General features: G+C 24.0%; 2 protein-coding genes across 2 annotated transcripts; one reads left to right on the top strand and one right to left on the bottom strand.

The window, feature by feature from the left end:
- Positions 1-43,308: 43,308 nt before the first annotated feature.
- Positions 43,309-55,693, bottom strand: LOC145836743 (alpha-(1,6)-fucosyltransferase-like). Its single transcript, XM_082944519.1, has 8 exons — positions 55,615-55,693; positions 49,392-49,560; positions 49,031-49,139; positions 47,881-48,121; positions 47,224-47,452; positions 46,882-47,061; positions 45,624-45,774; positions 43,309-43,425 (listed from the first exon to the last, which is right to left on the bottom strand). The coding sequence occupies exons 1-8, from the start codon at positions 55,691-55,693 to the stop codon at positions 43,309-43,311; spliced, it is 1,275 nt and encodes a 424-aa protein (XP_082800645.1).
- A 15,605-nt stretch (positions 55,694-71,298) lies between these two features.
- LOC145837241 (uncharacterized) lies at positions 71,299-83,846 on the top strand. Its single transcript, XM_082945034.1, has 5 exons — positions 71,299-71,337; positions 72,519-72,671; positions 79,521-79,652; positions 82,394-82,531; positions 83,132-83,846. Exons 1-5 carry the CDS (start codon positions 71,335-71,337, stop codon positions 83,219-83,221), a joined length of 516 nt encoding a protein of 171 aa, XP_082801160.1. The 5' UTR covers positions 71,299-71,334; the 3' UTR covers positions 83,222-83,846.
- Positions 83,847-144,179: the final 60,333 nt, after the last annotated feature.

The following is a 144,179-nucleotide window of genomic DNA, read 5'->3' as shown; positions in this document are numbered from 1 at the left end:
TTCTGCAATTTTCCAACTTTGTTTTCTGATTTTACATAAAAACACTTTTTTATTGAAAATTTATAAAATTTATGTGTCAAACAGAAAAACTTAGACTTACTTGGGCTTTTTACAAGAGTTTTTTCAGTTACTTTAGTTTTGTTCAAGTCATTTTGTACTTTTTTAAACTTATTAAATTTGATATTTTTCTCAGTAGGACAAGTATTGACATCTGTAGTAAAAAAATACCGTTTAAGTAAATGAGAAATAAAAGTTAAACGACATAATTTATTTATATATTCTACTTTACTTCAAACTAACTATTCTGAGAAGTAACCGGTTTATCACTATATTGTTCAACATCACTAGATAAAAATTTAACTTGATCTGATTTATCTTGATTCTTGTCTTGTTTTCTGGTAAGTATGCTAAAAATTTAAGATAATTTCAGTGAGATTATCATAAAAAAAATTTGAAATTGATTAAATTTTTTACACATAAAAATGGTTAGCCACTAAAGAGTATTAACAAATGAATGATTTTAACCGTAATTTAATTAAGTTTTCAAAACTTACTTAAATTTTTTCTTTTCCTTTTCCAAACTATTGACTTTGTTAGACAATTTCTTATTTGAAGTTATTAGTTGTTTTTTTTTCAATTTGTAGTTTTTCTACTTGAGTTTCAAAGTAAGTTGTTTTAGCTTGTAAATTATCAAGTAACACTTTCAAATTTGTCAGAAGTAAATTAGCTTGGTTTGAAACATATAAGAAGAAAAAAATTAAACATATTAAAAAAGCTTTTGCATTGAATTTGCTAGAAAAAATTATTTTTATATCTTATTTAGATATGTCTTATATAAGTTATTGAAAATAAGAACATCAATAACTTTTTTTAAACAAAAAATAACAAATTAAAAAATAAAATTCTAGTAATTGAACAGTAACTTTCAAAAACTAAAAAAGCTAAATAAACTATAAATTTTATTGGTGAAACTTATACGTTTTATTCATAACTTGTTTATTATAAAACCTAGGTCAAAGTTATAAAAGGCATCATGAAACTTATTAGAATCGAATTACATTCAAATAAGCAATATTGACTTACCTTCATTTGAAGAAAATATTTTACTCGTTATTTCCATACTGTTGTTAATATTATTTATATCACTGAAAATATTTTAACGAAGTTAAAAAGATACCTCTAAAAAAAATTAGAATAAATACACAAAACTGGAAAATTAAGACTCCACATTGTTAACTTTTACACACAAAAAAACTAAGAACAAATAAATTTCACAAAATAAATCGTCAATAGAAATATTACTTAATAACTAAGTATTATTTAAATTAACATACTTTTAATGTTTAAAACTATTTTAGTGTGGAAATATTAAAATAAAAGGTCAATTTATAAATCAGTTAATAAAAATTAAAGCTTTTTTAAAATCTATATAAAACTTATTAAAACAAACAAAACTTTAAAATAGCTAAATAGTACAACAGTAAAAAAAATTTTAGTATAATATTAAATAATTTAAAAATTTACAATTAAAAAACTCTTACTTGGACATTTAGTATATAAAAACATTTTATTAATACCACTCCTTCTTAAGAACAAATATTAAAAGAAAAGTTTGAATAGCTTCATTTTAAATACGTTTTGTTAATATATTTTAACTCAAAAAGTTAATAGAACATTTCATTTGCTTCTAAAAAAGGTATAAAATAATATACAGTAATATATCTGAACTGTCTAAGATAAAAATGTTTTTATAAAGGTAGGAAAAATAATTATTTCACATAAAAATAACAAACAAAACAAAGTTAAGTAAAATAAACGCTTTTAATACAAATGAACTATTTGTAAGTTTGTTTATTTTTAAATTAAATCACAAATGTTAAAAAATACTCATATGCAATGTTCGTTTAAGTTTAAAAAATAGTAAATAAACTTTCAAGTTATTCTATCTTCATTTTTTTTCAGAAACCATAACTTATCTTCAATAAAAATAGTTGAAGCAGAAATAAAAACATAGTAACAGCCAATAAAAAATTTAAATTATTTATATAATGAAAAACGCTGTACTTCAATTAAAAAAACAAAACCAATTTAAAACAAATATATCAGTTAATACTTTTAGTAAGTAAACTAAATAGCTACTTTACGTGTAGTAGTTTTGTAGAACTAAAAACTTTATTTATATAAGGTACAAATTAGTAAAGTTATTGTAAAAGGAAAACGTGTTTTTAGCCTTGACGTATACAAACTTAAAGTTGTAAATAGAACTGTGTCGAAAACTATGTTGATTGCTATTAAAAACTTAGTATAAACCAGAAAATTCTTTAAACAAAAAACCTTATTTCAGATAGAGTTTGAATTAACAATATTATATCTAAATTAAACTGCAAATAAGTTACAGATGTGAAATTGCTTTAAAAAAGGAAAATAATTAAAACCAGAATGTCATTTTCTGTTATGAGTTTTGATATGCATATTTAAATTACCTTTTGTGTGACTTTTAAAATCACAATGATTACAAGAAAATATTGGTTCATAATGAAATACCATGTGATGAATTAAACCATCTTTTGTTTTGAAAAATCTTCTTTCTGGGCAAATAGAACATTTAAAATATTTAACTTCACTGTGAGTTGCTTGATGGCTTGCTAGCTGAGTTTTTTGAGCGAATTTTTTATCACAAATTTGACAAACAAAAGGTTTTTCCCCAGTATGTGTTCTATAATGGATTTTAAGTTTTGATTTAAAATTGAACTTCTTAAGGCAAACATCACATTCTAATACTTTACCTGTAAATGTTTTAAACTACTATAAAATTTTAATTTAAACATATTTATTTATAATATATTTGGTTTGTTTATAACTCCTCTGTGTCTAATTTTATACTAAATCATTATTTTTTTGCTATACATTTTATATTATAAATGACATCAAGTATGTGATTTTAATCTAAATTTTAAAAAATTTTAATATATGACAACTTTAATGAAAACTATATTCAATTTTATTTTTAAAAAAATGCTTTCTACTAGTTGTTCAACATATTGCAAAGAAAACTTTATAAAAATTTTAGGTAAACTACTTAAAAAAATTGCTGATAAGTTTTTTATTAAATATTTCAATATTCTGAGACTGGTCATAAAAATTTTAAATCTGTAAGTTTGTATCATAAAATTTATACAAAAATGACTATTCCCAAAAGTAAATTGAGTTTTTATAAATATCTTCTAGTATGTACTTGAGTCTTTCGAATGGAAGTCAATACTAACTTATTTTTTTAAAGTTTTGAACACTTTCCTTCATAGCCTTAATTGAGTTACTTATAAGAGTTATATTTAACTTAAGTTAATTTTTTATTTTTGTTTATTTTTTTTTAATTTTATTGATACTTAACGTTTTGTATACACTAAAAATAAAAATTTATGCAGCATTTCTAATTTTCATAATTGTTGATAGCTTTAATGTGAAAAAATAAACAAAACATTTAACTAATTTGTTTTGTACTAAGATGAAAAAAAGTAAACAAACATTACTAAAAATATTTTATTTGAACTACACATTTTCAACTTTAAGTATAAGTTTTCAATGTACAGTAACTGATTATAAACTACACAGCTAGTATATTAGTAGTGCTATAAGAACTTACCAATTGGTTTAGAAGAGCTACTAACTTGGTCATTAAAATTCTGAAGTTTTCCAACTTTGTTTTCTGTTTTCGCACATTCTGAAATATATATATTGATTAAAAGCTTATAAAACTTAGGTTTAGGTGTCAAACATAAAAACTTAGACTTACTTTGATTATTTACAAGATTTTTTCAGTTACTTGAGTTTTGTTCAAGTCCTTCGTTACTTTTTCAAACTTATTAAACTTGACATTTTTCTCAGTAGAACTAGTATTGACATCTGTAGTAAAAAACTTAGCAGTGTTTAAGAAAATGTAAAAAAAAACTAAATGCCTTAAGTAATGTATAAATTCTACTCTTTTTCCAACTAACCGCTTTGAGAAGTAACAGGTTTATTAATAACTTGTTCTACATCAGAAGTTAAAGATTCAACTTGATCTGATTTATCTTGGTCATTTTCTTCTTTTCTGTTAAATATATTTAATATTTTAGGTGACTTAAGTAACGTTTTCAATTTTAAGAGCTAAGACACTAAAATATAATAAAAAGTTTACTTGCCTACAAAAATTTATTACACTAAACTTGAATTTTCTATATATGTTATAATATTTTTTTCTTAACTTTAGTCTACTAGTTACTTTTTAGTTTTTAAGATGTTAGTTTATCTTTTAACAAAACTTACATAAAAGTAATACAAGCTTTTAATGATTAACATAATTATTTAATCTTTTACACTCAAAATTTTTCGATATGAGTAACTGTTTAAAATATACTTGACATGTTTTAAGTATAAAATTTAGTTTTTTAAACTTACTTTAGTTCTTTTATTTCTTTTTCCAAACTATTGACTTTTTGGGATAACTTCTTACTTGAAATTATTAGTTGTTTCTTTTCAACTTGTAGCTTTTCTACTTGAGTTTGAAAGTAAGTTGTTTTAGCATGTAAATTATCAACTAACACTTTCAAGTTTGTCAGAAGTAAATTAGCTTGGTTTGAAACATCTGCAATTTAGTTAAATAAAAACAATATTAAAACAACAATAAACAGTTTGTTAAGGGACTAAAAATATATTTGTTTATACAAATTGTTTTGACCAGTACTTATTTTGGCCATCATCAACCAAGATAAGATGTTTTACGCCTTCAACTATAAATAATAAACTTCACCACATGACCAACACTAGCATCTGAAACAATCTACAACTGGTTTTGTCCTTACCAGGGCTCATCTGGCAGGCATAGTCCTGAGAAACTGCTGTTGAGATCTAACTTAGAAGGCTAAAGTACATAAGTATAAGTAGGTCCTATGTACTGTGGCCCGCTTGGTTAGATCTCAACATCTGTTTCTTGCAACTATGTCTGCCAGATGGGTCCTAATAAGGACAAAACTAGTAGTAGGTTGTCTTAGATGCTGTTGTTGTTGGTTGTGTGATGAAGTTCATTATTTATACAAAATGAAAAGATTCAACTGTAAGTAAAACTAAAAAATTGTTTATAACGGAATACAGTAATTAAAATTAAATACTATACTAAATAGTTGTTGAGGAAAAAAATAGTCTAAAGCTAACAATAAACTTACTATCATCCACAAAAAAGTTTTCCATTTTCTATTGTTATTTTAACTTTTAACACTGTAGCTGCAAAAAAACTATACTGTACTTTGTAAAATCCAACATTTTTTTGTTTGGTTTGCAGTATAATGACTTTTAGTACGGTAGCAGTTTTAATTTTGAACTTTATATTATATATAAATCTTTTTATACCTTTAAACACAATACATTTTTTTCTACAATGCTAAAAATTACTAGTTTAATCACTTATACAAAATATATAAATTTATTGAAAATAGATTAAATAACTTAAAAATTACTTAGAGAGAGTACTAAATCTACTTGAAAATGAGCAGTGTCAATGTTAACCTTTGTTAATTAACAAAAGTGTAAATTGAAAGTACTTATAAGAAAAACACTATTTAACACATGGTTGTCATTCTTTGAAACTTAAATAGTTTGAGTTTATAAACAATGAGTTAATAATATGAGTTATATATATAGAATGATAATAAATAATATAAGTTGTATATAATAAATACATATAATGAGTTATAGATAATAACATCAGGTTATTTTTATTAATAAAAAAAAACAAAAAAAGTGAATGTTCACAATTATGATCAATGGACATAGTTAGGAAAAAGAATTTTTGTCTTCTTACAAATATGACAAGATTAATTCTTTTATTATTGTTGTGTCAGATAAGCAAAGGGTAGAATCTTAAAATAATGATATTGAATGAAATTAATTTTTTAAATATATTTATCATTCACTGAAATATGTAGTTAAGAATGTTTTTATATAAAGAATAAACAAAAATAAAACAAATTTTAGATTTAAATTTACATAACTATGGTCACTTGGTGGTGTGGGAAAAGACATTTTGATCATGTAAAATGGATTTTTTTTTCATCCAATTTTCAAATTTTTAATATGTTTATTTACAACAGCAGGTATCACTACAACTTACTATTATTAAACTAAGAAAATTTTTTAGTATTAAATATGTTGCTTTACTTAAAAAAGTTGTTCTAAATTTAACTATTTTAGATTAGTAGAACGAAATACATTTGAAATTATTTCTCTTTATAATATATCTCTTAAAACATATTTATTTGAAAATTATATCAGATTAAGTGTGGCTTTGCATTAACATAGAGTTTATTCCAATGTAACGGTAAATCAAATGTATTTGAAACCGTTTTGTGTTTAAGAGGAAATCCCAGAAATTAACCGATGAAAATACTGATGCTAGTTTGATAGAGCTTAGATAAGAAGTAAATAAAGAGCAGTCACAAGTTTACTGATGCAAGTTTGAATTCCCATATTACAGCCATATATAAACTCTCATCAGTTGGAGCAGGAATTCATTCTAGACCACCTTACTGCTGCTAATATGTAGATGGTAGTTCAATTATACATTTGTATTATTTATTGTTTATAACAAAGTTTTTTTTTTAAACAATGTTATTTCTTATAAGCAGTTTTTTTATTTAAAATTAATTAGTTAAATGTAATATTATTTTATACACTTTTTAAAGTATATTCTCCTAAATTAAAATTTTATTTAAAGGTTCTGATGACATTTAAAGTAATTTCTAAAGCATAAAGATTTTATATTGTACATGGTTCTTTATACTTGTTAGTGTGCAATTGTTCTTTATTATAAAATATGTTCATTCATATCATGCCTAGTTTTATTTAAAGTAGCCCTAAGTATTATTTAATATTAGTATTAGTAATGTTAATGTTATCATTTATTATTATGGTTTATAATTTGGTTAGTAAATATATTATAACCATGCTGTTTAATATTTAAGTAACCTACATATGAGGGCTAAACCAACCTGATCATCTTAAACTAAAACATTTTTAAAAGAAGTTGTTTATAGATTCAGCAAAAAAAGTTTGTTTGTTAATTTCATACTTTTAAATTCAAATTTATAACCAACTTTTTGATGCTGTAAATTTTGTTTATATTACTAAGCATGTTTTATTTTTGTGTTGAATTTTCGAACTAGGTTATTTTTTGGTTTCAAAAACAAACCTGGGCCCAGTTTGTTGTTCATTTCAAAACATAGTTTTAACATAGTCAAAAAGAAAGGACATAGTATGTCCACATACAGTTTTTTAAGTCGAAAACGTTTGTGTAATACTAAGTTTAAAAAAAAGATTAATTATTGCTAATATCTTTTATACTGAAAATTGTATTTTAAAACTGATAGTTTAGAAAAGGCAGTTTGCTATGGTAGGCAAAATATTTTAAAGACCTTATTTGCAAAAGTTTCTTATATATTTCTTATATATACGTATATAAGCTATGGACTATTAATTATGCCTTATGACTTATATAGAACTAATTTAATAAATTATGAGTTAAATTTCTTAAAAAATTATGATTACTTAATAATTTTTGTTTTAGTTAGATTATATTGGAGTAAGAGTTTTTGTAAAAATAATTATTAACAACAATGAGTCATTGTCAATGACTAAGCTACATTTTTTTGTAGAGTTTAAAACTACACTTGAACTATTTATTATTTTATAACAATACATTACAAAATGCTAATTTAGATTTTCTTAAACTTTAAGTCGAAATTGTTGCTTGTTTAAATCAATTGATAGTTGATTTTAAGTCTTTTCAAAAGCCTATGAAAAGAGATTCGTACAAACTATTTTTACTAAACTACTTTTTATATTAGTATAAAGAACATCTTATGAAGTTTTTTTTAATGATTTATAATCGCATAACCAATTTATTTTAATTTTTTTTTATAGTAAAAGTTTTAAAAAACTAATTTAGTTTATTTTTAAGGTTTGATGCTGTTATTTTACTTAATTTATTTTAATATCATATTCAACTTAATAGACCAAAAATTAAGCTTTTGAAAAATGTAGAAGAATGATGTTATTTAATTGACTTTTAACTATTTTTGAAAAGTGATGATTAAAGGTAAAATAACAATTTTATATACAAGTGATTAATAAGATTAGAAGTGTTTTTTTTTTAAATGGTAGTTTTTAAGAAGTTTGTATAAATTTCAGAAAAGTGTTCAAGTTTGTTTTTAATTTAAGTTACTACCAAAAAATCTTTTGATAAAGTAAGTTTGTTAAAAGTATTTTTGACATGTACTGAAGAAAAGGTTAAAAAATTTAAAAATGTAGTTTGAAACACTGCAAAAATAAAACAAAAAAAACCCACAATATACACAATTTATTGTTGGACTAAAAAATGTAAAAATTTTTATTAATTTTTGTCAAAAGTTTAACAAAATTATACTTATTTAATAATGTTTTAGAAAACTGTCGTGAAGCTGTTTTAGAAAGCTGTTTAGACGTCCTGGACATGACGTTAAACTGTTCTGGTGTATGACTCGATAATCGAAAGGTTTTTTGTTCACTAGGTCCTTAGACGAAACTTTTCGAGAGTTTTCTGGCGTTCAATAAGCAATATATATATATATTAGAATCAAATACGTCTTTAGTTTAAATTTGTTTGTAAACACTCTTTTGTATTTTTAAAAGAAAAGTGTAATACAATAGTTTAAACAAATTAAATAAAATAAAACAGCGAAAAAATAACTTAACAAGTTTATTAAAAACTTGATACATTTTAACTTTTTAAACGATATATAACTAACAAAAAACCAAAACATTCAAAATGGTTTTAATGTTAGCAACTCAAAATTAACGCTCAAATAAGTTTAATTAAATTTAAGATTCTTTTTTTCTTTTTGTTTCTAATTGTTATCTAAAATTTTATTTCTAAAAGTTAGTTTTAAGAAAAAAATCTTAAAGCATAATATAATTAATAGTCTCTAAGAAACTTTTGCAAATAAGGCCTTTTAAAATATTTTTGCTTACCATAGCAAAGTGCGTTTTCTAAACTATTAGTTTTAAGATACTATTTGCAGAAATAAATCTTTTCTTTAACTTAGTATTACACAAACGATTTTAACTTAAAAAACTATATAAACATATGTTAAAACTATGTTTTGAAATGAACAACAAACTAGGCCCAAGTTTGTTTTTGAAATCAAAAATAACCTAGTTCGAAAAAGTTTAACACCGAAATAAAGCATGCTTTGTAATTTAAACAAAAATTTACAGCATCAAAAAGTTGGTTATAAATTTGAATTAAAAAGTATGAAATTAACAAAGAAACTTTTTTTGCTGGTTCTATGGACAACATCTTTTAAAATTTTTTTTAGTTTAAGATGATCAGGTTGATGTAAACCACTTGTGTAGGTTACTTAAATATTAAACAGCATGGTTATAGTTTATTTGCTAACTAAGTTATAGAGCATAATAATAAGCAATAACATTAACCTTACTAAAACTGAAAACTGATATTAAATAATACCTAGGGCTACTTCAAAAAACTGGGCATGACATGGATGAAAATATTTTATATTAAAGAACAATTGCACTTTAACAAGTGTAAAGAACCATGTACAATATAAAAATTTTGGTTATGATTAACTTTAGGTGGGCACCAATATCGAAGTGTAATTCAATTAAGGAATTTTTCAGCTTTCTTTTAAATAATTTTCAGTTTTTAGAATTATTTTATTTAATATACTTAATATAGTTAGTAACTATAATTAGTAACTATAATTTAGTTTAAAGAATAGAAAATAGTTTAAAAGTCGCATTGTTGAAATGACACTGTTATATACAGTTGAAGAGTCACCTAAAATTAAATTAAGTAGTATAAGTACATAAGCAGGGCTTCGCTTATGTGTAAGTAAGTAGTAAGTACATAAGCAGGTATTTATTTTAAAAATAAGACTAAAAATTATTTAAAATAGAGCTGAAAGATTCCTTAACATTGAATTTCACTTCGATATTGGTGCCCACCTAAAGTTAATCATAACCAAAATTTTATGCTTTAGAAAGTACTTTAAACGTTCTTAAAACCTTTAAACACAATTTAAGTTCAATAGAATATACTTTAAGAAATGTATAAAATAATATTTCATTTAACTACTTATAATTTAAATAAAAAAACTGCTTATAAGAAACAACATTGTTTAGAAAGAACTTTATTATAAACAATAAATAATACAAATGTTTAATTGAACTACCATCTACATGTTAGCAGCAGCAAGGTGGTCTAGAATGAATTCCTGCTCAACTGATGAGAGTTTGAGGCTGTAATATGGGAATGCAAACTTGCATCAGTAAACTTGTGACTGCTCTATTATCTCCTTATTTAAACTCTATTAAAATAGCATCAGTATTTACATCCATTTTTATAGGACTTCCCCTTAAGTACAAACCTTGCATCATTAAACAAACTTTCATCAGTAAACTTGTGATTGCTTTTTGTTTACTCCTTATTTAAACTCTTTTAAACTTGCATCAGTATTTTTATCTGTTTCTTTCTGGGATTTCCTCTTAAACACAAAAGGGTTTCAAAAACAATTTGATGTACCCTTACATTGGAATAAACTCTAAGTTAAGACAAAGCTACACTTAATCTTTATTAAAATAAGTATATTTTAAGAAATGTACTATAAAGAGAAATAATTTCAAATGTTTTTTGTTCTACTAATTTTATAGAGCTAAATTTAGAACAAATTTTTTAAGTAAAGCAACATATTTAATATTAAATTTTTTCTTTGTTTAATAACAATAAGTTGTAGTGATACCTGGTGTTGTAAATAAACATAATAAAATTTCTTAAATTGGTTGAAAAAAAAGTTCATTTTATATGATCAAAATATCTTTTCCCACACCAGTCCATTCGCCATAGTTAGTAAGTTAAATCTAAAATTTGTTTTATTTTTGTTTATTCTTTATATAATACATTCTTAACTACATATTTTAGTGAATGATAAATATTATAAAAGTTAATTTCATTCAATATTATTATTTATGATTCTACCCTTTGCTTATCTGACACAATACTATTAAAATTATTAATCTTGTCATTTTTGTAAAAAGACAAAAAGTCTTTTTTCTAACTATGTCCATTGATCATAATTGTGAACACTCACTTTTTATTTGTTTGTTTTGTTGATAGTTTTAACCTATTGTTACACAAGTTCAATTACTTCTTGGTTTCTCAAAACCATTTTCATTACAACCCACTTGGCAGAATCTTAAAAAAATGGTGACTCTTTATGCCAAGTTTTTTTTCTTAAAATAAACTTTATAAAACTAAATCAAGTTTTAGCTACAAATTTTTATTATGACTTGCTCTATTTTTCATCATTGTTTATAAAATCAAACTATTTTAGCTTCAAAGAAATACAAGCTAGTGTTAAGTTGTATTAAATTTTTTAACCACTCCATTTAAATTATGCTATCAAGCAACTTTATTCATTAATACTGCTTATTTTCAAATGAATTTAATTCTTTCTTAAAGTGATTCTTAGGTTATTAAAAAAATTTAAGTGTTAAATGATATATTAAAACTAATAGTTGATATAAAGTTCAAAGTTAAAGTTAATAAATTTTATATAATAAAAATTCATAATACTATAAAGTTAGCTAAAAATATTGAAACTAAAGTAGCTCTGTAAAAAGTAAATACTGCAAGGAAAGAATAGAAGCTAAAGTAGGTGTTAGCCTTCATTCTTTCCTTGCAGTATTTATTTTTTTACAGAGCTCCGTTGAAGTGTGTTAATCAGTTAACACACAGAAACATGTTTTAGTGTAATAAGGAAAGGATACTGTATGATTTGTTATTATTATAGATTCCAGTAACTTGTTTCGCTAAGATTTTTTTTGTTAACAATTGCTTAAATTTAAATTTTTGAAGAGTGACAGTAAAGTATAAGTTTTTTTTGCAGCTATATTGTTAAAAGCTAAATAAAATGGAAAACTTTTTTGTGGAAGATAGTAAGTTTATTTTTTATTAAGTTGTTTAATTATTAACTTTAGACTAATAATCTTTTTTTGTATTCAACTTTTAAGTAGAGAATACTTACTTAAATTGCTGAATTGTGTTATACAAGTTTTTGTTTAAGTTTTAGTTACATTTGAGTCTTTTTAATTTATATAAATAAATTATTCAAACTTTTTTTACATAAATGTTTAGTATTGTTTTAATATTGTGTTTTTTTACCTAAATTTCAGATATTTTAAATCAAGCTAATTTACTTCTCACAAATTTGAAAGTATTAGTTGATAATTTACAATCTAAAACAACTTACTTTCAAACTCAAGTAAAAAAGCTACAAGTTGAAAAGAAACAACTTATAATTTCAAATAAGAAGTTGTCCAACAAAGTAAACAGTTTAGAAGATTATATAAATGAGTTAAAGTAAGTTTACAAAAAATAAATTTACACTATAGTTGATTTAATCATATTTTTATTTTATTTTAATAATTTTAATTTTTACTAGTCTATCATTTTTGTTTGTAAAATACTTAAATTAGTTTCACTAATCCTTTTTAAAACTTAACTGAAATTAAGTTTTTTGATACTTGTAGAAAAGAAGATAATAATCAAGATAAATCAGATCAAGTTGAATTTTTTTCTATTGGTATTGAACCAAATGATAATTCTGTTACTTCTCAAAACAGTTAGTTAGAAATAAAATAGAATATATAAATTACTAAAGGGATTTAGTTTTTGCTTCTCATTTTCTTGAAAACTACAAACATTATTACTACAGATATCAATACTTGTTCTACTGAAAAAAATACCAAAATTAAAAAGTTTAAAAAAGAACAAAAGTACTTGGATAAAACTCAAGTGTCTAAAAAGTATCTTGTAGTAAATCCAAGTGAGTTTAAGTTTTTATTTTTTGAACATAAATTCTTACAAGCTTTCAATAAACATATATTATTTTGAATGTGCAAAACAAGAAAATAAAGTTGGAAAACTGCAGAAATTTAATAACCAAGTTGGTAGCTCTTCTAAATCAATTGGTAGTTTTTATAAATGTACTAATGTACTAGCTATGTAGTTTATAATCAGTTATTATACATTAAAAAATTTTACTTAGTGTTTAAAATGTGTACTTAAGATATAATATTCATAGTAATATTTGTTTTGTTATCTAAATTAATTACAAATTTAACTAGTTAGTAAATCTTTTCACTTTTATAAACATTAAAGCTGTCAATTTTTATGAAGCTTAGCAAAACTGTTCCAAAAATTTTTTTATTTTTATTTTATACAAAAGGTTAATTATTAATAAAATTTTATAAAACCTAAAAAAACAAAAGAAAATAAAAAGTTTAGTTAAACTAAAATAAACCTTGATAACTAATTCAATTAAGGCCATAGAAGGGGAGTGTTCAAAACTTTGTTTAAAAAAGTTAATTTAAAAGCATTACTTGTTTGCTACAAAACATTTCTTATATTAAGGCCGTAGAAGGAGAGTGTTCAAACTTTTTTTAAAACTTTTGTTGTTAATATTGACTCTCATTCGAAAGACTAGAAGAATTTTTTTAGAATTAAAAATATTTTAACTTTTGAGAATAGTCATTTTCGTATAAATTTTATGATACCAACTTATAAAAAGAATTTTTTATCACAATATTAAAATATTTACTTAAAACTTATCAGCAATTTTTTAAAGTATTTAAAACTTGTAGAAGTTTTTCTTTGCAATATGTTGAACAACGGAAGCAGTTGTTTAAAAGATAATGTATGACCAAAAGTAATTCCTTTTGATTAACTTTTGAAACAAAAAAAAGCTTACATGTTTTGAAATCTCTTTCTTACAAGCTGCTTAATAATTTTATAATCACCAGACTAAGAAAGTATAAAAAATTTTGCAGAAAAACTTGAAGACTTTACTAAGTTTTGTATGAAAAGTTGCAACAAAAAGCAAAGCTATTTCATTAAATTTTTATATCCTCAAATTTTTTGATCGTTTTTTATCTAAAAATGTTTTTTGAGTTTTAAGCAACTGTAAAAAATTACTAAAGATTAGTTATTAATTAAAAAGTAATAATTCAAAAAAAAAAATCATTTACCCCACTAATGGCCATAAAGTCATGTTTTTTTTTAGTTTTTATTAAAGTTATCATATATTAAAACTTCTTTAACATCTAGATTGAAATCACATATTTGATTTCATTTATAATATAATATAATATGGTATGTATAGCAAAAAATAGTAATTTGGTATAAAATTAGACAAAAAGAAGTTATAAACAAACAAAAAATATATATCCATAAATATATTTAAAATAAAAATTTATAGTAGTTTGAAACATTTACAGGAAAAGTATATGAATGTGATGTTTGCTTTAAGAAATGTTCTTGTAAATCTGCGCTCAAAACCCATTATAGAATACATACTGGGGAAAAACCTTTTGCTTGTCATATTTGTGATAGAAAATTTGCTCGAAAAACTCAGCTAGTAAGCCATCAAGCAACTCACAGTGAAGTTAAATCTTTTAAATGTTCTATTTGTCCAGAAGGAAGATTTTTCAAAACTAAATCTGGGCTAAATCATCACATGGTACTTCATTATGAACCAAAATTTTCTTGTAATCACTGTGATTATATAAGTCACACGAAAGGTAATTTAGATAAGCATAACAAAACACATGACAAAAATTAAGGGACATTATGACATTATGATCGTTATAGTGTTTTTGTGAAAGCATATGTATACATTATGCTTACTTACATAAAATCAATTTTTTATTAGAACATTTATTTCAGTAAAACATTGTTGTGTAATAAATTATAACTAAACTTTCTACTCGGTTTTTGGTTTATACTCAAGTTGTCATAAAAATATAACTTAAAGTTTATACAATTCAACTCTAAAATTAAGTTTTGTTTCTAGAATAAATTTACACATTTGTGATTTTATGGAAGTTAAGTTTTTTTATTGTTTAATAAATTCTACCTGTATAGTAGTAATTGAGTTTACTTAAAATATAAGCTGATATTATGTTATGAGTGGTTTTATTTAGAATTTAATAAATTGATTTGCTTAAATTTTTTTTACTTATAGTACTAAGCTTTTCACTAAATACGCTTTTAAAACTGTTTTAACTATGTTGAATTATGTCTTTATTTTGCTTTAACTTTTTTTATTGAAAGTAAATCTAATTTCCTAAATAACTCAAGAGTTTATTAAGTTTTTAAAGAAAAACATTTTAGTAGAAAAATTTCAAAGATTTTATTAGCGTTCTCTTAGCTTAAGTTTGTTATTTTATTTGTTCGTTTTTGTGAAATAATTATTTTTCTTACCTTAAAAATCAGATTTTGTTAAATCTTTTCAGATTTATACTTTTTAATACTTAAATACCAACTAATAACTTGAACTTTATTTTAATTTATGTTAAATGTGTCAACTAAACTAATTTAGTTAATTCAAAATAAGTAATACTAAGTTGTTCAGAAGTAATTCTATCAGCCATTTTCAAGTTTTTATTGTTGTGTCAAAACTTAACGATGTGAGTTTATTAAGTCTACTTATTTATAATTTGTTACTTAAGGTATCTTTTTAATTTTATAGAAATAATTTAAGTAATATATAAATCACACTAACAACATAATGGAATTAACAAGTAAAATGTTTTTTCCAAACGAAGGTTAGTTTCAGTTGTTTGAATTTAGTTATATATTATGAATTTAGTTCTAATAAGTGTTATTATGAAAATTTATATTTTTTTACGATTTAATCTTAATGATTAATTTATTAATATAACTTATAAATTTTAGCAATAAGTTGTTATTTGATAAAATATTTTTTTATATTTCTCAAGATTACTATTCAGTTATTAGGGAATTACATTTTATTAATTTATTATTATTAAGCAATAAAAATAATGTTTTTATGCTTGTAATATAATAACTTGTAAAAAATTTGTATAAATGATATGAAAATAATATTGTTTTTTGTTTTATTGATGAAAAATAATTGTATTAAGTTTAATTACTTTAGCCACTGATAAAATTTATTTACTATTTATGAATTGTTTATTTTCAGATGTTTCAAACCAAGCTAATTTACTTCTGACAAATTTGAAAGTATTAGTTGATAATTTACAAGCTAAAACAACTTACTTTCAAACTGAAGTAGAAAATCTACAAGTTGAAAAGAAACAACTAATAATTTCAAATAAGAAGTTATCCAACAAAGTCAATAGTTTGGAAAAGGAAATAAAAGAATTTAAGTAAGTTTGAAACTAAATTTTCTAGTTAAAACATCTTAAGTATGTTTCAAATAATTAATCGAAAGATATTTAAGTGTAATAAAATGAAAAATTGTATTTAACATTAAAAGTTTGTATTATTTTTTAGTATACTTTATTGAAAGATAAACTAACATCTTTAAAACTAAAAAGTGACTGGATAATAATTTAGCAAAAAAACTATTAAAACATATAAAAAGTTTAAGTTTAATGTAATTAGTTTTTGTAGTCAAGTAGAGTTTTTACTATATTTTAGTGACTTAGCTCTTTAAATTTTTATTGAAGTCACCTAAAATATTAAACATATCTAATAGAAAAGAAGACAATAATCAAGATAAATCAGATCAAGTTGAATCTTTATCTAGTGAAGTTGAAAAATTTAGTGGTAAACCTTTTACTTCCCGAAGTAGTTAGTTAAAAATAAAATAGAATTTAAAAATTACTTAAGGCATTTAATTTTACTTTTCATTTTCTTAAACACTATAAATATTTTTACTACAGATGATAATACTTGTTCTACTGAGAAAAATATCAAGTTTAACAAGTTCAAAAAAGTACCAAAGGAATTAAACAAAACTCTTATAGATAGTCCAAGTGAGTCTAAGTTTTTCTTTTTCACACCTAAATTTAATAACTTAGCACTTAAAAATATTTATCAGAATGTGCAAAATCAGAAAACAAAGTTGGAAAACTGCAGAAATTTCATAACCAATGTAGCTCTTCTAAATCAATTAGTCTTCATTAAAGTTATCATGTATTAAAATTCCTTTAACATTTAGATTAAAATTTACACATTTGATTTTATCTATAATGTAATATGTATAGCAAAAAAAAAAGAAAACAATTTGATCTAAATTTATATAAAAAGAGATTATTAATAAAAAAGTACATATATACATAAATATTTGTAAAGTACAAGTTAAAAATAGTTTAAATCATTTACAGGAAGAGCATTTGAATGTGATGTTTGCCTTAAGAAGTTCAATTTTAAATCTGCGCAAAAAACCCATTATAGAATACATACTGGGGAAAAACCTTTTGTTTGTAAAATTTGTGATAGAAAATTTGCTCAAAAAAGTCAGCTAGTAAGACATCAAGCCACTCACAGTGAAATTAAATCTTTTAAATGCTATATTTGCCCAAAAGGAAGATTTTTCAAATCAAAAGATGGTTTAAATCATCACATGGTATTTCATTATGAACCAAGATTTTCTTGTGATCAATGTGATTATAAAATTCACACGAAATTTAATTTAAATAAGCATATGAAAATTCATGACAAGTAATGACATTCTGGTTGTAATAATTTAGTATTTTTTTAAGTAATTGGACACATGTTACTTATTTGCACCTAAACAGTTTAATTTAGTTATTAGGTTTTTAAATTTAAACTTCTTCAAAAATTAAGTTTTTTATTTAAAGCATTTTTGGTTTTACTAAGTTGTTTATAGCTATTAATATAGAACTTGACAAAGTTGTAAATACAACTTTAAGTTTATATAGATCAAGGCTAAAAGCATGGTTTGTTTTTACAATAATTTTACTAATTTGCCCCTTATACAAGTAAAGTCTTTAATTTTACATGTAAAATAGTTATTTAGTTTACATATTAAAAGTATAAACTGATTCTTTTGTTTTAAATTAGTTTTGTTTAAATGCTTTAAATTAAATTGTATCTTTTAAATTTTTTTTTTTTAGTTGTAGTTTCGCGTTTATCACTAAATAAGATATTGAAATTATTTTATTGGCTTATACTATGTTTTTATTTCTGTTTCAGCTACTTTTATTGAAGACAAGTTTTAGTTTCTGAAAAATGACCATAGGACAACTTAAAAGCTAATTTAGTGTTTTTAAGTTAAACGAAAACTGCATATAAGTATTTTATTTAACATTTATAATTTATTTGAAAAAAGGAGTAAAAAAGAAGTAAAGTAATAAAATTTGTAACATTTTGTTTGTATTTAAAGCTTACATTTAAAATATTTTTTTGTTAGTTTTATATTTTTACCCATCTGAACTATTACAATTCAGAACTATCATAATTTTTAGTTTTTTAATTTCTTTAGAAGCAAATAAAAATGTCCTACAGTTTTTTTAGCATATATATTAACAAAATGTGAATTAAATAAAACTATTTAAATTTTATCTAAATAATTGATCTGAAGAAAGGAGTTGGTATTAAAAAACGTTTTTTGTCCAAGAAAAACTTTTAATTGTGTAGTTTTAAATTATTTATTGTTAACTAAAATAGTTTTGTTACTATTAAATTACTTTTAATTATTATTAGAATTATTTGTTGTAATGAAATTCAAAAATTTTAAATATCTTTTAAAAAGGCCTAATTATCTTTAAAACCAACATATAACTCTTAAATATACTTTCATTTTAATATCTTTACACTAAAACAACTTTAAACAAATGAAATGTCTTAATTTAAGTAGCTTTAAGTTATAAAGCAGTAATTTTATTGACAATTTATTTTTTACTTATAATTTATTCTTTGTTTTTTTGTTTTAAATTTAACAATGTAGTAAAAAGATTTAATGTAGTTTAAAGATTCAATGTAGTATATTTATTCATACTTTGTTTATTTTTTAAGTATTTTTATAAAGTAGTTGAAATATTTTCAGTATTATATAAATAACATTTACAACATTATGGAAATAACAAGTAAAGTATTTTCTTCAAATGAAAGTTAGTTAACTTTACTTATTTGTATTTGATCATATTATATATAATATATTATGATTCTAAAAAGTTTTGTAATAAAATTTTATAACTTTGACTTCGGTTTCATAATAAACAAATTATAAATAAAACCTATAACTTTTAGCCAATAAGGTTGTAGTTTATAAAAAAAACATTTTTTAATTTTTAGCATTGCTGTAAAATTATTATAACGTTATATATATTAAAAAAAATAGTATGTCAAAAATTTAATTTGTTTATGTTTTTATTATTCAATAACTCATATAAGGCACGACCAAACAACATATAAATAGTTTTAAATACAATTCAATGACAAAATTTTATTTTATCAGTTTAAATTGTTTATTTTCAGATGTTTCAAACCAAGCAAATTTACTTCTGACAAATTTGAAAGTGTTACTTGATAATTTACAAGCTAAAACAACTTACTTTCAAACTCAAGTAGAAAAACTACAAATTGAAAATAAACAACTAATAACTTCAAATAAGAAATTGTCCAACAAAGTCAATAGTTTGGAAAATGAAATAAAAGAATTTAAGTAAATTTAAAACTAATTTTTGTAATTAAAACATCTTAAGTATATTTCAAATTATTACTCAATAGGTTGAAAGTATATAAAAAATAAAAAAGTTGTATAACTCATTAAAAGCTTTTATCACTTTTTAGGATACCTTGTAAAAAGATATAATAACATCTTAAAAACTAAAACATAACTAGACTAAAATTGAGAAAAAAACTATTATGGCATATAGAAAATTCAAGTTTAGTGTAATTAGTTTTTGTAAACGAGTAAATTTCTGTAGATTTCTATATTTTAGTGACTTAGCTCTTAAAATTGAAAATTTTTGTTAAAGTCACCTCAAATATTAAACATGTTTAACAGGAAAGAAGACAGCAATCAAGGAAAATCAGATCAAGTTGAATTTTTATCTAGTGATGCTGAACAATTTAGTGATAAACCTCTTACTTCTCAAAATAGTTAGTTAAAAATAAAGTATAATATATATTATAAGTTAAATAATATGTAAACTTTTCAATTTACATAAACCAAATAAACATTTCACCACAGATGTCAATAGTTGTTCTACTGAGAAAAATATCAAACTTAAAAACTTTACAAAAGAAGCAAAAGACTTGAACAAAACTCAAGTAACTGAAAAAACTCTTGCAAACAGTCCAAGTGAGTCTAAGTTTTTATGTTTGACACCTAAATTTAATAAGCTTTCAATAATTTGTTTTTTTTAGAATGTACTAAATCAGAAAACAAAGTTGGAAAAATGCAAAATTTTAGTGACCAAGTTGGTAGCTCTTCTAAATCAATTGGTAAGATTTTATAAAAATACTAATACACTAGCTGTATAATTTATAATGAATTGCAATAAATAAAAACTTTTACTCAAGGTTAAAATTGTTAAAAAACTCTCTGTAATATGTGTTCATTTTTTATTACTGTGTTACAAGTCGAATTACTTGGTTAATTTTTGGGTTTTAAAGCTATCAATATTTATATTATAAATATTTATGAAGCTTAACATAACTGTTATTAATAAGTATATATTTTTGGTATACTCAAATGCTTATAAACTTTTTATTAAAACTAAAATAAAGAAATTGAAATAACTTATTTTACTTAAACTAAAGTAAACTTAATATGTAATGCAATTAAAGCCACAGAGAGAAATGATTCAAAACTAATTTAAAAAAGGATAATATTTACAAATGGTTTTTTAGAATATAAAAACTTGATTAGTTTTTGGGATCAGTATTATTATTAGTAAAATTAAGTCTAGTTTAAAAAATGGTTTACCCCACTTATGGCCTTTAAATAAATATTTTAATTTCTTAAAAACTATCTTGCATTGAAGTTTTTATTAGTATAACATTAACATTATATATATATTTTTAATCCAAATATAATTTGCAACTACTTTTGCACCGAGGGTTTTTTCTGCATGAAGGATCACTTTTGCACAAGAGTTAAAAAAAATACCAACCAAGGGTAAGGGTTAGGGGTAAAAGTGATAGCAACAAAAGAAAAAAAAATTAAATAAAAATAAAGTAAAATTCAACCCGTGCAAAAATGTCTCTTCGAGCATATTTGACAACTACTTATAATATGTATAGTTAATTAAAAAAACTCATAGTTTCTTTTAAATTTAGACAAACCGGAATGTATAAAGAAATAAAAATATATATATACATAAATATGTGTAAAGTACAGTTAATAATAGTTTGAAAAATTTACAGGAAAAGTATTTGAATGTGATGTTTGCCTTAAGAAGTTCAATTTCAAATCTGCGCTCAAAACCCATTATAGAATACATACTGGGGAAAAACCTTTTGCTTGTAAAATTTGTGATAGAAAATTTGCTAACAAAAGTAATTTTATTCAACATCAAGCAACTCACAGTGAAGTTAAATCTTTTAAGTGTTCTATTTGTCCAGAAAAAAGATTTTTCAAAACAAGATCTGGACTAATCAATCACATGGTATTTCATTATGAGCCAAAGTTTTCTTGTGATCAATGTGATTATAAAAGTCACACGAAAAGTAATTTACATAAGCATATCAAAACTCATGACAAAAAATAAGTGACATTATGGTTGTTATAGTGTTTGTTTTTAAGCAAATGTATAATTTTTGCTTATTTACATAAAAACAATTGTTTATTTGAACATTTATTTCAGTAAAACATTGTTAATTAATAAATTATTACTTAACTTGTTATTCAGTTTTTGGTTTTTACAAAAGTTGTCTTAAAAATACAAATTTAAGATTATACAATTCGGCTCAAAAATATTTACTCAGTTTTTACAATAACGTTACACACTTTTTTTATAGAAGTAAAGTTGTTATTGTTTAATCAATACTACATGAATAGTAGTTATTAAGTTCTTACTTATAGTTTAACTTACTTAAAGCATAAGCTAATATTATGTATCAATTTGTTTTATTTAGCGGATTTTTTTAAATGGTTTAGCTTAAAATATTTTTTTTTACTTCTAGTAGTATGTTTCACCATTTAGGCTTTTACAACTGTTTTAAGTAGGTTGAATTATATCTTTATTTTTGTTTCAACTTTTTTTTTTACTTGAAAATAAATCTAAGTTTCTAAACAGTGAAAATATAGTTTATTTAGTATTTTAAAGAGAAACATTTTAGTAAACAATTTTAATAGTTTATTAGCGTTCTCTTAGCTGAACTTTACAATTTGTTTGTTTTTGTGAAAAATTGTTTATTCCCTACAAAATCATATTTTGTTTAACCAGTTCAAATTTATAATTTTTCAACATTTTAAGATCAACTAATTACTTGACTTTTTCGTTAATTTATGTTAATGTTTGTACTAAAGTAATTTAAATATTTCAAAATAAGTAATACTAAGTTATTTATTGGTAATTCTATAGTTATATTTTTTGTTTTATTTAAAACTTAACGACGTAAGTTTATTAAGTCTATTTATTTATAATTTGTTACTTAAGGTAACTATTTAATTTTATTAAAGTAACTTCAGTATTATATAAATCAAACTAACAACATAGTGAAACTAACAAGTAAACTATTTTCTCCAAATGAAGGTTAGTATTAGTTGTTTAAATCTAGTTATATATTATGAATTCAGTTCTAATAAGTTTTATTATGAAATTATATAATTTTATATACAATTTAACTTCAATCATTAAATTATTACAATAATTAATAACTTTTAGCAATAAGTTGTTACTTGGTAAAATGCCTTTTATATTTTTAAAGCTTACTTTTCACTTATAGTTAGTTTAATTTGATTGTTATTATTTAGTAATAAAAAAAATGTTTTTGATGCTTTTGTTAAAATAATTTGTAAAATTTATGTCTAAACGACATGAAAATAATATTATTTTTTGTTTTGTGGTTAAAATAATTTGTATGAAGTTTAAATACTTTAGCCACTGATAAAAGTTTTTTAATTTGTTTGAGTTTTTTCTTTTTAGATGTTTCAAACCAAGCAAATTTACTTCTGACAAATTTGAAAGTGTTAGTTGATAATTTACAAGCTAAAACAACTTACTTTCAAACTCAAGTAGAAAAACTACAAATTGAAAAAAAAACAACTATTAACTTCAAATAAGAAGTTGTCGAACAAAGTCAACTGTTTAAAAGATTATATAAAACAATTAAAGTAAGTTTACAAATATTAAATCTACAATATAGTTTAATCACACATTTTTTTTTATTTTAGTAATATTTTCAGTTCTAAAACTTCAGTTTTATTTATAAAAATATTCAATTAGTTTCACAAATCCTTTTTAACATTTCACTAAAGTTAGTTTAAATGTATAGTATTCCTAATAGAATAGAAGACAACAGTCAAGATAAATCAGATCAAGTTGAATTTTTATCTAGTGATGATGAACAATTTAGTGATAAACCTGTTACTTCTCAAAATAGTTAGCTAAAAATAAAGTATAATATATAAACTAAAGAATGTGTAAACTTTTTAATTTACATAAACCAAATAAACATCTCACCACAGATGTCAATACTTGTTTCATAGAGAAAAATATCAAACTTAAAAAGTTTACAAAAAAACAAAAGGACTTGAACAAAACTCAAGTAATTGAAAAATATCTTGTAAATAATCAAAGTAAGCCTTAGTTTTTATGTTTGAAACATATATTTTATAAATTTTCAATAAACATATATATTTCAGAATGTGCCAAATCAGAAAACAAATTTGGAAAACAGCAGAAATTTAATGACCAAGTTGGTAGCTCTTCTAAATCAGTGGGTAAGTTCTTATAAATCTACTAATATACTAGCTTTATAGTTTACAATCAGTTGTTATACATTTAGAATTTTTACTTAGTGTTAAAATTGTGTAGTTCAGATATAGTTATCTTAGTAATATTTGTTTACTTTTTCTCACTTTAGTACAAATTAGACTAGTTAATTATTTTGTTTACTTTAAATAAAAATAAAGCTATCAATATTAATAAAGGTTAATAAATGTGTTATAAATAAGTTTTAATTTTTAATGTCTGCAAAGTGTTAAGTATTAATAAATATTTGAGTAAAACTTAAACAAAACATGCTCTAATAAAAACTTACTTATGTTTAAAATAAAGTAAATACAATTCATTTAAGGCCATAGATGAATATGGTCCAAAACTTATTGAAGTTATTGATTTTTATTTCAAAGCCTTTAGTACATACTGGAAGATGTTATTTTATAATAATATGATTTATAAAAAATTTCTAGAAATAACACTTTTTTAAAAATATTTTTTAAGATATAAAAATATAGAGAAAAAATTTCTAAAATATTTACTAAAAGTTTATCACCTATCTTTTTAAAGCTGTAACCTCAAATTTTCAGGAAGTTTTTCTTGCAATATTTAGAAAAAATTGTAGGAGGCAGTTGTTTGAAAAATAAATGAAAATAATAAAACAAAGTAATAAAATAACCTTTTTTATATTTATTTAACTTTATTTATATTATGTCACAATTTCAATTTATAAATCTATATCCTACAAACTTTTTTATAAACACCTAACTGTAAAAGTTAAAAAATGTTTTTTAAAACTGTAGGAGATATTACTATTATTATATTAGGAGATACTGAGGGGTTTATTAGACTTTTATTGAAGTAGTTTTGCTTTTAATTTCGTTTGAAATTTTCGTTTAAAAATTTATTAATCTCTCCAACTTAAATCGCTTATGTCTAAACAGTTCCTATGAATTTTTAAAAGTATTAAAAACTGCTGCCAGCTTTGTTATTAATGTAAAAAAAGTCATAACATAAAACAGTAATTTTTCGCCATATATGACGTAAAAGTATTTTTTTCGTTTTCATTAAAATTATCACATTTCGAAAACTTTGTTGATATTAAGTTTTATATCATATACTTGTTGTTATCTATATTCTAATATGGGTAACAAATTAAATCAAAATGAAACTAATGGTTAGGTATAAATTTAGGCAAATAAAAATACTTGAGAATTGTTAGAAAAATTCATTGAAGTGTGTAAAGACATTTATTTGTTTCAATTCACTTATTGTACTTGATAGAAAATAAGTTATAACAAATGGTAATTGAGTCTTTAAATATATTTAAGTTATTTGTATATATTAAATATACGTAATAAATATGTACGATATTGTTTGATGTTGGAGTTAATAATAGTTTAAAACATTTATAGGAAAAGTATTTGAATGTGATGTTTGCCTTAAGAAGTTCTATTTTAAATCTGCGCTCAAAACCCATTATAGAATACATACTGGGGAAAAACCTTTTGCTTGTCAAATTTGTCATAGAAAATTTGCTCGAAAAACTCAGCTAGTAACCCATCAAGCAACTCACAGTGAAGCTAAATCTTTTAAATGTTCTGTTTGTCCAGAAGAAAGATTTTTCAAAACTAAATCTCAATTAATCAATCACATGGTATTTCATTATGAACCAAAATTTTCTTGTGATCATTGTGATTATAAAAGTCACACGAAATGTAACTTTAACTGGCACCTTAAAACTCATGACAAAAAATGATAATCTTTTTGGATGTTATAATTTAATATATAAGTAATTGTAAATATGTTACTTATTTGCACTAAAACTAACAATTTAATCTAGTGCTTGGGGTTTTAAACTTGGACTACATCTAAAGTTCAAGTTTTTTTAATGATGCATGTTTTAGTTTTACTAAGTTGTTCATAACAATCAAGATAGATTTTGACAAAGTAATAAATACAACTTTAAGTTTATATAGATTAAGACTAAAAACATGTTTTGTTTTTACAATAGTTTTACTAATTTGTATATCTAAAAAAAAACATAGTTCTACAAAATTACTACACGTATAGTAGCTGTTTATTTCACTTACTAAAAGTATAAACTGATGTATTTATTTTAAATTTGTTTAAATGCTTTGTCAATTTGTATCACTTATTTTTGTTTTTTTTTACTTGAAGTACAGCGTTCTTACTAAAAAAAGTAATGAAATAGTTTAAATGGCTATTATTATGTTTTTTTTTTGTGCTTCAACTATTTTTATTGAAGATAAGTAAGTATCTGAAAATGACAATAGGACAACTTAAAAGTTTTTTTTAGCATTTTTTAAATATAAACGAACACTGCATATGAGTATATTTTAACATTTATGATTCAGTTGTAAAAAAAAACATTTAAGTAAACATATGTATAAAATGTTATTTATGTTAAAATCAGTCATTTAAGTTTACTTTTATATTATTTGTTAATTTTAAATGAAATAATTTTCTTTTCTACCTTTAAACACCATTCTTAACTTAAACAGTTCAGAACTTTTACTGTTTATTAGTATATACTTTTTTTTAAAACAAATAAAATAGTTCAAGTATTTTTTTAAATTAATATAGACTAACAATATCTGAATAAAATAAAACTATTTAGTTTTATTTAACACTTGTTCTTAAAAAGAGGTTTGGTATTAGTGATTAGTATATACTAAATGTGTTAGTAAAAATTTTTAAAATTAAACTTTTAAATTGTTTAATGTTATACTAAAAATGTTTTGTTACTATTGGACTATTTAGTTAATTTCAAAGTTTTATTTGTTTTAATAAATTTTAAAAGTTTTAAGTAGGCCTTAAAAGATCTTTTTTTTATCAATTCATAACTTGAACTTTATTTTACTCTCAAGTCGTTTTATTCATACAAAGTACATTAATTAAAAAAATTAGTTAATAAGAATTAATTCTTTTAACAGTTTATATTCATTTTAAATTATTCTATGTTTTTTTTGTATAAAATTTATTAATGTAGAGTCCTAAAGTTTCAATTTAGTTTATTTATTCATATATTTTTTATTTTAGAGGTATCTTTTTAACTTTGTTAAAATATTTTCAGTAATATAAAAATATCATTATGGAACTAACGAATACAATATTTTCTTCAAATGATGGTTAGTTAATATTACATCATTTTATTTAATTTCATATTATGAATTTGGTTTCAAAAAATTTTATGATGCCCTTTATATCTTTGACTTCAGTTTTATAATTAACAAATTATAAAGAAAACTTATAACTTTTAGCAACAAAGTTGTAGTTATAATAACTACATTTTTATTTTTTAAATATTACTGTACAGTTATTAGTTAAAAGAATTTTTATTGGTTGGTTATAAGATTAAATTTTATTGTTTTTAATTTCCAATGACATACATAAGACATACAAGTATTTTTTTTAGTTTATCAAAAAACATTTTTGTATTATTTTTAAATTTTTTCATCTACTGAAAAAATATATTCAATCTGTATAAGTTGATTCATTTCAGATGTTTCAAACCAAGCTAATTTACTTCTGACTAATTTGAAAGTGTTAGTTGATAATTTACAAGCTAAAACAACTTACTTTCAAACTCAAGTAGAAAAGCTACAAATTGAAAAGAAACAACTAACAATTTCAAATAAGAAATTGTTCAACAAAGTCAATTGTTTAGAGTATTATATAAAAGAATTAAAGTAAGTTAATAAAAACTAACATATTTATATAATTTAAAAAATAATAAAATTTTAAATAGTTACTCAAACGATTGTTAATATATAATAATTATAAACTTGTATTGCTGATTCAAAATTAATAGTACTTTTTAGTTTATTTTACTTTTTTTTTTTAGATACTTTTTTTTATCTAGTAAAAGATAAACTGTTACAGGGTTGCCAGAAAACCTGGAATGCTGAAAAAACCTAAAACTTGAGAATTTTAGGCTAAAAAAATCATGGGTTTGATATATAAAAAACTAAATTTAAAACAATTTTTACCTGTAAAGCAATATAAGTTTAATTAGACACAAAAAGTCTGTCATACAGGTTTTTTGTTATCATTGAATTTTTTTATTAAAAATACACTAAAAGTTGTTTTACAACATCTTTTCAATGTTGTTATACTATTTATAACAAAATAGACTAAAAACTCGTAGTTTTGACAACCTGGGATAAATGTTGGTAAGTTTATGTTAAATGTTTATTAATGAAATTAAAATGTTGGAATGAAGGTAGTCTGTCTCTTTTGATTTTGAAAACTGGACAGTTTTTGAGAATTTCACTAAATAAATAATGGTTAGGAACCATTAAAAATAAACCTCTATCTCAGTCTTTTACAAAACACTTTGAAGGATCTTTCGTTTATAAAAACATAAACTTATCAGTTCTGAACATTAGTAAACATTAGTAAACAAAAAGTATACTAGCAACTTCAGAAATTTAAATACCGTTATTTAGATATTTAAGTTCTGAACATTATAAACATTAGTAAACAAAAAGTATACTAGCAACTTCAGAAATTTAAATACCGTTATTTAGATATTTTTAGTTGAAAAGTTAAATAAAATTAATTTAAAAATTTAAAATTAAATGAAATATGTATAAAAAAAAAATCTTATTTTACTAAAATACTGAATTTCATATTTTTATTATTTTCTCAAAAGCTTTTGGCAACCCTGCTAATATCTCCAAAACTAAAAGGCAACTAGACTAAAACTATTATGACATAGAAAAACTAAAATTTATGTTGTTCGTTTTTGTAACAAGTTTTAAATTTGTACTACATTTTAGTGTCTTAGGTCTTCTTCGTATAAAGTATTTTAGTTTGTTTTACTGATATTTGTAATAATTTATTATAAAGTTGTCTTAAATTTTAGCATACCTAATAAGAAAGAAGACAATAATCAAGATAAATCAGATCAAGTTGAATTTTTATCTACTGATATTGAACAGAGTGATAAACTTTTTACTTCTCAAAATAGTTAGTTGGGAATAAAATAGAATATATAAATAAGTTACAGCATTTAATTTTTGCTTCTCATTTTCTTAAATACTATAAGTATTTTTACTACAGATATCAATACTTGTTCTACTGAGAAAAATATTAAAATAAAAAAATTCAAAAAAGTACCAAAGGACTTAAACAAAACTCAAGTGACTGAAAAAACTCTTGTAAAAAGTCAAAGTGAGTATAAGTTTTATGTTTGACACCTAAATTTTATAACTTTTCAATAAAGATATGTTGCAGAATGTGCAAAATCAGAAAAAAAAGTTGGAAAACTGCAGAAATCTCATGACCAAGTTGGTAGCTCTTCTAAATCAATCGGTAAGTCTTATAAATCTACTAATATACTAGCTTTATAGTTTACAATCAGTTGTTATACATTTAAAATTAATACTTAATGTTAAAATTGTGTAGTTCAGATATTTCATTCTTAGTAATATTTGTTTACTTTTTCTCACTTTAGTACAAATTAAACTAGTTTGTTTATTTGTTTACTTTAAATTTTGTGTTATAAATAAGTTTTAATTTTTAGTGTCTACAAAGTTTTAAGTATTGATAAATATTCGATTAAAACTAAAACAAAACATGTTTTAATAAAAACTTACTTATATTCAAAATAAACTAAATACAATTTACATTTAAGGTCATAGATGAATATGGTCCCAAAACTTATAAAAAGGTATTGGTTTTATTTCAAAGCCTTAAGTACATACTTGAAGATGTTATTTAGGATAATATGATTTATTAGAATTTCCACAAATGTTATTTTTTTAAGATTATGATACAAAAATATAGAGAAGAAATTTCTGAGTTATACTAAAAGTTTATCACCTTTTAAAGCAGTAACCTCAAATTTTCAGGAAGTTTTTCTTGCAATATATAGAACAACTTGTAGGAGACAGTTGTTTAAAAAAAAACATTATAAAAATAATAAATAGCCTTTTGTATGTTTATTTAAGCATAAATTTAGTTTATAACTCCATATCCTACAAACTTTTTTTTTTCAATACCTAACTGTAAAAGTTAGAAAACTATTGATAAAATACTGAAGGAGATAGACTTTTATTGAAGTAGTTTTGCTTTCAATTTTGTTTGAAATATTCATAAGAAATTTATTAAACTCTCCAACTTAGATCGCTTACGTCTAATCATTTCCTACGAATTTTTAAAAATATTAAAAACTGCTGGTAGTTTTGTTATTAATGTAAAAAAAAGTCATAACATAAAATAGTAGTTTTTCCCCATATTATGACCTTGCAGTATTTTTTTAGTTTTCATTAAAATTATCATATTTCGAAAATTTTATTGATATTAAGTTTTATATCATATGCTTGTTGTTATCTATATTTTAATAAGGATAACAAATTAAATCAAAATAAAGAAAGGTATAAATTTAGACCAGGGTTTCCCAAAGTAGGCCAAGTGGCCCCCTACAGGGCCATGACAGATACTAAGGGGGCCACGAGCAGCAAAGGTAGGAGAGGGGGGCTATGAGCAGTAAAGGGGCCACAGGGGGGCCATGAGGCCATAACTTGAAACATACACTAGATATTCTCGAGTTGCAGATGAAGAGCTAAAAAAAAAGTCTTATGTGTACTTTATGTTAGTTTAGAAACTTACACTAGATATTTTTGAGTTGCAGATGAAGAGCAAAAAAAAAATTCTTCGGTGTTTTTTATCGTAGTTTATGAGTAATCTTGTTGAAGGGGGCCATTGCTTTTTCAAAACTTTTAAAGGGGCTATTTGCAAAAAAGTTTGGGAAACCCTGATTTAGTCAAATAAAAATGCTTGATACAAGTTCAAAAGATTCATTGAAATGTATAGACTTTTATTTGTTTAAATTCACTTATTGTACAAAATAGAAAGTAAATTACAACAAATTGTAATTGAGTCTTTAAAAATATTTAAGTTGTTTGTATAGAATAAAATATATACGTATACACAACCATGTTAGAAGTTGAAGTTAATAGTAGTTTAAAACATTTACAGGAAAAGTATTTGAATGTGATGTTTGCCTTAAGAAGTTTTCTTGTAAATCTGCGCTCAAAACCCATTATAGAATACATACTGAGGAAAAACCTTTTGCTTGTAAAATTTGTGATAGAAAATTTGCTCAAAAAGGTCACCTAGTAAGCCATCAAGCAACTCACAGTGATGTTAAATCTTTTAAGTGTTCTATTTGTCCAGAAGGAAGATTTTTTAAAACAAAAGATGGTTTAAGTCATCACATGATATTTCATTATGAACCAAAATTTTCTTGTGATCAATGTGATTATAAAAGTCACAAGAAATTTAATTTAAATAAGCATATCAAAATTCATGACAAGAAATGACATTCTGGTTGTAATAATTTGGTGTTTTTTAAGTAAATTGACACATGTTACTTATTTGCACCTAAACAGTTGGTTATTTAGTTATTTGGTTTTTAAATTTAAACTTTTTCAAAAATTAAGTTTTTTTATTTTAAGCATCTTTTGGGTTTACTAAGTTGTTCATAGCTATCAACTTAGAATTTGACAAAGTTGTTAATACAATTTAAGTTTTTATTTGACAAAACTAAAAGCATGTTTTGTTTTTACAATAAATTTACTAATTTGTACCTCTAATAAAAAAAAAATTAGTTGTACAAAATTACTACACGCAAAGAAGCTGTTTATATTACTTACTAAAAGTATAAACTTATGTATTTATTTTTAATTTGTTCAAATGATTTATCAATGTGTACCATTTAAATTTTTGTTTTAATTGAAATCCAGCGTTTCTCAATAAATAAAAAATTAAAATTGTGTTATTGGCAATTATTATGTTTTTATTTCTGTTTCAACTATATTTATTGAAGATAAGTAAGTATCTGAAAATGACAATACAACAACTTAAAAGTTTATTTAGTATTTTTAAAGTTAAACGAACATTGCATATGAGTATATTTTAACATTTGCGATTTAGTTGTAAAAGAAACATTTAAATAAACAAATGTATAAAATTTTGTTTATATTAAAATCAGTCATTTAAGTTAGATTTTTTTGTATTATTTGTTAGTTTTTAATGAAATGATTATATTTCCTACCTTTAAACACCATTCTTTATTTAAACAGTTCAGAAATTTTGCTGTTTTTTAGTATTTACCTTTTTTTGAAACAAATAAAATAGTTTAAGTATTTTTTTAAGTTATAAATAATTAACATAAAACTATTTAGTTTTTTTTTAAATAATTGTTCTTAATAAGAGATTTGGTATTAGTAATAAGTATATACTAAATGTCTTAGTAAAAGTTTTTAACTTTTAAATTGTTTAATGTTATACTAAAAACGTTTTGTTACTATTGGACTATTTAGTTGATTACAAAGTTTTATTTGTTTTAATAAATTTCAAGTTTTAAGTAGACCTTAAAAGAGTTTTTTTATCAATTCATAACTTGAACTTTATTTTACTCTTATTCGTTTTATTCGTATAAAATGCGTTAATTAAAAAAATAGTCAATAAGAATTAGTTCTATTATCAATTTCATTCTATTTTAAATTATTCTATGTTTTTTGTTTAAATTTTAATAATGTAGAGTCCTAAAGTTTCAATTTAGTTTATTTATTCATATTTTCTTGTTAATTTTAGATGTTTTTTTTAACTTGATAAATATTTTCAGTGATATAAAAATATCATTAATAACATAATGGAACTAACGAATGAAATATTTCTTCAAATGATGGTTAGTTAATTTTACTTATTTGAATTTAATTAATTATATTATGAGTTTGAGACTAATAAGTTTTATAATGTCTTTTATAACTTTGAATTCAATTTTATAGTTAACAAATTATAAATTAAACGTATAGTTTTTAGCAATAAGATTGTATTAATAATAATAATAATAATATTTAAAAATTTTAAACATCACTGTACAGTTATTAGTTGAAAGCGTTTTTATTGTTTGGTAATAAAAATTATGTTTGAGTACGTTTACTTTCCAATAACATATACAAGACATGTCTATACAACATACAGACTTTTTTTTAAGTTTATTAACAAAACTAGTTTTGTATTACTTTTAAATTTTTTCATATACTGAAAAAAAATATACAATCTGTATAAGTTGATTCATTTCAGATGTTTCAAACCAAGCTAATTTACTTCTGACTAATTTGAAAGTATTAGTTGATAATTTACAATCTAAAACAACTTACTTTCAAACTCAAGTAGAAAAGCTACAAATAGAAAAGAAACAACTAATAATTTCAAATAAAAAATTATCCAACAAACTAAATATTTTGGAAAAGGAAATTAAAGAATTGTAAGTTTGAAACTAAGTTTTATAGTTAAAATATGCTTCAAATAATTAATTAATAGGTTGAAAGTATAAAAAAAGTAGTTTTACTTATTAAAAGCTTTTAAAACATTTTAGTAAGTTTTGTTGAAAGAAATCTTCAAAGCTGAAAAGTGACTAGATTAAAATTGAAAAAAAAAGCTATTATGATATATAGAGAATTCAAGTTTAGTGTAATTAATTCTTGTAGTCAAATAGTTTACTATATTTTAGTGTCTTAGCTCTTAAAATTAAAAGTTTTATTGAAGTCACCTCAAATGCAAAACATATCTAATAGAAAAGAAGACAATACTCAAGATAAATCAGACAAAGTTGAATTTTTATTTAGTGATGTTGAACAATTTAGTGATAAACATGTTACTTCTCAAAATAGTTAGTTAATAATAAAGTATAATATATAAATTACTTAATGTGTAAACATTTTAATTTACATAAACCAAATAAAATTTTTACCTCAGATGTCAATACTTGTTCTACTGAGAAAAATCTCAAATTTAAAATATTTAAAAAAGAAGTAAAGATGCTAAAGAACTCTAAAGTAACTGGAAAAGTTCTTATAGATAGTCCAAGTGAGTATATTTTTTTTTGTTTGACACCTAAATTTAATAAGCTTTCAATAAAAATATTTACTTTTTAAACTGTGCAAAATCAGAAAACAAATTTGGAAAAATGCAGAAATTTCATGACCAAATTGGTAGCTCTTCTAAATCAATTGGTAAGTTTTTATAAAACGTTTTACTAAACACTAGCTATATAACTTATAATGAATTGCAATAAATAAAAACTCTTACTTTAAGTTAAATTGTAAAAAACTCTCTGTAATATTTGTTCATATTTTATTATTGTGTTACAAATTAAACTAATTCGTAAATTTTTATATTTTAAAGCTATCAATATTTATGAAGCTTAACATAACTGTTATTAATAAGTATATATTTTTGGTATACATAAATACTAATAAACTTTTTATAAAAACTAAAAAAAAGCAAATTGAAATAACTTATTTTACTTAAATTAAAGTATACTTAATATCTAATGCAATTAAAGCCACAGAAATAAATTATTCAAAACTTATTTAAAAAGAGATAATATTGACGAAGATGTTTTTTAGAATATAAAAACTTAATTAACTTTTGGGATCAGTAATGTAAAAAGTTTATGTAAAATTAAGTCTAATTAAAAAAAATGCCTTACCACACTTATGGCCTTTAAATAAATATTTTAATTACTTAAAAACTATCTTTTAGATAACTATTTTAAATTAAAGTTTTTGTTTATATCATGATTAATATCATATATTTATTTTTATCGTTAATATAATATGCATGGAGACACTTTTGCACCGATGGTCTTATTTTTTGCTTGAAGACACTTTTGCACAAGAGTAAAATAAATAAATTGGATTAAAAATATATATATATATTTCTAAGGGTTAGCTGTAACAGTGATATTAAAAGAAAAAAAAAGAAAAAAAAAATAAAACAACCAAGGGTAAAGGTTAAGGTAACTTTTATAGTAAAAAATAATTGAAAAATAAATAAACAAATTAAAAAAAAGAAAGAAATAAAGTTATCGGCCAAGGGTAAAGGCTAGGAGTAACAGTGATAGTAAAAAAAATAAAAAATAAATTAATTAAAAAATAAAAGAAATAAAATTTAACGTACAAAAGTTTCCCTCTAGCATATTTGACACCTACCCATAATATGTATAGTAAATTAAAACAAACTTATAGTTTGATATAAATTTAGACAAACCAGAATTTATAAGCTAAAAAATGTATATATACATAAATATGTGTAAAGTACACTTGATAATAATTAAAAATATTTACAGAAAAAGTGTTTGAATGTGATGTTTGCCTTAAGAAATTTTCTTGTAAATCTTCGCTCGAAATCCATCATAGAACACATACTGGGGAAAAACCTTTTGCTAGTAAAATTTGTGATAGAAAATTTAGTCAAAAAAATAATTTAATTCAACATCAAGCGACTCACAGTGAAGTTATATCTTTTAAATGTTCTATTTGTCCAGAAGGAAGATTTTTCAAAACTAAATCTGGGCTAAATCATCACATGGTACTTCATTATGAACCAAAATTTTCTTGTAATCACTGTGATTATAAAAGTCACACGAAAGGTAATTTAAATAAGCATATTAAACCTCATCACAAGAAATAAGCAACATTATGGTTGTTATAGTATTTTTTGTTAAAGCAAATGTATACATTATGCTTATTTACATAAAATCAATTGTTTATTAGAATGTTTATTTTAGTAAAACATTGTTGTGTAATAAATTATAACCAAACTTTCTACTCGGTTTTTGGTTTATACTCAAGTTGTCTTAAAAATATAACTTAAAGTTTATACAATTCAACTCTAAAATTAAGTTTTGTTTCTAGAATAACTTTACACATTTTTTTTTCTATAGAATTCGAATTTTTAGTGTTTCCTAAATACTACATGTATAGTAGTTATTGAGTTTACTTACTTTAAGCATAAGCTGATATTATGTTTCAATTTTTTTTTTTAGAATTTTATTAAATTGTTTTGCTTAAAATATATTGTTTATTTATAGTACTAAGTTTTTCACCAAATACGCTTTTGAAATTGTTTCAACTAGGTTGAATTATGTCTTTATTTTTGCTTTAACTTATTTTTATTGAAATTATATCTAAGTTCCTAAATAACTCAAGAGTTTATTTAGTTTTTTAAGAAAAACATTTTAGTAGAAAATTTAGAAGACTTTATAGTGTTCTCTGAGCTTAACTTTATTATTTGTTTGTTTTGTGAATAATTATTTTTCCTACCTTAAAAATCATATTTTATTCAACCAATTCAGATTTTTAATTATTATATATTTTAACACCGATTGATAACTTGATTTTTGTTAACTTATGTTTAATGTTTGTACTTTACTAGTTTAAATATTTCAAAATAAGTAATACTAAGTTATTAAGAAGTAATTATATTAGCAGTTTTGAGTTTTAATTGGTAGGTATAATGTTAACAACAAATTTATAAAGTCTATTTATTTACAATTTAATTTTTTAAGGAATCTTTTTAATTTAATTGAAGTAACTTCAGTAATATATAAATCAAACTAACAACATAATGGAACTAACAAATAAAATGTTTTCTTCAAATGAAGGTTAGTATTAGTTGTTTAAATTTATTTCTAATAATTTTTATTATGAAACTTTACAGTTTTTTCTAGAGTCTATTCTTAGTTATCAAATTATTAAGCTAACTAATAACTTTTAGCAATAAGTTAGTAATTAATATACTATTTTTTTATATTTAAAAAAATTACTATTCATTTATAGTTAATTTAATTTGATTGTTTTTATTTAGTAATAAAAAAAAATGTTTTTGATGCTTTCGTTAAAATAAATTGTAAAAAATTTGTGTAAACAACATCAAATTAATTTTGTTTTAAGGTTAAAATAATTCGTATGAACTTTAAATACTTTAGCCAATGATAAAAATTATTTAATCTGTAAGTTGTTTCTTTTTAGATATTTCAAACCAAGCTAATTTACTTCTGACAAATTTGAAAGTGTTAGTTGGTAATTTACAAGCTAAAACAACTTACTTTCAAACTCAAGTAGAAAAACTACAAATTGAAAAGAAACAACTAATAATTTCAAATAAGAAATTGTCTAACAAAGTCAAAAGTTTAGAAGATTATATAAAAGAATTTAAGTTGGTCAATAAAAATTGAATTTAAATTTTACTTATATCATTTAATTAGATATTAAAATATTAAATACTTACTGAAAAGAAAAACCAGTAATCCTTGAAAAACCTAGAATTTGACAACTTGGCTGAAAAAAATTGGAATTTGAGAAATTTCGAAAAAATAAACTGGAATTTAAAACAATTTTTACATGTAAAGTAATGAAAGTTCAACTTGACACAAAAATCTGTCATATAGATTTTTTTTGCTATCATTAATTTAATGATTAAATTTTTTATAAAGAAATACCCTTGAAGTTGTTTTACTTTATCATTTCAATGTTTTCGTATTATTTAAGACAGTTGTTTACCTTAAACTTAAACTTTTACGAAAAATAAACCAAAAAACGTGTAATTTTGACAACTTGGAAGAAATTTAGAAAACCTTAAAATAATGTTTCAAAAGCTTTTGGCAACCCTGTAAATATTTTTAAAACTAAAAAGCAACTAGACTAAAATTATTATGACATAAAAAACTAAATATTTTTTTGTTCGTTTTTGTAACAAGTCTTAAATTTGTACTAAATCTTAGTGTCTTAGCTCTTGTTTGTGTAAAACAGTTTAGTTAGTTTTAATAATACCTCTAACGATTTATTTAGAGTTACTTAAATTTTAGCATACCTTTTAGAAAAAAGACAGCAATCATGATAAATCAGATCAAGTTGAATTTTTATCTACTGATGTTGAACAATTTAGTGATAAACCGCTTACTTCTCAAAATAGTTAGTTAAAAATATAATAGAATTTGTAAATTACTTTCGGCATTTAATTTATGTTTCTTATTTACTTAAACATTATTTTTACTACAGATGTTAGTGCTTGTTCTACTGAGAAAAATATCAAGTTTAATAAGTTCAAAAAAGTACCAAAGGACTTAAACAAAACTCTTATAGATAGTCCAAGTGAGTCTAAGTTTTTCTTTTCCACACCTAAATTTAATGACTTTTCAGTAAGAAATATTTTATAGAATGTGCGAAATCAGAAAAGAAAGGTGTAACACTGCAGAATTTTAATGACCAAGTTGGTAGCTCTTCTAAATCAATTGGTAAGTTTTTATAAATGTACAAATACACTAGCTATGTAGTTTACAATCAATTGTTATACATTAAAAACCTAAATATCACTAAAAATAAAATATCTAAACTACACATTTTGAACATTAAGTATATTTTATTCTTAGCGATACTTGTATACTTTTTCTTATTTTAGTACAAATTAAACTAGCTAGTTTTTTATTTATTTATTTTTTCAACATTAAAGCTACCAACACTAATAAAGCTTAGCACAACTGTTATAAACAAATAATTATTTTCATATGTATAAGTAAGATATACAAATAAGATATAAGTAAATCTTTTATAAAAACTAAAATATAAAAAAAGTAAATAAAAACATTTACTTTATATTAAGTAAACTTAGTTTCTTATGCAATTAAGTCCATAGAGGGAGAGTGTTCAACGTTAAGAAAAAATATTGATACTTGTTTGAAAGCTTTGAGTTAATACTAGGTGATATTTTTTACAATTTAAAAATTATATTAACTTTTGGGAAATAGCTAGTTTTGTAAAAAGTTTATGGTACAAATGTATAAAGAAGAAGTTTTTCACGACAAATCTTTTCAGAATCTCAAATATTAAGAACAATATATCTCCTATGTTTATTAAGCAGTTCACATCTTAAATATTTTCAGGAAAATTTTTTACAATATTTATAAGAACTTGTAGGAAACAGTTGTTTGAAAAATAAAACTATGACCAATAGTAAAAATAATATTGTTTGTTTTAAAGAAAAAATATTTGGTTATAGTTTTTTTATAAGCTGTTTATAATTACCGCACTGAGAAAGATTAAAAACTATTGATGAAAATTATAGGATATAGATTTCAATAAAAATCTTGATTTTTATTTGTTTGACCCTTTGATAAATAAATATTTATGTTCAAATTGATCGCTTATGTCTTAATTATCTTTATATTTAAAATTTTTTTAAACCACTGCTAGCTTAGTTATTAATATGAAAATAAGTTTAAATGAAAAAGTAAATTACCTTTCCTCCATTTTATATCAGAAAATAAATATTTAAAAAAAAATTTCATGTATAGTTATTTGCCTTAACTAAAAAAGAATGCTCAATTTACTCGGATGTAAAGAGCTTATTTAAATAAATTTATGCAAATTGTATATTTTATTCGCGACCGGTTTCGGTGGCAAGAGATTGCGACCTTTTCAAGCAAAAATAAAATATAAAACTGCACACAACAATGTTAGTTAATTATACTGTTGTTTAAAAACTTATTCATGCGTGAAGAGTATAAACAAAAACAAAAATGTTGCATATTCGAAAATTCAAGCATATCAGAGTATATTTAGGTAAAATTGGTACTACTTTAAAAAAAAACGGATTGAATTAATATTAATATAATGAGTAAAATAAAAAACTAAATTCAGAGCTTTTTTTTTAAATAATAACGATAAAAAAACTATTTATACCTTGAAATTTATCTAAATGAAATTAAGAATTGTTTAAAATTGTGGTTTTAAGCCAAAGTCAACAAAACATTAATAAAACTCAAAGTCACTGAAGATTTCAAAATTTAATTTATGTTAAGTTAACATAACTGTCAAAATTTAAACGGATTTAAGAACTATCTAAAAAAAGTTCTAAAAATTTATCTATGTTAAATTAAGAACTGTCTAAAAAAAAACCTTTTTTTTTTTTTTTTTCAATTTAAGCCAAATGTCAACAAAAACTCAATGAAAAAATCAAGAAAAAATAACCTATTTTTTACTTTAATTTTGGTTTGGTTTAAGTTTTGTTTGCTTTCCAGTTTATTAATAAAAATCTGTTTCTGTGTCTGCATGAGTTCATTAATTCCGTTCTTTTGTTGATGCAGTTTGTACCGGATTCCAGTATTAGTAAAGCTTCTTTTAAGCACAACCTGCGTGTCATAATTCCTGGTTTTGGTTTTTTCTCCCTTTGTAATATTTTCCAATTTATTTTGTATTTCTTATTTTCATTTTTTAATTTACGGGTTAATTTTGAGAGTTCAGTTGCTTGTTTATACTGGAGGTAGTTTTTGTCATTTGGATTGCTTTTTATTGTTGTGTTGTGTGTAGATATGCATTTTTTTAGTTGATTACCACTTAGTCCAATGTATATTTTTGTTAAATTATCTGTTTCTATTGTTGCCTGGTAGATTACATTTTCTGCCCTACATTCTCCTCCTTCAAGGGGGCAAGTTGCTTTCTTTCTGCAGTTATCTTTGTTTATTTTATTGTTGTTTATTACTTTTTTGTTGTGGTTTTTTATTATTGTTTCAATGTTTGACATGCAGCTGTAGCTTAATTTTATATTGTTTTTGTTTAAATATTTTTTTAACTTACTATTTCCTCCAAAGTGCTTGTTTACTATTTTTAGAAACTTTTTACCTATGTTTGTTTTTACTGATTTTGCAATATGGGGGATTGAACCATATAATTTTTCTTTTCCTGTTTCTTTTTTTTATCATTAAATTCTTCTGTATAGTTAATTTCATAATTGTGTCCATTTACCTTTAAAGCATCATTATAGTCTTTTTTATGTTGTTGAATAGGTTTTTGTTACTTGAATTATTAGAAAGTCTGGTCTCTACCATTTTTGGGATTTGTTTGAGTATGGTTGGTGGATGGTTTGATTTTGAATTTATGTAACTTATTTTGTTGTTGTCTTTTCTATATAGGTAGAACGTATGCTTCAGTAGGTTGAAATTTAGGTCTAAGTAGTCAATCTTCCAAGAGGGGTTTTCTATAATTATATTTATGCCTATGCTTTTAGTGAATTTGTGTAATTTTTTCTTAATTTTTTCTATACATTTTTAATTTTTTTCTTGAGCTATAAGTCCATCATCTCTTTATAATCCAATTATTAAGTTTGGTAAGATATCTTTTAACCCCTGCAAAATGTATAGCCCAATTAGTTCACAAATTTCTGCCCCGTGTTTTCCACCCATTCTGATGTCAAAAAGTTTGTTTTCATCTTTGTTATTTTTCCTTTTTATCCATGTTTCTTCTTGGTTATATAAGACAGATTTTGTTGCATTGCAGATTTTGTTTTTGTTTATATTCTTCACGCATGAATAAGTTTTTAAACAACAGTATAATTAACTAACATTGTTATATGCAGTTTCATATTTTATTTTTGCTTGAAAAGGTCGCAATCTCTTGCCACCGAAACCGGTCGCGAATAAAATATACAATTTGCATAAATTTATTTAAAAAATTTACGTATTAAAATATTTTTAATGTAAAGATTTATATAATAAATATAATTTTGCCTATAATATAACATGTAAAACTATTTTGAAAAAAAAATTAAACTGTCAACAAAGAAAACAATTTTATTAATTTTAAAAACAAATATTTATTTGTATAAAATTACTTGTATGACTTTATAGAAATAAATTTACAACGATGTCTATTAGCACTTTGTTAGGTATTCTTTTGTTGATAATATAAAATTAACTATATAATTCAAAAATATGTTTAAAGTTAAAATCGGTAAAAGTTTTAATAATTTACAGGAAATATTTTTGAATGTGATGTTTGCCTTAAGAAGTTCAATTTTAAATCTGCGCTCAAAACCCATTATAGAATACATACTGGGGAAAAACCTTTTGCTTGTAAAATTTGTGATAAAAAATTTAATCAAAAAAGTAATTTAATTGTTCATCAAGAAACTCACAGTGAAGTTAAATCTTTTAAATGTTCTATTTGTCCAGAAGAAAGATTTTTTAAAACAAAAAACGGTTTAAAACAACACATGGTATTTCATTATGAACCAAAATTTTGTTGTAGTTATTGTGATTATAAAAGTCACACAAAATGTAATTTCAAACGGCACTTTAAAACTCATGACAAAAATGAAATTCTGATTGTAATTATTTAGTGCTTTTGAAGTAATTGTACACCTCTTACTTATTAAAACTTAGAATTTCAATTTAGTTGTTAGGTTTTTAAATTTAAATTGCATCTAAAATTAATTTGTTTATTTAAAGCAGTTTTTGGTTTATACTCTTTTTTATTTTGATTATCATCATAATTTTTAACATAGTTTAAGTTACAACTAAGTTTATATAGATCAAGGCTAAGCCATGTTTTTTTTTTAAATTAACTTAACTAATTTAAATTGTGCCTCATAGAAATAAAGTTTTTAGTTCTACATAATTACTACATGTAAAGTAGCTATGCAGTTTACTTACTAAAAGTATAAACTGATATATTTGTTTAAAATTGGTTTTGTTAAAATATTTTGTAAAGTTGTATCATTTAAATTTTTGTTTTACCTGAAGTACAGTGTTTCTCACTAAATAAAACATTAAAATTGTTTTATTGGCTGTTACTATATCTTTATTTCTGTTTCAGCTACTTTTATTGAAGATAAGTTTTAGTTTCTGAAAAATGACAGTAGAACAACTTAAAAGTTAATGTACTATTTTTTAAACTTAAAGGAACATTGCGTATGGATATTTTTTAACATTTGTGATTTAGTTTCAAAAATAAACTTTACAAAAATGTTTACAAATTCATAACGGTTTGTATAAAAAGCGTTCAGTTAAAATATTTTTTTTGTTGGTTTTTATTTTTACTTAAAAATAGCCTTCTTACCTTAAACACTTTAGAACTATTACAATTATTTAGTTTTTTATTTCTTTAGAAGCAAATAAAAATGTCTTGGAATTTTTTAGATTATATAATAAAAAAGTGTGAATTAAATTTTTCCTTAAATATTTGTTCTTAAGAAAGGAGCTGGTATAAAGAAAGAGTTTTTTAATATATTCTATGTCTAAGAAAAATTTATGATTGTAAACTTTTAAATTGTTTATTGTCAACTAAAATTGTTTTGTTACTATTAGATTACTTTTAATTATTATAAGAATTATTTGTTTTAATAACATTCGAAAATTTTAAATATCTTTTAAAAACGCTTTATTATCTTAAAAACCAACATATAACTATACCTTTCATTTAATATCCTTACACCAAAACAGCTTTTAACAAATGAAATTTCTCAATTTAAGTAGCTTTAAGTTATAAAGCAGTAATTTTATTGACAATTTATTTTTTACTTATAATTTATTCTATGTTTTTTTAGTGTAAAAATAAAAATGTAGAGTCCTAATTATTCATTTTAGTATATTTATTAATACTTTCTTAATTTTTTAAGTGTTTTTATTATATTGTTGGAATGTTTTCAGTATTATTTAAATAACAATAACAACATTTTGGAAATAGCGAGTAAAGTATTTTCTTCAAATGAAAGTTAGTTAACTTTACTTGTTGGTATTTGATCATAACTTTTTAATAAAAATTTCTAAACATTTTTTTCACAATTTAAGTGGAAACAAAAGTTCTAAACAATTTACTTAAATATACAGCACAATGTTAATTTAATTGCAAAACGAAAACTTCGTAAAAAAGTTCAAAATCAAATAATCACACTAAAATAAAGTATTTGAAACAGGTACTTTCTGTCGAGCGAAAAGTAGTTTTGCGAAGCGTCAACGTTGTTCGTTTGCATCAATTCATAAACCAGTCTTCCTATCTAAAATATTTTGTATTTCATTATATACACATATTGTATATTTAACGGCAAATAGAAGCCCTCAAAGTGTTTGGTTCTAAGACCTGGTGTACTAAAAAACTTTTCGGTTATCGAGTCGCACACCACTTGGGTACCTTTTAACGTCTTGTCCAGGACAAGAGGTTTAAGATTTTTATTAGTCAACATAGTTTCAATGAAATTTTTTGAAAGAACTGTTTGAAATAATTAAAACCGTTTAAAATAATCTATCTTTGGTTTTACCTATAATAAATCTTTTTGTACGGCTATTTAAGCTTTACTAACTGCCCTATGTTCATAAAAGAACCACAGTAGCCGTAGAAAAACTAAAATTGTAAAAAATGAGTTATTTACTGTAGAGCAAGACATAAATATCTATTTGCAATTAAACTATTAAAATTAATAGTTTAAAGTATTGTATGAATAGTTTTTGTAAGTTTTATATTCTATGGTGTTTGTTTGAAAAATGCTATTACATTTTGTCTATCGAACTAAGAAACTGAATTTAAAAGAAAGCTTAAACTATATGATTTTAACTGTAAAATTAAAGCCGATTTAAACTGCTTAAAATTGCTTTATTACGTAAAATACTTTAACTACTTTAATTAAATTTTATTTTAATTAAAACAAAGCTTAATTGTTAAAAGTTTTTGCCATATAACTAAAACTTCTTAAATAGAATTATCTTATCAATTATCAAGTTAAACAAAAATAAATACTACTATATATACTTTAGTAAAAAAATAGATTTTTTCAGTAAGTTAAACTAAATTAGTTAAAACATAAACATACAATATCATTAATTTATTTTTAAATTTGTTACAAATACACTAAGAACACAAGTAATTCAGTTTAGTCAAATTTAGAGGTTATACAATTAATTAAGACAAATTATAATTTTAATATCACTAAAAAGCTTTCTTTGAATAATTTATTTTAACGATATTTTTCATTAAGTTAGTACAACGTGTGTATACGATATTGAAAAAAAATAAATATTTATTTATTATTCTTTCCTTTATAATGAACACTGATTACTTATATGTTTAAATAAATTTTGAAAAATAAAACTGATGAACCGTTGAGAAAATAAACTATGTTACTTTTATTGTACTATCATTTGAAAATAAAAAAATCAAAAGTTTTTTGTGTAGATAATAGTTTTTATTATTTTGTTATATTTTTTATTAGATTTTAATAAACACTACACATCATTTTTAAAAACTAGCTAGCAATTTTGATTGTAAAATAGGAAAGTTTAAAAAATAATCGTTCAAATTAACTTATGTAGTTAGAACTTTTAAGTTTTAACACCTGTTAACGAATTAAAAAAAGTAAAAAGTAGATTATTACAAAAAAAAACTTAAAATTCAAACTGACTAAACTTATATTTTAAAGGAAATAGACAAAATTAACTGCCTTACTAAAGTAATAGTTTTTTATTTTATTTAAGATTTGTGAGTAAAAGAATTAAATTTAAAAATATTAGCCAGAAGCTTATTTAATAAAATTTTTATATTGTCCCTACCATTACATAACACAAAGTATTTTATTTTCTCTTGCTAATAAATTAAAATTTAAATTCAAATAAAAACTTTCGAATCGATTAAGTAACTTTTTTAATATGTTTTTAGTGAATATTTATAAAGGCTTATATTACAGTTCTATTTATAAGTTCTGCTGAACGTTTCAATTTAACTGTGCAATTTACTGCGTTATAAATAATTAAACTTAACACCTGCGTTACAAATTTAACCGCTACTTGAATTACAATGAGTAATTTCAATGTAAAAGTTCAAGAAAGGCTTAAAATACGACTAATTTTGTTTTGTAAGCGACAAAATTTTCCGCATAATGTTTTTCCAATAACTAAATTTAAAGTTGTGTTCTGTAATATATACTACTAAAAACTATGAAAAATATATAAAGTTAAGCCAAAAGTCGACGTAAGTTAAATTGGTTAGCAGTTTTATTGTAAGTTTTAACCTACTGTAAAAATATTAATGTTAACATACTGTAAATCATTACTTATTAAAAAAAAATCTAGTTTTAAAGGTAACAATAAAGATCTTCATTTTTTATTGCATACAAATAATCTACCTTCAGTGTGTATTTTGGAAAAAGACTAAACTTTTACAAAGTGTGAATGAAGTTTAATTAATTTTCATTTGCAAACTAACATTGGATGAAAACGTGCACACTACGTAGTCGCACCTGGACAGCATCTCGACGTCCTTGATCGCTCCCGACAAGCTCGATTTCATGTACCTGCTGCTTGTTTTCGCCGAGTCAGCAGTGTTCTTGTCTCCTATGAACTCGTAATCGGGGTATCTGGAAAATTAAAATAAAAAAGTTGCCTTCGTGAAATGACCTAAACCTCTTTATATGTTAAAGCTTTAACAACTTATGTAAGTCATAAAGTCAACAATTTGCTAGTAGTTTACTTTTGTGTTTATGTAAATAAAACGTTAAAGTTTTTTATCTAAAGTTGAACCACGATGATAAGTATTACAATTGTTACGTTAAGTGAATGTGAGTTTAACAAGATTTCAATGCAGAACTTTGCGTTAAGCTATCAAATGTTAAAAAATAAGGTTAAACCATATACTAGGTCAATAGAAATATATCAAACTGACAATGTTAATGTTAGGACGCTAACTCATTTAAAATACTGTCTAGAATTCTACAGTTCTTAAAAATTAGAGAGTTTTCAAAAAAATTACAAAAAGTGCAGTTTAATCCAATAAAAATTAACTTGCTGGTACAGTACATTTAGAAAAAACATGTCTCCTCAAAATAACCTAAAATTAGTTAAGGTAAGATAATAGTAACCGCTATGTACTACGCTATTTAAATAGTTTAAGTACCACTTTTTATGCACCCTTGCAAATTACAGCTTTTTATTATGTAAATGAATACTCTAAACTAATATTATATATAACTTTCTACAATTCAAAATGGAATGCAACGCATATAACTGAAAAGTCCACAAAGTATTGCAGTTAAATATATGCTTCATAAGGGTTTTTTTTAATGCCTGTAATTTTTACAATGCGCAATATCTTAAACCTTGTAATACTTAAGTTTTAGAGAAAACGTAACAAACTTTAGAAACGACTAAATACTTTATATGAAAAGGTTTACTGCAAATATAGATTAATTGGTATTATTTTAAGTACTAAAACAGATTAACAGAGTATGTATTAATTAGTCATTAGAAAAACAGTCACTAGATATATTTATTATTTTAACTATTTACTATCATTCAAAATCAATAATTATAAAATAAATTTTTCAATCAATAATGGTAAAAAAACACTATTTCACTTTTGATAACCTAGCATTAATAACTAAGTACTACAAAACACAATAAAAATCATCATTTGTTAAACTAAAACTTAAACGTAACAAAACGTTTAGGAAAAGTGTCATACTGACTTTTCCCGCGCTTCGGAGAGCACTTTGGGCGCGTCCGTGGCCAAGTACACCGTTTTGTTGAAACTCTTTCCCGGGAAATTCAGCGAATAGTTTTTGTACCACTCCTCAACGTGGACCATGTAGTTCTCAATGTCGTAAAACTTGGCTTCCGAATTTTTGTCCGTTCTTCGCACTTGCACACTGTTGCACAAAAGTACAATAAGGTTTTCTATTTAAAGTTTAGTGTGTATAAAAACCACAGCCTAAACCATTAAATGTCATTTAGAAAAATTTGTGTAAAAACTTTGGTTTTTCGAGAAGTGAAACTGAAAAACTTTCATAAAAATAATCAAATCAACCAACCCGACTATAGGGTGTTTCGTCTCAATTTTCCCAAATTCCCTTCTAACCCCCTCATTTGGTTTCCACAGAAACCTGATAAACTGCCCCAGCCACCACAACGAAGGGTTGCCATGGAAAACTTGCACCTGTTCTCGCAGCCGGTCGGGGACTTTTTCGGGCGAAGTTGGTCTTTTCGGGATGTTGGCTTGAGGTATTTCGACTATCAGGTCGTTTTTGCTTTCTTCCATTCCTTAAGTTTATAAATACTTGTTAAACAAAGCGAAAAACTTAAGCTTTTATTTATGCATTTTTTACAGTGTTGTTGTGCATTGCATGCTGAAAGAATGCATCGCTACAGATATTAGACATGTATTTAGCGTTAGTAGTAAAAATAATAACTTAATGTATTGGAACGTTGGGTGTCATACTAAAAACTTAATAAAATAATAAACTAATAAGGTAATATTTAATCCGAGGTTTTAAGTAAAAGGCAGCACAAATGTTAATATAATTTTACAGGTTGAAGAGGAAAAGAAAATGCTTTGTTACCAACCAAAAAATTATGAAACATTAAATTTTACAGGAAGTTCTAAAAAAACTGAAATAAAGCTATCTATTATTATGAAAAGCAGCTTTAAAATGTTAATTTTCACCAATGTTATTAAAAAAAATTCAAACCTTTCCACTGTGTTACATTACCACCCTCAACGCTCGTACAAGTGTCGCTGACGCCTTCGAACACCGAGCTCCAGCCCTCCCCGTTGTAATAGTTCAGCACCGACTTGTCGATGACCAGCGTCCTGTTGGTGTTGTACGCGGCAACGAAGCAGTACACGACCCAGTGAACCTGGCATCCCAGCCCGCAGCCCTGGTGCTGCTCGCACAGCAGCCTTTTGGAGGTTTGGCAGTCTTTCGGGTTCTGACGGTAGAAGAGAGTGTTAGCCGCAGTTGCCGGAGTAATTTAATGGTTTTTTATTGATGCAGTATTTAAACTCAGATTGCAAAATTTGAAGATGTGAGTTTTATATGGCGAAAGTTTTAATATGAGCTAGGGTGAATGACGCTGCCGCTGTAACGGCTTTGCATTGAAAAAACAGTTAGGAGAAAATTCTAAAGCGATGTCAGCTTTTGTTTTTTGACGTAGAAGCTCAGTTGAATTCAAACTGACACGTTTAATTGGTGAACGATATGAAAAGTACTGGACTTGTCGTAAATTTTACCGTTTGAAAACGTTTTAATGAAAAGGTTATCTGCTTATTGTTACAAATTTTTTTGTGGTCTTTCCACCATTAATTATTTTAAAAATTTGTTTACAGTGATTTAATGAGTATTTCTCATTATTACTCAACTAGAACGTTTTTATAAACATTTGGTTTTCTTTAAAAGTGTTTTACATAATGTTTTCTGTCCAAACAAGTTTTACTTAAATGATTATCTTTTTTTATTGGTTTTTTTTAACTTTTGCTTTAAACATTTCAAAACTAACATGCATGGAAATGTTGTAATGTAATTGAAATATTTTTTTAATATTTAAACTCTTTTATACTAACCAAACAAGTTTTTTTAATTAAACTACTTGTTAATTTCAAGATATTTACTTAATTGTTCCTGACAAATATTGAAGTTTTTTTTCTAAAATCAAATTAAATTTTACAGTAAGTTTTTAAAATGCGTTTAAAAATGACTTGATTTTGTAAATTTAAGGTAATGATATTTTTCGTATAAAACTTATTTCTTTAATTCGAACATGATCGTTTAAGTTAACAAATATTAAAATATTTATCATTCGTACAAATAGTTTTAGGATATTTGTAAACATTTTACAAACTTGAAGTTGGTGAAGTTCATTTTGAAAGCTTTCAGTAACTTTCCTAGATAGCTCACTTTTTAATTCGTCGTTAATTTTCGATAAATCCTTAAACGATTTTTCAAGTATCCTGTGAAGTAATTTAAACGTTAAGCTTAATAAACAAATTTACAAACTTCGCAGTAAAATATGCTTTAAAAAGCTTACTTACATTATGAAGTCAAAAGTCTAATATAACTTGCGTGAACGTAATAAAACAAAACAAAGTTGTTATAAAACAATGTTTTATAGCATTTACACCATAATTAAATTACAATTAAGTTCAATTGACCGAAATAAGCTATGAACGTTTACAAAAAAAAAACTTTTTATATTCAAACACCTTTCTTTTGCTTTAAACTGCTCGAAATATACGTTTGTATCGAATTTCTTGCGATTTCCATCGACTACACGCGATATTTCTTTCAGGTTAGACCATGTGTCGACCAGCAAGCAGTCTATTCCGTTCGCTTTGTTGTTTTCACACGGTTTTGTGTTCAACCGAAGTAGATCTAAAAAAACAAAGCGTCAATACAAAATGAATTTAGTGAATTTTTAATTAACTTATTTCCCTGAAACTTCAGATTTTTTCAGGTTGGTATTTCAATCAACTGGACTTCCTTAAATTACAAGCATAAAATATTATGCTTAGAAATTTTCTTGTTTAGTATACTGTATATTTTAATCAAAGTGCATTTAATGTGTTTAAGTTGTATATTAAAAGGTAACTTTAGTATGTTTAAAGCGAATTGTCTTAATATCAAAAGTAATAATTTCGTAGTAAAATATTTTAAATAGATAGCTAAGTCTTTTTTTTTTTGCTTTTCAACGAAATAATAATAGTTAACAACCTTTTCTAAAAAATTGAAAGTAAAATGTCCATTAGAATATATTAATTAAGTGTAATAATAGATGTATAGATATAAAATAACTTTATTAAACTAGTATTTCAATTTTAAAAACATTTTAATCTTTTATTGTTTATTTTAAATTAAATTATAGTTTTTATTGCATCCAAATCCTATAATTACTGATTTTTAATAAACAGATTTAATTACTAAACTTTTATAATATTTTTTTTATAAAAATAAGATCAAAAATACTAAATAAAATAATATTAATCTTACCTGCATTAATTGTTTCTTTTGTTGTAAATTGAATTTTCTTGGGAAAGCTAGAATTTATAAAAAAAAATTTCTCACTTTTATCTTTTTAAACTTAAATTAGAGTATTTAAATGTACTTCACTTAAAGTTTTATTAAATATTTTGCTTACCTAGTATACTATGAAAATTTGTAAGCATAGTATATGTAACAAAAATTTAAAGATTAGTTGAAAATATTAAACAAAAATAAGCCATTGACAAATATTTCATATTTTCAAGTTTGTTAGGAAAATAAAACATACATGCAAAAATTAAGTTTTTGAAACGTAGCTAATTGGTTTAAACTGTTATTTGAAATAGTTAACTTGTAAATTCCTTTATATTAATAATTTTAAAGATAATTTTTTTTTAAACTTTAGTAAGATTTACTAAACCTAAATCTTCAAGTGTACTTTTGTTATAGTATGTATGTTTAGATTTTTTTAATTTCTATCTAGTTTTGTTTTAGATAATCAGTTAAAAAACTTTAAACAACTTTCAAGCAACTACAATCTATTAGGAAGCTTTGAACAATAAAAACTAGAATATTAAACATGCAACTAAAAATCTTTGGTAAACTACTTACCTATTTTTAGTATTCATAAACAAACTTAAAGAGCAGAATATTATTAAAACAATAAAAAATGATAAAACTTTTTTATCTATTTCCATTTTGCAATTTGTCTCTGAAAAGTAGTTTAAAATCTATTTTGTTTTAAAACTATTTACAAATTTCAAAATTTTTAATTAAATTTAAACTTAATAGTTTTTCATTATTTTACAATGTGATTTTAGCTCCGTGAGCTCATAAGTTAAGTTCTAAGTTAATTAAATTAAAAAGAGTTTCTTTAAAAAGAAAAAAAAAAAATAGTCTAGATATTAATAAACATCTATATTACCAAAGTAACTGTTATCTAACTTAAAATTTGGAAAATTTAAAAAGTAGTTTACTGCAGCAACCAATAACTTTATTGCTAATAACAAACATAGTTTTTATTACACTTTAGGGGGCTTTATTAACAGTTTGTATTTGTCACATTGTGATTTACGGGGGAGTGCCCCGGGGTGGTGGACACATTAGTGTCCACGCCAAATCGTGGGGAAGGCTTTCTAGGGGGTAGCTTTGCTACATTTAGACTAGATGGGAGTTTTCTAGTTAGGGTCCATGTTAAGTAAAATTTGAGACTAAGATAATTTAATTTTATAAAAGAGTCAATGCAAGATAATAAATCTATTAAGTTTTAAACTCAATAAACAAGTACAAATCTACAAAGTTGGCAAATTAGTCAATTGTAAAAAATAGTTTAAATAAATATCAGTCCTAACAAAATTGTATAAATTAGGAAATAAGTCAAATATAAAAAACCTAGCAATGTAATAATATAACATAAGCCCCTAATAATATTGTACAAATAAGCAGTTAAATATGTTACTTTATTTTGAATTAACTGCTGAGTTGAAATTCAGCTGTTCAAAAGCAAATATATAGTTTGTGTCCAAAAGAGTAACAAATCCAAGTCAAATAAGCTGTGAACATGGTTGCCACTCATCAAGCTGAGAAAAATTTCCTGACTTTTCCTGACTTTTTCCTGACTTTTTACCAAAATTTTCCTGACTTTTCTAAATCAAACTCTTAAATTAAACTTATTCTAAAATACATAATCTAACACTTTAAACTATATAAAGCTTCCAATCTAATTTTAATACAGGTTAAAAACAATAGTTTTTTGCTGAATTCTATCATCAAACTTCCAGTACATCACTTAAACCATCTGTCTATGATTGATGATTGTAATAAACAGCTCTATCAGCAAAATATTTGTATTATTACCTTATAAACACAGCTTGTCTGAAAAAAGAAACAATTTTTTAGCAAATCCTAGCATAAATGTATCTAGATAAACAAACGACATATAAGGAACTTTTACAATTAAAACCTTGAATTAATAACGAACTTTCACAACTAAAATCCTAAAACAATAACAAATTTTCACAGTTGAAACCTTAAAACAATAAAGAACACAATTTTTTAGAATTTCCTAGTATAAATGTATCTAAATAAACGAAACGACATATAAGGAACTTTTACAATTAAAACCTTAAATCAATAAGTAATTTTCACAACTCAAACCTTAAAACAATAACGAACTTTTACAGTTAAATCATTAAAACAATAAAGAACTTAATCAAATACTGTTTTTTTAAATGAATGTACCAAAATTTATTTTCTCCATTTTTTATTAGCACTTCAACCTCTTCATCTAATACTAAATTAGTATAAAATTTGTGACAAATAAATATACTCTTATTTACTTTAAAAACTTGAATTACTCTACAAAAAATACAAATAATAAGTAAACTTAATCTTGGCATATACCTCTCTTATAACTTATTTTATAAATTTAAACAAATTTGTAAAACTATAAAGAGGTAAAGTATACACATTAACTTGTTACATAAAATACTTAACTAACTGCTTAGTTATAAAGAACTCAATTGTTTACTTAAACAAAAAACTCTTTGATTCTTAAATTATGCTAGATAAACTTTTGTGTATATATCACAGTTTCACTTTGGAAGTGTCCTTGCTACAGATCATCAATACTAAAAAGCTTACAAAATTTGCTTGTTCAAGTAGGGTACTTGTTCAATATGTTAATAGAAAATTTTTGCAGTTTAATAAAGGATATTTTACTAATTTATACCAGCTGAAGGCATTCGAAATAAAATTAAATATTTTTGCAAATTTTTAGGAAAATTTTGGAATTTTTTTCTGACTTTAAAGGACTTTTAATTAATTTTTACCACTTGAAGGCTTTGGGAAACAAGGAATTTTGTAAATTTAAACTGACAAACCTGACTTTTTTTTTATTTTATCAAATTTCCTGACTTTTTTTCAATACCCACCATTTTTTCCTGACTTTTCCTGACTTTTGTAATTTTTTCAAATTTTTCCTGACTTTTCCTGATTTCCTGACTTTTCCTGACCGAGTGGCAACCCTGTGTGAATGTACTGATACTAAAATTCAAATATCAAACTGTGTCAAAACAAGTAAGAAATTCAAATATCAGATAAGCTGTAAATTGACAGATACCAATATTCAAATCCAAATATCAAACTGTGTCAAAACAAGCAACAAATTCAAATTTCAGATAAGCTGTAAATGGACAGATACCAATATTCAAACCCCAAAATCAAACTGTCAAAACAACACAGAAGTTGCTGCAATCCAGTGATCAAAAATGTGTATGCGTTTCTTGCATCATTAATCAACTTTTATGCATAATGATAAGTGATTTGTCAATTAGTAATGTGCTGATTAAGATAAGCTACACAACTTCACCCTGATATCCATTGCCCAACATCAGGGATGCATTTACCAATGCATTACAACATATAAACAGAGTTTAAAAAACTTTGACAGCCTGCAAAAATAATTTTTAGTCCGTTATTATATTTTTATGTTATGTATGTACACTACCGTTGGTTTATAATTATTTTTATAAGAAATACACATATGCTGAACAAAAAGTGATACAAAACCTTTAAATATATGCTTTGAAACAATTTTTTCGGTAAATAAACTCAAATTACATAGATTTAATTTAAAATTACAGCAACTCATTACTACCAGCTTCTCACATCTAATAAAGATATTTTTTACGAGAATTTAAAAAACACTGCAATAAAGCTGTACATTGAGTATTAAAAAAAACGCTTTGCTAAAAAAGCTTGAAAATTGAACCAAGTTGTTTCCAAAATACTTGCTTACAAACTATGTATAATGAGCCAACTCAAAATTTTGCATGGCTTGCAACTTTTTTCTTCGTTTCTCTTTTTCTGCGCTGTAAGTAATTGTAATCACCTTTAACATTTTGTTACATAAAGTAAGTTTCCCGGTATATTTTAAAATAAAGGTTAGCCTTAAAGGTATAAAATACATACACAAGTGTTATGTAGCATTAACAATACAAGTGTTTTATAACTTTGTAATTTGTATCATTAGCAATTTAAACATAAGTATTGTTAATCAGTTTTAGTTTTTTCTTTTATGTTAATATTTCACAAGTATTGAATAAATGATTTATTGAGGTTTTACAGGAAATGATTAAGCTTTTAAAGTTTTGCTGTTTTAAACAATTAATAAGTTTTTTGCAGACTGTTTAATTAACTTTTTCCGACTAAAAAAAAACAAACTAGTGCTAGAAATTTTTGAAATTACCATTTATTAAAGTATCTCTATATAGTAAACAAAGAAAATAATTTATATTAAAATAAATAAATAAAAAAAGTTTTTAAGTTCCTGTGAAAAAAAAAAGTTTAATTAAATAAAATTAGTAGTTTAAACTTCGTTCATTTCTTTAATTGCGTTCAAAACTGTTTGTTCCTTAAAAAATAATAAAGTAAGTAAAAATGATGAATTAAAGTAGAACAATAAACTGTATTTGTAATAATAAACAGTTTTAGTAAACTTAAATGACAGTTACTTTAATGACACTTTTAATGGCTTTTAATTTTCTCATGAAAAGTTTATGTTTTAAGCAAATTTTAATCACGCTTTTAAAATAGGATAAGAGAAAGTTATTTTTTTTAATTTAACGTACATATACTACACCTAAATGAAATCTTTCTCACTTTTATTAAAAATTAATTACTAAAAAAAAAAATTAGAAAATAGAACTAGCTGTCCGTTAAAAAATTTTCTACTTACAAGTCAAACTTAAACTTTTTTTGACAATAACTTACTTTGTTACGAAGCAACAACTGAATATTGCTCAATCATGAATAATTATACAACTTAATGAAGCTTTAATTATTTCTGTTAACTAATTACTTTAAATGGAACTTGGTTTTTGATAACTAGCTTTAATGGAACTTTATGTTTGAATACAATATTGATTAAGTTTATTAGTTTTTGCCTTGTTGTACTATACACTGTTTATTTTTAGATTTATTTATAAATAACTAAATTAAATATCAGATTACTAACAACATAAGCAAAATTGTATGCTGCTATTCAAAATTCAACCAACTAGTTTTAAAAACAAAAAATTACATAAAAATAAATAAATTTACGTTTAAATAAACGTTTTGTACTTCTTATAAAATTCAATGTCTAAAAATAGGTCTAGACTGTAAAATAACAGAGTAGTTGCCAATAAGACTTATTTTATTTATTTGTTTTTAGTTCTTGATATCATAAACAGGCTGCTTAAAGTTTTAGCATTAGTTTTTATTCATATTTATCTTCTACGAATGATGTAATTAGCGAGTACTTACCTTACGAGCAGCAAAACAAACAAATCCTGTAAACCGTTCTGTCTGAAAACACATTTTAAATCAATTTTTTTAGCAATGAAATTTTAAATTATAAACACAAAAAAAAAGTTTGTTGTGCAGCTGATCTACAAAACTTAATACAGTACTTAACTTTAGCACGGTAGGTCAGTATGCACATCGTCACTTTAGCTCGAAGCGTCATTTTAGGATGCTGCGACATTTCTGAACATTATCATAAAGCATCTGACTAAAACTAAAACTGCGGCCCGCGGAAAATTTTGAAACTTGAAACTTGGCCCGCGAGAACCAATTGCCTGCCGATCCCTGGTCTAGAACGAAAACAACGTATAAAGGCTGTAAATTCTCATAACCTTCTAAACTGGGCTTATTAAACAAACTAGCATTTATTAAGATCTTAAAAACTTTTACACTAGCATAATTTTTTTTTTTCTACACAAACAAAAAAAAGAGAGCTTTTGTAACACTTAAGCGTTTACCGTTTATAAAAAATTATTTTTGACCATTAATGCGTTTCTCACATTATAAACGAGGATGTTTTATACATTAACTAAAAAAACTTTATTTTGTTATACATAAATAGTCATCTTAAAAATTTTCTTTTTCTAGGTTTGTTGTAAAAATTTAAACAAACTCTTTTTTCTATTTTGGTTTTTAAGTGTTAAGATCAAATTCTTATCTTAAAAGGTTAGAAACTTTCTAAAAAACATGTTTAAAAATAAGTTTTTTTTAACATGTTGCAAGCTATTTTTACTTTAAGATAACGACAAGTTTTGCATCAAAAACAGTTACTTTTATATATAATGAAAGTTATTTTTACAATAAATTCCAGTACTTAGCACTTATAAAACAGATAGTAGATTCATAAATCACATAACATATTTGAAACAAATGTAACAGGTTTAAAAACATGTTAGTAAAAATTTGTGCTGATGAAAAACTAAGTTTGTGCTCAAAAAACTAGTTTGAAGCTTTAGTTACGCCACAATGATATTCATCATTGAAATGTTTTATTGCTAATATAGTAACTTAAACGCTAGATTTCAGACACAATAAAAATTTATTCGTCGCACGTAAAATTAGACTCTTTTTATTAAAATTTAAGCTTCATACTTGATCTCAAACTTTTGATAGATCAATTTGAATTTTCATGGTTTGAATTAAGTATATTTGATTACTTTAACTTTTAGAAAACATAATTACTCCACATGATTATTTAATTTTGTTTATATAGACTTTTAAAAAACTCTAAACGCATCTCTTATTGTTTTGCAAATTTCTCTAAGTTATCAAAAAAAAATTTGTTAAAGTTGTAGTATAATAAAAATTCGAACATATCTTTAATATTTTATTTTGGTTTTAATTAAAAAAACAAGTGTTTGTTGGTAAATTAACAAAATAGTTGTTTAACTTTTACTTTACATTTATTCTCATTCCAAGTATCATCAATCACAAGTACGAAATTAGTTTAGATAAATTTAAAATACTTTAAAGTATTGTCTAGACTTTTTCAGTCAGGCCGTACAACTTTTTGTTCAACAATAGGGTATTTTCAACGGTTTACTGTCATTTCTAACCCGCAATCTTTTCTAATTAGATAATTTCTAACTCGACCATATCTAATCCGATCACTTCTAACCCGATCATACCTAACCCGATAATTTCAAATTCGAATTAACCAGATCATTTCTTATCGGATCACGTCTAACCCGATTATTTATAATCCGAAAATTTTTAACCCGATCATATCTACCCGGTTATTTCTAACCCGATTGCTTCTTACCCGATCATTTCTTACCGAATCACTTCTAACCCGATTATTTTTAACCCGATAATTTCTAACCCGATCATATCTAACCCGATTATTTCTAACCCGATTGCTTCTTACCCGATCATTTCTTACCGAATCACTTCTAACCCGGTTATTTTTAACCCAATCATTTTTAACGCTTTCAGTAAAAATTTGTTGTTTTTCGATTAATTCTAACCAGTGTTTATTTTAAAACCGAATCAATGTTAACAAAATTGTTCTTAAATTAAAACATGTTTTACTTTATCTTAAGCAAAACTTAAAGTTTATCTAGTTTGCATAAAAAAAAACTTTAATAAAGTATTTATTTAAACTTGTTATAATTTCAAATTGCTTTCCTTATTTGAATTTTTTCTTCATATCAGCCTTCTTAAATCGAACTTTTTTTTCTGATTATACTAATATTTATTACATGTTTTTTTTTAAATTCTGCTTTGTTGAATTCTCAAAATTAAGCTGTTTTAACTACATTTAAGTTATATATTCTTGTCATTTAGTTAACTAGAATGTAATTGTAACACAAGTTATTTAAAAAAAAAAAAACTGTTAAAATTTAATTTTAAGACACAAAGACTTTCATATAACAGTCTATAAGCTTTGTTGTAAGTCTAGCGTGAGCGTTGCATAGCTGATGACTAATGCTAATCTATTACAATTTCATAGTCTGTAAGTTTTAATTTTAAGCTTAAAAATTTGCGCAAAATATTCTACAACTTGTAAGTATCTGTTTATATAATGGAATACATTAAACGACTTAGAACAGTTTTGTTTTATTCAGTGGAAAATAGTACTTTTAGAAATAACCACTTAAATAGATTTGTTTATTAATGTAACAAGTCCAAAGGTTATCAAATCTCGTCCAGTTAATCTTTAAAAAAAGTTTCGCTGAAGTTTATATAATATCCAAAATGTTTAAATTAAGACTCGAATTGATGCTTAAGTTGATATATTTATTCTTTTACAATTACATTTACTTTATAAACTTTTTTACGATCTTTTGCTCGTAAATATAAATATTTTAACCATAAACATTTTTATAAAGTTCTTTTATATGTTTTTATTTCGTTTGTGCTTACGTTTTTTTTAACTTTTCCAAATAAAGTAAACATAAAATAATAAGTACATCAGCATAAGTTTTATTTTAGTTGTACTTAAAACAACTAAAATGAATACAAATGAAAATTCTTTTCATATATTATATAAACTTAACTGAATATTTTAAAAAAGACTAACTAGACGAGATTTGATCATCCTCACACGTGTGGTATTAAAAAACAAGTCTGTTTAAGTGTTATTAATACTTTTCGCTTTAAGTAGATATTTATTAATAAAACAAAAGGTAGATAGTCAGTCGACATTACATGCTTTTCCGGTTTCTTAAATTACATAATTGTTTGATGGGTTTCATTTATTTATCTAGAAATTTAAGTTTTTCAATAAAAAAAACTAAAATTTTTTTAAAAACTAATAAACTAATAAAATAATAAAACTAATAAAAAACTAATGTTTGTTTTAATTTCCTTATCTAATTAGGTATGTGCAAATTTTAAATGGAAACTAACTGACTTTAATGTCGTAATAATTTACACAACAACTGTGTATGTAACGTTTGCGGTAGACTTACAGCATAGCTTATAGACTGTAATATGAATACCTTCGTACCTGACTATTACATTTGTAAAGGTATAACTTAAGAAAAACTTTTTGTGTTTAATTGAAGTAATTAGAAAAGAAAATTTCACTTAAATATAGTTATAACAGCTTTCTTTAAGAACCCTATATATTAGAATTTCAAAAAGTTTTCAAACAGTTTATTTAATGAAAAAACATTTAAAACCAGGAAAAACTTAAGACATTTTTCTTGACTTAAAAATTTCAACACACAACAGTTTCATTGCTCTTAAAGTATAAATTTTACAGAACTTGAAAGCTAAATGATACAGCTAAATCAAATTTTTTTTTCCGATTTCGGGATTTTTGGGTTGGAAATAAGCCCATAGAAAAACAGGTGTTTTTTAGTCTGCGTAGCATATCTTTTAAAACAACATAAATTTTTACTAATTTTATTTTAATTATTTTTCAGTGATTTAACTACAATAGTCGGTGTTTTTGTTTTAATATAAATTTTGTATTTTTTGGGATATTGGCTTTTTTTCAGTTTTTGTCATTATTTAGCATCTTCCTACTTAATCGAAAAAAAACGAAATTCTTTGACGAACAACGATATTTTTTTAAACTAAAAAAAAAAAAAATGCTAAATAAAACATTTTTCAATGTTACGGAATCAAAAAAAAACATTTATAGACCCTTTTGTGGTTCATAGTCTGCGTAACATATTAAAAAATGTTAATTCACTATTTTTTTAATGTTTAACAAAGATTTTTTTACTCGTCAGCGAATTTAGATTAGGATAAAAAATATAAGTAAGAAGACTCTAATTTTTTTCTATTTTAGAATGATTGTCGTAAAGTAAATCTTATATAATGAAAAAAAAGTTCAATATAAGAAGATTGATAAAAAGAAAAAAACGTCAAAATAAGGTACTGTTTTTAAACTTAATTTTAAAACAGCAAGGTATCTATTTACTAAAACTAGTTTTCTTTTCTTTTATAGTATTAAAGCAAACACAAAGCCTTCCTTAAATTTGAAAAACTTTTAATAGTTTCAAATATAAGAAAACTTATATTACATTTTAATTATACAGTTTATTGACAACGGATAAGCAAAAAAGTTTAATCACGGGACCTGGTGTACAAACCAAAAACTTTTAACTATTAAGTCACACACCACAGTTGTACTAATAAATCGACTTTTTGTTTTAAACTAAACTTTCCACAGTAAAAAGAAACGACCACACAAGCTTTGCTCAAAAAGCCGTAGAGAAAGCTTAAATTTATCCCTAACTTCTTCTTTTTAGATAACCATACTGTATAAATATTATTAATTTTTTTTTGTTATTAATTAGAAACAAAATTATAAAACACAGTTTACTCTTACAGAAACCAAGTTAAAACAATGTAGTTGTAGAATGAGTATAGCTAAGAGACTAGATAATTATTAACACTATATATTTAAATAAAAAAGTTTAAACTTTTTTAAGAATGTGCAAAGTTATTTAAAAGGGAATAAAAAAGTAATAGAGATTACTTGAATTTGTATTTTATCTTGACCTAAAACTTATCGATACGTATTTTATCTTTCTTAATGTTTAAATATAATTGATAGGAGATAAACAAATACCTATTAAGTTAAATCAAATATTAAAAGAGTTCCTGAAATTATTTAAGGAATGTAAGTATAACTTAGAAAATTCCGTTTCGAGATAAATATTTTGCTTTAAGATCTAAATATTTGTTGTTTAACTTATACCTTTATTAACTATGATTTTGATTTAACCTAATGTTTTGATTGATTAAAGTTGTGGTAATCAATATGTTTTTAGTATGTATAAGTCTTCAAACTTAAACAAAATCAATTAAGCGATGTAACTTTTTTATCAACTTTGCTTAAAGATTAGTAATAAATTTGAATAAAAGAAAGTTATATAGCAATATTGTAAATATAAGAAGTAACTGATTATATAAAAAAAATTATTAGTGTTGAAATTTTGAAGCAGGCTTATAATCTCAGTTGAACTAATTGTAAAATCTGATTTTAAAAAATATTAAGTAAGTCTTTATTGTGAAACAAAAACGCAAAGAAGTTTAAAGTTTTTACTACTTTGATATAAAGTTTGCATTTCCATTTTAAATATACTTTTATTAAATTTTATTTTAGTAATAAGTATAGTAGAATGTTTTATTCTCATACTTTATGAATAAAATTTACTGATGTTACACATTGTTTTTCATATTGAAACTCTTCACTTGAAGTTTAAAAAGAGTCAAGGTTAAAGCTAATTCAAAGTTAAATTGTTTCTATACAACTAAGGTTGTTGGTTTGTAATAATTTAACATGTAAACTGTTAAGTAAAACTTGTACTTTAAATAATCGTTTAAGTTAGAAATTAAATTGATTACAAAAGTAAAGCTAATAATACTTTAAAAAACTAAACTGCAGCTAATTGAAAAAATTTATATTTTCTACGCTGGTTAATTTTTTTCTGTGTAGATTAGATATTACTTTACTCCTCCTGGTTTGTGGGCAAGTGGATGGCAGTTCTGGTGCGAAATCAGCACCTGAAATTTGGCTGAGTTACTTTATCGTCAACGGTAGTTTGCAAACAAGAACTCCCAGGTTGGTTGACCAAAATAGTTTATAAAGTTGAATAAGTTTATAATAGTTTAGCTTTTTTAAACATTTTGGTAAAATTTGTTAAAAAAAACATAAATAAATTGATATTTGAAACTGAAACTGTAGTAAAAGAGTTAGTAAAATGTTTTCTTAAAACTGTTATTTCATTGTTTATTGCACATGTAAAATTTATAATTAATCAATAACTTGAATAAACTTCAGTAACATGAGTCAAAAACAACATTAATAAACATAGGTAATGACGGTCTAACATATTCTTTAATATCATATATATAATAATCAACTTTAGTCAAATGTAATTTAAATATTTAGTAAAGCACAAAATATATCAAAAAAAAGCAGCACAAGAACGTACAAGTTTAATTGTACTACTAATCTTTGTATTAAAAGAAAAGAATTATACTTATGAGAACAAGTTAACAACAAGTTGACAGGCATTTAAGGGTTACTCCAGGTACTTGAATTGTTCATGACGATCTAGTTAATTTTCTACCGGCAAGGGGAACAATACTTTGCGGCTCGATGGAAATATCAAAGCTGGTAAGCCGGTTAGATTAGATTCTACTTTGGATTTTTCTAAAATTTTAAAATTTAGCTCCTTACAAATGTAAGTTTACTTATTTAGGTCGCTCATTTAATACTAACGTAGTATTTAAATAACTTTAACTAAATTATTGAATAAATTATGTTGTTCCTCAAACAGAAAAGGTTCGATATTACTTCTAACGAGTTGAATGATAAAGGATGGCAATGTTGGTTTGAAAAACAAAATGACCATTCTATTAAATGTTTTTACCGCCAGCATTATGGCGAAATAGAATTACAAGTTTTTTTAGTTATAGAAAATATTTACACATGAAATGTGTAAATACACATAAAAAAATGTTTATACTAGAAAAGTTTTATAGCAAAATATGTTTAAAATACATTTGTGCAGAAATAAAATGCATTTTATCTTAACGTAGGAAGTAAAAATTACAAATAAATATGGTTTTTTGTAGCTTAGCTTTTATTAGTAACGCTATAATTAGAGCAAAAGGCACGTTATTTTTATTTGTGTTAGCAATAGTATCCTGGACAAGACGTTAAAAGGTATCCGTGGTGTGCGACTCAACAACCGAAAAGTTCCTTGTGCAGCAGGTCCTAAGGCCAAGTATTTTGAGCGTTTTTTGACGTTCTATAAACTAGTAAAAATAGTAACATATGTTTTGATGAATTAAAAATTATTTTTTTTTTACAAAAATTACTCGAGCATGATATTTTAATTTTAAACTAGCAATTTTTTTTAAATATTCTGTGCTGACTTAGCATTGTAACCTGTTAAATAGTATAGTTATAAGTAGTGATGTACCGGACCCAGATCCGGACTTTTTATTTTTATTAGGATCCGGCCGGACCCGGATTCGGACTTTTTTTTCAAGTTAGAATCCGGCCGGAACCGGATCCGGACTTTTTTTTCATATCAAGATCCGGCCGGATCCGGATATCAGACAAAAATGACAATATCCGGCCGGATCCGGACCCGGATAGTGAGTCCGGTACATCACTAGTAATAAGTTATAGTTATATAATATAGATTTCTATGTGCAAGCCGCCACACAATTACTCGAGCATGTTTAACCAGTAAACAGTAATCTTTATGTCATAAATTGTAACAGCTCTGCTATGGAGTAATTGCAATGTTCAAAAAACTCTTGACTAAAAGTTAGATACTTCATGTATAAACTATTTTTCCATGATATTGTATAAAAAATATACAAGCAGGGGTTTAAAAAAATTTGTCCGTAAAGCAAAATTTATGGTCATTATGTGTTTTTAGTTAAAAATACTAATCTAGAACAAGCAAATTTAAAGATTTTTGTAGAAATGTTTTAAGAATACGCTCTTTTTTTATCTTGTTGATAAAACAATCTTAAAATGCTGTTAGTGTTGCTGTTGACTATCATTAATTTTTGCTTAGATACTTTGTCTTGTGTTATCACTAATATTGGCATCTAATAAAACGCATTTTGATTAGCTTAATTGTATAAAAAAGTAACACAATAAAATTAAACAAACCTATAGTTGAAAATAGTCATACGTTTATTCAACTGTCAGTCCACATTTAATAAAAAACGATGGAGATGGAATTTAAGTTTACGCGTGCTAAACATTACGTTACTGTTATTCCAAAATGTTCGTGTCATAGTTGGTTTAAAAGGCTTATTAATTGGTTGTGGAAAGTTTTAGTCCTTACGTAAGAAAGTAACGTTAAATTGTAAGTATATATGTATATTACTTAATCATTAAAACCTATATAATTGATAGAAAGGATATAAATACTTGAAAATTAAAAAAATAGAGATCCGTAGGCATTTACTAGTCGTCTAAAATTAAAAACTTCCCGTCAACTATGCCTATGACCTTTATTGACTTTTTATTTCCAATTAAACAATATCTAATTAAAAAATATACATGATCACAGCCACTTTTCCCTTTCATGGGCAACAGTTTGCCAATCCCTATAATAAAGTTTACTACAATTGTTTTAGAATAGATCCAACCCGCAAAAGCTTTTTTCTATACAGTACGGCCCGAGGCCAAATTTTTCTAGCAAAATTAGCCAGCAAGTTATAATAGGCTGCTTAGTGCCGACCTCTGTTTTACTTAAAAAAAAAAGTAAAAAACATTAAAAATTCAAAACAACATGTAAGACTTTTAAAAGTAATAAACAAAAATTGATACCTTAATGCAATGCTGAACAATATAAGCTTTTTTGTATTAATTTTCAAACAATTGTTTTCTATGACGAGATGTTTAAAAGAACTGAACATGGATGACTTGTTTATTGAAATAAAGTTATGACTGAGATACTCAGAAAAGTTAAAAAATGTATATTAAATAATGTTGTTATGCTTATTAGTTGTTTGATTATTTGGATTCAAAAACAAGTTTATTTTCTTGTGTTTTTAGACGTTAGTAAGTAAAGGAGATGCTTATGTTACAACGTCAAATTAGTTAATGGAAAACTTCACTTTAGACCATTTGTTATTGAAAACGCATTCTAATAAAAAAACTTTTACTGTTAGTAGAGTTGGTAAATAGAGTCCAAATGAATGTAAACACTTTGAAAGCGAACTAAGTGTTGATGTGTTGATAAAAAAAAGGAAATAAAAAGCTAATTTATAACTAGTAAAACAATTAACTGCTCTTAGTCATGGTAATTTTTACATTCAACAAATATTTATCACAGTTTTGTATCAAGAATGAGACTATTGTATTTAATGTTGTACAACCAAGTCAAACTTTAAAACTTTGTAGTGAAAAAAAAAAAACTGAGTCCTGTTAAAAAATTAAAATATATATGTTCTCTAAATGGTACAAAACGCAAGGAAAGGCAACTTCATAACGGATAATGTTGGTTTACTTAGAAATGTTAATGGCTCAGTCAATATAGTATTTGTTTCCGTTTCACAAAAGTTCTAAAAACGAGCATAAGAAAGTAAAAGTTTTGATCAATCAAAGGTTTGTCTAACTTGATTCAACCGTTAAAGTCTCTACTGAGAAACAATGAAATTTTGACAACTGTGCACTTTCTTCTGCAAGGCTCAGTTAGTAGGTAACAACACTTAATTGATAGTAAAATGTCTTGAAAAAAGAAAAAAGAAAAGAAGTGCTTAGTTTTAGCTAGCTAGTAAAAAAGTTGGCAACCAGAATACGAAAGTTTTTTGATGGTAAGGATTTTTTCGAACAAAACTCCAAGGTCTAGAGAATGACTTGTAATAAGCTTAGTGAAAACATCCAATAGGTTAAAGTTTTTTGAAGAAAAAAATGAATAAGAGAACAAAATGAGGTTTAAGATTCAGATTTTCTAGATATAATCAAGTTTCTCCCGATCAAACGAAGCCTCAAGTCGAAACAAAATTAAAGGCAGAGGCTAGCTTTAAGTAATTCTAAAGGATTTATTATTCTAAGAAAAGCTTACAAATTTAGATCACAATAAAATATATTTATCGTTTTCTGTCAAGTACCTATGTGTTTAAGGTATTTGTAAATCTATAAATAGTTTATTAGTTTATAGACGTAAAATATTAGTGTTTTATCTTTTTAGTATTATTATTTTATATTAATTCGATCAATCACTTTAGGTTCAAAACATTTAGTTATATCAATAAACATAACTAAAAATAAATATCATAAGTTACCCGAAAACAATAGTTTTACACAACAAAGTTTTATTAAAAGTTAAACTGTTAATAATAGAACGGATATTATGCTAAGTGTTACAGTTGAGTTTATGTTATTTCTTATTAAATATTAGATAAAAGTAAATAAGACTATTTTTTTTAAATAAACTTTTTTAAAAGTTTTCTTAACGTTGTTATCAACCCATCCAGCATCCCTTTTAACAATTTTGCCTGAAAAGTAGTTTTTAAATAAAGTAAAAAATTAATCGATTTTTAATTTTTAGTCAAGAACTTCAAATAGTCAAGAACGTAAAGTTAAATAGTTTTACTTAAAGCATCTTTATTTATTTTCATTCATTTAAATAGTTTTATTCATTTAGGCAAAAATGTTTTTTATGAAAAAGTAAAAATATCTGATTGTTAGGAGATTTTGTAATTTTACTGTATAAAAACTTAAAATTTTAATAACAATTTAAAACTTTTAACTTTTAAAGTATTTAAGTTACAAAATTTTATTTCTTATGATTTGACTTGACTTTTAATAATTTGAACCGTCTTTATTTGAAAAGTAAAAATGAACTTTCAAAATTTAAAATATCATTGTTTAAGACTTAAGTTATTATAGTTTGAATTATCGAAATTTCAGAATAATTTTTTGAACTATTTTGACTCCATTTTTTTTTAGATAGAGTAATTTAAACTGTCAGAATTTGAGAAATGGTAATAAGTGTTGTAGTGAGCCACTCAATCATGCTTAAACTTCAATTATTTTGGTATGGGAGGTTGTTAATTTTATTTTTCAGCTTATCTCTTATTTCGTTAATCCTTTCTGCAACATTTTATAAAAGGTTTTATTTCATAAGGTCCTGACTCCTGATCTTGACTATAGAAAAGATACACTTACTCCAACTGATTGAGTTAACTTCACAAACTTAGAAAATAAGACATTTACAAAATAATTCTTCTGCTAAATACAGTATGAACTATATATACTAGTAAGTAGTTTCAGCTGTTTGTTAAAATAATTTCAAAATACTATTAAATCTATAGGTTGTTGACTTGTTTCCTTAGGATAACTAAAAGCGGGCAGAACTTTTTATAAGTTTCGTATTTTAATCAAGCATCTTTTTAAAAAAAGTACAAAGTATCTCAAGACGGTTGCTTAGTTGAATGCTTTTGTTTACTATTTGAATTTGATAAAGCTTAAAAATTATAAGTCAATACTTACTGTATTACTAATATCAGGGTTCTGCAAAAGTAGACTTCTTGTATATTTATTAGCTTCATATTTTCATTTTATATTTGCTGTTTTAAAGAATTTGACACTTATTCAAAACAAAATTTAAATAAATGCTGGAAATGTCTGTTATTAAGTTAAATTTAGTGTTGACTTTTCACCATGAAAACTAAACCTTGGTAATATTTAAACATCTATTTTTTTGTACATGTGTTAACAACACAGATAAAAGAGATGAAACTATAACAGTATGCAATAAAAATTAGAATCTTTAAAGTATAGTTAAGATGTCGTTAAAGAATAATGGTTTTAGTGCACATAATTATTACAATTGAAATGGTATCACCAGGTTCCAGTGAACATATAAAGATGACAACTTAAGATAGTCAAATGGGATGATAAAAAATTTTCAAAATAAATTATAGAAGTAAAAATGTGAAAAATCTCCTTTTTTAATTAATAACAAATGTATACAGTATTACTTGTGTTTTAAATTAGTTTATCACAACCTTATTACCACCAATTTATTTTATTCTAATAAACTAGTTTATTAAGAAGTTGACTTTTGCCAATTTAAGCTGTTTATACATACTAAACATTTTTTGTAATTACCTAGGTTAATTTCGCACCTATATCAAGCTGAAGTTATATTGTACTTGAAGTCTTTTATAACCATAATTTTAGGCTAAAAATCAATGTTTTAAGCCAATATGTTTTATCTTAAAAGACACTTTATTTTAAACAAGCTGTATAAATAAACAATAATAATTAAGTTTATTTATTATACGCTAAAATATTTAATTGATTTTATTTTAAAATTTTATAATCAAAATAAATTATTGTATTGATATAATTAAGAGTTGCCACTTTACCTGGAAACCTGGAATTTGACAATTTAGGCAAAAAAAACTGGAAAAACCTGGAATTTTGTACAAAAACCCTGGTAGTTTAATATGTTCAGTAGTAAAATTTAAATTTTCAATTTGACTCAAAAAGTCCATCATGTAGATAAAAAATTTTGTCATCATCAAATTTTTTTATTATTAAAAAACACATTTAAAGTAGCTTTACAGAATTTTTTCAATGTTTTTATATTATTTAACACAGTTTTTTACCTTAAAATTAACTTTAAACTAAAAGTAGACCCAAAAATGTGTACTTTTAAAAACCTGAAATTTTTTTTTTGATAAAATAAGTGGCAACCCTGTATAATTCCTTTATATTGTAAAATAAAAGCAATTAAATATCTAAGTTTTATTAGTTTATTAAAAATAAGTTTTATTTTATTTATGTAACTATAAATTATAAATTTTTAGCCTAAAATTATGGTTAAAAAAGACACAGAATATAATATAATTTCAGCTTAGTATTAGTGCAACATCATCCAAGGTAATTACCACACTTTTTCTTTATTTGAGTATAAATTGTTATCTGTATGAATTTTCTTTTTTTGATAATATATAAATAATCTTATAGCATAAAATTATGGTCGTAGAGTGCTCAATGTGTTTTTTACAAGCTAATCTTCTTACTTCAACAAGTTTTGTCTTTGCTATCAGGCATTTCTACCACTTAACAAAATTCAATAAAATTTTTGATACAAGGAGTTTTAGTTGGTGAGTTCTATAGTTAGTTATAGTCAGGGTTGCCACTTGTTTTTTCAAAAATTTTTCCAGGTTTTTAAAAGTACACATTTTGGGTCTACTTTTAGTTGTAAGTTAGGTTTAAGGTAAGAAACTGTGTTAAATAGTAAAAAAAACATTGAGAAGATACTGTAAAGCTACTTTAAATGTGTTTTTTAATAAAAAAGCGTTTGATGATGACAAATTTTTTTACTTATAAAATAGATTTTTTGAGTCAAATAAACATTTTACTACTGAACATGTGAAAATTGTTAAAATTCCAGGTTTTTTAGTGATTTTTGTTCAAAATTCCATTTTTTTTTTAAATTTCCCAAATTCTAGGTTTTTATAGCCTAAATTGTCAAATTCCAGGTTTTTCCAGGATTCTGGCTAAAGTGGCAACCCTGTATGGTTATAAATTCTTATGCATATTAAACTCCCAATTAGAAAATGTATCAAAATGATTAATAGACAACAGGATTAAACTAAATTTAAATAAAACAAGGTACATGCTCTTCCACTCTGACAAAATTTGTGTTTGGAAAAATATTTGGAAAATCACAAATTTAGATATAAAAATAGGTAATTCTATATCAAAGGTAGATAATTATAAATATTTGGGTGTTACAATGGACAGTAATCTTAATTTGTCTAGCCATATGAAAACATTAAAAACAAAGTTATTAAAGAAAATAAGTATTTTATACATAACACAATACTATCTAAACCAAATTTTGTTGTATTACATTTTTAATTCACTTCTGATGAGTCAAGTTACATATGGATTACTTTGTAAGGGTAGGGCAAGTAGAACTAGAATTACTGAGATCAATAAACTAATAAATAGAGCATTGAGGTGCATCCATATTAAAAGTTGGAATGAAAATGTTATCAGTATAAAAACTTCAATTTTTTTTTTAGATGTTTAAAACATGCTTAAGTATGAGTTAGTAGTCTTATTTACAAATTCAAAAAAGGTATATTGCCAGTTATTTTAAAGCCTTAGTTTACAAGTACAAACAAAATTCACAATTTTTCAACAAGATTTTCAGTGAAAATTACTATTTTCCTAGAGTAAATAGTCTTTATGGTTCTAAATCCTTATCCTATCTTGGATGTAAAGTATGGAAGGAAATTTCAAAAAGTTTAAAATAATTGAAATATTTTATAGCACTTTGATCTGGATTAAAAAATGTATTACTCAATAATCAATCAGACAAAATTCAAATATTGTTTTCTATTTTAAATAATATCACATAAATTATTTCTTGACTAATTACATTTTTACTCTACTTTTATTTTTAAGACTAATCAATGACAGTTGTTTCTTTGAGTGGCAACCCCATTTATACAAAAAATAAAACAAAAAAAAACTTGTATTTTCAAAAACCTGGTAGAAATTTAGAAAACCTAAGAAAATCAAAAAAAAAAAAACCATAGCTGAATTTACATTTCAAAATTTATAATATGTAGAAACTTCTAGTCACTCACAGACTGACTTTTTTTGCCTAAAATAGTGCCAACCCTAAAGTAAGCTACTTTCAAATTTTTTAAATTTCATATGAAGAAAACTGGCAAAAAAAGTTTAGTTGTAGATATGACTGTTTTCAAAAGTGAAATTAAAGCCATAGGGGGGGGGGGGGTCCGACTTTTTTTTTTACAAAAAATAACTTTGGATTTTATATGAAAGCTTTAAATACAAACTACAAGCCTGTTTTATAGAATTCAAAAATATAATTTAACTTTTGAGATATTTTATTTTTTGTAAAAAGTTTCCGATAGAAACGTATGGACCGCAAATTTTTTGGGGTCAATTTTCTCGGAAATTTAAAAATTCACTAAAAACCTATCTACTACTTCATTTTTTGACCTAGAGACTTCAAATTTTCAGGAAATGTTCCTTTTAATATTATGAAGAATCTGAATGTTGGAATTTTTGAAATTTTGAAAAATAAAAATTTTATCCACAAAAAACTAAAAAAAAGGGTAGTTTTTTGACAATAATTTTTTTTTTACTCAAAATTAAAAAAAATCCTACAATAGATCTCTTTAAAGTTTAATGATACACATTCTGTAAAAATTTGAGAAAGATTACTCAAAAAATGAAGGAGGAGATAGATTTTTAGTGAAATAGTCTTTTTTCGCATTTTTAGTTTTCGCCTTCCATAAGGAACCTATTGAACGCCCTTTCTTTGATCGCTTATATCTCAAAAGTTACTTTGAGTTTTTTTAAGCGGTTAAAAGTGTCTGATAGCTCAGATTAAATTCTACAAAATAAGATCAAGTTGTAAAAAACAAAGTGGACCCCCCCCCCTATGGCCTTAAGTTTCTATTGTTTACAAAATTATCACATTACATATTTCAAACTTTCTATTGTGCTGATGTTGTTTTTTTTAAACACTTTATCTTAATTTTATGTTTTTGTAAAAGTCTAAATTTTATACTTGGAAAATAAGATTACAAAGTTTGTTAATAAAATGCTAACATTGTTTATGTTTATAATTTGTGTTCTCAAAAAATTTATTTATGTTTTTAACTGTGAATAAAATAGTTTATATTAAGTACATAAGTTTATATGAAATATGACCTTATAGTTGTTAAGAATCAATTTGATGTGTAAAGTTTAGCTTTATGAAATAGTTTTGTGTAGTGATATTAATAAACATGTTGACCACATAAATTTCCTTAACTTTTCTTTCACTCTTATTTTCAGATTTTTTAAATTATAAATTCAAGAAATATCATCTTAAGAAAATGGTGAGTATGATTTTTAGCATACCTCTTTAAATGACTTTGTGAAGTTTGAATATCTGTTCTACATTGTTCAAAAATACTACTGTTAATTTTTTACATCATTTAAGTATAAGTTAAAAACTCACTTATAGTTTTTTTCTTGGAACCAAACCTTTTTTTAAAGTTATTCTTATGTTCTACATTAATATTTGATAAAACCATTTTTATTTTTTTTACACCTTAATACCAGTTTCATTTGTTTTTCTTTCAATTAGAATAACTTATGACATAGTTGATCAAAGTTAGAGAGTTTAAAAGGTTTTTTATGGAGGTGCAAACCAGTAGCACCGTTTGGGAGAGTACAACAAGATAAACTTCCTCAAGTGATATTAGTGTTTATAGTTAAATATTAAATGTTGATGTTTTTTCTTTCAAATTAGAAAAAAGAGTTTAAACTAAACAATGACTAAGAATTTCAAAGTATTTGAGGTAGTTTATGTTGTTGCACTCCACCCCAGCTCAGTTGCCACTAGTGCAAACTAAAACTGGAAAACAGACTATTTTACTAAAAGCTTATCTTCTCAATTTGAGCATGTTAGCAATATTTTAATCTTCTTTAGTCAAAACTTTGATTAATTTGTTATTTGGTTGTGTTATTGAAAATAACATTTCCTGAAAGTTTTAATTATTTTGCTTTAAAATTTAGAGGAAAATAATTTTTTGTATATTTTTTTTCTGTGAAGTTTATTACAAAAAGTTTCTCTTCCATAAGTTTATATTGGAATCTTTTTACAAAACTGTTTGTATTAAAAGGTAATTGATTTTTCAAATTTTATGTTAAGCCTCTTGTAGTATATAGTTTTTAGAATTTAAATAAGTTCGAATGTTAATTTTATAGAAAAATACCATCCTGTAGCCTTATTGATACTCATTTATAAGTATGATCAAAGTATAATAAGATTAAAATTAGTTATACAAATATAAAAGTTTTAAAAATGGTTCAAAAAATATATTTGTACTTTAAAGATTTTGAACCAACTTTTATAACTTTTTCAAACAAATGGATACTCTTCTGTTCCAAAGTTTATAAGATTTTTCCAAATAGAAGTATTTTTGTAGTTAAATAAGAATTAAATTGTTTTCTTAGTCTTATATTAAATACTGGAAATACTTTGATTAACACTGATTCTAATTTTTTTTTTCAGGCCAGTCAATACAGGAAAACTGCAAGTGCTACCAACAAAAGAAAAACAGGTCCAAAACCAGAATTAACAGAAGAACAAAAGCATGAAATTAGAGAAGCTTTTGATCTGTTTGACACAGATGGATCTGGTACTATAGACATAAAAGAATTGAAGGTTAATTTTTAATATGAATATAAATATTTTATGTTTTAATATGCTAGGACTATGAAATAAGAAAAGTTTAAATATTTTAGACTCTGGTAAAAAAATATAATGATTTTAAAGTTTTGGAAACTGTTCAATATAAATTGAACTATTTTTCTATGAAACCTTAAACTCTGTGAAGTAGTTTAAATGATTAAATTTTAGTATAGTTTATCTTGATGTGATCTAAGAATTCTGTGATTTTAAAGTTAAGTAAAAGTTGATTTATAGTTATCTACTGTTAGTACTTGCCTAAACTTTAATATAGGTTATGTTAATTTTCTGAAAAGTTGAAATTTAGTCAAGACAAATTTGTAACAAAATATAGTAAATAGATACAAGTTTTACAATTAAACATTTGTAATTATTTTTTAGTAAACTAGGAGAGGTAAGCCATGTTTTTTACAAGTTTATCTTATTTTATAAAATTTTTATTAAACTTAAAGTTACTTTTTACGGTTAAAAAAAAAGTTTTTGAGATATGACCGGTCATAGTCAGGCCGCATAATACTGTCCCTATGGGAAGGGAAAACTAAAACAGCAAAAAAAACTATTTTATTTAAAACCCACCGCCTCCTACAAATTTCAAGCAATCTTCTTCAAATTTTCACTTTCTAATTTTATAAAATAACAAAAAAATGTAACTTTAGACCAGGGTTTCCCAAAGTGGGCGATATCGCCCCCCTGGGGGCGATTTTAGTAAGTCGGGGGGCGATAAATAGTAAGGGGGCGAAAGGGTGGGCGATAACTAGTAAGGGGACGAAAAGGGGGGCGATTTTAAAATTTTAGGCTGTCATAATTTTTTTACTTTTTATATTCTAATACTAATTTTTGCTTGCTATTAAATATTTGACCCTGAAGTAAAACTTAAATAAAAAAGTTTATTTTGTTTATGTAAAATATAGAGAAAAAAAATCAAGTACTTATGACTCCTACTTATAAGTAAATTCCATATTTTCATTCATATATTTTCTTATTTAACAACTACATAGATCATAGACGATCGGAATCCTTCTCACTATTTTATAACCTGACATAAATGCTATTTGGGATCATAAATGGTTAGTAAAAATCTATGTTAAATATTATTAAATTTCTATGTAAACTGGCAACCCTGTATACTTTTATTTTTACAAACAAAATATTAAGATATAACTATCACCTCATGATATTTCCAATTGTTTTTTTGAAAAGTCACTAAGCTAGACTAAGAAATAAAACTATACAGGGTTGCTAATTTACCAAGAAACCTGGAAAAACCTGGAATTTGACAGTTTAGGCAAAAAAGATACCTAAAAAATCTAAAATTTTTAAGAGTTTCAACATATTAAGTAGTAAAGTTTCGATTTGACACAAAAAAGCTATCATATAGATAAAAATATAGATCCCTTCGAGGCAGATCTTTTTGAAGTAAACGACTTACAGGAAACCTTCTCAGACTTACAAACTGACCTTGAACTTAAAGTAAATTTTTCCAAATAGCGATATAAAAGCTTTTGGACTCAACAAAAACTAAGGCAAAAGTATCCAATCATTTGAGAGGAATTTAGATTGTTGTTTATAGTTTTTCCTTCTAGCTATGTTGTTGAGAAAGCTTTCAGTTCAGTTATCAACATCTTGAGCAAAAGATCTAATCTAGATATTTTTAAAGGAGACTTTATTTTACTGATTAAGAATCAGATTAGAAAAACTTGCAAGCAGTCTTAAAATTCGTCCTTCACATTATATTAGACTTCAGTAGCAGACATTATTTTATGAAAGTTTATTTTATTTTGTTTGATCTTTTAAAATACTTCTTATTAACCTGGTTTGTATTGTATTTAAGTAGTCTATTTTTAATAAAAATTTTTTTAAGTTATTTGTTCTACAACAGGTTTGCATAATGTCTAATAAATATTAATTACGGTAGACTTCCTTTTGAGTTTGCACTTTTTACCCAAAAAAAAGTGCAAATTTATATATTCTAAAATTTAACTATTACTAACTAAATATTAATAAAACAAAAAATACATAATATTTAATAGCTTATATAGATCTGTGTTTAAATGAATGTTTGTTTTATGTTTTAGTTGATTTCATGTTTATGCATAACGTTATTGCATATAACATATTTCAAATTATCATTTTGTAAAAAAAATGGTAATAATTTTTGAGTTTGCAGTTTTTGATTTTGTTCAAAGTGCGAACTCAAGCGGAAGCCTACTGTATTTATTAAATGGTTTATGTTTTAAATCTGTTAATAGTTTTATTTTGACTTGTATAACTTTGTAGTTTGTATTTATCGTTAAACATTGCACTAAAAGTTTTTATAGCATAGTGATTAAAGTTTTTGTTTGAAAGACATTTATTTAACATATTTTTTTATAACTTGTTTAATCTGTATATATAAAAAAAAAGATAACTATTAAAGTTTTTATTTCATGAATTTTTTTTTGGTTTTATAAGAGTATAGATTTGAGGTCTCTGTTTGAAATGACTTCAAATTTTTTATTTAAAAGATTCTTAAACTCAATTTTATTTTCTTACTTGATTTATTATTGTTAAAAAATCAACATATTAAGGAATTTTAAACTATTAATATAACTGTTTTTTGTTTTATCTTAATTTTTAATATATTAGCAATTAGATTGTGTTGTTTATTCTAATAGTTCAAAACTAGCTTTTAGTTTTTCACTATTTTCTTCTGGTAAATTATTATAGGCTAATAACTAGAGGAAAAATAAATTTAAACAGTATTAAATAAACCATGAAAAAAATGCTGCAGTTACAAAAAAAAAATTAACCTAATTAAAAGATTTTTAAATCGATCACTTTCTGTTCACAGAATTAACTGTAAAACTTTTTATTTTTTAACTTGAATTTAAGTTAAGAAAAAAAAAATGTTAAAATTAAGGTTTAGTTTCCAAAAGGTTATTCCAAGTCAAATACTGTTTAATGGTATTCTACTACAAAACATATAGTTTGTAAGTTAAAAATTAAGTTTTTAATTTTACAACTAATTTGCTTATAATATATCTTAGCATTGAAATTAATAATTTTACTGCATTAACTGAAGCTGTTGATGAAACCACTTTTCATGTGAGATAATCAACCAGTCGGTCAAACTTCCTTAAACTAGATCAGATATTATGTTTTAATGTTTATTTTATTATATGTAAAATAAACTGTTCATTCTTTTGTAATTTTTTTTTCTCTGGTATAGTAGTTTTAGAATATGCATATTTATAAAATAATTTAAGTATATTGTGCGGCTTAAATAAGTTACTTAGTATTAACTTTTAAATGTCCGAAATTCGTTATATGAGGGATTATTGTAATGTCAGGTTTAAATTAAAATTTCAGATGGGTAATGTACGGTTAAGATCCAGTCAAATTTCGACCCGCTAAGTAACTTGAAAACTACTAGTGCAAAATAAACAAAATTTAGTTTTTTTTAAACTTAATAATTTGAAACACACTTTCAATTTGGTTTTCAGTTCACGAAAGTATTTCCTTAATCACAATAATACTAAATCATTTTAATACAATTTTGCTCGAGTTTTTTAATTTTCATATATGTTAGTTTTTTAATTTATGCAGCCCATAATTACATTTTTTTAACAAGTTGAAACTAGAAAAGATTTTTCAGTAAATATGAATATCTGGCTACAAAAATTGTCCACAACTACCCTAAAAGTTTCATAAGTTTCAAAACATTTCATATCTAAACAGGATTGATTACAGATTACACAAGGCTTTTTAACAATTAAGTATTTTGATTCACTTTATTGGGCTTATAAGAAAACAAATGTAACTTATTTTCTCAAGCCCTATAAACTACTTTGAATACAGCCCAAAAAGGCATGCATAAGAAGTACCAGACTAAATTACATTTCGAACACAACTTTTTCGGCTCAAAAGTTTGAACTCAAGAGAAAAACTACTTTGTAAAATCGTGGGGGGCGATTATTTTTCAAATTTCTTAAAAGGGGGCGATTTAGAAAATGAGTTTGGGAAACCCTGCTTTAGACTTTCAAAAATTTCAACTAAAAATACCTACTTTTAAATAGAAAGAGTTTTTGTAAATATTTATCATAAAATTTTTATTTTTTTAAGTTAATAAAATTTGTGAGTAAAATTTTTTTTCATATAATATAAGGAAAATTTCCTGAAAATTTGAAGAAGATAGCGTGAAAAATAAAGGAGGAGATAGATTTTTAGTGATTTTTAAACTTCTGAGATAATTGACCCCAAAAAATTTGCGGTCCATACGTTTGTAACGGAAACTTTTTACAAAAAATAAGATATCTCAAACGTTAAATAAAATACTTGAATTCTATAAAAACTGGCTTGTAGTTTGTACTGGAAGCTTTTATTTAAGTAGCAGAGTTATTTTTTTGTAAGAAAAGTGTTGACCCCCCATGGCCTTAATGGTAGTAATCCTAATATCTTATGCCCTTAAATATAATGTAAATTAAGTATACATTATTATTTCATTTATAAAGAACTTATAATTGTTTAATTTTTTATTACCATTTCAAAGAGATACACATTACAAATTTATAGTTTATTTTATTTAGTTGTCGTTTTGAATTTTCATCAGTCATTATCGAAAACAAAACTGTGTAAAATAACTAAAAATTAGTGTTAAACAACTAGAAACACAAAACAGATTATGTAATAAGATATATATAAACTGTTATGTATTAGAAAATGTAAATTACAATAAAATTACAAAGTTAACAATGCACATAAATATTTATATATGGTAAGAAAAATTATATACACAACTAATCAAAAATTCTTAATGTTTTGGTAATACCCGGTATAGTTAATATTTTTTTTTCATTGAATTAAAATCTTTAATTAAAATAGCTTTGCTGATCAGAGTCTCAAATTTATTTCTACGTTATTTCAAAATACCAAAACTGTTGAAAGTTTTTATTACATTTTAACATTTATTACAATTACTAATATGGTCAGATACAGCTGTTTTACCTTTTAAGTGTTCTTTGACTCTTTCTATTAATGGTCTCAAAGTAAATCCAATATAATGGATGTTCTTATCTATTGAGCACTTATATTCGTATACCACGTTAGATTACAATTCGTTAGATGTCTTGTCTTTGTTGCTGAAGTAATTACCTACTTTGCTTGTAGTAAAAATAAATTTGAAGTCTTCAATTTAGTTGTCTAATAGTTTTTCTAGTTTCTTTTTATATTCACTACTTGGTTTTCATATGTAAGGTACTTTTAAGATGTTTTTGAAGTTTAAACTCTTTAGTTTTTCATTAGTACACTTTTTATTGTTGATAACAGGTCTTTAAAAGCTATAAAAACTATTAGACAATTATACTGAAGACTTGAAATTTATTTTTACTACAAGCAAAGTAGGTAATTATTTCAGCATGAAAGACAAGACATCTCACGAATTGTAATCTAACGTGGTATATGAATATAAGTGCTCAACAGATAAGAGCATCCAATATGTTGGATTTACTTTGAGACCACTAATAGAAAGAGTCAAAGAACATTTAAAAGGTGAAACAGCTGTATCTGACCATATCAGTAATTGTAAAAATGTAAGATTACTTTTAACAATTTTGGTATTTTAAAAGAATGTATAAATAAATTAGAGACTCTGATCAGCAAAGCTATTTTAACTAAACGTTGTAATCCAGTTTAAAAAAAAACAATTAAGGGCATAGGGAAGGGGGAGGGTAAACACCCATTTTTGGTTTTTGATGTTATTTTATATAGTTTTTACTAAGCTACAAGATGCTTTTTACAGATTTTAAAAATTCAAAGTAATTTTTGAGATATAGCTGGTTAAAGTTGGAGACAACAATAGGATCCTTATGGGAGGCGCAAACTAAAACGGCAAATAACTAGAAATCACTAAAAATCTATCTTCTCCTACGTTTTTTGAGATAACTACCTCAAATTTTCAGGAAATGTTCTTTGCAATATTTATTAAATTTAAAATACAAATAATAAAGAATTTGAAACTTTAAATATAAAATTAAATTAAATAATAAAAAAAAAGAACAGAATTTAAAAAAATAAAAAAATAAAATTTTATAACAAAAAAAACTAAAAAAAATGTTTTTTTAGTTTAATTTTTAAATAAATTTTTATTTTTAATTTTTAGAAATTCTCTCCAATAGAATTTTCTAAATATATCAAGGAACATTTCCTGAAAATTTGAGGTAGTTATCTCAAAAAACGTAGGAGAAGATAGATTTTAATGAAATAGTATAATTTTGCCGTTTTAGTTTGCGCCTCCCGTAAGGAACCTATTGTTGCCTCCGACTTTGACCGGCTATATCTCAAAAATTATTTTGAATTTTTAAAATCTGTAAAAATCATTTTGTAGCTTAGTAAAAACTATATAAAATAAGATGAAAAACCAAAAAAGGGTGTTAACCCCCCATGCCCTTAACTAAACTGGGTATTACCCAGGTATTAGGAACTTTTGATTAATTGTATATATAAATTTTGTTTGGCCGTGTATAAATATTTATGTGCTTTGTTGACTTTGTAATTTTACTATTATTTTATTTTTTTAACATAACAGTTTATATATATCTAATTACTTAATCTGTATTGTGTATCTAGTTGTTTCACACTAATTTTTAGTTATTTTACACAGTTTTGTTTTTGATAATGACTGATGAAAAGTGGAAACGGCGTTTGCATGATATAAACTATAAATTTGTAATGTGTGCCTCTTTGAAATGGTTTTTAAAAACTCAAGTATCGCCTCCTGTATTTTAATTTTTAATTATTTTTTTTATGAAAAAGACAATAAAAGGTTTGAAATTTCAAATAACTTTTCAGGTTGCAATGAGGGCGTTGGGGTTCGAACCGAAGAAAGAAGAAATTAAGAAAATGGTAGCCGACCTCGACAAAGATGGAAGTCAAAATGGAATCGATTTCAACGACTTCTTACTCATGATGACACAAAAGATGGTGAGAATTTATTGTTTGTTTCCATGTATTGATTTGCTTAGCATTAAAGTTATACATAATTTCAAAATAATGTAGTACTTTAAAAGTTTGTATAAAACAACGAATTGAAATGTTGTTTTTTAATTGTTGCCTATTACTTTTATGTTGCTACTATGTTATAGTTTTTAGCTTATAAAATCTGAAAATATAAATTAAAGTTAGTGTTCTTTTTGCTTTGATTAGTTTATATAAGTTTTTGCTATTTAATAATACTTTTATTTTCAAAGTAAAATAACTATATAACTAAATTTTTAGACCTACATATATATTATATACTTATTCATGTTTTTTATACAAGAACAGGTTTGTTGTCTTATGTGCTTATAAAGTCTTTTAAACAAAAAAAAAAAATCAAGTTAATCTTGTCATAAAAAATATTAAATTGTTTTTTATTCATGTGTGTGCTTAACTATTCAGTTTTAGCTATTAGTTTGTTCTTTGTTGCCAAAACATTTTAGCTTATTAAACATGTTTGTGTTTAAAATATTATGAATAAAAAAAATATTAATTATGATTTTGTCAAGTTCAGTTTCAATAAAAGTTTAAAGTCCAATAAAAAGAAATAATAAAGTTATAATGTTACACAGCTATGCTTATATATAAAAAAGGTTCTCTTATAGTTCAATTACTAAAACAGTTTTAATTATTTTTATAATACATAATGTAACTATTTTACTAAATAAAATATTTTCCAAACTATAAAGCTTATTCAAAAAGAATATTATATGGTTTTCGTTCTAATTTTTTATTTAAATTAATAAATGTAGTTTACAAGTGTGTAAGACTTCCAAAAACTGAGAAAAACGAGTTTATAATATCAGATAATTTTACTATTACTCGTTTTAAAAGAAGCAATAATTAATCACTTATTAAAAATGTGTTTGATTCAAAACTGTTTTTTAAATATCTATAGTATATATATTAGAAGGTCATTTGTATAGAAACAAATATTTTAAGGATTAGAATTGATTTTTTTAAGCAATAGAATTGGTTATAATCGGTGATTTAAAATGTTATTGACTATTTAATATTAAAATAGTTTTAAGTTTACATACTAATGACATACATTTTACATAGTTTTGATTTTTTTATCTTGCTCATAATTTTGCGTTAAACTTTTTTATAATGTATGTTATTTTCTTTAAATGAAAGTATTCAAAGTCTTTGAAGTTAAAATTATTGTAAAACTCAAAAAGTATATTGAATTCGTCAAAACTCTGAAAATTCTAAACTTTTTAAGTGTTTTATAATTCTTATAGGTTTTATTAGTTTTAATAATGTTGCACCAAAAGCAAAATGGTAAACGTCATTTTCAATCAAGCTGAATTTATGTACGCACTTGTCATGAATATTATGTACGCACTCGTTCTGATTTTAGTTAAATTAGATAGCCATTAGCATTTAAAATTTAATTATGACGTTTTTTATGAATAATTTATTTGCTTTCTCTAAAAACATGAAAATAAAGGTTGTGACCTTATTGATTGTAGATTTGAAAATTATTTATTACCAATTTGTTGTGGAATTTTCACGCTTTTAACATTTTATGCTTCTAATATTTTGTAATTTATTTTTTTACTAATATTATTTTTTTTTTTAATAAATTTAACCTACCTGTTAGTTATGCCTATGATTAGGTTAATTTTATTGTTGGTAAAGGTTTTTTTACAGGGTTTCCACTTTACCTGGAAACCTGGAATTTGAAAATTTAGGCAAAAAGCTGGAAAAACCTGGAATTGGAAAATTTTTGAAAAAACCTGCAAAAACCTGGAATTTTAACAATTTTCACATGTTCAGTTATAAAATTTCAATTTGACTCAAAAAACCTATCATATAAATAAAAACTTTTTGTCATCATCAAAATTTTTTTTTTAATCATATTTAAAGTAGCTGTTTCATGTTTTTATGCTATTTAACACAGTTTCTTACCTTTAACTTAGCTAGAAACTATAAAGAGACCTAAAAATTTCTATTTTTAAAAACCTGGAAGAAATTTGGAAAACCTGGATATTTTTTTGAAAAAACGAGTGTCAACCCTGTTTTTAGTTTGTTTATATATAGTTGAATGTTTATGCTGTTTATCGAAACAGTGTAATTATAAATGTTTTACTCAGTCAAGATTTTTTTATGAGTTATTTTAATACTTGCAAAAAAACTTATGGTGTTTTTATAAAATTGTTCAGCATAAAATGTTGTTGTATCTTGTTACTTCATGCCGACTTTGAAATTTTGATGTCATTAATAATTCATGTTTTGAGATAACTATCATCACCACCAAAAAGCATTGAATACAAATATTAAAAAATACTGCTTTACAAATACTTTTTTTTTTGGTATCAAAACTTGTAGATTTTATTTAATTACCAAATATCTGTCACTTTCTTTTTTGAAAAATATCAAACCTACTCTAATACTTAATTAGTGTTAATTTTCTGTTATTAAATTAGTATTTGACTATATTTTAAACATTTCTTTGATATACTAACTGGTAAATTATCTATACTTGTTTCTACGAATGGCATAATAATTTTTGTCTTTTTATAATGTTTAAGTTCTTAAATTTTACTAGTATATTTTTTACAAACCCTAACTTAAGTATATTTACTTTTGTCTTCAGTTTAAAAACCTGAATACAGAAGTATATTGTTACAAAAAAAAAAGCTATCAGTTCGGTAAAAATTTGTAATAAATAAATTATTCAGAGCGAGAAAGATTCGAAAGAGGAAATATTGAAAGCGTTCAGGTTGTTTGACGATGACGAAACCGGTAAAATATCTTTCAAAAATTTGAAAAGGGTCGCAAAAGAGCTGGGTGAAAATTTGACCGATGAAGAGTTACAAGTCAGTTAAACAGTACCTTTTGCTGTAGTTTTACTGTTTTTTTAATTGTTTACAATTATAACTAAAACACGTTTTTAGCATGATTCATAGTATAATGCGGAGTTATCATGTTATTTATTTGTTTTTTATATTTTAAACAAAAGTAACAAAGCATGATTTTTAATGCAATAGTCGTTGTACATAAAACTAAAAAAAACTACAAATTGATAACTGGTTTAAACCTGTTGTTCACATAGTTTTGAAGTTTTACTGAATTAGTTTTGATTAAGTTTTATGTAGTTTTAACAAAAACATTATAACTGCAATAATAAATTATAAACAGAAAATCTTCAAAATTTAAAATTAAAATTAAAATTTCTGTTTAACTAAGTTATCTAGCTAAAAATAAATAAAAAACTAAATTAAAAAGTTCAGAAAGTAGTTGTCATAAAGACTGATTTAATAAATAACTAAAGCTCCTTGTTTTCTAAAAGTAGTTATATTTAGTTCTTACAATGTAGATAACACTTAAATAAAAAATATTAGCAGTTTAAAAAAAAAAAAAAATATTTATTTTAACTATTTACTTAACTACTTTATCATTAAATTTCAACCAAACAGGAAATGATTGATGAGGCTGATAGAGACGGAGATGGTGAAATAAATGAGAACGAATTTCTTAGAATCATGAAAAAAACCAGTTTGTACTAACTTGTCGCTGAAGAATTAATTTATTTTGCTACAAGTCCTCTCGTTAAAGAATAATATTTAGTATATTTTAGAACCTAAATTGAGAAATAAAAAAACAAGTTATGTTGTCGAAAACGGCTGCACCATCTAATTAAACCTTCCATATAAATAAATTAGCTTAAATATAAAATATGTGTTATTTCAAGCTCTTTTCTAGTTGAGTTTACTTTTGAAAAATTGTTTTTAAGCAGTATATAAAAATTGAATGTAATATTGATTTATCATTTAGTTTATTTTTGGTATCATATATTTTTCGCTTCTTACATTTTGTATTCTCAAAATGTATGTAAAGTAGCATTTCTTTTATTTGAACCTTTGTACTAATAATTTTTATTCGGAAGCAATTTTATACTGAAAACCAGGGTAAAACAAAAAAAAATTTGCACATTAAATTTTTACTTTTTTATACTTGAAGTATTTCAGAAAGATTACAGAATAAAGTTAGCAAATAAATTTTTTATGTCTTTTAATTTTACTTAACCAATGTAAAATATTTATGGTTTTGAAAAATATATTTTGATCTATTATAGTACTTGGATTTTTTTAGTTTTTATCAGCGACCAAAGTTTAATACTTTATTCCATTTCCAAACTTTATAAAACTTGAGCTGTGTAATTTTTTGTATAAAGTTGTTGTAAAATTTTTGATATGGCTGTGTGTTTATTTTAACATTTTTATGTTGTTAATTTACTTTGTAAAGTCTGTTTTTGAAATAGTAATTAATAAAATTTTGTGAACTTTTAATACTGTTTATTCATGTTACAATGCAGTGCTTGTATTCCTGATTGCAACTTAATTTGAAAAGTTTTGCTTTTACTTATGTAAGCTAAGTATTTGTGTTTTAACAATTGGTGTAAAGAATGAGATAACCACAGTGAATCAAAACCAGTATTATCACAGTAGCACATTTTTCAAGCACCTAAAAATTAGTTTTTTTGATACATTTTCAAACTTACTTTTTTACTAAGAAATCTTGACAGTCTTTAAAATTCAACTTTATATCCAAAAATCTACTGACTGTTTTAATACATAAGTATGTTAAATTAAATAACTAATATTGCTATTTAATAAATTAGCTATATATTTTATTTTTAGATGTGATTGTCATTAATATAATGCTGTCACTTAAAGCCTTATTTTAATTTAATTTATTTTTTTTTTAAATAAGTTTTGTATTATTCTTTTAATAACGATAATGAAATTCTGATAGGTAATATTTGGAAATATTTAAAAATTTTGGTTTTATATTCCTTTTCATTGATTTATGAATTTAATGAAATATCTAATATATCAGGGGTTGGCAGCCTTTACATGTTGCGGGCAATTTTTCTACAAATATTTCTCAGCCGGCCACCATTTGTAGAAAAAAAGTATTTTGCGTACTACAATAACAAGAAGAAGTTCTAAAAAAAAAAACAGCTGTAGTATATCACATATGATTACTAATCTAAAAGCCTAAATTTTAATTTATTATTATAGTTATATTTTTATTCTTTCAAAACAGTATCTTAAAACTTATGTTTTAAAACAGATCCCTTAATCAGATAGACATAATATTTTTAAGTTACGTTAATTCGTTAGTTAAATCTAAATAAACTATAATTAAATTTTTTTTTTATTGTTTTAGTTCTTTAAGATTTATAAAACAGTAAAACTTTAAAAAGTAAGAAAACAATAGGTGTTCTAATTTTTTTGTATAAGTCCATAATAATCTTAATTATTGTAGACTATAATATAACATAAATAATTGTAGTTAATTTTTTATAACAAAACTAATAATAATGTTTCTGCTATCGGATATGTTTTCACGTCGTCAGCCTTAGACTGATTATTTCCATGACATATTCCTTATTGTATATCTTATCAACAACTGAAGGTCTAGTTGGAATAAAACATAACTTTGTAAATAAAAATACTTCAAGTTATATTATTCTCCTTGACTATTTATAAAGTTGAGAACTATAAACCAAGTTTTGGTCTAGTGTCCCTGAAACTTTTAAAAACTTAAAGAAAGATCCTTTTAAATTTAGATATAAAAACTTTTTGTTGAATAACTATATGGAGTAGATCTAGAGTGCTTCTACATGTATGTTTTGTTTGAGTTGAAATTTGATTTATGTTATTTGGGCATCAGAGACAATTTGATCAAAGAACTGTGCCTCTGTTTTCATATTTTGAAGACCATATCCATAAATGGATAAACGTGACTACCTTAGTGCAATAGCAATGAATTATAAACTTTAATGTTGTAATAAAATGTGCACTTATAAATCTTAGTTGTTTTAGTTTGTAAAATTTGAGGAGCTTAGGAATGCATATATATTTTTCGATTTTTTTTTTTTAATATAAACTAAATAGGTTGTTTATCTTCATAAGACCAGCATTGATTGATGTAATATTAGTTAAAAAAAAAATTAAAAAGCAATGATAAAAACTGGTTATGTTATATTAACACGTGAACAAAATTTAAAATTCTCCCACTTTAAATTGATCAATAAAAGCTTACCATTGACTAAGAAAACAATTTAATTGTTTTTTGAAACTAAAAGAAACGAAAGTGTTACACTTAATAGAGTAACATACCTAGAATATCATGCTATAGATATACATTTAATTTAGCGCTATGTTACACTAATCTAATCAAAAAAGAAAATTGCCTTCAAAAATTTGATAACTTGAATAAAGAAAAATGGGCAACTCAAAATAAAAATTAGCACAATTCAAAATCAAATCTAGAGTTAAATTACACAAAAATGGTAAATTAAATGTTTTTTATTGCATCAAAAAATAGTTATATTGATTTTGATATTAGAAAATGTTTTTTTTTTATCAAAAAAATAGCATAGAATGAAGTTTTACTGTATATGTAAAGATACAATTTATTTTACATAAAACGTTACGACAATGTGACTTACATTAAAAAAATTAAAAAGCTTTAAAAGAGAACAACTATTATAACGACATTGTATTTATTGAACATACATGCAAACGTTTTTTAACTTCAAACAATTAAAATTTTGATTTAAAAGATGAAAACTTTATACAAATCGGATAAAACATAACCACAAATATTACCCTTGTAACTAGTGCTCTTAGATTTAATGTCCTTGGATAATAAATATTTAACCCTTGACCGACTTAATACTATATTTATAAATACAAAAACTCGATTACTTAAAATTTACTCGAAAGTAATATTTTAAGCTAAAACATACGACTTTTTATTAAGTTTTCGGAATCATCTATTTGTGGCATCCTTGTGCTGAACAATACTTTAATAATATTTTTAATATTAGGTCTTGTAACCGCTCTGTAGCGGTAAAAAGTCATTTTATTTCATTTTCTTCTCTCAAGTTCTCTTTAAAAGTAACGAACTCGTTTGAGTTTGGTTTTTTTAGTTGACTTACTGTTTGTTAGTATTTGTTTTTTATTGGTTTGTTTTCGTCGCTTCGGCTGTTAAGCCGAAGTGTTTCATATCGAACTATTTTGTTAGTACAATTCGTTGTAGTTTATTGCAAATTTATTTTTTGTAAATACAGTCTAAACTTATTGACTCGATTTCTTTTTACAAGTAGTTTAAGCTTTCTAAGAAACTTAAAAAGCTACTTAAATAAATTTTAGTTTAAATAATTTAACTGCTTTGTAAAACTATTTCAATAAACAGCAGTTGGGTCCTACCAACACTTATAATCTCTTAGATTAGTAGTATTATTTCAATTTATTTTCTATATACCTACTTAATTATTTAACAAGATTAATCTAAATAGTAGCATAGAACTACCTAAGGATATCATTTTAATACGGCATTATAGTAAGTAACCGCCAGGACTGCGTATATATAACCAAGCATATCTCTTGAATTGGTTTATTATAAGTAAAGGTATTACCTCTGATTTTGACTAAACAAAATGTTACGACGAAAAATGGTGTTTTTATCACTATAAATAAATAAAAAATCTATTTTTAAATTAAGTATTTTAATGTCAAATTCTTACAGTTTTTTTATTGTAAAATTAAGATACTAAATTTATAAAATTTTTGTAATATTGGCCTTAGCGGGCCGGTCATTTTCTCCTGAGGGCCGGATCCGGCCTGCAGGCCGTATGTTGCAAAAACCCTACTCTATAAGAATAGGAGATTAAAATCCAACACAACATCTTAAAGACTTCAAAATAAAACTTAACAACTTTAAAACGACAACACTAAAAAACGACAAGTACATGGAGATATGCATTTAAAAATTACGATAAAAATAAACTCTTATTATTAAACTTTTTATAATATATAATTTTCCTTTGATTTTTTTTGTATTTATTTCAAAACTAAGTTTTATTACTCAAGATAATAATACATAAAACAATTAATGCTGTCAAAGCTTTCATAGCAAAAACTGAAAAGAGGTTACTTGCTACAAAAATGAATAGTTTTTGAAACTTTATTTTATGTTGTTGGTTTTATTTATCCTAGTTTTAGTTGTCGTCTTTTGAACTATCAAAATTAAAATTGTCGGGTTTGAAATGTCGGAGTTTAAATTGCTAGAATTTAAATTGTTAGAATTTCAATTGTCCGAAATTAAATTATCGAAATATAAATTGCCACAATTGAGTTTAAAAATTTGAATTGTCAAATTTTGAATTGAACGAATTTGAGTTGTCGATATTTGAATTGTCTAAGTTTGAGTTGTCGGAATTTGAATTGTCCGAATTTGAGTTGTCGAAATTTGAATTGTCTGAATTTGAGTTGTCGGAATTTGAATTGTCTGAATTTGAGTTGTCGGAATTTGAATTGTCCAAATTTGAGTTGTCGAAATTTGAATTGTCGGAACTTGAGTTGTCGGAATTTGAATTGTCCTAATTTGAGTTGTCGGAATTTGAGTTGTCGGAATTTGAGTTGTCGGAATTTGAGTTGTCGGAATTTGAATTGTCGGAATTTGAATTGTCGTATTTGAATTGTCCGAATTTGAATTGTCGGAATTTGAATTGTCGGAATTTGAATTGTCAGAATTTGAATAGTCATGTAACCAGATTGTGATGTGTAGGTCTTTACTTTATAATTGTCCTGGTAATGAAAGAGTGATTGTTATAAATTATTGTAATAAATTTGTTTATTGTTCAGTTATTTTACTTGTTTTTATTTGTTATTGTGTTAGATTTAAGATAGTTTTTTATGTTTTTTATTAGAAATTAGATGTATAAGTATAAATTTGATACAAAATTTTTATTTTTTTTTAAATTTTATTTAATATTTTATTTATTTTATTTTTACTTATTTTATTTATTTTATTTTTTATTTTATTTTTATTATTTTTTTTTTTGAGTTTTGTACAAACTTAGTACTTAGAAATTTTTAAAACTCTTATTATTTATTGAATTTATTGTTGATATATATGTATATAATATTATCCATACAAGTAGTATTTTTTTTCATACTACAGTATTTCTTTATTCTAGTTAGTTTTTTATGTTTTTAGAACTAAATACTTTTAATTAGATATTTGTTTATTTGAGTTTGCAACAGCTGATTGTGAGTTCACACTGGTGGCAGTGATCACATGATTGGATTGTTTTTTGTTGTAGCGTCGGCAAATACTTACTTGGGGATTTGAGCTTCATGATTTTACCACACTTTGTGGTTTTTAGTGTTGAGATTTTAACCTTGTGAGTGTTTGCTAAATGACGTGTCACCAAAGGTTTTTTCAATAAAGAGTTTTATTTCATTTAGTTATTTTTTTTTCTTTTTTTGTTACATAGACATTTTTATTTTTAGTTAAAAGGTAATTTTTTTTCTTAGTAAATTTAAAGATAGGGCAGGTGGAATAACATGTGATGAGCTCAAACTCACTTGCTTGACCTTCAGAAAACGTTTATCGTTGCAGAGGGGAGAGTGAGTATTTTCTGATGTTTTTCTACCTTAAAAAAAAAAAAATAAAATAAATGTGATTTTTAAAGTTAAAAGTATGCAAACTATGTAACTATGACCAGTTAAAACAATCATTTTAAGAATAAAGATATACGATCCCTTTTCTCGAATTCGTTAATTACTTTAAAATTGAGTCGACGAAGAAGCTTATGATAATAAAACTCAAGAGACAGAAAGCCACTTATTATTCATCAATTAACGAAAGTGCACATTGATTTAACAAGAATGTATATTAGAGTTTACTAGAGATTATAAAACTTAGTTTAACAAATTTAAAGTATAAGACATTTTGCAAATATGTTATCTAAAGTAAATACTGACAATAGAAGTGTTAGTTTTACCTCACTAATCGGATTCATAGTACCTACTATTTAGTTTTAAATAATAGTAGTACACTAGCTGTTATGAACTGTAGAACTAAACATAAACTATTTTGTTTTATTTTTTATAAAGTAAATAATTTTGGGTTTTAGAAGATTATTTTGACAGTATAAACAAAAATTTTATGCACTGTTACTTTAAAAAATTGTTTGGTTCTATAAATGTGTCATTTAAATAAATTTTTTTTAAATATTTTTTACAAGTTTGCTTAATCTTATTTACTTGTTTCAAAACACAGAAAATTTGATTAACTATTCGTGTATTGTGACAAAAGGAAACACTAACCTTAAAACTGTCCGTTGCAAAAAAATATTTTTTTTCATTTAATTATTTATTTTTTATGATACATGTTAACTTTAAAAATGTATTGCCTTTAAAAAACTTTAAAAATTCCAGACGTTTTAAATTTTGTATCAAAGTTATTGATTGTTTTAAAGACATAATGTATTGTATATTAAACAGTAAAGATAATAAAAACAATTTACTAAGGAGCTCCCTAAATTAAAAAAAAGTACATGAAGTAAAAAAAAAAGTTAACATCAAAAAGTTAATTTATCAGAAAAAGTGTGATACATATTGTTCAACTTTTTTTGAAATAGCTCGTTTTTTTGAAAGCGAAAATTTTAAACAAAACTTATTACTGTTTACAAACACTTTTGCAGATATACATTTGCTTTATTTTTCAAATTGTAAAAACACAAGCACGATAATTATATTATCACTAAATGGTCAACACCTTCTTTAATGTCATACTGTTTATCTAAAAATTCATATTTTTATGTTATCAAGTTTTTATGTAAAATTTTCAAACTAACGTTTAAAGTCTTGATACTTTTGTGAAATAAACTCAAACCTGCCACCTTACTTGCATTTTGTGAATTTTAGTTAAAAAAAATCATTACTACAGTCGCCTCTTGCGAATCTACGCACTCATTTGTTTACGTACTCTCGTTTAGTTACAACATTTCTCAAAAGTTACAAAAAAATTTGAAATACTTTAACACTTTAAATTGTCTGTGTTTATGAATTAATATACATATTGTTTATTGAACGACAAAAAATACGCTCAAAAGGTTTGGTCCAAGGACCTGGTGTACAAAAAACCTTTCGGTTATCGAGTCATACACCAGATTAGTTTAACGTCATGCCCAGGACATAATATTACTTACTTTTTGAAAATATTTCTTAATTTAAGTTTATAAAATATAGAAGAATATAGATTTTTAATAAAATTGAGGTTTTTGAATTTTTAGTATGTGCCTTCCATAAAAAAAAAATTTTAACTCTAAGGGCTTGCTCTTTGTATTTTAAAGTGTCTCAGTCCCCTTTATACTTTAATTCAAACAATGTGAAACTTTTATTTTTTACGCTATTTATGGCATAATGTTTAATTTCAACTCAACAACTATTTTATTTTTAGCTAATTTGCTCCTTGCCCACCTAAGATTAATCTTGTCTTACAATATATTAGAGAAATATATTTATCTAATTCTAATACCATGCAAGACAAGTTTAATTTTAAATGGGCAAGGAACAAAGTAGACAAAAATTACTTTTTAATGAATAAAAGAACACTCAAATTTTTTCATTCCAACAAATTTCGTCAAATTCTCTTCAGGGAAATTACAATTGAAACAATACAATAAAACACAACAAGTATATATACAAAAATTTTACAAATTAATTAACTGATCAATTAAGTAAACGTAAATGTAATCAACAAAACTTTAAAAATCAACACCAAATGGTCTTAACTAAATAAGGTTAAGGTGTAGTCAAATTTTTTTCTTTTTGCATAAATTTGGTTTGTTTAAATGTATTAAAATGGCTTTAAGTCTAATTAATTCCAATGTATTTGAACATTGTCGCATTACACTGAAATTAGATAATGCAAAATTTTTTACAACTTGGATTACTCACAAGGTGTTCTGCTATCGCGGATTTTTTTATTGTAATTCATATGAAAAATAATTAAAACGAGATAATTGCTATCTAAAAATACAAACAAAACGGTAAAATTTAAAACATTGTTACACGAAAAACTAATATAATCTCAAGTTAGTTTAGAAAATAAGCTAAATGTTTAAACCAGGGTTTCCCAAACTAATTTGCAAAATCTTGAGAAATTTGAAAAAAAATCGCCCCCCCCCCAGTATTTTATAAAATAAAGTAATTTAATTCTCGACTACGCACTTTTTAGCCAAAAAAGTTTTGTTCGAAATGTAATTTAGTCTGGTACTTCTTATGCATGCACTTTAGGGCTGTGGTAAAAGTAGTTTTAGGGCTTGAGAAAATAATTTACAGTTGTTTTTTTAATAAGCCCAGTAAATTGTATTAAAATACTTAATTAATAAAAAGCCTATGTATTCTGTAATCAATTCTCTTTAAATATGTATTGTTTTGAAACTAATGAATCCTTAGGTTAGTGGTAGACAACTTTTGTAGTCAGCAAGTCATATTTACTAAAAAATCTACAAAAGAATAAATAGTTTATCTGACACCTTATGGAAAACATATTAAAACATCATTGCTGATCTAGTTTGAGGAAGATTTATCGACTGGTCGATTGTCTCACATGAAAACTAGTTTCATTAATAGCTTCTGTTATTGCAGTTAAATTATTAATTTTAATACTAAGAAATATTATAAGCAAGTTAGTTGTAAAGTTTAGGTTTAATTTTATTTTTTTTTAACTATATGTTTTATAGTAGAACACCATTAAATAGTGTTTTATTTGAAATAACCTTTAAGAAATTAAACCTTAACTCTAACAATTTTATTTTCTAACTAAAGAAAACTAACTAAAAAACGAACTAAAGGTTTTACAGTTATTTCTGTGAATAGAAAATAATCAAATAAAAAACTTTTTATTAGGTTAATAATTTGTTTTGTAACTGTTGCAGTCTTTTTAATGGTTTATTTAATTCAGTTTAAAAATGAATTTTTAATTTAGCTATCAGCCTCTAATAATTTAACAGAGGAAAATAGTGAAAAATTAAAGGCTAGGATTAAACTGTTAAAATAAACAACACACTTTAACTTTCAAAATATTATGAACTAAGATAAAACAAAAAATAGTTGTACTAATTGTTTCAATCTCCTTAAAATATAAATTTTTTTAGAATAATAACTCAGCTTAAAAAGTAAAATTAACTTTAAAACTTTTAAGTTAAAAATTGAAGTCATTTCAAATAGAGACTTCAAATCTATACTCTTTTAAAGCCAAAACAATATTTTTAGAAATAAAAACTTTAATTGTTATCAAAATTTTTTTATTTATGCAGATTCAACAAGTAATAACAAAAATTTGTCAAACAAATATCTTTCAAATAAATGTTTTAATCACTATTTGATTAAATTTTTTTGTGTGATGTAAAACGACAAATATAAACTACAAAGTTAACCAGGTCAAAACAAAACTAGTACTAACTTTAAAATCATAAACCACTTAATTAATACAGTAGACTTCCGCTTGAGTTCACACTTTGAACAAAACCAAAAAGTGCGAACTCAAGAAAACATGATAATTTTTTATATAAGTGAAAGATTTCAATATATTATAATGCAATAATGTTATGAATAAACATAAAAACAACTAAAACATAAAATAAGCATTCATTTAAAACAATAGATCTGTATAAGCTATAAAATATTATAAATATTGTTGTTTTATTAATAATTAGTTAGTAATAGACTTTATTTAAGTCAAATTTAAGAAAATATTTTTTTTGGTAAAAAGTGCGAACTCAAGAGAAAGTCTACCATCATTTATATTCATTAGGCATTAAGCAAACCTGTTGTAGAATAAATAACGTAATAGATTTTTATTAAAAAAAGCATACTAAAATACAATACAAATCAGGTTAAATAAGAAATATCCCAAAAAATCACAAATTACAAATATCTAGATTTGCTAAAGATATTTTGCTAAAGATATTGACAACTGAACTGTAAGGTTGCTCAACAACATACAAGGAAAAGCTATAAACAACAATCTAACTTCCTCCCAAATGATGGAAAACTTTTGCCTTAGTTTTTGTTGAGTCAAAAAGCTTTTTTATCGTTCTTTCGAAAAACTTACTTTGAGTTCAAGGTCAGTTTGTAAGTCTGAGAAGGTTTCCTATAAGTAAACGTTTACTTCAAAAAGATCTGCTTCGAAGGGATCCATAATCCACTTCTTGACATTTAATCAAAAAATGTAATTAAACCGTTTATTAATGTCACCTTTAAACTGTTTCAGATGAGATGAAAGCACTTCTACATCACCTTCACTTATTTAAAGTTTTCAGTTTTCGAAACTTGCAAACTGATTATTTTTGAAATTTTTTCCATACAGTTCAAGTTGGTTTCTAAAACTGGTTATCTTACTTATGACTTTCACAAGGTTTAAGTTTTTACCTTGTAAATTTTTGTTCAGATGGTAGAACTTACCATATAAGTCTGACATAAAAGAATTTTTATTTCTTTTATTTTTCTTTTAACAAGATTGTTTGCCAATACCTTATCCTTTTAAGAAAATAATCAATAACTGAATTAAAAACAGCCTAAAACCTTTCTAGGCAGTTTCCTTTTTATAACCATCTCACTTCTTTAAGAATTATCAAACATAAATAAGAAATATGTGAATACATGATGGTCAAAAGTTACTTTTTTTAAATTTAGTAGTGCACGCTCAAAAACAAAACTTACAAAATTTATCTTAATTTATTACAACTTTTTTATTCTGTTGCAAAATTGACTTTAATATAGTTTTTTTTGTCTAACTAAATTACTTTTTTATTAAACAAAGGTAAGTGACTCATTTTACTTGTTTTTACAAATATTTGCTACGCTTAGCTAAATATTTAAATTCTTAGTTGATTTTTACTATATTAAAAAATATCTTATTATAAAAGCTACTTTGGTTTTAGGTCACTATATTGAGATCTTTTTATGGTAAAAAAATACCTATGAAGTTAATATCGAAAACTTTTTATGGACTTTTTTTAAGTAAAGTAAACTCTGTTCATTAACAAATATTTAAATTTGAATTTTTTACCACCAAATTTTTTTCACAAAAAAAATTAAAGGTGTATGCAAGTAAAAAATATTACGAAAAGTTACAATTTTGAAACAAATTAAGAACTTTTAAACCTGTACAACATCAAAGCTTTTTTTAGTTGTAACTAAATGGTAAATTTAAACCAATATGAGTCCGATGGAGTAATTGACTGTTTTTTAACAATTCGCATATAAAATTTACGCAAATGACCACTACGAGCGCTATAGAGCAGTTGGTTTGTTCAAGACAATTTACATGTAAACTTTAACCTAGTGTAAAATTTTTTAAACTTAAACTTTGTGCTTGACCTCAAAAAAACTTGTTTTTAAACTTTATAAACAACATACTTTTCAAAAATATTTTAAGAAAAAACATTCCAGAAAAAACTATTTGCACTAACCAAAAAGGTAATCATAAAAATAAAATCGCAAGACAACAAGAGCTTTAACAAAAGCATATTAAAATTTTGAGAAAAATTTTATTTAAAATACGTCAGTAATGAAAGATTAGATACATAGTTTAAACTAGACTTCGAACAAACATGACAATAGTATTTACTGTTTGTCATTAAGTTTTATTAGAATCATTGTTTCTGGTATTTATTTTTGTCGTTAATTACTAAAAGGTTTAATTAAAATTCAAAATGATATAACATTATTGTTCTAAGCATTTCGACAAAACCTCTTTAAAATTCTAAAAACAAATAACATTTGAGTGAAAAAACTCCATAGAAATTGCTGCTAACTTAAAAAATTTCTCCCGCTTCTCTCTTCATGTTATCTTCTAAGTTGTGTATTCGATAAACTTTTTCCTCCTGCCGGCTCGTCAGAAAAAAATTTGCTCCTGTTTTTCGTTTTCAAGTAAGTTTATATTTACGCAAAGTTAACAACTGTGGCTTCTATCTATGAGACTCTCACAGTTTTTAAATAATAGATATACAAAAGTTTGGTATGCAGAAACAATTTTATTTTGCTCTTATCAAAAAATGTCTTTACCGACTTTAAACAAGATTATACAATAAAAAATATCTCTTTGATTATAATGCTATAAAAGTATTTTAAATATAAAAAACGTCATGATATTTTATGAAATTATACTGTAAAGTTTCAAAGTAAACAACTAATTTAATTTTTCAATAGTTATGCAACTTTTAACTTTTACAGTTTTAGGAAAAAGTCTTTCTAAAAATGTTAAACGTTTTCATGTATAAGTTATTTTAACTGTATTGTGTTTCGAAATATTTTATATATTATGTTTAAAAAAATCAAAATATTTATAGTTTAAGTATATGTTGTAGTATATAGCTAGTAAAAATATCAAATTAATTATATTTTTCTTAAACTAAGCATGGATGTTTAAAACTTAAATACTACCTATAAAAACTCTAAAAAAAAAGTTAAATTCGCTGTTATTACTCTAATTCAAGGTATATTAATCGTAGTATAGGTATTAAAAAAATAATTTAGCTGAAAAGGCTTCATTAAAAAAGTTATAAAACTTGCACATATTACTTAAAATATAAAAAAGTATGTACTTCCATTTATTAGAAAAATCTTGTTTGTGTAAAAACAGTTTATTATATAAAATATTTTTCATGTTAATAACGATAAATATAACCAATTTTTTTTTAATCAGTATTAAATTGAATTTATGTCTTTTAAATTTTTTTGAAGTTAAGCACTTCATTAAATAACTAATTTTTCATTTTAATCTATTTTAGTTGGAATCATCTTGATAGCTTCTAACTTTATGTAACTTAAACATTTTAAATATGTAACTTGAATTTCTTTCAAATACAAAGGTTTTAGCATAAATAAATAACTTATTTCGGTATTCTGTAAACTAAGTAAAACTTAAGTTATTTTATAAGCACAAAGATTTAAAAAAATGATTAAAATTTTTAAATCCAATTTTCTACAGTAGCAACAAATTAAACATAGTTTTAAAACAATGATTTAGCATCAAAACACTTTTTTGTAAGTATGTTTTAAGTTCTTAGTTCTAAAAACTATTTGTATTACAGTTATTTTTATAACTAAATAAAATAAATTGATTCACTAATTAATACAATATGTAACTTTTCATTTACAAAAATTGTATCAAAGTTTAACTGAATATTTTGTGATAAACAAAAACCATTTTAAAGATTGATGTACGTAACTACATTATAAAATTCTAATAAATTTAAGCACAAAATTTAGTTTTAAAAATTGATATTACTTTAACAAAGCATAAAATTTTTATGTTTTGTAGAAATTTTTTTCCATATATATCAAAAAAAAATAATTCTAGTTATCAGAATTTTTTAAACTATAACTAATTGTCATCATAAACATATTTTACAAAAAAAACAATTAAGCGTGTGAGAGTTATAAACAACAGTTTAGAATTTTTCAGCTTTAACATGTTTTATGAGACAATTTTATTAAAGTCAATGCTATACAACGAACTTTTTAGTAACTACAAACAATTTCGAACGTTTTGTTTTCTTTTTAAAACTTTAACAGTTGCTGACATTGATAATATAAATTACACATAATTTAGTAAGAAAATAAATTAAAATATCGGGCTTTACTTTCCATAAGTTGCGAAACTTAAAGCTTAATAATAAAACTTTAGTAGAGAGGGAAAAAAAGGAAAAAAAAAAGTTTGTTCTTGCTAGAATAATTCTTTATTTTTATTTTATTAAAGACTTCATTTGGCACAAGGGTATACTATGAACACTAACAGTCAGAAATAACCCTTAAAATTTGTTAATTTTATAATAATAATAAAAAATTATTCTACTGCTTATAGTTTTATTTTATTGTTTTCTATAAATGTTATAGTGCAGTATTCATTTTTTGGTAAGAATAAAGTTAGTCTAGTATTTTATTGCAATCAGTGAATTGTAACAAATAGAAAGAAAATTTACCTAGAACTCTCTTTGTTGAAAAGTAAGTATAGTTACAAAATATATATCGTAAATATTTTTCTATACTTATTTTTTTATAACTCTTATTTACGTACATTTAATATTTTTAAATTTTCATAAGGAATTTTTCAGTTTTAAAATATCAATGATATGGATGTGACCTAAAACATTTTATTAATGTAATTTTTATAAACAAAATAGTATAAAAGTTATTGTGAACTTAACTTAAAATAAAACACCGAACTTATTTTTTCATTAAAATTCAAACTCTCATTTTTTCACTAGTTTTCACTACACTTACTTTTTATTTCTCTCATCTATTTTCTTTACACATTGTTGCATCTTGTTAAACAGTCTCATGGTTATATCTGTTAGCAAAATCATAATTCTTTAAAATACAATCTTAAATAACGTTATCACTAGGTGTTAAAATAAAATTGTTTTTTTTTTATTAACTTTGAACTTAAATCATTTGTTATTGTTTGTACTTATAATTAAGCAGTCAAACAGTTTTTAGAGAAGTATAGTTATATAAATACTGTATTTTTGTATGTATAATTACCGGTGTCTAAGTTACGTAAGTTGTTAGCTAAACTGCATTCAAATACAAATTCAAGAAAAATTCTTCTTTTGATAATAAAGAACCGAACCATTTCTTTTAGAATTATATTTTGATTGTAAATTAATTCCTACATTTTACTGATTTTTTAAACACTACTGCAAAAGTAATTAATGTCTCTACATTTAGTTAAAAGAAAACGGTGATATTTAATTATATTTAAGTTTCATAGGTAAAACTAAAACTAATAATCAAAAAAAAAATTTAAATAAATGTTCGTTCGTGCATTTTAGTATACAAATATATATAACTAGTTATTTTTGTGCAAGAAAACTTTGTTTGTAAAACAAGTTATAGGTTTAAAAATTGCATATTAAACTTTAGTACAACTTTTGTTTTTCAATAAATTGTATGAGTTTCGTCTAAAATGATGTTTAATTAGCTCAAATTTTTGAAAGTTAAATAAAAAAATAACAAAAGTATTTACTAAATATTTTAATTACTAGTTTCCTTTTTCAGAATTTTGAAAATAAACTTAAAAAAGCCTTATTTGTTTATGGAGTTCAGTGAAGAAAATACCGAAAAAATACCTCGTGAAAACATTTTAAAAGTGAGCTTTAAGGAGGCAGCTAGTACCCAGTTTCCTTCGTCAAAGTTTTTCAACAAAAGTTTTACCTCACTTAATAACTGGAATTTTCACTCTTGCAATCAAGTTTCTCAGAACAACAGTTCTAGTGAAAGTCAACATTCCAAAAAGGATAACTTTTTGGTTTTCACGTCAGCCGACAGGATTCCATCATTGCAAGGTGATGTTGGCTCCAATGATGAACTTGTAGTTATGACGTCACAAAGAAGTAATGAAGGAGATGAGATGAAATTTCAGAGACAACAAAGTGAAATAGAGGCGGTAAACGACGTAAAGAGTAACAATGGGCTTGTTTCTTTTTCCGCTAAAAAAAGTGCTAAGGGTAAAGAGTGTTTACTAACTAGATATGAAAACATCCTGCATGCAAAAGACATTCAGGTATCGTCGTCTAAAAGATTAAAGATACCCAATAGAAGAAGGAACAAAACAGCTGAGCCTTCAAATAATCTAGTAAGTAATAACAACGAACTAGTTTGGCCAACTTTAGTTAGTACTAATAAAGAAACAGACTACAATTATAGTAAAAGTGATATATCTGCTGGTTTGGAAATGGCAAGATCACTGCCAGACGAAATTTTACCCCAAAATCCCTTTAGTTACCAAGTTAATGAAAACCATGTTAATTCTGAATCACTACAAAACAACCATAACCTTTTAAGCTCATATAAAAATAATGAAAAAGCTGAAAAAATAGTAATCGTTAACAATGTAATATTTAATAGTGACGATTTGATAGTTAAGTCAAGGTACGATTCACAAAACTATGAAAACTTTGGTAACCAAACACATAAAAACACTACAAATCAATATTCTAGTCCTTGTGAAACAAGTAGTAACGTTGTAAATTGGCCAAGAAATAGTATAAATGTTTCTATTTATGATTCTAGAATAAAATATACTTTTAACAAAAAAGTGTCTACCAATTTAAAAAACCAAATGACAGAAACTTATAACAAAATCATATATCCAGTCTACAACCAGTTAACAGCAAATAATATGATGACTACTTCTAGTCATATAATGACTGAACCAAACACCAATTTCAGCTTGACGTGTCATGCTGCAACAAATTACAAACAAGCAAAAAACCGCTGTGCAAGTAACGAAAAGCAAATGTCTGCTGTTAGAATTGGTCACACCAGAGAGACAACTGGGTCTTGTTCGTCAAATTTAACGACTCCTAATAACGTAGTAGCAACTTCGTATGAGTCAGAAAATTACGTGCAAACGTTTGGTCATCATGAAAGCAATAGTTCTAACGACACTTTTGTGACCCCTAGTGACAACATAGTTAGCTTCAAAAACAATAAATTTACACCGTTATCTGGTGAAATTACAAGTTACGGAACTCAAATGACTTCTTTGAAAGACAGCATGCCTATAATGAGCAAAAGTACTAGGTTTCAAATGATTAATAGTGAAGCGAACCAAATGGTGCTAAGCACATGTGACGTCACGAATAACAAAAACGAGTGTTCTGGTTTTAAAGCAAAAAATTATACAAAATCTGATGAAATCATAAATCGTCATATAAGAACGATAGCTGGGTTGATGTCACTTGAAGAAGAAAATAGGCAAGTTGACCGAATTAGTCAAGAAAAAAGCCAAGCCAGCAGTATAGAAAGCCAAAATAGCACTTCAAGTGGAAACAAGGTAGCTAGTTTGATTGTTTTTCGATCAAATTAAAGCTTTTTAAACTTACTAGGTAAAGTAGAAAAAATATGAAAATGTTTTCTTTTATTCCTTAGTTTAGTGAGCAAAATTATCTTTAGTTTTAATTATCTACGATATTTACTGTTTGTAAATACGGTTTGAGATTATCATATATGCTTATTTCAGCCTAAACACCGACCAAAGATGAATCCTTGGGGTCCAGAAAGCTACGCGGAGCTGATCATCAAAGCCATCGAGTCTTCGCCAGATCAACGTTTGACTCTTAAACAAATATACAGGCAAGTTTTTCGTGTTGTTGCAAACGTACAAGTTCTAAAAACATGACAAATAAACAGGTGGATAACAGCCAACGTATGTTTCTTTGCAGATAAACGCGATCATCAATCGTCGAAAGGGTGGAAAGTTAGTTATGACGTCATTTTGCTTAATTTACATCCTAATACTTTAAAACAGTTCGCACTGAATGATGATGTTTAAACTTTTAAAAGTAAAGCAGATACTTTTAAGTTTAGAAATATAAAATTATACTCAAACCGTTAATTTACATCATGAATAAGCCTTGAGAAGCTTGTGTATACAAATACTTTGTAAAAGACTCGACAACTAAGTTGAATGACAAACTAATAAAATAAAAAGCATAGTGCAACCTATAATAAACTCTTTAGTTTTTAATCTTAACTCTTATAACTTTGCTTTAAAGAACTCAATCCGTCACAACTTGAGTCTGCACTCGAAGTTTTTGAAGATTCAAAATGAGGATAACAAAAGTTGTTGGTGGGTAGTTAATAAATCAGCTCCTTTAAATTCTAATAAAAAAGCAAAGCTGAAAGCAAAGAAGGAAAGTAAAAAGACAAGTAAAAAAGTGAGGACTTTTTTGTAAAGTTTAAAGTAACATAAAAATGAGTAGATGATAAAACATTTAATGTATACCAGTTGTGTTTTTAAAATCTTAAATTAAAGAAATGAATTGAAATAAAACTATTTGCACCAGCTTATTGTAAGTTTCAGTATCTAATTGTATTATTTCGAACATTAATAATTTTTTTAAATTAAAAACTATTTATAGTTGTTAGCCCCTAAGAGGATGAAGCAACAAAGCTTAAAACAAATAAGCAAGAAAGTAAAAGCAAAGAAATCTTGCTCGTCATCGTCTTTTGAGTTCATGTTAGTTAAACTGTTTAGTGTTTAATTTAAACTATTGTCTAAGTTATAATTTAACAAGGGTAGTTTTTTAATGAATATTAGTTAAACAAAGCACCATTCCATTTGTAACACTTACAATACTTTAAACTTAGTTTACTAGAATAAATTACAGAGTTTAAGTTGATGGTACTAATTTTAACAATAATAAGCGTTAAAAATATTACCATTTGTTTGTCATTTTCTCAGGCCCTATACAAGCTCTGCCCCTCTTAGTAAGATGCCTTCTTCTCCATTGTTAAGTTTAAACTTTGAAATCACATCTCCTGCTTCAAGTAAATCTGGTATAATCAATAGTATGATCACAAAAAATAATCAAACTAGTAAGTTTATGAAATATTTTTGAATTTATTCAATAATAATGTTTTGTTGACTAAAAACAAATGTTGTAATACTCTGTTTACATTCCGCTATTTATTTTATTTTTTTTCAATATTTATAGGTGTTGCAATCAGTTCCAGTCAAAATACTTTACAGCGTTTAGACTCAGCTTCTACATATGTTAGTTGTCATTTTTCTGTGCCAACCATTTAATGCCAACGAATCTGATAAAGATTTCTAAGAAATTCAAACAAAAAAAATATTTAGTGTCTTGACATTATTTTAGATATATAATTATAATAATATTTATAAAATGCATAATTTTATAAAGATAGGATTATCTAAATGTTTTTTATATTAAAAACATTGAATAGATGTGTAACTTAATCACTAAAAGTGTTTGTTAATTATATCATAAAATTTAAAATAGTTTTTTTGATAAGAAATTTTTTAAGTTATTTAAATTGTTATGTGGAAAGTATAATTATAAAAACAAAACTGTAAATTTTAAGTGGTCAAAAATCAAGTAGTTTGTTCTAACGATTTATGAAATCGTAATATATGTTTATTTATCCTAAAATTTATGATGATTTGTAACTTTAGTTCCACTATTAAAAACTATAAGACTTAAAAAAATTTATAACGTTAAAAATTGTTCTGGAAAGTTTTTGTTTTATTTGAGTATGTAAAATGGAGATATTTATATAAACCTATTTTAAGATGGCAACCGAAGTATGGCTAGTCTAACATAATAAGTAAAAGTTTTATGAATTTATACTAGCCAAAAGCAAGTTTACATCTGTAGTGTAACAAGCGTCTTTCTTTTCTATTATGACGTAATATATTCTAGCTGGGTACTTAAGAGAAAATTAAACATCGATTTACTTTTGTGTAGTTTATTTTTAACACTGTTAACTTTTTAGAATACACAGCAACAAAATCAAATCCTAAGTGAGCAAAATATTTTTGAAAATATTCATATGAAAGTAACCAAAGCAAAAACAGCAGCGAAAAACAATCAGCGAAATAAACTTATAAAGTTTCAACCAAACGAGGTAAAAATAAATAATCATTAAATTTATTTACAACATTAACAGGGAAACAAAACTTATAAACGCAAATCGATAGGTTTTAGACAACAAAGCAGAAAAGCGAAAAGTTCAAACTGAAGAAAACAAAATCGAAAAAGATTTCAATGACTTATCAATCGACGAATTTTTTGACATAGACACCGAAGATGTTGACGGTAGAGAAGTTGATCTTATATCTCCTGATAAATTGTTCTATAACCGAAATGGAGTACAACAAGTGCGAGGTTTGTTTTTGCTGCAACTTAATAAAAGTAAGTATTAATATAGTATAAGCAAGCCTTTGATTTAACTTATTCAAAAAAAACATAAGGTTAAAATCTTGACAAAAATGTTGTTCTTCGCTAACAACTCATTTACTCATTTTATTTTTAAGACAAAACAAATCATTTTTTTATATAAACGTTTCAGAAGAAATACAAATTTATATAAGAGTGTTTTTACAGGCAATCATCAAAATAAGCAGCAACAAGATCCGATTAGAAAATACCTAACTGAAACTACCAGCCAAGATGCTTCACCAATAGATATGGAGCTCAGTTATTTACAGGAGAGTACATATGAGCATCAGATGGAGAGTAATATGACATCACAAGAACAACTTTCCATTTTTCCATTTGATTAGACGTGTTTTCAAAATAACCAATTTTTTTGCATAGTTATGTTGTACAGACATGCAAAGTTGTCGGATGTATGTGAGCAAGTCGCCATACAAATACTTGAACATTTTAAGTAAAAAAGAACAAAATGATTCAAAACGCTTAACTTTATTTTATATAACTTCTTGCAAATTTCTTGCTATGATACATGAGGAAATAGTTAAGCTCATGGTTGCATTAATAACACTTGTTTGAAGTTATATAATGTCATAATGGATTTTCGCTGATTTAGAAATTGTAGATTAATTTAAAAATTTAATTTTTGATAGGGTTAAAGATGAACTTTTATTATTAGAACTTTTTTTGTCAAATGATATCAATCTTTTATGAAAACAAACCTTTGCTACTTCTTAAAATATTATTTAAAATATTAGTTAGTTTCGATTTTAACTAAAAAAGTATATTTAGACTTTTTAAATGCATAATTGAGAATATAAAAGTATTACTTAGAATCCTTAAGATTAAATGTTAAACAAATTTCGTGCAGGCTATGAATCAGACATGGTAAAAACTAATGTATTTATTGTAAAAAAATTCCCAGCAGTAGATTATTTTAATTGATTTCAATCCTATTACCAAGAATGTTCCAACTACGAACACACTATTTTTTACCATGTCTGCTAAAAACTATTTTCATTTTGCAAACTACAACTTTCATGATTTAATTACTCAATTTAAATTTTATACTATAAGATATAAGAAAAAAAGTTTCTTTAAATAAGTTTATACAATTTTTTTTTTTAAATACAAAATAGTAAAACGAACGAATTTTAAAAAATTAGCTGTAAAAATTGGCTATCTTTGATTTTATAATCTGTATATGTATCTGTAAATGAACTTTGTAAAACTAACTGTAAAAATAGACTACATTTGATTTTATTATCTGTATATGTGTCTGTAAATAAGTTTTGTAAAATTTGCTGTAAAAATAGACTACCTTTGATTTTATAATTTGTATATGTGTCTGTAAATATTAAAAAAAAATTGGTTTAAAACTTTAAGTAGTAGATTTTTTTCGCTTTGTGAAATTTTAAATCTATTGATTATTTTTGTTGCTTGTACATAAATAAGTAACTGTTTTTACATATAATTATTGTAAAAACAAACAATTGTGTTTAAAAAAAAGCATATTTGAAATTCAACTGAAACAATTTTTGATTGATTGAAATAACATACGTTTAGTTTTAGTTTTAAAGCTTTAACGCAATCTACTTAAACAGTTGTACGTGCAAAACTAAATACAACGTATCAACTTCTATTTTTTATCACAGCAAAAAAATTAATATGTTTTTAAAGTACTTTATAATAAAAACAAAATATATACCTCGTACAGTAGTATAATTTCTTTGTGTGAAAAATTTTATTGTTCACAGTATATTGCTAGTATATTACGTAGTTTTAATCATTATAGAAAATTTATCTAGAACTATTCAAGCCTAATACAGTTTTATCATGACTTTAAAAGAATTTATTATACAAGTTTTAAACCTAGTCAAAAGGTTTTTTCTTGGCATGATTATTTTTCAAACTGAATTATTTTTTGTCAATAGTTTATGTGGTTGCATTTTTTTATAATAAAACAGACATGTTTTGAAAAGTGCTTTTGTGTTTTTGATTGCTAAATAACCAATGATACTTACATTACTGTAAAAATCGGATACTACTTAAAAAATTTTAACTTTAAAACCAGTTTTTACTTTTGACAAATTATTTAGGTCTATAAAACAATATCTACTTTTTTATAAATATTAAATTTAAAAAATATTTTTTAAACATTAAAAGACCAGATTTGGAAGTATAAAATTTTTATTATACCTACAAGGTGCAAGAACTTTGTGAAATTTTAAACTACAAACAAACAACATGCTCAATTTTTCTTATTCAAAAATCTAGGTAAAAGTTTTCAACTAATAAATAAGTTAAACGTGTATTTTTAGTTTCAAAAAGTAAATAGTTTGGTTATACTACAAACGTAGTTGTTAAACTTTTTATTTCTCTAAATATGTTGTGCATTTATAGTCAAAACTTTAGTTACTTTCACATTTAAGCATTTCTCTAGGGAATTATTTGGAAAAACGTTTTAAGTTAAACACACAACATAGTATTAACAACACAAACGCATTACTTTAAGTATAACTTATTGTAGGTAAATAATTAAGTTTACGTTAAACAAAATATCAATTACTTGAAGTAATTTATAATAAAGTTTAGAAAAACAGTCATTTTTTAGAAATATTTATATGGAGGTAGATAATTTGTTTTAATACATGATAATTTGTATATAGTAAACTTTTATATGTAAATTTAATAATAATATTTATATATCCAAATTTTATGAGCTTCTTCATTAAAATTTTGTAGTGTTTTGCTTAACAAATGTAAAATAATACATAAAATTAATCTAAACTGAAAAAAAAAACAATAGAAAGCTCATAAAATTAACTGATTTTATTTTTGTGTCAAAATTTTGTTGACTTATCAAATTTATTAGTAATTACAAACAGTTGTAATGACAATGTGTTAAAATTATAATGTTCTGTAATAAATACAAGTAACAACACACAACAAACACCTTTAGACAAAAAAATATTTAAGGTATTTCAAATCATATTGTAGTAAGTATATACTTGAGTCGAAAGAAGTTGTTTTTGTTTGTTTTAGTTGTTTCAAGTATCCTCTCTTTTTAACTTGAATAACATAATCAAAGTTTAAACTTCTACTACTTCACAGTTTAATTATATTGTAAGTTTAACATAACATAATGTATAAATTCAAAGTAAAATAGAAACACATAGTTTTATAGTTTATCAAAACTTTAGAAATTTAAAAGCATTGAGACTCCGAACAAGCAATATTGATAAACAAATTATAAATAATGTACAGTTTAAATGTCGAAGAATGCTGTTTTAAATTAAGTTAAAAATTTGTTATTTATAACTATATCAATCATTGTTTAGAAAGTTTTATTTTGAGAATCTACTTTTTAAAGTAAAACACCAATACTTCCTAACTACAAAAAAAAAAAGTTCTTAAAGAAAATATAAAATTTGGATAAAATGATTGCAATTAAACATTTTAGAAATGTGGCGATCAATTTAATCTCTTTTTAATTTTTCATACGTGTCAGTAGTTTATTTAATCATATGGTTACAAATAACTAACTTTAAGGCAGCTGAAAAAAGAGTAAACAATATTTGTACTTTGAACTTTCATCTAAACTTAGTTCATTTTTACTTTTTTAGAGGTTTTTATTTTTTTATTAAGAAAAATCGATTGTTTTTTTTTAGTTAATAAGGCAACCACAGAAAATAAATTTTGTTAAGATATATATAAAATATTTCTATGTCAGGCTTTTTTTGTATTTAGTAAATAAATGAATAACTAAAGTTATTTAGTTATAGTCACCTCTCGCGAATATATTTGTTAACACTTTTTATAATTCTCAAAAATACGTAAAAAACATTGAAATATAGTTTAAATTTTACAGGATTCCAGATCTTTTGGCCACAATAAAGAAAGAAACATTTAAAGGAAATTTAATGTAAATGTTTAGAAACTTTAGTTTTGACCTTCCATAAAGAACCTATAGAACTTTATAGCTATGTTCTTTATATTTAAGGTGTCTTAGCCCCCTTTTATTACTTAAATTTTAAACAAGATACAATGTTGAATTCCTTACAATATTTATGGTATATAGTTTCATTTCAACACACTAAACCTCTTTTTTTTTAGTAAATTTTTTACTTGCTCACCTAAGATTTAACTTATATTTTATGGTAATAGAGAAAATCTTTTTCTAATAAAATGAAAGAAAAGTTTAATCTTAGGTGGGCAAGGAACATCTTAACAGTTTTTATAAATCTAAACAGTTTTTATTAAAAAACATTTCACATTTATGTATATTTACAACTTGAATGAAAACTACTTTCATAAACAAGTAAAGTGGGAAAGTACCAAAACTATTTTATCAAATTCATTAAAAGATAACAGCTAATATAGTAGTTATATTTGCTACCTCTCGTTTACGTTCTCTCGTATAGTTTGATGTGGACACAATGTGCGTAGATTCGTGAGAGGCGACTGCACTTTATTCAAGTAATGATTATTTAAGGACACTGTTACAACAACTGTAATATTATTTAAAGAAATATCGGCATAAAATAAATTTTAACTTGGTGCACAGAAAAATTTTGTTTTTTTTTCTAGTCGTAAATAGCTCAGGTAGCTTAGGTTGTATAGGAAAACTGTCTTTTCAAAGAAGGTGATACAGTTAGCTGCAAGTTTCTTTGTTTTACTGGTATTAACTGTGTATTTTTAACGCTAGAGTAATTAAAATTAAAACGGTATTAAAACAAAACAATCAGACGCGAAAGATATATTTACATCCAATATGACAAGTTATATCAACTCACGTTTTCTTTATTCGGATATAAAAACATTAATAGTTGAAAAACTTTAACTATTAAGACATAAATTAAGTTTTGATAAAACTATATATATATTATAAGAAATCTAAGTTGACTTTTATAAAACTAACAAAAAAATAAGTCATTAAGTAATAATAAATAGGCTATGGGTGGAATAGTATTTATTTAATAACTATGACGTATATTTTTTTATCCAGCTGTATACGAATGTATTTTAAGTTTACACTATTTGTACTTAATGAGAAAGAAAATATTTTAAAAACTTGAAATGTTTTTTAATGTGTTCGATTATTGTTTAACTGTTTAAAAAAGTACATTCTATATATTTTATCATTTTATTCAAGTTTTTTCCATTTTTTTAAATTTTATCTAAGTTACATAATAAAAATTGTTTGATATTACATAAACTGTTAGAATATATAAATTTATCATTAATTGGTTAAAATAAGAATTTTATTATTCAAAACAATTATTTAGCCTTTTTATAATGGCAAATTTAATTAAAAAAATGAACATTCTAAAACTTCAATAGAACATCTGTTATTATGATATTTTTATGAAATATTAGAAGTTTTCCAGAATTACTGAAAATGATATTATTCGATTCTTTATTAAAATTTTTATTATCTCAACATACCACAAATCAACAGAATACTTGAACATACCACAAATTATTATTAAATAGTTTAACTAGTTAGTTAGCATATTTAGTTAGTTTACATATTTCATAGCAAAAAATTAATTATAAGACAGCCAGTATTATTAATAAATAGAAGAAAATGTTTATGTTATAAGAAGTATAACTTCTTTAAAACAATTTACCTGCGTAAATACTTTCTACAATTTTTATATAATTTACATCTAACAATTTATTGTTATGAAATAGTTTTGAAACGAATAAATATTTGCGTTTTCATAAACGTGTTTAATATATTTGGTCCTTAAAATAAAATTTATATATTTGGTTTAAAAAATACTTAAACAGTGTATAGGTATAACATTAAAACTATTGACAAGGTTATAAACTTAATTTAGATTTCATTAAATATTATAAAAGCTTTGTATGTTGCTATACTTGCATAAAAATAGAGAAAAAATATTTCAGGCGCGAATGTACATTATGACATAGCATTGCAATAAGAAATATTGAACACTAACAGTCGCTTTACTAAAATAAAAAAAGAAGCCTGTGTTGCTTTTGAATTCCAGAGCGAATTGCTTAAGACATTTTACATTATAAAACTGGTCTGATAAATGCTTAATATTATACGATTACGTGATTTAATAGGGCTAAATAAAGTTCATTTGAAGGTAACAAAACTATTTAAAGATTTTAATGAGTTATTTTGATAACATCAGAAATTAACTAATTTATTCCTTATATAGTTACGTAACAGTCAACTTGAAGCATAAAAAATTAAACAATAAGTAGTTTAAAATCTAAACTTCATCTTAAAAGTTACATTTGAGATAGCTAAATAATCAAATGTAAGCTGGATCTTATTTCCAATACACTTAAGTTGAATTATTAAACATATACTGTTGATATCAACATAAAGACCCAAGTAAAATAGTTTGAATTTGGTTCTCTAACATTTTATAAGTTTATAAGATGTTTTTCAAGTTAACACATTTATAAAATAAACTTTTTGTATGTTTAATCTTCAAATGATAAAATAAAAACGCGTCAATCATAGTTTTTTAAAAACCATGAAAAACTATTAAATAAGCATTACTTAAGAAATAAATTGATTTTTAATTTTTTCTCATAAACTGACAAACCATATCACAAAAAAGAAATGTTTTTATTAATTAAACTTTATGAAAACAAGGCACAAGAAAATCATCTTAAACATGTACAACTATTACTAAACACATTAATTCATCGTCTGAAAATGTAAATACTCTATTTTAAGTATTCGAAATGCTTATCATGTTTACCCAATATAAATTAACTAACTTTTTTAGGACGGCTCACAGCGCCAAACTTTTGTGATAAATGTTGTTCTGGCAGCTACTCGCATTATTTTGAGTTCTGTATAGAAAATAATATGTTTGATATTCAAAGAAATTCTAATTTTTTTATGATATCTTACACATCTTTGTTTTTTTAAGCAATCCTTTCATAATAAAATATTTTAAGTAGTTCAACAAAATTGTTTAAGTCTTATTAGTGTGTTTGTGTTAGTTTTTTTTTTGTCTTTGCAGAATTTATGATTTTATATCATAACTGATAAAAACAAAATTTAAACACGTTTTACTGAACATTACCAAATATTAAAGAAATTTTTTAGACATTTAAATATATGTTCATATAACATTCAAATTTATAATATTCATAAACAGTCTATAAATATATTCAGCAGACGTAGACAATTATTTTTTAAATTGAGACTAACTTGTTGTTGTTTTAATCACAGTGTATTTTTCAAAGCTGGTTTTTACACCACAAAAGTTTTAAATACTACAATGTTTGCAATATACTAAAGTTTAAAACTTGAATCTACGATATAAACGTAGTTTTGTGTTTACTTTTAAATTCTTTTTATTCTTGATTCTTTTACTATATCTCTCTTATTTTGTAAATTTTCCATTTCGTTTTATTGCTATTATCCAGAGTAGCTCATATTAAAAAAAAAGTCATATCTTTAATATGTTTATTAGTAAAAAAGTGTAAATAGTTTTTGGTAAGTGTTGAACTCAAAAAGTTTGTAACTTGTGATATTTTTTTTTTCTAAATATCTAAAGATAATAAAAACTAAGTTAAATATAGTTTTAACACTTGATATTCTTTGTGTTTTCGAAAAATACTAAATTTACGTCTAAACATTAAGTCTGTTCAGGTTATACTCATCTTACGAAGTTTTAACTTTATGTTCTTGAACTATATAAAACCAACAACTAAACGTTACAACAAATAGACCAAAAACAATAACGAGATTCAAATGTTTTAAAAAATAGTTGTAACTTTTTAGAAAGAGTGCTATCGTATAGTTGAATAAAACTTTTGCAAAGAAGCCTTGTTTTTATATTATTGATGAAACAAAAATTTATGTTAACAATTTAAAGTAACTGTGTAGTTAAAACAATACTTCTTTAAATGTGTATCACCACTCACTACTAGATAGACAGTGTAATTGTAAAATAATTTACAGCTTGTTTTCGTTTGGAAAAGTAAACACGTTTAAAAGTTAAAAACAATTGAATTTCAAACATTGATAAAGACGAGTAAAAATAATTAATTTTCACCGAATCAAACTAATTATTTCTAATATATAAATAAGGAAGCTAACGTTTTACCTAACATACTTATAATTCCCACCAAATTTTTATAGTTCTTCTCTATTTTCTTATTTTATTTATTTTTTTGTTTTATTTTGTTAATTTTTCATAATTTTTTATTACCATTGTTAACTCTAACCTTTTCCCTTGGTCGGTAAGCAGTTCTCGGGTTTGTTCGGGTGGGAATTGTGAGGTTCCCAGTTTATCTGAACTAGATATCTGTTTAGATAAGTTTAAAAAAGTAATATATTTTTAAACAAAATAAAAACTTTGAAATTATGGTGTTTTAGTTTTTAAAAATGTAAATTAAATACCACTTACATTTGTTTTACTAAGTATTAAAAGTTTTGATTACTTTTTTTAAAAGTTTTTTATTTTTTTTATTTAATGAAAACATGAGCTAAAAAAGTTGATTTGTCATCACTAATAGCACAAGTTCATTCACAAAATGTAAAGAAATTAATTTGGTGAAAACAAGAAAAGTTAAAATTCCGTATAGTTTATGAAAGTTTTTAAGTTGACAAGGGTATACAGAAACACAGTTTAGTTTACTTTCCACATTTTGATAATGAAACAACATTTACATTTAACTTCAAAACGAAATACGCGCAAACAGCTGACAAAATAAACAAAAGTTTATAATTTTGTACAAACTATATTACATTATCAGTATGTGCACAATTTTTTAGACGTTTTGATAGTTATATAAATAACCATTTAAGTATTTCCCATAATTTGTTGTAAACCCTAATTTTTTTTTTTGTAATTTGTAAAAATACAAATAAAAATATTTTAGTTATATGATATTATACTTTAAATAGGTTCAGATGAAACTACTAAATTCAAAATATATTTTGATATTTTGTATGCAGTTGATATGATATATATTTTAAAATACTTTTACAACTATTAGATATGTTAATAAACAGTTTTATGTTAACATAAGTTAGAAAACCTTTAGATTTCAACTCTTATTCAAAAACTAATTACAACATTTTAATTTACTTTCGATTTGAAAAAAGAATTAAAGATAAAACTTTAAGTTTTAAAAAGTTTGTTTAACTCCGAATAATGGCGGTAAATGAAATGGAAAATTACAGAAAAATTAATATTAAAAATGAGAGAAATTATAAAAGAGAGCAAGAATGATTAAAAAAGGTGTATGAAAATAGACCAGTTGTCATTCTTATGAAAAATTAGAATGATTTAAAATTAAATTATTTCTAAGTATTTAAACAATAAAAAAATAAGTATAAAATAGTATGTATTTTTACAAATTTTAAACATTTTCCATTGATTCAAGTTATAAATGTCAGTGAGTTTAAGATTTAAAATTTTCAAAAAAATTGAAATTGAGTTTAATATAACTAATTACTAAATAAAACTAACTGGTGCGCTCAAGCTAAAATTATCGTGATAACATTTAAATAGTTTTTGTTAATGGGCAAATTAAGAAAAATAAAAGTTAAACATTTTAGTAGTAGAACAAAAATAATCAAAAAAGATTTCGTAAAACGTTAATACATTTTACTCTAAAACTAATTCAACTTTTATTTTATATAAAAAAATTATAATAGTTTTAGTTATAATGATATTATTACCGTTACTGTCAGAATTTTGTTTAGTTGGCCGAATTCCGAACCTTTTCACCTTAATTTTCCTTTCCCTTACAGCTTCTTAGACGTCACTATAAATATAAAAAATTGAGAAAAGGTATGATTCAAGTTTGTAAATCTCTAAAGTACTAATAAAAAATTTTTTTTATTGTACTTAAAGTATGGTTGGATTTAGTTTATAAGTTTTCTAACTGTTACTTGAACTTTGTTACTTACTTAAAATTAAGTTATAAGTTAAAACTTAAAGTAATTACCTACATAAATCTAATAGTAGTCAAATAATATAAAATAAATGTAAAATTAAATGTAGTAATAAGTTTATCTAATATCATTATAAACTTGGAAATAATCATTTTTTAAAGTTTAAACTATACATACTTTGCTTATTTTTATTTATTGCTTGTGGAGTAAACAAAGTGAAAAAAAGTTGGACTACTGAAAATAATGTCTCTATAATAGATATAAATATAGTTCAAAATACTGGAATTGAATTAAAGTGGATATTAGATAAATGAAAAACACACACAATCAATAAGTTAACTAGTTGTCGAAACAAACAGCTAGACAAATAAAAAAACCAATCATAACTAAAAGTTATGTAAAATATTTCTTTCTAAAGTTTTATACAAAAATATGTGTATTTAAATATTTAATTATTTTAATCAAACTAAAAACAGTTGGTTAATTTTTTTTTCTTAAAATTTGTTGCACTTTAAGTTTTCAAAGCAGTAAAAACAAATGTTTTAAATACTAAAACTTTATACTGTTTCTTATCTAGTAACTTATAATGTAAAAAGTTATATGTTTATAGGACATGTTTGCGATAAATAAAATATTAATGTTGTTTAAATTGTTAATTATATTCTAAGAAAAATGTACAATTGATAAAGTCTAATGTATTCTAAAAATGCTAAATAGCTTTCTAAAACGTTTACCTTGTAAATAAAAACACTCTCTTATGTAAAATGTGTTAGTTTTTTATAGTCGATTGTTTTAAAAAAATTCTTTAAACAAAGTTTTTCAATAAATTTATCTTTAAATATTGCACCAGTATATTTTCATTCATTTCAAATTTTTGTTTAAAGCGCATGTAAACTCATTTTAACCGAGGCATTTACTGAAGCATTCAATTTTATTGGGCCTTATGCTTCAGCTTATTTCCCGCGCATTATTGCTTGATTATTGTTCTTTTTTTGCTGAAATATAACTGCGCCCTATATATAATAATGTAGGATTTTAATCAAACCTTTAAGTTTAAAACTATGCTTAATTTTATTGATTTTAATTATTAGTATGAATTTTTATTTAAATTAGCTAAAGAAAATAAAAAGCAAAGGTCATGTTACTGTAACAGTAAATTACTATATTAAAGTATTTTTTCTTTGTGAATTTTATAGTTTAGTTGAGTTTTAGTAAATTACATTATTTACATCTTTATTTTAGTTGTAGATACATAAATCTTTCATTGACAAATATCTGCAGTTGTAAAATTGTAGAGTACAAATGGATTTTATATTACTAGAAAACAGTTTTATCTTAATTCACATTACAAAATCTTTAGATTTTAACTTTTACTAAAAACCAATTACATCATTCAAAGCTACTTTTGATTTGAAGAAAAGTTTTAAATGTGTTAGCTAAAATTTTTAAATACATACAATACTCATAACATATTAGCGGTAATGGAAAATTACAGTAAATTTTACTTATAAAAAGGGAGAAACAGTAAAAGAGAGTAAAAACGTGAATAAAAAAATATGTAAAAAAAAGACTAGTTTTCAGTTTTTTGTGCAAACTGGATGATCAAAAATTAAATTAGTTTTTACATTTAAGATAATAATGTATTAAATAAAAAAAAATATCTTCACAAAGAATAAAATATTTCTAATTAAAGTTATGTTGATTTAAAAATTAACCACATCTAAAAATCTACATAATACTAATAACAATTTATTATAAACAAACTTTTTTCACATATATTTGTATAAAGTGTTTGTATACACTTTAGTATATTGTACAACTTCTGGTATACCTTTATAGCTAACCTTTTTAGCTAGGCTGATATCGCTTGCTAAATTGTTGAGAGCTTTACTTGTTAACCAATCAGGTGATCTTATTTGTTGAGTTTGGCTCAACGCTTTGACTACGTGATTACTGTGAATATTTTTGGATATAAATATGATTAATTTTAATGTAAAAATAACAAGTTTATGTTTCTATGCCTTTCAAAATGTAAATATTCTTTAAAACTAATCGAAGAAAGAATAAAAGTAAAATTAAGTTGAATCATAGCACTGTATTTGTTTAACATAATAAAACTTAAAACAGTTTTTTTTTTAGTTTTAAACAAGCAGAAAAAAATTTGATATTAAGCATTTGTTTTGATTTAAAGTATTAAAAAAACTTCGATATATGTTTGCTTGGCTAGGTCTTAAATTTACACGTAACACTTAATGTATTTTTTAAGCTTAAATTTGCAAACACTACTTTTTCAAAATGTCTAGAAACTGAAAAAAAAAATGAGAGTTGAACACAGAAACATTTAAATTTAAACGATAATTATATTTTTTTAATATGTTTGGATATTTTTATAGCTTAATCATCAAAAAATTGCAAAAAACAATTTTTTTCTAAATTTTTATCAACTTACCAATTTTTGCCCGGGCATTGTAAACAAACGTTTAGTATTTTTAGAATATTTAATAAAAAAGTTAAAAATTGCATATAATTTCGAATTTTAATTTAAGTTCTTTAAAAAAATAATTCAAAGAAAAAAATATTACCTTTATTATTTTCAATCTAACTTTTTACGTAAAACAGTATAAAAAAAAAGTTTTATCTTTTCAGTAATTAAAAAGTTTATACTCAGTTTTTAAAAATAGATTTAGGTATGTTTAAGTGTTTAAATAATCTTAGCATTTTTATTTTTACCGTTTAGTAAACAAACAAAGTAAAACGAATAACTGTAAAAACATAAAATTTGAATAAACGTGCATAAAATTTTGGTCATTTTTCAAAAAATAAACACAATTTTTTTTTCTACAACTATACATTTTAAACACGTAGATTTAAATATGGGTTAAAACTTTACAATTTTTTCAGTAAAGAAACTATTATTTTTAAAGTTTAATGAAAAGTTATATAATTAAACATAATTGTTATTAACAAAGTAATTTTAAAAATGTAGTTTATTGCATAAAAATAGAATAAAGTTTATAAAGATAGAATAAATATATTATATTAAACTATAACAAGTTCATGTAAGAAAAGTGGCAGAGCTTATAATTATTTCATAAAAAAAATTAATGTGCAAAAGTTTTTATAAGAAGATTTTCTATGCTTTTATTTCTAAATTTGTCAACGACTTATATAAAACTATAGCTGAAATGGTTTTAATTATTAACTACTTAATTGTTGATTGTAAAAAGAACGTACTTTTATTGTTTAACTAAACTTAAAGATAAAAGTAATTTTAAAGATAAAGTTTTTTAAAATAATCTAAGATTGGGTAAAGTGTTTTAATAATATTTTACTTGTGTAACAATCATTTCCTTGAAATAAAATGGTCCGAAACAAATTTAAAAAAAAAAAAAAAAATATTTTAATTATTAAAATTTTCCCAAACGTATTTAAACTAATACTTAAATTGCTCATGACATATTTAGCGAAATAATAAATAGACAAATAAAATACTATATCAGAAGAAATTTAGTATAATTTAAATAAATACGTTAGTATTAATTCTTTTCAGTGTTGCTATAAGTTTTACCAACAAAAGAAAAAGGTTTAAAAGTTAAATTACACAAAAAGAAAAATAATATTTAAATAATTACTTCAACTATTTTATTTTAATAAGTAATTAATTTAACCTTTTATTTGTAAATTTTTTCAATATAAACTGGTGGCACTTTTCATTCAATTTGAAGCTAACGATAATTACCTCGATTCCTAGTTTTTGGTTATTTGTCTTGATATTTACACCTTTTATACCTAAAATCAAACACTTTATTTAGTGAGATATTTTTAAAGTTTTTTTCATTAAAATTTGTAAGTAGTTTATCTATCACGAAAAATTCAATGATTTTCTACTTTAGTTGGTATAAATGTGATTTTTAATTTGTTATCAAATATATTAACAAATTAATGTGTAAACAGTATTTAAATAACTATTTATATACCCATTGAAAATAATAATAACACTAATGATAACGAGAGTAATAAGAACATCAAATCTTACACTTTTTAGATTTTTTGAAATTGGTCTTAAAAAGTATTGCGTTTTTTTATTTTTTTTTTTTTTAGGTGTTCCTTTAATTTCATTTAAAACTAAAATATAACAAATATTTGTTTTATCTTTTTAATCGGAGTATTAAGTTAAGTTTTTGAAATATATTAAAAACGATGCAACTAACGTGATCATTGTTTACAACATCAACAACATTTTCATTGCTAGGTTGATGCGCTTATTTTAACTTTTGCCTTTCGTTTTAGCTTATTTCACCGCTATAAACTCAACAGATAATGGCGTGTTCCATTTTTGACCAATTAGAACATCCCATTCTAGCGCTTTGATCTCGTACGCATTTTAGCTAAAAATGAAAAGAGTTAATGTATTTTTCAAAGTTTTTACAGTTTAGTTAATACGTAAAAACTTATCCACTGAAAAAATACCTTAAATGTTAAGTATTTAGTGTCACTAGTTAAAAGTATGTCATTTTATAGGACAAAAAAAATTAAAGTATTATTAAGAAGTTTTAAATAGTGTTATGTATTTAAGTGAAACAATAAGCACAACACCTAAATTAGCAACTTTTTAATATATTTAGTTAAAAATTACAGGACTATTGTGAATTTAGTTAAGTTTTAAAAAACGCCTAAACTTTGTACTTATATACTAGTCATAAAATTAATTTTTTTTAGCTTTATAAGTACTAAAATAATTGTATTTAAAACTTTTTCAATAGTAAAACAAGTTCTACAAGCTTTTATTTATTTTGAAACGGTTTTGACATAAATAATATTTTTGTAAATAATAAGTATAATAAGTCCTATAAGTAAACCTGCGTTTTTCAAATCAAAAAATAATATTATTTAATTTAGGATAAGTTTTAAAACTGTCTCAGTATATGCTATTGATTTTTAGATATTATTTTATTACAAAAGTCAACAAAAACTAATTTATCAACTTTTAAATTATTTTAAGTTCTATCCGGTTTATAAATAAAAAGAAAAAAAAGATTAACTAAAACTTTTAACTTAAAAAACTTTTAAAATTAAACAAAGTCTCTTGTTATGTTAAATAATTGAAGTTAATTAAAGTTATACTTGTATTATAATACTATTATAATTTATTTCAATATAATAGTTGCTCCAAATTAGTGATTGTAAAAGTTTATATGTTAAATGCCGAAGATATACTTGAACTTGTAGATAAAATTCAAAATTTTACTACTTTCTACAGATTAACTGTAATGCAATAAAACATCACAAAAGTAAATTTAAAAAATGTAAATAAAATAACCATTCAAATTTAGAGATCTTAAATATTTTTGTCTTTCAACATACAATTTAAACAGCTAATATGGTTAAAATTGTAGCTAATCTAATCATAAAATTATTAAGCTACTTAATATATGGAAACTAGAAGTCGAAATAAATCGTAATGAAAGTTTATTGTAAATAAGGTGTGTAAAATTTATTACTTTAAAAACTTTACTGAGTTTAATCACTTGAGACGAAAAAAAGCGAAGTGGTAGGAACAAGCTAACTACTTACAGTTTTAGAAGATCTAGCAGCGGTATGAATTATAATAATAAAGTTTTCATGGATAAAACTTAATTTTGAAAATTAAAAAAATTAATACGAATAATTACCGTAGTTACAGATCAGATTTAGAAAATAAAAATAATTAAAAGAATATATAACAGTTAATAAATAACAGTTAATAAAACGATAACTTTTTTCAAGGATTTATATTGTATTAGATTTATTTGATATTTTTATCGTTTTTTGATGTAATGTAATTATATAAATATAACGCTAATACTGTTAAAAACTAAATGCCTAATCTTTTAAATACTTCATTGAATTTTTCTATTATTAATTTTTATATTATAGTACAAATTAAAGAATTACGCAAAGAAAAATTTAATTAAGCTAAATAAAAATCTAGACTTTCTTTTTAATCTATCTAACTGTTTAATATAAAATTAACATAACTAGCAACTTAGCCTTTTCAACTTGATACAAATAAAACGTTCTCACAACGTGTTAGTTGCTAACAATACGCTAAATAATTTTATAACTGATGCAATAAAACCGTTTTTCTTTGAGTTGTTCAAGCAGAAAAATTGATATTTTTTCTTTTATCTTTTTTTAGTGATTATTGCGAAGTACTAAAAACTAATAAATTTTAATAAGATTTGTAAAACTTTAGTAAAAACTTTTTTAAATAGAACATTTCTAAACTACTTAGTTTGTATAAACGTATTAGAATATAATAGAAGTTCGGTTTAATAAATTGTAAATTTTAGTTTTTAGTTAAAAAAACAAAGTTTAAATAGTAGAATTTATGTGAATTATATATATATGTTAACCGTTTATGTTACTTAAATAAGTAATACTAATGGAACGTTTTTAGATTTTTATAAATGCTACCTATAATATATGATAAATAAAGAAAGACTATTTGTGTTGTTTTTATTTGAACTGTTCATAAATATTTAAACACAATTTGTTTTTTTGTTAAAAAAATCACTTTAATATTACTTAAATTTTTTTAAGTTGAAATAAAAACATTATGACTTTAAAAAATAAAATCGTTTTATGTAGAATCAAAAAATTTTAGCGTTTTTTTAATAAAACCACCGAAAAGTACTAAGAAAAAGTATCTGAATATCTAAAAACAACCGCTTTGAAGTTTTTAATGCAAAACTAATCTAAAAACATTAACTTTTCAATAAGAGCATCTAGTATATAGGAGAGATATTACGAAAAATTGTTGAAAAATGTTGTAATGATAAAAACGGTTTAAACTTTTAAACGCATACTTCAATAACTAGGTTATTGTTTGAACTCTTAAATATTTTAACGCTGTAGCAGAGTTAATCTTAAAGCTCAAAATGTATGCTAGTCGTAGAAAAAAAAACTTGCATCATAGTAAAAATCTGCAATTTTTAAATATATACTATTTGTAATACGGCCCTTAAAGCAAAAATATGAAACCCACGAGGTACTTTTTAGCAAAAAACACAATTTTTTAAAAAATACATGAAAAAAGGTTTCGCAATAAAAATTACAATTAGGGTCTTAATTTAATAGTTATTCTTAGCTAACTCTTTTTTACTGCTTATTTTGTAATACTTTAGTTTAGAATTGTTATTTTCTATTAATTACTATGATTAATCTTTAAGGCCCTCAAAAACTTTTTGTATATAGTGCATCCCTGCGGGCAATTTTTACTGGAAACATTGGCCCGTGAATTACCAAAGGCTGCAGACCCCTGCATTCGACAATAAATTATGTAAGAAATTAATTCAAACTGGACAAGTTTTATAATAGAGTTTATTTTAAATACTACTTTTTAGAAAAGCCACTATGGAAAAATTAAATAATAGTTGTCTTTTTGGATTAAAAATAAAAAAACTGATTTATTAATTACGTAAACACTTTAAAAGGAAATAATAATTTACAAATTAGTTACAAAGTTCATTTTCAATACTCAAGTTCTAGTAGAGAAGCCAAAGAAGAAAAAATCAAAACTTTTTGCTTGAGTAGTTTCCAAACTTTTATACTTTCAATACATCATTTCGAGTATGATTTTGCTGCAAGTTTAAGAGTCAAAATATTAAAAAAAGTTAAATATGAATTTGATAGACATTATTTAATTGTAAAAATGGTAGTTAGCATTTGTTTTGTGAGGAAATTTTTAAGTTTAAAATATAACTTACCAACTAGAACTACCAGTTTTTACTTTAAATATTTTATGAGTACAGGTAAAATTTCAATAAAAAGTAACTAAAATGTAAAGTTTAAAATAATTAAAATAAAATATATTTATTCTCGATTATTGCTTAATGTTAAATTATTTTATTTATTCAGGAACAATTAAAAGTGTAAATAGTATAAGCATCATTGTTAATTAATATTCATTTTAGTTGTATTCATTTCAAACCTAAAAAAAAATAATATTTATACTGTTCTAATTTTGTTGATTTTCTTTATTGAAAACTTGCTTTTTTAAGCGGTACAACTTTCTCTATTAAAGCCCTCATGTCATTCATTTACGTATTTTTTCTACCGCTTTCTCATTTTACCGTTATGAATGACTGCACAGCATTAAATAGCCTGGTAAGTAAGTCTACTCATAAATTTATAACTCCACAAAAAGTTGATTTTAAATTTCAAAAAAGCTACTTTATTTTAGTTTGTAGTTCATAATAGTTAAAGACTTAATTTGTTTAAAAGTGTTATTATCTATATAGCATTTCAAAAGTGTAGTTCATTTCTTTCTAAAAAAGCAAAGCATTAATAAAAGTTTATGGTAACTGCTAGGCCTTTTATAAAAAAAAAGTACTTTTAAGTATTAAGTTAATTAACACAATTGATAGATGTAACAGTAAATATAAAATATACTTGTTTATATTAATTTCTAATACTTTTTTAGATAACATAAAGTTTTATATATATATAACTAAAAAATTACTATTTAGTTTTTTATACCGAAATACTAGAGATAACGGAAGAAAATAAAAATAAGTATAAATTAATTAAACAATCAGGCTAGCATTCTTACTAATTCTTTTTTCCAGGCTTTAAAAACTTTTAGCTAAACAGTTTATGGATCAAAATAAAATATTGGAAAATTTCTATAAGCTTTCAGACGAAAAAGTCTTTCTTCAAGGTTTTAGTAAGTCCGAAGTTGACCCCATAAGTCATCGATATTCCAGCAACACAATAAACAGCCATAGTGTTTCGACGAATCAAAACAACTATTTTGTAAATGTTCCACTTCAAGGGTTTGGCTTAGCAGTTAAACACAAGCAAAACAACTCTCAAATCAGTCCTGCCATCAAATCTAAAACAAACTATTTTGTTTCCAAGCCAGCTAAAAGGTTTTCGTCAATAAGAGGATGTTATTTTCCATACAATTCTTTAAAAAAGCGTCAATTTGAGAGTAACTTAGGTTATCTACCTTTGAATGTGAACTATAATGTTATCACGTCTCTTACTTATGGTTGGCCGAATGATTATAACACAAAAACCAGTTACTCTTCCCCACTTTGTGAACAAAATGGTATTATTGGTAACAATGAATCATACACATTCAAGAAAAGTAATACTAAAATCCGTGATAACAATAAGTTACAAAAACCTAGAATAACTAACAAGCCAATATGTGGCAATAATTCAGTCTGGTATGATAAAAAAAACATCCCTATTACTAGAACGAATACAAATGAGAACATGGTAATTTCTTACACTAATCAATTCAATAACGTCAGAGCTTCCATAAACAACAAAGAGCTACAAGTAAAAAACAAAATTATGAATAAAGATTCCGAAGGGTTTGGTATTGTACGTAACAACGAACTAACACAGTTTAGCACTAACGATAAGTCTAATACTAAAGAGACTGAAACAAATCGTTCAGTAGGTCACAACAATCAAGCATCTGGATCGAGCCGTAGCATGTTGTACTTAGGCAGCAAGCTTGACCAGAGGGTCGTTCAATTTGACAGTTTAAGAACAAATAAACCCGTAAATTTTGAAAATAATAGAGAAATTGTGAGTATAGAAAACATAAACAACGAGAAAAACAAAACATCTGGTCATAACAACAACATTTTAAAAAGGCCGGTGATTCAAAGATACCCATGGGGTAATGAAACTTACGCACGAGTAATTGAAAACGCTATTGAAAGTTCTCCTGAAAACAAACTGACTGTCCCTCAAATTTATGCATGGGCAATGAGTAAATACCCTTACTTTAGAGACAGACAAGGTATCAAACCGTCTAAAGGGTGGAAGGTAAGTAATGACTTCGTAAATGTAAGTTGTTTAAGAGTTTTCCAACAAAATAGACTAGAATTATGAAAAAAACTCTAAACAAGGTTTTTTTTCTACACTTCAAAGTTTTAACACTTTTGAAGCTCCTTTTAAAATATCAAATAATGTTTGTACTAACAATATACTTTAATCTTTTCAAACCATCTTTTAATTTAAAATTTTTCCAGAATTCTATTAGACACAATCTATCTATGCACAAGCGTTTTCAAAAAGTTCAGTCTAATAAAAAATATTTCTGTTGGAAGATAAACTACAATGTACCATTAAGTTGGAAAGATTTCAAAAAATATCCAAGAAAAAACCAGCCAAGACCAGTGAAATTTTCTTTAAAAGTCACAAACGAAAAAGGGAAAACCAGCAAAAAGGTAATGACTTGTATACAAAACAAGCTATATGTATTGTTTATATCTATATTTCTAACTGTATTAAAAATATAACGAAATTGTTATTTTTGTGAGTTCTTTTAAATTAAAAGAGTAGCAGTATAACTGATTTATTAAAAAATTTATAGCATCAAACATTTTTAATATCTGCAGCAGAGGTTGGCAGCCTTTTATAAGTCGCAGGACGGTTTTTGTAGAGTTGTTCCCGGGCCGCAGTTATTTCAAAATATTTTTGTCGTCAAAGAGAAAAAATGTAGAATGTAACAAAATATGCAATAGTAAACGACTAGTAACGAGTAATTATAAAATTATAGGCCTAACTGTGAGCTTTTACCACAAAGTTATATTGTTTAAAACGTATGTTTGGCGACCCTGTTCTACAGCTACTTACGTAAAACTAGTTATTGAATAATTCATCTCAAACTTAACAAAGGTTTAAAAACATCAACGTTCAAAAAATTTAAAGGCTTGTGCTAATTTAAAAACAATATGTGTTTGATTATATTTTTTCTTGAAAAGAAAAGAAAATAATCAAATCAACGTTTTAATTATTAACAAAATCAAGAAATAAATACTATTTAAACTGTATTTTTCCTACAGTCCGTTATGAATAAAAGCAACAAGGTGCAACAAAATCAATTGAAGAGTACTATATCTAGTTTAAACATTAAAAACTCAAATACGTTTGAATTCAAAACCTGTAGGTAAGTTAAATAATTTATGTTTTCAAAAGTATTTTATTGTATTGAAAATTTTTGATGTTTCAAAATCATAAAAAAAATTTCAATTAGTAATTAAATATAGTTTTTAAATAAAGTATACGATAAATTATATTGATGAAATCAATTGCTAGTTACATTAGCTAATCAAGCTGAGTTGTTTTAGTTTTAAATTCTTATCTAGTTCTATTTAAAATTTTGTTAAAAATAAAAAATACCTCGAATAGCCAAGCTTAAATGGGTTATTTATATGCTAATTGAGATATTACAAAACTTAGTGTGTAAATTTACTAACTTGACTTGTTTTTACTTAGGTATCGTCTGAACACTGCTGCTCCACGTAGATTTTCTGACTCGCATACAATTTGCCAAACGCTTTCTTCAAGAAGTCTTTCGTTTCCAAACAGTTCTCAATTTCGTTCTGCGCAAGATGGTATGTTGCAAAATAAAAAAGAACATTTCGATACTCAACATAAAGCTACAATTACTGGTACAAGTACCATAAACAGTACAAGCGGTTAGTATGTAGTTGTGTTTATTCTTTAACAATAGAAAGTATAGTTTGCTGTTGAAAAACTCCGAGAGTAATCGAAAAACGTTTTGAATTTAAATTTAATTTCATTTTAAAATATTCAATGACTGCAATTAATATGTCTTCTGTATTTATACTGAAAGCTGTATCTTAACATGATTCTTAGCAAAACATAGTTTAAATCTCAGCAAAAAAGGTTTAAACTACAAATATCTAAATAACTATCTGAATATATTTATTTTTTTAGTCGAAAGTATTCAAAAAATATTAAAAGCAGTTTTAAATAAACTATATATGTTAACAGCTTTTCCTGTCACTTCGAAGCCGATTACTTCAACATATGCATATCAAACACCAACACATCTAAATGTTAGTAGTAAAAAATTAACTTTATCATAACTTAAAAGTTTATATTCTTAAAAGCTAAAAAAGCAGTTAAAAGCAAATAACTTTTCTTCTGTCATAGTTCATTTTTCTCTTGTTAAATTTTAACATTAAAAGAGTTTTAATAAAAGCTACTATAAAATATATAATATTAAAACCAGACAAATTATTTTATAGAATGTTTTTAAAAAGTATTGTACTAAAGTTTAATATTAGTTATAATATTTTTTTTTTCATCAAAAATACTAATTTTTAAGTTTAAGTTTTTTATTTTCCTATAAATTTATGTAAAAATAACGGTTACATGCAATTAAGATTCTGACAGTTTAAATTACGACAATTAAAAAAAAAAAAATTCAAGGGCTAGAATTGGAACTATAATATATATTTGAATGAAAAATCGTATTTAGGTCTAATAAATACCTACGAACAGTATTTATTAAAATAGTATTTTAAATATAATTTAAAATAAAATATATTTTGAAACATACTTTAGCTATATTTCATAAAGTATTAAAAATTTTAATAAAGGTCTTTGTAGGTATCAATTAGGTCTAAGTAGGTTTTTGTTAAAATAATTTTAACTCTTTGAGGTGTGGCCCTTGTATCTTTTTAAGAAATGAATTGAAGGAATGTGGGTTTTCTTTATTTATAAGTCATGCACTCAAAAATAACTTATTGATTGTTAACTATTTTGTAGTTCAACTTTTTATCAGTTAGTTTTTATACTAAACTTATACAGTTTGTTTTTAGTTTTAACATTTTAATTAAAACTGAAAAAAAAACTTTAACTGGTATTTAATCTTAATCAGCAACAACTTATCTACAATAAAAATACTACTCGATATTATTGTTTTGAAATACAATGAAATATATATATTTAATTCTAAAATATTCAAAATTTAATGATTATAGCTTTTGATTTAACTTAAAATTTATTTGAAAAGAACAGTAAAAGTGTTTTTAATATTTCAATAATGGGTAAACCAAAAACTAATAATGAAGCTTTTGTAAAAGTTTTGTTTGAGCTTTAGTTGCAACGTTCTAAAAATTACAGAGAGAAGAGTACCAAGAAGAGCTATTGACAGAATTGTCTTTTAAAAACACGAAGTCGACTGATTTTAAAAGTAACCATGACCTGCTAAGATTCAATATCAGTCAACAGGAAAAATGTAAGTTTATTTGAAAAAGAACCAAAGTTTAAACATTTTACAACTTCAACAAGTGTACTAAGCATAACGTTTAAACAACAAAAGTGGAAAATATTTTTCCTATTTTTTCTTTAAATAAGCCTGCTAGGCTTCAAGTATATTAAAGCTGATAATTTATTATAGTATTTAAGTTTATACTATTTTATTTGAATTAAAATGCTCAAACCTGAGTTAAACAACAGATACCGGGAAAGTTTCATTTTCAAAATACTACGAAGAAAACCCTTTTCTACGAGCCCTCCTCGACTGAAACAGCGGCGTTTATGACATCACAAAGTGTTAATGTAAAAAGTCAAACAGCATTAATACTTTAGCTCAATATTCCAAAATAGTAATTCTTGATTTGTAAATTTGCAATGAGCTCCAAGCACTACAAAACACGGTTCAATTTAATATATGAAAACTTTATGAGGTGCATGCACATTTTAGTCAATTTTTTTATTTTTAAAGTCTTGTTAATTAATTTCTGATGTATCTTAAACTTTAATATGGTAAATATAAAACTAGATGTGCATCTTCTTTACATTAGACTTTTGTTTTTGCGTCTAATCAATTTGTGTTTGTTATGTTTGTACGTACAACTTTTAAAAAACTTATTCTTACACTCTTTTTTTATAAACTAGATGAGTTTTTAGTTTTTTAAAGCGTCTCTAAAATCTAAATCAGCATGAAGTTTTTTTTAATGAACAAAGTATAGGTAAAACATCTGTAAAGCAAAGAATTCTGTAAAAATTATACGTCAGATATATTTTCTATTAGTTTTAACGTCAATTATAATGTAATTACAGTTACAAAATTATATTTAGTTCAAAGAAATTACTATTACATTGTTTCTTTGATTATATCTCTATAAACTTTATAACTGTAGAAATTATTTTAGTTTATTTGTTTAAATACGTTTTTTACAAAAATTTAACTAATTGATATTTTTAATAAGTATACTTTAAAAAACAATAAATTTTTAAAAACATATTTTGAAGCAAGGTATTAGTATAACCTTGCTATACTTATTTACTTTTAATGAAAACTAGTTTCAATGTAGCATTGTTTTTTGTTATATATTAAGTTTAATAATAGAGATACTAAGAAATATTTTTAAGTATTTATTTCAAAGTTAAATAAAAAAGAAGTCTAATAAATAACGATGTTTTATAACTTTAAAAGCTCAAATTTTTTTATATGTGTTTTTTTTTGTATTACAGTATTAAAAAAAAAACAAGGTAAAAAAAAGTTACTTAAAAAAATAAAAAGCAAACGTGTTGTATACATTTGACCTATTTAAAGATAATTTATTTTATTTTAGCTTGAATTTTATGCTTATTTCTAAGTCACAAAACATTTTATCAAAATGTATTTCAAATCACATTTTGGGTACGTAATAAATTTAAAAATATATACCTTTTTATACTTAAAACAACTATTTGGGATTACCTAGTTTCATTTTTTATTTGCTAATGTTATACCTGTTATAAATAACTTTTTCTCTAGAAGATTTTTCAGTATCTTAATTCTGGTATCATAGTCATAATACTTTAATCATGTCAAAGCTAAGTTATAACTGTATTAAAAATTATAAGTTATTAACCAATCTTTGAATTAAAGGTCAGTCTTAAGATTCTATTTAGATTTAAAAAAAGTTTTGCTATTTTCTTTTACTTAAGAGCTTTTACAAGATTGATTGAAATTTTCAAGTTAGTAATTTTTCTTGCTTTTTTATATTGGTCAATTGAATTCTTGAATAAAAATAAATTTAGTTCATACAAACTTTGTGAAATATTTTAGGGACAAAAATATACTTAGTTTAATTGTATTTTGTTAGTAGTTTTCTAAGTTTTTATATTTAAGTTGTTATCGTTAGTCACAATATTTTCAAATTTTTATAATTTTTTCCATTCAGCTATAACATTGTAAATTTTAAAATTTTATTCTAATTTTTTAAATGTTATATATTTAATTTTCTTAAAAAGTTTCGTAAACTAAATTTTGTTTTTAATTTTCATTCTGTTTTTAAAATGTAGTATTAACTGAACAGTTAGTATTTGTTTAGAATCTTAATAAATTGAACTATTGTTAAAACTAATAAAACGTTAAATTTACAAAAATAGGATCTTAATATTATAAATCTAAAATGTTTAATAAAAAAAATTTGGTTTAACATTTATTAATTCTGTAAATAATAATTAAAAACAAAATTTTAATGTTTTCTAAACTATTTTTGATATTATTTTATAAGAAGTGTAGTTGCAGACATAAAGTTAAGTTTTGTTTATATAATTAAAAACAATAACTTTTAGGTACTTAAATAATTGCAAATTTTTTTAGTGTATTATTTTAAAATTAACAAAAAACTTTTATTTAATATTTTTGCTTTCCTTATATAAATGGGTTTTAAAGACCAACACTTTTTGAAATTTATTCAAAATAATTATTGATTTATCTGAGAATCATGTTAGTTATTTTTATCATAAGATTTGATTTTTAGAGACGAAATTAAATAAATTATTAAAGCTACAACTGCATAAATACTAGTTTGCAATAAAGGATACAAATAGATACATATTTTCAGTTTGCGTAAATAAACTGTGTTGATTGTTTTTGTAAAATTAGTCATAAAAAAATAATTTTGTAAAAACTATGTTTAATATTAATATTGTAATTTAGCTTGTACTTAACATCAATTTTGCATTTAAAGTAGATATCGTGTAGATATTACTTAGTTTGTTTTATAGCTTTACTATAAACACTTAATTATTAATGTCATACTTATTTACTATATATCAAATATTAAACAGTTTTTAATAAATAGAACTATTTTAATAGTTGTAAAATTTAAAGACGTTTTCGTTTGTAGAATCATAGAAACTTGTACAAATGTGCTTACTTATTTTATATTTACAATGTAAAAAGTTAAAATTCAAAAATTAATGAAATTAAAATATTGATCATGAAAATTAAGTCAAAGTCCTTATTTCTATTTAACCTTGTTTTCGCATGTTAATGTTTCAAAAGTTTAAAGATAAACAATATGTAAAACACTGACAGTTCATTAAAAAAAAACCTAAACAAAAACACCTACAAAAATGTTTGATATTGAAAATTAGTGCAAAATCAAAACTTTAGCTCCAAAAACATTAAGTAAAGAAAATTATATGTACTTATTTCTCAATTATTTGTTTAGAAAATTGTTAGTGAAGTTTAAATTTTAAGTAGTTTAGTATTTTTATCATTAGTTTTTTAAGCTTTTTATAAAGAGTTAGATTTCAGTTAAGCAATAATTTAATTAAAACTGATAAATTTTTTTTTAAAACACTTGTAGATTTTGTTGATTTATTAAACTTTTTATTAGCATTTACACAACACAGAAAAAACATAAAGTTATCAAAGTTGTATAATAAACATAGTTTCATAGGTTAACCAAAACTATTATAGTTAAACAATATCTACTTTATATGTACATAATAATTAAAAGAATAAATAAATTTAAACTATTAAAAAGGCACGACGATATTATATGTAAAACAATAAACAATATTTGTTTTTGAAGATTCCAAATGTTTATTTGTGTAAAACTTATAAGACAATTGTATGTTTCTAGTTTAATAATTTACTGATATAGCACTTACACAGTATGCTATAAAAGTTATGCACAGTGAACTACTAAAAACTAACCATGCATATTAGTATACAAAAACTATTAAAAAATAGTTAAAAAACATTATTTTTTTTATGCTTGAAGTGTCTTAATCGTTAAATAACAAGCAATTTATGAAAATGGTACCATATGTAACAATAATAATGACATAAGAATAAGAAAAAAATATTATTTGTTTTTTTTGATTATATCACAACTAAAATTTGACAAATCCGTTTATATTCTTAAAATAATATTTGAAGGAAAACTTAGAGAAAACAAAATATTTTTTAAAATTAGGAATATTTTCTTTGTTTAATTAAAAACATAACTATTGTAAAACAAAGTTTAATTTATATAACTATCAAAAGAGTTTTTTTTTTAGTTACTGTGTTTAAACTTTGTTTTAACATGTAGGTTACTTTTAGAAATATGGTCTCTTAAAACTTTTCCAAGAACTTGAATTGTGCGAATTTAAATAGTAGTGCACTGGTTTTATTTTTACAATTTTTTTTATTTTAATGCATATTATTTAAATGTACAGGTGCACAAAGTGAACTATATTATTGGTACACTGTGTAATGTCTAAATGTATTAAATCCCTGTTTTGAAACATTGCTCTTTTACGATAATTAAAAGTTTAATCGGAAGTTTTAAAATAAATACAACAAAAAAGTACTCATTATTCTTAGATGTCAACTATTATTAATTATAAGTTATTAATTATTACTAAATTACTGTTACTACTACTTACTATTTATCATTATTACTAAGTATTACTAATTATGCTACTATTAGTCAGTTTGAACATAAAAAGCTATGATTTAAGTTGTATATGGAAACTATTATCATTGTTTTTAGTTTAAATTAGAAAACCTTTTACCTAATAGTTATGTTCAATATTATTTATACTGTTCTAAAAATTAAAACTAAGTTTTTTTTATAGTACAGTTGATTATCTAAAATCAATTTTTGTTTGTTACAATATTTTTATCGACGTCAAAAATTAATAATTCATAACATTTTTTTTAGCTAGTTAAAACATTTTAATACACTTTAACATGATAAGTGAGTTACATGGCAACTCAAATTTGGACAATTCAATTTCTTAAAAAAATTATGACCTTATCTTAAAATATACTACACATTTTATTAAAACAAAAAAGCTACTTGTAGGTTTAGTTAACAATATTATGAAAGTGAAAATTATTAAAATAACAAATAATAAGAATATTTAAATATAATTTTGAATTTTTTTAAAATTGGTATGATTGTAAATTAATTCTGGCCAAAAATAAAAAATAAAGACTCCAAGTTTTGCAAATTAAGATTGTTTTGTGAACAATTAATAAGGTTACAAAAACATTTTTTATTTAAAATTTGACAAATTGTAAACCAAACTTGTAATATAGTTTTATGAGAAATGGCCTCTTAAACTCTTAAAGAAATTGAGTTGTCGAAATAAAAATAAACATGCACTAGATGAATATATTAAACTAAATTATGTGCTCGACAAAGATATCGGGTATAAATTAGATGTGGTGTTAAAATAAAAATGGCTTTTGTTTATAACTGAAGTTGTAAGAAACAAAATTGAACGCATAACAATTTAAAAGTTTTGTAAAAAAATCTGTTTAAAATTTAACTTTGTAAATTATAATATTAACTTATCCAAACCTACTTAATGGTCCAGTACAAGAAATTGAGTTTATCATTTTCTTATCTGCTTCTATATAGCTGTGTTGAGCTGAAAAATTATTAATATTATGTTATAAAATATAATGCATGGTACAGTAAATGTAAAAGTTTTCTAAAAATTTATTTACAGAAAACTTTAAAACTTTTAGTTAATGCAATTTTTTTTATCACATAAAATATGAATAATTTGTAACAGATTTTTTAATTGTTCTTAATTTTTAGTTAAGTATATAAAACAAAAAGTGTTGATTTTAACTAATGAACAAATTGAAAATTAAAACATGTGTAAGCGCAACTATCAAAAGAAGTTTTTTAGATTTAATTGTTTTATAAAAAAAATTACATTTAACAACTACCTATAAGCGAAATTTAATATACTTGAGTTAAGTGTTAAATGTTTTAAAAGTAATTTTAAAGTCCAAAATACCTAAAAGGTATAAATAGTTGTGGATCATATACAAATTAAATTTGTTTAGCTTTTATATTTCAATCTGATGAGATCTTCTAGAGTCTTTGATGTTGAAATTTTGCTCAAAGTTTAGTAAATTGATCATACGTCAAAAACTCAAAAAAATTATCTACTACGAATCATATTAATATTAACTTATTATCAAAGCTTATAAATTATAAAAGAGTTAGAATAAAAACTGTGTGGTTTGAATATGATAAGATTTTACTAGTTTTGGTTATAAATGCAATCTTTTATATATAAAATTAAGTAAAACTAGATAATATTACAGTAGACTTTCTACAAAATTTATCTAAATTTCATCCTACTTTTGTACAAAAATAAAAATGTTTACCGCTTGAAGCAAAGTTTGTAAAGCAGTAAATCTGTATGGGTAAAAGTTTATAGTATAAACCGAAAAAAAAATTTAACAAATATTGTTTTATTTTTGATTGTTGTTGATTAACGCAAACAAATATTTTCATGTAAGACAAATTCAATTTATAATGTTAGCAACAATTTCTCTTTATAGCTAAAAGTAGTTTGTCTCTTTACAGGCAATCATGTTTGATGTTTTTACACAGATATAATCTTGTGAAATATAATTACTTCCCTTTTACGTGTTCAGCAGATGTAAAATTTTGTCTTATGAAGCAAAATAAATACTTTCAGTCCATAAACTCTAAAACTATATTAATTTTTGTCGTATAATAAGTTAATGAAATTTTACAATTTTTTTAGTTTAGTCGTTTGTCATAAACAGCATCACACTTAAAAAATAGCGAACATAATAGTAAACTATTAGTCTTAAGAAAAGCAATTCTCTAAAATTTAGTTAAATAAAACTAGGAATATTCATAGCCAATGGTTAGAGCTTTGATACCTTCATAAAAATGTTGTTCATTTGCTACATTGTAAGAAAAAGCGATAAAACACGTTGATATAAAGCTTAACTGGATTTAATATGATTACGATAGTAAACTTACATTGAGAAAATATTCAGTAATATAACAAGTAAGCAAAAGAAACTTTATAATACACAAAAAGAAGAGAATAGTTAAACAATAAGCCATTTTAATAAATAGTATTCGTTAGTTACTTTTATGATATCAAATACACATAAAACAAAAGTTGTTATGTTATAAGTACTAGTAAACGTTTTTTTTTTTAGTTTCATATACAACACGAATTATGCCGGTCGGCGCAAATCCTAATGCTTAAGTCAACTTTTTATTAATTTAAACGAGAAAACCGACCGTTGAAAAAAAATCTGTCAAAATAATACAAACATTGTTGTCAAGCACTTTAAAAACTAAAACAAAAATTTTTAAAAATGTTTATATGTATAGTATAAATGTGCAGACATTTATCAGAAGCTTTTTAAACATTATTCAAATTTTTATATGGATTTTACTGTAAATTAAATAGAAAGGATTTAACTATTTTTAATATTAATTAAATACGTTTTTAAATAAACATCAAAGCACGAAAAAAAAAGAAAATTCTTTAAGTTATATTTTAAAAACTATTTTAAAGTAGTTTTAGTTTAATGACAATCATAGCTAGAAAATAGCATCGAATAATAAATACAATGTTTTAGTGAGTTTTACGATACTCTACTTTCCAGAGCTTTGAATTTGAAAAGGTTGTGGAAAGTTACAAAGAAATTTCTCATGAATGAGAGATATGTAGTAAAAAGAGAAAAAACGAGAAAATTGTTTTTGCCTTCAGCGATAACATTATGATTTTGCTAGTTTTGCTTAATAAGATGGTCAGTAGTTTTTTTTACACTGGATGTCACTAAGGTGCTATAAGTCTTAGAAAACAAATGTCACTTATAACAACAGTTTTACAAACAAACAAAGTATATTTCTACAACGTTTTTTTTTGAATAATTACAGTTGAGGTTTTCAGCATTTCGATTAATGTTGTGAGATGCAGTGGTATGCTGTAATTTCCGACCCAATCGATTCGCATCCGATCAATTACCACTCAAATCAAGTTCTGACTGATTAGTTTAAATAAATTGAAAAGTTAAAATTGTTTCACCAAGTAATTTAATGTGATTATTTGTTAAGTCTTAAATACGAGTCATCAAAATTAATACCAACTTCCTTTTTAAAAATACTGAAAGGAACTAGAACACAAATGACTAACACACGTTCTGCAACAAATAACCTCAACATTTTAAAGCATATTGATCTTGTGAAACAAAAACATTGTTCTGATAAAATTGTATAATCGTATTTTCACCAAATTTTGGTAGAAATTTTGTAGCAAAAAAGTATTTTGTTTTAATTATTGTCTAAACAAAAAGTGGCAACTATTTTAAGCAAAAATAATACAATAAATGCTTTTAGATTTTATTCTTAAAGTGAATCTTATGTCAAAAGTCGACATAGACTTCAAACAAATCCTAAAATTTTGTAAAAGTGAATTGAGATATGAATGTAAACAGACTTTTTAAGCTGTAATGAAGAGTTAATCATTTGTCAAAATATAATGCAATTAAAACCTAATACACTAACAAACTAGCTATAAACCAAAGTAGACCTAAAACAATCATTATTAACTGGTTAAAGTTGTAAATACAGAGTCAGACTCTTATATTTTAATACCTATATTATGGTATTTTGTCACTGAATGAACTTGTAAAGAAAACACCAAGCTGAGCATGAAACATTCGAGCGCTTTAGCTAGTTCAGACATCATAAGCCTATATACTCACGTTCCACTGAAAAAGTAAATAAATTCATTTCACAACAATTAATGACATAAATATCAATTCAACTTTTAAAGAAATCAAAATTGTTGAAAATATTTTATGAAAAGTTTCCCGGTTAAGCTTAAGTGATTTTCTTTATGGTGAAAAATTATAAAAACAAATAGATGGTGTTGAAATTGGTAGCCCGTTAGCCCATTTCTAGCTCATTGGTGTGAAACATCAAAACAAAACTACCAATTACAAACAAACTTTAAAACAAATCAAATATTTTGTATAAGACATATAGGTAATATATTCGTAGTAACAGTAGAAACACAATCAACGTTTACTATGATATTAATACTTTTCAACCTAAAAATTCACTCTGGAAAAATCTGTTGATAGAAAACTTCTGTTACTGTACACTGAAGTAAAGTGAGTATCAAACCAACTAAATTGAATGTTTTAAAAAAACCAACAGACACAGACCTAATAATGCAAAACTATTTGTCCAAAATTTTTGAAACTTAGTTTGATAAACTTATTTATAAACCTAGCATTAAGAATGTGCACAAAATTTAACTCTTTTGCAGAAGAACTTATAAAAATTTAAAATTTATTACTTAAAATAAATATCAAAAAATTAATAAATTCAAAAGTAAACAAATTATCTGTAACTCATAGAATCGACAAAACCAAAAGAGTAAAATGAAAAATGAAAACAAAACTGACATCGAACAGTTCTTTCATTTCAGAAAAGTTTACGTTCATAAGATTTTATTACGATTCCAAAAACGAACATCATCTATATTTTAAAGACTTAACATTGTAATTATACCAGCCTACAAAGTAAAAAAAAAGCTGAACTCTTCAGCAACAAAAGTAAATGATCAGAAATACTTGAGGCGAATATAATTTATAGATACACCTGCACTGCAGGTCTAAGCATCTTTTACATTGGAAACTTATACAAAACCTAAACACCGATATAAAGTTCTGCGACGGAATACAGACGAATGTAGAACGGACAAAAACAGCACAACCTTCGACCACCTAGTTAGTTGCACACACTGTTAAAACTCTGACATTGTACAAAACTTTATAGTTTTGAATCGATGTTAGCTGAGCGAACACTACAGTCTGGAATCAATGGTGATCAGGAAAGAAAGGCCTTAATTAAAAACGCACATTAAGTTAGTTTAAAACTCAAAAATTATTGAAAATTAACTGTTTAACATATCTCTGGTCGTTTCACAACTTTTTTTAGTTCTAAAACAGGTATTTGTTTAAATCTTATATTTATACGTTGAAGCAATTTAAAGATGGTTTTTTAACTTTCTAACTTTCTATCTACTAAGTATTTTTGTAGTAAGTAAAAAACTACTTTGTGTAGTTTTAAAAAACGTTTGTGAAATATATAAATAAAAAAGAAAAATTAGTAAACTAAGTTTATTTATTATTTTTTGAAATTGGTTAATTTTTTCTTTAATTGTAATTTAAAAAAAGTTGAATGGCAACTTAACTAACCTATAAAAAACTCATATAGAAATTATTTGAAAATATATTTAAACCAAGGTTTCCCAAACTCATTTACTAAATCGCCCCCTTTTCAGAAATTTGAAAAATAATCGCCCCCCAACGCCACGATTTTACAAAGTAGTTTTTCTCTTGAGTACAAACTTTTGAGCCAAAAAAGTTGTGTTTGAAATGTAATTTAGTCTAGTATTTCTTATGCAAGCATTTTTGTGGGTGTTTTCAAAGTAGTTTACAGGGCTTGAGAAAATAAGTTACAGTTGTTTTCTTATACGCCCAGTAAAGTGTATTAAAATACTTGATTATTAAAAAGCCTTGTGTTATCTGTAATCAATCCTAATTAAATATGAATTGTTTTGAAACTAATTAAACTTTTAGGGTAGTGGTGGATAACTTTTGTAACCAGCAATTCATATTTACTTAAAAAAATTTTCTAGTTTCAACTCGTTAAAAAAATGTTATTGCGGGCTGAATAATTTAATAAAATAACATATAAGAAAATCAAAAAATTCGATCAAAATTGTAATAAAATGATTTAATATTATTGTGATCTAGGAAATACTATAATGATCTGAAAACCAAGTTGAAAGTGTATTTCAAAATATTAAGTATCAAAAAAATTTTTTTTTTTGCACATGTAGTTTTCAAGTTATTTAGCGGTACGAAATTTGACTTGATCTTAACCGTACGTTACCGATCTGAAATCTTAACTGAAACCTGAAATTTTCATACACTCTCATATAAAGAATTTCGGACATTTAAAAGTTAATACTAAGTAACTTAATTAAGCCGTTAGTTATTAGCCTATAATAATTTACCAGAAGTAGTGAAAAACCAAAAGCTAGTGTTGAACTATTAAAATAAACAACACATTCTAATTGTTAATATATTAAAAATTAAGATAAAACAAAAAACAGTTTTATTAACAGTTTAAAATTCCTTAATATATTGATTTTTTAACAATAATAAATCAAGTTAGAAAATAAAATTGAGTTTAAGAATCTTTTAAATAAAAAATTTGAAGTCATTTCAAATAGATACTCTTTTAAACTAAAAAAAAAAATTTTGAAATAAAAATTTAATGATTATGAAGATTTTTTTATTTGTACAGATTAAACAAGTGATAACAAAAATATGTCAAATAAATTTCTTTCAAACAAATACTTTTATCACTACGCTTTAAAACCTTTTAGTGTAATATAAAACGACAAATATAAACTACAAAACTAACAAGGTCAAAATAAAACTAATAACATATTTAAAACATATGCCGTTTAATAAATACAGTAGACTTCCGCTTGAAATCGAACTTTGAACAAAATAAAAAAGTGCAAAATCAAAAATTATTAACATTTTTATTTACAAAATGATAAAATTAAATATGTTATATGCAAAAACTTTATGAATAAACATGAAATCAACTAAAACCTAAAAAGAACATTCATTAAAAAAATAAATCTATATAAATTATCAAATATTATTTATTTTTTGTTTTATCAATACTTAGTTAGTAAAAGACTTTATTTAAATTAAATTTAAGAAAATATAAATTTGCAATTTTTTTTTTGGGTAAAAAGTGCGAACTCAAGAGGAAGTCTACCGTAATTAACATTTATTAGGCATTATTCAAACCTGTTGTAGAATACTTAATTTGATAGTTTTTTTATTATAAAAAACTTTTAAAATACATTACAAACCAGGTTAAATAAGAAGTATTTTAAAAGATCAAATAAAATAAATAAACTTTCATAAAATAATGTCTGCTACTTAAGTCTAATATAATGTAAAGGATGAGCTTCATGACTGCAAGCAAGTTTTTTTAAATCTAGTTCTTAATCAGTAAAATAAAGCCTCCTTTACAAATATCTAGATTAGATCTTTTGCTTAAGATGTGGATAATGAACTGAAAGTTTTTTCAACAACATAGCTAGAAGGAAAAACTATAAACAACAATCTAAATTCCTCTCAAATGATTGGATACTTTTGCCTTATTTTTTGTTTATTCCAAAGGCTTTCATATCGTTCTTTGGAAAAATTTACTTTAAGTTCAAGGTTAGTTTGTAAGTCTGTGAAGGTTTCCTGTAAGTCGTTTACTTCAAAAAGATCTGCCTCAAAGGGATCCATATTTTTATCTATATGATAGCTTTTTGTGTCAAATCAGAATTTTACTATATAATATGTTGAAATTAATAATAATTCCAGATTTTTTACGGTTTTTTTTTGCCTAAATTGTCAAATTCCAGGTTTTTCCAGGTTTCTAGGTAAATTGGTAACCCTGTATAGTTTTATTTCTCAGTCTAACTTAGTGACTTTTCAAAAAACAATTGAAAATATCATGAGGTGATAGTTGATAATAGATAACATAGATTTTTACAAACCATTTATGATCCCAAATAACATATATGTCAGGTTATAAAGTGGTGAGAGGGATTCCGATCGTCTATGATCTATGTAATTGTTAAATAAGAAAAATATAAATGAAAATATGTAATTTACTTGAAAGTAGGAGTCATAAGTACTTGATTTTTTTTCTCTATATTTTACATAAAAAAAAATAAACTTTTTTGATTAAGTTTATCTCAGGGTCAAATATTTGATAGCAAGCTAAAACTAGTAACATAGCAAGAAAAAAAGTAAAAACTTTATGACAGCCCAAAATTTTTAAATCGCCCCCTTTTCGCCCCCTTACTAGTTATCGCCCACCCTTTCGCCCCCTTACTAATTATCGCCCCGCGACTTACTAAAATCGCCCCCAGGGGGGCGATATCGCCCACTTTGGGAAACCCTGATTTAAACCTTTATTTTACAAAAACTTAATTTTTTTTCGGAATAAACCTTACAAAATTCTTGAGCTAAAATTATACTCAAGAAATTGCATATTTCTAAGTAAAATTACTTGATTACTAAAGTATCATTTCAAACTAACAGTCCCAGTAGATTGGATGGCAATCGATTAGGATGGGAAAAAATATGGTTAGGAATAGGTCAAAAGTAATTGATTCGGTCGGCAATTGACTTAGGTTGGATTAGACTGGATAGTAATTGAACGGGTGAAGTTAATTGCTTCCCGTCGAAAATATAAATATCTAACAAAATTATCCCACAATTTAAACAACACAATAAAAGCAGATTAAGCTCGAACTGGTTACATGAGAATTCAAAGTCGGAAAATTCAAGATCTTGAAAAATGGTGAAAGGGCCACAACTTAAAAGTTGATATATATTTAAAAATACTTAAAACAATTAGCTGTAGGTTTCAAAAATAACATAAACAAAATGATAAAAAATCATAAAAACAAGTTATTAATAAAAAATTTAGAACTGTTCAAAAATTACCTTGCTTTAAAATTTATGTTAGCTATAAATAAGTTTAATTTTTTCCAAATAAAACATAAAGGTTTGTAAGTATTAGTTAGACAAACAAGAGTTTAAATGACATATAAATTAATTTTTGAATTGTGGCTCTCTAAAAAATATTAATTGGCAAATGATTTATCGAAACGTGAATTGTCTGAATTTGAATAGACGTGTACCCGATCAAAAGTGTATATTTTACAACAAAAAACATCCAAAGTAATAATAAAAATATAACTTTTACAATTCGCAAATTAAACTAAACTCAGCATACTAAATTTACATTTGGTTTATAGGAACTTCCATAAAAAAGTAAAGAAGACAAAGTATTTAAGTAATTATAAAGCTTGTGTTAGCTAATTATTGTAAAAAATCATATACACATTGGTTTCATCTTATTATAAGAATTTAAATAAACTATTTTTACTTAATTTTTTTTACATACCTATTATCTAATGCAAACATAATACTTTAAGAGTTTTAAAACTGTTATGTTAAACTTTAAAAACACAAAATTTTACCTCTATCAACGACAGTTTTTCCATTCACACGTTCTTATCCAAACTTGTTATCCAAACACTACAAAAATGTTTTGTATTTTAATAACTCTTAATTGTAATTATAGAAAATTTTGCACTAAAATAGTAGTAAACCACAGTGAAAACGTTTATAGTTACATGGTTTTTGTTTAATGTGAATGAGATAATTACAATTTTTTATGTGCTCAACTGAAAGCTTTTTTTATCAACCAATAAAGTGATCTCGTTAGCATTTTTACCTCGTTGTTCTATCACGTGATAGTAAGCTGTTTAATATGTCTGCTGAAAAAAATGCATTTTAATTTTTAAAGAAGACCTTACCAAATAAACTAAATTTACTTTTAGTTTGGAACATCAAAAAATACGGAATTATAATTCATCTGGGTATACTTAAATACAGATACTAAATGAAACAAACGTAAATATTAATATTTTATGAAAAAAAACTATACAAGCTTGTTTTAAATTGACTGACCAGTTTTTATTTTTTAATAATGTGTAAAGATTTTAATAATCTTTTAGAAAAGTAACTTTAAGGATATCTAATTAATAGAGTTTAATGTAACTAGTATTTCAACACAACAATTATATAGTTTATATTATTATAATTATATTAGAATCTTTTAAATTCGGCTTAAGTTTGTTCAAAGTATATAAACAGAAGTTATCTCTTTCAATTAAAACGGATGCTATTATTTCTTTCAAATTAAAAAAAACATAAAATTTAAGTAAAAATAAACTAACGCTATGAAAAAGCAGCAACATAAAACATAATAATAATAAGACATGTAGTTGTAAAACTGTTGTGGTTTTTGATATGAGACCAACACTAGATCAATATAGTTTAATAAAAAAATGTTATTGTAAATGTAAAAACTACAGTAGTTGAAGTGGATTTTAAGTAAGTCTGAATAAAGATAACACTTAAATGAGACTGAAATTTTTAAAGCAGCAAAACACAGTTCATTTTTTAGTAAATATTATCATCTGTACTTATAGTAATTAGATTCAAACTGAGATAAAAAGATGAATGAAAAAAGTACTAAACTTAGATAACTATCTTTGCTCTGACATGTTGTATATTGGTTTTTAGTCGTACTTACTTTAAAAAGCATTTGCGTTTGAAATAGTTTTACACTTCTATACAGCAGTTTCTTTACTTATAAAAACGTTTTTTCAAAAAAATTAAAATATAATTACATTAGCTTTAAACAGTTTTAATTTAGTAGCCATATTTAAATTAACGAGTTTAACAAGTTTGAATAGAGAGATTTACTTCTTTAGCTCTTTCCTTTTCAAATTTTTGAAGTATATGCTGAACTTCCTCGCAGGAAATTGTCACCTAAAATAGTTATAAAAAACAATCAAAAGCAAAAACAAATATAAACCAAACTAAATGTAACATATGCAAAATAAGAAAAGTATTTTAATGAATAGATAATACAGTACTTTGGTAAGTTACTAAAGAAAAATATATTAAAATTTTACATACTTCCTAAAGGTTGCATTTTTGTTGCATTTTGTGCTGTAAACTTAGGCGTATAACTTTAAAGTGTTATTGACAACTGCTCTTACAAAATAACAATGTTTCTAAAAATCTGTAAAATAGACAGAATAAAACTTAAAAAAATTAATAAACTCTTTGTTAAGCAACTTCTCACAGTTAATTTTTTTTTTAAATTATTTGTTAATTTTTATAAAAAAGTTCATTTATCAAAACTGAGAACATTACGTAACAATAGTTAAACTCGGTTTAATAATTCTTTCAAACAACAATCTTAATTTTGATAGTACACATAATTACAGAACAAAACTGTGAAGTGCATTTCACTTTTCAACACGAAAATGCGTCATATTCGTGAGCCCTATTTCGCGCTAACAAGTTGAACCTATTTTTAATGCCTACATTATGTGAAGCATGTCTAAATTCAAATTTAAGTTTCACATCCACTATTTTTTGGTACGCTTTTCTGCTCGATCTAACTAAACGTTTTTCAGCCAATCAAATATGTCCAGTATGCATACTTAAAGTAGCCTGAATATTTAAAGCTTTACAACATCAAAATTCAGATTGTAAAAGTATGTTAATATGTATTATTACAACGAATATTTTATAATACAATCACTTGTTAAATAAATTATTGAAAAAAAAAAACAAAAGATAACTTTGCTTAAAATAAATAATAGTTTGTTTAAACAATTATTAATTAAAAGTATAAAGCTAAAATAAATAAAGGTTATACTTACATTAAGTTTTCCTCAGTTAAATTTTCTCTTTATTTTACTTTTAAACCACAAAAACAGTAAGCTTCAGCATTTTATGAGGAACATCAAAAATTAATTTTATTTGAAAAAAAGTTATATTTTGTGTGATAAAACAAAAAATTTAAACGCATAACAGTTTACTTGCAAGCATTATAAAAGATCATTTTTGTAAACTTAAACTCTAAAACACTAAACTTACTTCTTAGACATCAGTCATTTTTGTCGGAATAACAAGTCACGCACCATATAGTTTCACAACATTAGTTCAACGGGACTTGTGTCGATTCCCGCTTTGATTTATAGTTCGTTAATTTTTACGCTTACACTTGTTACTAGGTCAATTTTAAAATACAAATTTAAATACATTAGTGATATATAAGTTTTAAGTAGTTCATTGAGTTAATTTAAAAACTACTCGTATTTTATTGTAATGTGTTAAGAAACTAATTAAAAAAGTTTATAGCATTAAAAAGCTTTGACATGAAGTTAAACATATAACAAGTTAAAATTTACACATTCAAACTTTGAACCTTAAATAACTATACTCAACTCTTACTATGTTGACATTAAAAAATGCTAATTAAATCGCCTTAGACCTATTTTAAAGTACCAAATTTACTTTATGCAGAAAAAAAAACGTATTCAAATACCGTTTACAACTTAAAATAATTACATTTGTATTAAAAAAAACTGATTAAATACTCAAAGCTTTTGCAATTATAATCAATTCTTTGTCAAAAATGAAATGATCAATTACTAGTTGGCAAATTTTCTAAAATTCAAACTAGTTATTACATTTAAAGTTATGAAAGATTACGGTAAACTTAAACGATCGAACCTTTGTATGCATTTGTTGTTTTGATCAGTTTGTTGATTCCAAATCACAATCAGTTGGCAAACTTTTGAAAACTCAAGTGTCTCTAATAAGCGAACTACCATAACTTTTCTTAAAGTGTGTTAAAGGCAGCTTATCTCAGTGGTGCCATTAATACGTAACAAGGTTGAAGCATTTAGTTCTAAGAATCAAATGGTATTTAGAAGCTTACAAAAACAAGTTTTTAATAAGTTATTGAAAATAAAAAGGATTTAATAAAAAGAAACACTAAACTTGTTTTGTATTATAATACAATTGTGAACTAATTTAACTTAATTAATTTATTTTTTTATAGTTAAAGAACTAATAAGTTATTATTAACTTTGAAATTCTTACTAACAAAAATATAAGTGTAATTTTATTAAACTGAATACATAGTTAAGACAGATTTAACATAAAGATAAATTCAAGATGAAGATTTTTGTATTGAAATTATTTGAAAGAATCAGCAGTTACTGAGTTTCACCGCGGACGGATCTTCAAGCTGTGATTATTAGTAAAATAGAATAGAACCTATTTTGTTTATAAAAAAGACATTTAATTTAAATTTTGATTTTGCTTAAACTCAGTAACTACTGAATGTTTAAATAAATGTGCTTTAATTATAAAAAAAAATAAACAACTAGAATTATTTAGTTGCTTCAAGTTTAAATGAAAACAGTCTAGTAATAATGTTAACAAGGTCATGTCTGATTATAAGCTGAACTTTGAAAAATCAGTTGAATGAATTTTACTTAAGTTTTTGTTCTTTAAATGTATTTTTAATCTTAAAAACTCTAAGTGTTCACAAATGTGAACAAATAGGCTATAACTATTAATAACAAGTAATTACTTATTGTGGCTATTTGT

Source organism: Thalia democratica, chromosome 5 (genome assembly GCF_965202585.1).
Source record: "Thalia democratica chromosome 5, ktThaDemo2.hap1.1, whole genome shotgun sequence".
In the NCBI taxonomy this organism is placed as follows: domain Eukaryota; kingdom Metazoa; phylum Chordata; class Thaliacea; order Salpida; family Salpidae; genus Thalia; species Thalia democratica.
This window is presented reverse-complemented; position numbering and strand designations above follow the sequence as displayed.

Excerpts from the sequence above, each read along its gene's own strand:
- LOC145837241 (XM_082945034.1), top strand. Across the intron at positions 79,653-82,393 it reads TCATGATGACACAAAAGATG|AGCGAGAAAGATTCGAAAGA; the intron begins GTGAGAATTTAT and ends TAAATTATTCAG. Across the intron at positions 82,532-83,131 it reads TGACCGATGAAGAGTTACAA|GAAATGATTGATGAGGCTGA; the intron begins GTCAGTTAAACA and ends TCAACCAAACAG.
- LOC145836743 (XM_082944519.1), bottom strand. The coding sequence starts at position 55,693 with ATGTCGCAGCATCCTAAAATGACGCTTCGAGCTAAAGTGACGATGTGC. Across the intron at positions 49,561-55,614 it reads CCGTGCTAAAGTTAAGTACT|ATCTACTTCGGTTGAACACA; the intron begins GTATTAAGTTTT and ends TTGTTTTTTTAG. Across the intron at positions 43,426-45,623 it reads TGTGCACGTTTTCATCCAAT|ATAGGAAGACTGGTTTATGA; the intron begins GTTAGTTTGCAA and ends AAAATATTTTAG.